The sequence below is a fragment of the Pelodiscus sinensis genome, chromosome 25 (genome assembly GCF_049634645.1).
Source record: "Pelodiscus sinensis isolate JC-2024 chromosome 25, ASM4963464v1, whole genome shotgun sequence".
Classification (NCBI taxonomy): Eukaryota; Metazoa; Chordata; order Testudines; family Trionychidae; genus Pelodiscus; species Pelodiscus sinensis.
In genome coordinates, this window is record NC_134735.1 from 1940970 (window position 1) to 2053506 (window position 112537).

At 51.9% G+C, this 112537-nt stretch overlaps 3 protein-coding genes across 4 annotated transcripts; all 3 read left to right on the forward strand.

Moving 5' to 3' along the window:
- Positions 1-2703: 2703 nt before the first annotated feature.
- LIN28A (lin-28 RNA binding posttranscriptional regulator A) lies at positions 2704-40815 on the forward strand. Its single transcript, XM_075908848.1, has 4 exons — positions 2704-3047; positions 3809-3993; positions 34015-34199; positions 36603-40815. Exons 1-4 carry the CDS (start codon positions 3017-3019, stop codon positions 36814-36816), a joined length of 615 nt encoding a protein of 204 aa, XP_075764963.1. The 5' UTR covers positions 2704-3016; the 3' UTR covers positions 36817-40815.
- A 5026-nt stretch (positions 40816-45841) lies between these two features.
- On the forward strand, positions 45842-69295 carry DHDDS (dehydrodolichyl diphosphate synthase subunit). Of its 2 annotated transcripts, none has more exons than XM_075908999.1 (9): positions 45842-45961; positions 47202-47302; positions 48516-48632; positions 51345-51487; positions 52885-53001; positions 53178-53279; positions 56208-56322; positions 63625-63732; positions 67257-69295. In XM_075908999.1, exons 2-9 carry the CDS (start codon positions 47240-47242, stop codon positions 67491-67493), a joined length of 1002 nt encoding a protein of 333 aa, XP_075765114.1. In that variant the 5' UTR covers positions 45842-45961; positions 47202-47239; the 3' UTR covers positions 67494-69295. The 2 variants fall into 2 exon arrangements, with proteins under 2 accessions (XP_075765114.1, XP_006139211.1); XM_006139149.4 differs by lacking the exon at positions 45842-45961 and adding an exon at positions 45989-47089.
- Positions 69296-70804: 1509 nt separating this feature from the next.
- On the forward strand, positions 70805-74880 carry HMGN2 (high mobility group nucleosomal binding domain 2). The gene is made up of 6 exons (XM_075909000.1): positions 70805-71041; positions 71920-71964; positions 72474-72503; positions 72879-72929; positions 73343-73438; positions 73934-74880. The coding sequence occupies exons 1-6, from the start codon at positions 71027-71029 to the stop codon at positions 73967-73969; spliced, it is 273 nt and encodes a 90-aa protein (XP_075765115.1). The 5' UTR covers positions 70805-71026; the 3' UTR covers positions 73970-74880.
- The last annotated feature ends 37657 nt before the right edge of the window (positions 74881-112537 follow it).

Sequence of the window (112537 nt, forward strand, 5' to 3'; positions counted from 1 at the left end):
AGTGGAGATGGGTGTTTGGGGTGGGGAGGGAAAACCCTTCTGCGAGTGTTGGGGGCAGCGCTGGAAGCAACGTAACAAGTCCCACCGGCCCTGTCCTATCGCAGCCCGGTCCCTCCAGCGCTTCGCCTGGCTCCCTGCGGGCCTTCTGCCGCTCGGCCAGCTCTTGCCGGAGCTGCGTACCAGGGCGCACCCGCTTCCTTTCACCTCCGCTCCGACCCCCCAGGGAGGAAGGGAAAGGTCCCGTGCGGGCTCGGGTTTGCAGGCAGCCAGGGGCCGGCGAGGCAGGGTGGGGGGACGGGGCGGATCGATTGCAACGGTGCGTCCGCGTGGAGCAGCCCCGGTGTAGACCCGAGACTGTTCCCCGCCGCTCTCCAGAGCCCCCCTTCCAAAGCCGCGCGTGGCAGGTGCTTTGTTGGGGGATCCGGGTCCGGGGGCACCCGAGGGGGGACCTTTGCCTGCTCGGCCATCACTTGGCCCCGGGGCGGGGGGCAGGGCCTGGCTAGGAGGCGCTGTCCCTTTAAAAGCGCAGCGAGCGGCACTGTCCAGTCCGAGGCGAGCGCCGGAAATGGAGCCGAGCCCGGGCGCCGCGCTGGTCACTCGGCCATTGTCCGGGGCCAGCCATGAAATCGCCCCCCGGGGGGGCTGGAGACACCCACCCCTCGAAGCTCGGCTCCCCCCGCCCCTCCCAGGCGGGGCCTTCGGTGCCGGAGGCAGCCCCTCCCCCCGCCCACCCCTCCCCTCCCCCCGGGCAGCCTCAGCCGGCGCCCCCTCCCCCCAGAGCCAAATGGGTCATTTCCGCTCCAAGTCTGTGCGGGCAGCGAGGCGGCCGGAGCGAGCCGGGCGCTCCCAGGGCTACGGGAAGCGCCCCCCATCCCGGCGCAGGGGGCGTGAAGCCCCGGACCCAGCATTTCCCGGGGGGGGGCGGATTTCCCAGCCAAGAGAATCCCTTCTCCGGTGCGCGCCCCCCCCCGAAGGGTTCCCCCTCCTCTGCTCGCCTTGCGCCCCCCCCGTCCGCCTCTGCCCCCCACCAGCCCGGAGGGGCTGAGCGCCGAGTGGGGTTGGGCCCACTGGCCCCCGGGGGGGGCGTTTCAGGGTAACCGGGGGTGTCGCTGGAGCCGCGTGGCTTTCTCCGGCGCTTTCACACGCTCGGTCCCCGGGTCCCGAAGTTTTGCTCGGCCCGCCCCGATCTGCCCCCCTCACCCTTTGTTCCCCAGCCCCGGGAAGGGGGGACCGCGTCGCTCGCTGCCCCGCACCCCCCCCCCCCAACCAGCCGCCTCGCGGCCGTCTCTGCCCCTCCAGCCCGGGGCCTGCAGGAAAGCGCCGGGCCGGTTCGGGCCGGCCAGGGGGCTCCGGGGGACCCGCTGCCCGGCCCCAGCGCAGGTGGTTTCGGATGAGTCCCTGGCGAGACCCGCCCTGCCCAGCTGCCCGCCTGGCTCCGTCGCTTTCCGAGTCGCCCCGGGCTCTTGCAGGAGAGGATCCCCGGCCCCTGCGCTCGGGCACGCCGCTCTCTCCTGGGGGGGAGCGGGGGAGGCGCGGAGGGGAGACCCTGCGAGGCGGGCTGGGGCGGCCGCTCTCATTGTACAGAGGTCAGCGAAAGTCCTGCTGATCATCTCCCCGCCAGAGGAGGCAGAGAGGCTGGGGGAGGGGTCGCAGTGGCCGGGGGGGGGGGGGTAGAGCGGAGAGCAAAGGGGGCTGGGGGGAGGCACAGTGGCGGGGGGGGAGTAGCGTGGATAGCATGTGACCTGGGGGGGTTGAGCAGAGAGCAAAGGAGGTTGGGGGGGGTCTCAGTGGCCTGGGGGGGAGAGCAGAGAGCAAAGGAGGTTGGGGGGATCACAGTGGCCTGGGGGGGAGAGCGGAGCGAAAAGGGGGTTGGGGGGGTTACAGTGCCCTGGGGGGTAGAGTGGAGAGCAAAGGAGGTTGGGGGGGTCTCAGTGGCCTGGGGGGGAGAGCAGAGAGCAAAGGAGGTCGGGGGGGTCTCAGTGGCCTGGGGGGGAGAGCAGAGAGCAAAGGAGGTTGGGGGGATCACAGTGGCCTGGGGGGGAGAGCGGAGCGAAAAGGGGGTTGGGGGGGTTACAGTGCCCTGGGGGGGAGAGGGGAGAGAAAAGGGGGTTGGGGGGTTACAGTGCCCTGGGGGGTAGAGTGGAGAGCAAAGGGGGTTGGGGGGTTACAGTGCCCTGGGGGGTAGAGGGGAGAGCAAAGGGGGCTGGGGGGGTAGAGCGGAGAGCAAAGGGGGTTGGGGGTTACAGTGCCCTGGGGGGTAGAGCGGAGAGCAAAGGGGGTTGGGGGGTTACAGTGCCCTGGGGGGGAGAGGGGAGAGCAAAGGGCGTTGGGGGGGGTAGAGCGGAGAGCAAAGGGCGTTGGGGGGGGGGTTGAGCGGAGAGCAAAGGGGGCTGGGGGGGTAGAGGGGAGAGCAAAGGGGGCTGGGGGGGTAGAGGGGAGAGCAAAGGGGGCTGGGGATCCATTTTTTGCCTCGACAGGTAGTTTCTACCGGGGCTTGGCCCACTGGGGGGGGGGGCTGTACTCGCAGGGTGGCCTCCCCCCGTTAAAACAAAAGCCCCTCTTGGAATGTCTAATTATTGAAGGGGGGAGCGTGGCGGACGGAGAGGGGCGAGCGAGACCCCCACCAGGCTAACCCAGAGCCCCCCCCCCCCTTCAGCAGGGGGCTGGAGCAGGCAAAGGGGGAAAGTGAAACGAACCAGGCCGTCCCGCGGCAGGGCCGAAGGTGACTCCCCCTCCCCACCCCTGGGAGGGGAGAGCTCGGGGCGGAGGGAGGCGGGGGCGAGGCTCCGGGGGCTGCTATTGTCTCTTAGAATTTGGGATCCTTTGAAAGCCCGTGGGCCCTCCCACCGCTATTGTTGGAGTGAAGATGTAGCGAACCTCCCCCTCCCCTCCGCTCCGCTCGGGCTGGAATCTCTTTTGGGGGCCGCGCCGCCGGGACACCCTCCGGGCTGGCTGCAGCGAGGAGGCGCGGAGGGGGAGCCAGGCACGCCGGCGAGGCTCGCGGAGGGGGTGCAGGATGGGCTCTGTTTCCAACCAGCAGTTCGCAGGTTCGGTGCCGCTTTCCCCAAAACTTGGCGGGTTGGCCGCTACCCGAGAGGAGCCGCGCGGGGGGGCGGCTCGGCTCGGGGGAAGGACCCCTGGGCGCAGGAGAGCGGAGCGAGCCCCCCCCTTTGACGGCGGGGAGGGGTAGTAAATAAACCCGGGGCCGGGCCGCAACATGTGCTTCGCTCCGGGGCCGAAGTTGGGGGCATTTTTAAAATCCTCTCCAGGTTGGGTGACTCGCAGCGGGGGGAGTGAAGCGTCTTTCAAAGGCGAGAGCAGCTGGATCCGGGAGGCGCAAACTTTCCCGGGGGGGGGGGCGGTTCTCTTTGATTTGGCCCCTTTGGCGGGGGGGGGGGTCTGTGGCTCTTGGATCGACTGGGGGTGACTCGCCCCTGGCTGCCATCCGCAAAACAAGACACCCCAGAGGAGACTGACCCCCCCGGCGATCACTTGGGGGGGTCCCGCGGGCCGGGTTGGGGCTTGGCGTTTGATTTGCTCCCTACCATTGTGAGGTGGCTTTAGGGGGGGACACCCCCCAGCAAAGGGGCTGGCTGTTTCTCCAAGGCGGGCGCGGAGCCGGCTGGGCAGCAGCGGCCAGGGGGGGCTCCCAGGGACTCGGGGGGTCTCCCGGGGGGAAGGGCAGAGGCGCCCGAGGGAGGCTCGATCATGCGGCCAGGCGCCAGGCGAAGCCCCAGGCCCGCCGGATGGCGAAAGCGGCCGGGCTCCCGCGCCCCCAGCTGAGCGCGTCTCGCGTGTATGGTTCCAGGTGGCTGCGCGAAGGCGGGCGAGGAGCCCGCGGGAGACTCCCCCAAGCCCGAGGGGGACTCGCAGCCCCTGCACGGCGCCGGGATCTGCAAATGGTTCAACGTGCGCATGGGCTTCGGCTTCCTCTCCATGACCAGCCGGGAGGGCCTGGCGCTGGACCCCCCCGTGGATGTCTTTGTGCACCAGGTAAGGCCGGGGGCGGGGGTCTGCGAGGCCGGTGCCCCCCCCCCCCCCGGGGGTTGCGCCCTCCCGCCGGCCCTAGGCAGGGCGCCGGGCGGTTGCAGGCCTAGGGCGCAGGAGGCTCCCGCCCGGGCAGCGCTCTGGGGCCGCTGCCCTGCGTGGGGGGCCGGGGCGTTCCCGCCCCCGTCCTGGGGCAGCATTCGGGGGCCGTTCGGCTCCTGCCCCCCCCCCGCCAGCTTCATCCACCTCACGGTGGGGGGGCCCCGGGCCTCTTGGAGTTTCTGGGGCTTGTGATCGTTCCCCTCAGTCCCGTTCGCGGGGGGCTGGGAGCCGGGGCGGGGGCTCCCTCTGGGGAGCCTGGCTCCAGGGGGATTTCTGCCTGACCCCATTGCCGCCCACAGTGGAGCTGCCAGAGGCTGGGGGGCTGCAGGCAGACAACCTCCTGCTTAAAGGGGACCCCCGTGGGGAGGGGCAGTGGAAATGCCCCAGGCCTGCTTGCATTGGGGGAGGGGCAAGAAGTGAGCTGAGATGTGGGGGGCCAACCCATTAGCTTCTCTAGAAGTCGGGTTCCCACCCCCCATTCTCCATGTCAAGATGGTTTCATCCCCCTCCCCGTGCTCCACCTATCCCGCCTGGGCCCAGCGATAAGGCCCTTCCAGCCCTGGCCTGTTTTCATTCCGTCCCATCAAGAGGACCTGGCTCCAGGCCCCACCAGCCCCTGGCTTTTAACAATGGGGGGGGGGGGTTGGCAGTGCCCACACTGAGTGAAAATCCGTCCCTGTTGCGGTGCAGGGCTTTGTCCTACAGACCAGGCACATGGGTTTGGAGAGGCAGATCTACGCCTGCCAGGCACCGGGCCCTACTCCGGCCGCTACCTAGGCTGAGATTGTTTCTCTTGGACTAGAGAGGCAGAAAAAACCTAACCTCCCCTCCCCCAAGACGTTTCCCAGCCATGCTATCGAGGGAATGGGGTGCAGGGGGTGTGGAGCAGGCCAGGTCTGGGTTTGCATCTGCATGTAACAGGCTTATGAAACCTGCTGTCCAGGCAAAGGCCAGCCTAGGGAAATGGCCGTTGGCTTGTAAAAGGTCCCTGCGTGTGAGGGCCAGGGACTCCGGTAGCCTCAGGTCACGGCTCATGGGGCACAGAGGCAGGAGAGGCTCGGAGAGCCAGGGCCGAGCTCCCAGGGAAGTCAATGGGACCGGGGTACTTTGCTGAATCAGCACTCGCACCGCGGCATAGGTGTGTGTGTGGGGGGGGCTCTACTTTGCTTAGGGTGCATCTCCCCGGCAAGGGGAGGGGTGATTGGCACATGGGAGGCGCACCCGGCTGCTCCAATCTAGCCATGCGGGGTACCAGCTGTACTGCAGATGCAATGCACAGGCTGGCAACCAGGGTCCCCACTCGGCTTACCCTCTGGAGGCTAGTCCGTGCCACCACAAGCCAGCTAGATTCAAGCTAGCACTGCCCCCATCCCCCGCCGCAATCCTGCAGGGTCGGCGCCTTCTTGGAGCCGCTGTCTGTCTGCACCATCTGTGTGCTGGTTCTGCACCTTTCAGAGGCCTTAGCCCCCCTGGGATCAGGGGGAGCCAGGGTCAGCCCCTTCTGCCCGGCCAGTCTGGACAGTGTCGGTTGGCAGTGGGGCTGGTTGAAGAGGGATTGTTGTGGCTGGTGTGAGCAGCGCGTAGGCAGTTGATTCCGGGGGAGCCCCAAAGAAACAAGACTTGTTCTCCTTGGTAAAGCTGGTGCGGCCCCCGAAGGGCGATATCCGGCTGTGGCGAGGCCAGGGAGGTGGCCGTTTCATGTATGCTGGGCTGTGTGAGAGCTGCTGAAAGGTGGGCCTGCGAGTGGAATGTCCATGGCTCCTGAGCGGCCTGGGACCTCCGGAAGAGAGGGGTCCCTCAGGGCGGGCCGAGTGCTGTTGCTGAGAGTGTTCAGCAGAGGACGCTCCTGGTGTTGGGGGAGCTCAGAGGCAGGCGGCTGGGCCAGACCTACCCCCGCTGGGCGGACACTGGGGTCGGAGCTGCAAGACTGCGTGGAGGTGGGCTTGGGGTTCTCCTTTGTGCTCCAGGGGAGAACAGTTTCTCCGGGTCCCCCCGGCTAATGGGACACACCAGCCCCAGAGGCACTGGACCTGGCGCCTGGGGGCCTGCAGGCAGGGCTGGGGCAGGGTCAGAAACCGCGTGGGCTCTACCTGCACAGCTGCACCACGGTCGCCTGTTGGGGTTAGACTGGCTGGGAAACCCAGTTCCTGGGCCCGGCGCTTGGTCTATTCGGTGCCAGGGCCAAGGTCTCTGGTAGAAGCAGCTGGATTGTTTGTGAGTGAGAGGTGGGCTGAGCTTGCCCAATGGCGCCACGGTGGGGGTGCTCTGGTCTCGGCTCCCTCGCCCGCCTGGTTCTTGGATGGCAGTCGTCAGTTCCTGTGCGGCCGCGCCCTGGCCAGAGTGTGTCTGCTCTTGTCTCTCAGCCCACTGTCCCGGGAAAGGTCACAAACGTCCTTCGTCCCCCCAGGAGGGGGCCTTACACGGTGAGGCTGGCCCACGTGCACAGCCACGTATAGCCGTGTAACTTACGTCGCACCAGGGCGCGCATCAGCCACTTCCCCAGTTACACCTGAGCGCCCCGTGGGAGAGTGTCTTCCACCGAGAGAGCCAGTGGGGGGGGCGGGGGCGGTCCATTAACATCATGGGGAGAGCTCTCCCCCGGGTTGAGAGCCGCACGCTGCCTGGTGCAGCCACGTTGGTGGGCAGCTGCTGTGAAGAAGCTTCATGCATTGGCCGAGTGGATTTTCTGGGCGGTGGGGGGGAGGAATGGTGTCAAAGGCTTTGTCCAAAGCGCTACTCCCCTCCCCGTGTGCCGTGGGCTTGCATCGCAGGTGGGGGAGCGAGATGGTTTCAGTCTTTCATCTCCTGGTGGTGGGTTCAAATCCAGCCCCAGGTTGATCATAACAAAAGGTCATTACTGGGGGGAGGAGGGGGGGGCTGCTTGGCCTATGGGACTTGTTTGGCTCTCCGTCCAGTTGTGCATCTGCCCTCTGCCCCGCCCCTGCTGGGGTGGTACAAACCAGGACCCAGCCGAGAAGCCCAGGGGATCGTGGGGAATAAACTCCCATCTCGCCCCTCAGGCCTCCTCCCTTGGGACAGGGCTGAGACGCATCGCAGAGCATAAAGGAAACTTCTGCGCCCGTTGTGCCATGACGCGAGGCTGCGGGGCTGCCAGCCCAGGCCTTCCCGGGTGCCCCCGAGCCGGGTGTTTGGAGACCCTCGCCCCAGGCACCGAGGTGGGAGTCACGTGGGTGATGAGCCAGGATCCAGGGGAGAATGGACAAAGGGGCAGGAGGGTGTCCGGGGAGGTGCTACCCGAAGGGGTGGCTCTGGCATCCCTCTGCCATGGGGTACCCGCCCCAAAGCAGCTCCCCTCTGCACTGCCCCCACCCCTGCCCCCTTCATTTGCATATGGGAAGGATGACCCACAGGAAGTCAGGGGGGAGAGAGAAGGGAATTGGCCTCTTTAGATCTATTAAATCACTTTATTACAGGAACCAGGTTTGAATGGCCCTTCCCGGCAGGGGGTGAGTCTCCTTCTCTCTCCCCCTTTATCTGATCACAAAGAGATTAAAATCTCTGCCGGCCAGGAGAGAGCAGGGCTCCTCCAAGCTTCCAATGAGGCATTGGGTCAGATCTCCCAGCCGTCTGGCCGGGCACTGGAGATGGGCTCAGTGGGGGCCGCTGGGGAGGCAGGGGGAGGGATCCCCGGCCTTCAACCAGGATGCCACGAACTGAAATGCCTGGTCAGTTCCCCAGCTGGTGCGAATCGGCAGGCGCCAGGGCAGAGGCGGGTTCCACCCGCTGGGGGAGAGTGGCTCAGGGGGACCCCAGGGGGCTGGCACGTCTCCGGGGCAGGTTTGAGTTCGTTCCTCCGCGCTCCCAGGGGGTGAGCCCCTGTTGGTAGCCCTCCCACCACGAGCGGTGGGTGAATCCATCTGGCAAGACAATTCAAGCCTGGCACAGAAAGGGATCCATGAAGCAGCCTGCTGGGGCACAGACCCAAACACCGGCACGTGCCCTGTGCCATGCACCCGCCGCTGGCCCCGCGAGGGCCTAGGCTCTCTTGGGGTATGTCTACACTAGAAAGTTAGTTCGAACTAACGGACGTTAGTTCGAACTAACTTTCCTATGCGCTACACTAGCGCTCCGCTAGTTCGAATTTGAATCGAACTAGCGGAGCGCTTAGTTCGAACTAGGAAAACCTCATTTTACGAGGACTAACGCCTAGTTCGAACTAGCTAGTTCGAACTAAGGGCTGTGTAGCCCTTTAGTTCGAACTAGTGGGAGGCTAGCCCTCCCCAGGTTTCCCTGGTGGCCACTCTGGCCAACACCAGGGAAACTCTATGCCCCCCTCCCGGCCCCGGACCCCTTAAAGGGGCACGGGCTGGATACGGTGCCCGTGCCAGGTGCAAGCCTGCCAGCACCCAGCTAGCAGACCCTGCACCTGGCACGGCACAGAGCCACCCACCCGATGCCTCCCAGCCCACCCCCTCTTGCCGGGACCAGGCTGGCGGCTCCCGGGAGCTTGCCCGGGACCGCAAGAGGCGGGCACCTGCCTGAGCTAGTGTGGACATCGTGGACCTCGTCCACGATCTCCGCACTAGGCACAGGAAAGTGGCCGTCTAGGGCAGGAGAGCTGCCAGCCTGGCCACCCAGGAGCAGGTGTGCATGAAAATCAAGGGGGTCCACTGAGACCCCCGACCCTGAGCCCTGAGCTTACAATGGCCGTCCTGGGTCAGACCAAAGGTCCATCTAGCCCAGTAGCCTCTCTGCCCACAGCGGCCAACCCTAGGGACCCTGGAGGGGATGGACCGAAGACAATGACCAAGCCATTTGTCTCGTGCCATCCCTCTCCAGCCTTCCACAAACTTTGGGCAGGGACACCACTCCTACCCTCTGGCTAATAGGACTCCATGGACCCAACCTCCATCACTTGATCTCACTTCCCTTTAAACTCTGTTCTAGTTCTAGCCTTCACAGCCTCCTGCAGCAAGGAGTTCCACAGGTTAACTATTTGCTTTGGGAAGAAGAACAACTTTCTCTTACTAGTTTCAAGCCTGCTACCCATTCCTTTCCTTTGGTGTCCTCTAGTCCTTCTTTATGGGAACTCATGAAGAACTTTTCTGAATGCACCCTCTCCACCCAACCCCTGCTTTTAGAGACCTCTATCCTGTCCCCCCTCCGTCTCCTCTTTTCTAAGCTGAACAGTCCCAGTCTCTGTAGCCTCTCTTCATCTGGGACCTGTTCCCAACCCCTGATCATGTTAGTTGCCCTCCCCTCTCCCAGCCTTTCTCTTCCCCTCTCCCACCTCCTTTTCCCAGTCTCCCCCAGTTTTTTTCAATAAAGACAGAGTCAATGTTGGAAGAAACATTAGCTTTATTTTGTACATCAATAAGAAGGGGGGCTAGGGAAGGGCAAGTGGAAGAAGGTGAGGGAGGAATGGGGCACGAGCCCCCGATGGGGAGGACTGGGCTGGCTCTGCGGGCTTCTGGGGGTGGAAGCTCTCCTGCAGCCCCCCAATTACTCCCTCTCCCCAGATGGCAGCCTGCGGCAAGTGCAGCCGGGCTGATGGCCGAGTGGTGTGATGTGCCCAGTGTGGGCACTCAGGGCACTCCAAGCCAGAACTTCTTTGCAAGCGGGGCACCCCTTAGAACTGTGTGTCCGGGGTGGGGGTCGGGACCCTTTAAGCGCAGCCCTCGGCTAGCCTGAGACAGTATCTCCACGCTCTAAGTCCTCCTTTTATGCCCTGCCGGCACTGCTTCCGGCCATCATTAAGCCCTGTTCAGAGTCCACTCAATGTGGACTTACTAGTTCGAACTAGCAAAACGCTAGTTCGAACTAGTTTTTAGTTCTAGATGCGTTAGTTCGAACTAGCTTAGTTCGAATTAACTAATTCGAACTAAGTTAGTTCGAACTAGCGCTGTAGTGTAGACGTACCCTTGGAGACGCTGGTCTGCAGCCTCAGCTGGGAGGCGGAGGGCTGAATGGGCCATGGAGACTGGACTAACGTCTCAAGCTGGAGAGTGGTCCCATGGCGCAGGGCATGAGGGGGGAGGCTTTCCAGGGTACCAGTGGGGCACAAAAAGGAACAGCAGGGACTCCGGCCCTTCTCTCCTGCCTTTGGCACTGACTGGCGCCATGATCTCAGGCAAGGGAGTCCTCTGTGCCTCAGTTTCTCTGTCAGTGAAAGCAGAGCTCGGTTCCCTGGCAGGGTTTTCTATCCCCATCTGTGGCCAGCGTCTCTCACCCTCTGCCCCTTCCCTCTTCCTTAGGGTGCGGGGAGACTAAACGTTTGTGAAAGGGCTTTGAGACCCCTCAGATAAAACTAGGGGACGTCACCTCGGAGTGCTGTAAAAACCAAACCCAGCCTCACCTTCAAACAGAAAGATGATTAAAAAACCCGGCTGGAGGAATGGATGGAAGCCCCAAAGGAGAGAATGGGACAGAAATAGTTAACTCTAAAAACTAAACTAACCTGAACTGACGTGTCACTTTAAACAGCCCCCTTAGGAAAATCACCAGGTCCCTGACTTCCCCCATCTCAGAGTCCCCTCTCCAAGGAAATCACAAGGATTAATGCTTCCCTGGTATTTCATGTACCTTCCCGTCCGCTGCCCAGCACACGGTGTGAGTGGCAGTGTGGTTTGAGGGGCAGGTGTTGGACTCGGTGTAAGGCAATTCCCACCTCCCCGGTGTAGAGGCTGAACGTTCATTGGAAAGTTCACATGCGAGCTTGAGGACAGTGGATCCCATGGAGAATTAATCCCCGTGGGTTGGGAGCCGCTTTGGGCTGCTGATTTCAGGGTTGATGTCGCTTTATAAAGCTCCGCTGTTCTGACCATCAATAGCAAAAAAGCGACTGACTGAATGCTGGTATTGCAGTAGGATGCAGCCAGGGCCCATGGCACATGAAAAGTGGCCCCACCAATGTTCCCTCTAATTTTTTCCATCCACATGCAGAATAAATTTTGTTGTGTGCACCGAAGTAGTGTGTGTGTGCACCACCAGTAGAAACACTGCTGCTGGCGGTGGGTGCTCTGCTATTCAGCTGGGCAGCATTGCAATCTCTCCCGGGCTGCCGCCCAAGCACCCAGCTTCCGGGGAACACTCGTCCCCACCCAAAGAGCGTAGGGGGGAACAAAGGAGGCCTTAAGCACAGGGCCTGTTGTTATCAATGCTGGATTTATCGCAGCTTTGTGCCAAAGGTGTCCTTCCACTGCTGGGGAAAATAGTCCCTCTCCTGAATACCGCTGTTGGGGGAAGAGTGGGAAGTACAAGTATGGAACGAGGAAGGCTCCTTTGCAAAACGAAAGCCAGTTGGCCAAGGATACGGGAGTTGAGAAGCTGCAAAGAAGCTTCTCTCAGCAAGATTAGCAAAGGGGGAGGCTCCTTAGCCAGGTAATGCGTGGCCAGAGAAACGGAACTGGTTGGAATTGAAAGACTTTGGGTCTTGTATCTAATCAGGATGCCAGGTGGGCGGGGCGTTCACCACCAGGTGGGCGGGGCGTTCACCACCAGGTTGCTCCTAGCAGGCCTTTGTGATGCTGGATCATGCAGGCATCTGAGTCCTAGGCAGGAGGAGGAGGTCCTGGGAATGGCCGTCAGACTCCTGGGTTGGGCAGAGGGGCAGGAGGCCGCGTTGGCTAGCGATTAGTTGCACTAGACCCCAGGGCTCCGTTCCGAGTTCTGCCAGTCTCCAGCTCTCAGGACCCTGATGAGACGTGCAGTGGGGGGGGGGGGGGGCGAAGCATTGACCGAGAACTGGATTGGATGGTAGCGTCTGGAGACCCCCGCTGCTACTGGGGTTCATTCACGCAAGGCGCCGTGTGGATGCCGAGGGAGACCCCCCTGCCCCAGAGAGCCTGCTGTCCGTGCACACGAGTCAGAGTGGGAGGGGAAAGGCAGCCCTGTGATCCCCATTTTACAGATGGGGGGACCGAGGCCCAGCCACGGTCCCGGTGGCAGGAAATCAAGGCTGCATTCTCGGCGCACAGCACCAGTCGTGCCTTTACTGCAAGACCAGCATAGGTGCAGGGTAGGTAACGGACTGGAGTGGTAACTCCTGGTCTAGACGAGACCAGGGAGTGCACCGGCAGCAGGAAAACTGAGGCTGGTTGTGGTGTGCTGCTGGCAGTGGCAGTGTAGACAGGGCCCTCGTGTCTTTACCATGGAATTGCCTTTTCATGATCTGAATGGGACAGAGCCAGGCCAATTTGTTGCACCTTCATCAGAGCATTGTTGCCTGACCAACATTCCCTTAGGCTTTTCCATCCATGCGGGATGTTTTCTATCCATGTGCGGAATAAATTGTGTCATGCGCACAGTGGCATGTGGGGATGTGCACCACCCGTAGAAACACAAACCGAGCTGGGGGTGCTCTGCTAAGCAGCTGGGCAGCTCTGGAATCTCTCCTGAGTGGCCGCCCAAGCGCCCCGCTAACAGGGAACCCTGCTCCTGACCCCGCCTGGGCGTGTGCTGCCCCATCTGGTCTGCAAAGCACGTCTCTGGCAGAACCTGCTGCCCCCCATTGTGGCAGGCGGGTTGTTCCCGCGGTGAGAGGCCTGGTCCCTTATCCAGGCGGCGGCTGTTGGTCGCCGCTGGCTCAGGAAATGTCCATTGGATTTAGAGAAAAGAATAAAAGTGACAAACCATCCAGCTGAGCCAAGAGTAAAACCAGTCGCAGGAGAAACAAGTTCTGTGAGGCAGGGAGTGCCTCGTGCTGCACCTCGGGCCCCCCGGTGTTGAGGGCCCCAGGCCCCCTGCAGGGAGCACATTTCACATGAAGCCTAGCCTGCCCTTACTTTGCTTGCTCGGAGCTGGAAGCCAGCAGCCAAGTGCCTGGCCGTGCTCTGACACGCACGAGCTTCCTTCCCGAGGAGTCCGGTCCGGCTTGTGGGTCCCGAGGGGCGTGGCACGTGGGAGCTGTAGTGTGGCTGAGGCCCCGAGTCGGAGTCTGACAATAGGCTGCGGCTGAGATCAGAGCCTCATTACGGCAGGCACAGAATAGACCAGCGAGGCAGGAGTAGTGTGAGTCCATTTTACACATGGGAAAAACGAGGCACAGAAATTGACTTGCTGAAGATCCCACAGGGAGGCCTGGAGGAGCCTGCTGATGGGGACGGGGCAGTTGCCCCAGGGTCTGGCAGTTAAAAGGAGCCCAGAGCACCTGGTTGGAGCCGCGGTGGCAGCTGGAGCCCCAGACTCTTGAAATTGCTGCCAGTGCACCGTGCTGTGCGCTCCGTGCGGCTCTGAGGGCTGGTGGATGAGGGTGTGGGGGGGGGGAACTGTGTGACGTGGGGGGCTGGCTGCCCCATCCCTTCCACCTGAGGCCCCACCCTTCCGGGAGTGCTGCCCCCCCCCTTTCAGTGTCCCCTCTAGTTTTTGCATCCATGGGTGGAATGCATTTTGTTATGTGCACCGAGGCCTGAGCAGACGTGCACCACCAGTAGAAACACAGGCTGCCGGCTGTGGGTGGCTTTGGATGCTCTGCTAATCAGCTGGGCATCTGCCCAAGTGCTCAGCTTACAGGGAACACGACCCCCCCCCCTTTGCCCAGGGGCCTGCGTAGGCTGCCGGCTCCCCTCCCTCGCAATCCCAAGCCCGGAGGTTAGCTGCCAGACCAGCCTTCCTGGCCCAGGGACTGCTCTGGGGCAGGGCGCCGTGGGGACACCCCCTGAAGCAGCCCAGCAGGCAAGACTGCTGGCCGGCTCGTGTGGCTACGGCATGGTTCCGAGGAAACGACATGCCAGGGATCGGGCCCCGGAGGGGTGTCTTACCCAGCCCAGTTTTTCAACTGTTGAGTTTGGTTGTTGGTGGCCCCAGTGATTGAGTCCACAGTCCCATGGGGCTTGCACGGGGTCCGGAACTCGCCGCTGGCGGGTGAGCTGCGGAGAGCAGCCGGTGCTCTGAGCGCGTGGGCAGGCGCCGGGGAGAGCGGGAGAAATGGTTCCCAAACGGGCGTGTGATTTCTGACGTGGGTTTCTGCTCAGCAGCGGCACCACCCGCGAGTGTTCCCCGCCCAGGAATGCCCCAGGCGGTGGCGCTGGAACAGGCACCCTCTACCCTTATCCATGCCCCTTGCTGCCCCCTCAAGCTCGGGCAGGCATCTGGGACCCGCATGTGGGGCTGGTGGTCAGAAGCCCAGGCCCAGTGGCTGGGACCCCAGGAAGGGGGCAGAACCCTGGGTGTGGGGCTGGCTGAGGAGTGGGACCGAGGGCTGGCAATGGACCCTGGGCCTGGTGCAGGGCTGGCAGCCGATTGGGACCCAAGGAGGCAGGGACTCCAGAAGGCCGGAGCAAGGGCCAGCAACTGGGACCTCTGGGTGCTAAGGGTGTGGGCTCAGGATGCCCAAAACTGGGGGTGCTGCAGCACCCTCTGCACCCCTCCTTCCCATGCCTGTGCACAGAGGGCCCAGGGGTACCACAGCCGCTCTGGATACTTGCCTGGGTTCACAGCATTAGCAGAGTCAGCACAGGCCAAAGCCTCACACAGACAGTGCCCTGTTTGCCCTGCTGTGCACACCGCGCCGGATGCCGGCGCTCCCATTCCTGTTGGCGCGTTGGATACGGGGAAGGTAAAACGAGGGAGCTGCGGCCCCTCTGTCTGTCTGAGCTCGCACGGAAACCTTTTGGGCGCGAGGGGAAATGTGGGGAGCCCAGGACAAAGCTGATTCCTGGAAAGGTCGGGAGCCCCTGGTTTCGGGGGGGCGCTTTCCCGGCTGAGCAGGGGTCGCTGACACGGAGGACATTGCGAGCGGTGTGGCCCTGCCTCTGGTGGAGCTGCATCCGCTGGGAGTCGGGGGGTGCAGAGACGGCCACAGGGGCGGCTGATCCTGCAACTCAAGTTGTAGCTGTACGGGGTCGCGCCTCCGCGGGAACTATTCCGGGTGGGGGAAGGCGCCTTTTGCGACGTGCTGCCGAGACCAGTACGGCCACGTGGGCTGCGATTTGTGCCCCAGGCTTTGTGTGGACGGGGGAAAGGCCGGGTCCGAGGTTTACTGTCCCTACAGAGCGGACTTGTGCCCTCTCTGAACACTCCCAGCTCCTGTCTCCATCTAAAGGAGGCTGTTCCCATCCCCCTCCACAAACCCTCAACCCCCCAGGGGGTGGAAGGAGGAAGAAAACCCCCTCCAGTGTTTCTCCAAGATAAAATGGCTCCAAACAAATGGAATCTCCCCAGGCCTCTGGTAGAGCAGGACTCCACTGGAAAAGCCGGAATGCAGATGAGATCTGGAATGGATCCTTGGGCATAAAGTCCAGGCCCCCCATGCAAACGCCTGCGCTGTTAGCTCCCTCCCAGAGCCTGCTGGGAAAGTCAGCCAGGTCGGTGCCCAGCCGGGAACAGAAAGTGGAGCAGTGGGACCTCCCCCACATAACTAACAGTGCAAGCATGGCCGCGTGTGGAGACGTCCTTACTTTGAAACCAGGGGGCTCTGCCCGCGTTTCACTCACAGCAGGTTTCTCCCTGAGCCCCGGGAGAGAATTGGTGGCCGCCTTTCCGTACCGAGTCCTGGGGCTGAGAAAGCAAGTGCGTGGCATTGACGGGGTTTGTCTCACACGCAGTAATTCTTGTCCACATGGGAAAGCCATTGTTGAATAAGGAAGGATGCGAATTTTAAACATTGGGAAAAAATCCCCCATGTGGATGCTCATTTGAGAACATAGTCTGACGAGCTTTCCCATTCAGAAAAGCCCTTGGGCTACTCACGCTAAGGCGCGTACGCCACCCGGAACGTGTCCACAACCAGCTAGCACTGAAGGAGCTAAAGATGCAGGCTGCAAGGGCCCTTCTCTCCCTCCCAGGCTGTGTTGGACACAAGCCCTGAAAGAAGCTGCCCCTCTCTAGTTCTGTATTCCCTCGGGCAATGGAAACATTTGCCAAGGGATTGGGCGAGAGGTTGAAAATCCCAGTCACTTCCCTCCATCTGCATAAGCAAATTCAAACATTTTTCTGCTACTCCTGGCTGGGGTTTTCTCTTCCCCACTTCAAAGCAGTTGCCCTGTGCCCTAATGGGGCAGGGGGAAGGGATAGCTCAGTAGTTTGAGTTCAATCCTTGCGGAGGCCATTTAGGGATCTGGGGCAAAAATTTGTCAGGGGTGGTACTTGGTCCTGCTGTGAAGGCAGGGGGCTGGACTCCTTGACCTTTCAAGGTCCCTTCCAGTTCTAGGAGATTGGCATCTCCATTAATTAATGTGTTTGTGCAGCACTGTAAAGACTAACAAGATGGTTTATTAGGTGATGAGCTTTCGTGGGCCAGACCCACTTCCTCAGATCACAGTCCTGTTTTTTTTTGTTTCAGCTGCACCAGATTAACACGGCTACATTTCTACCTCTAAACTACATGGCTCCCTCGATGGAGCTATGTAGATTAGGCTGATCGGCCGAGGGAAATGAAGCCGCGATTTAAATAATCGTGGCTTCATTTAAATTTACATGGCTGCCGCGCTCTGCCGACCAACTGATGATCAGCTGTTTGTTGGCAGATCGGGGCAGTCTGGACGCGTCATGGTCGACAAGGAAGCCTTTGTCGACCGGCGCAGGTAAACCTGGTTTCACGAGGTTTAACGCTCCTTGTTTCCTTCCTAGAGCAACTGTAACTTGGTTCTATAATGACACAAGCATGTGTGTCAATTGTGGTACCAGTTGTGTTATGCAGCCTGTGGTTTGTTAAAGGGTTAATTGTATCGCTGCCCCCAAGCCAGTGTTCCCTCTAATCTTTTCTATCGGTGTGTGGATTTTTTCTATCCATGTGAGGAATAATTTTATATGCACCAAGGCATGTGTGGATGTGAACCACCAGTAGAAACAAAAACCTAGCTGTGGTGCCCTGCTAATCAGCTGGGTGGCATTTGAATCTCTCCTGAGTGGCCACACAAGTGCCCAGCTCACAAAGAACTCTGCTCCAAGAAGTGGAAAATCATAAGTCAGATCCCAAAAAAGTCATGATTTTTTAAAAAATATATTTTGGTTGCTTTTATTTGCTTTCTGTTTCATCAGCCCTTCGGGCTCGTGTGTTTTCAAAGGTTTTTTAAATCACAGACAGAGGTTGGGAAACTTACCCGATCGATATGAAATCTGAAATTGTCACGTAATCTGACTCCAGGAGCTAGAACTTTTAAGAAAAACACAAATGTCACAAGACTGGAGATAAAGCTGTGAGCTGGCAGTGCAGGCCTGGTCTACGCTACAGTGGAAGGTCGAATGAAGATACACAACCCCAGCTGTGGTGGTTATGTAGCTGGAGTTGACGGATCTTAAATTGAGTTTCTGCGCCGTCCACGCAACAGAAGGCCGAGAGGAGCAAACGCTCTCGTCAGCTTCCCTTGCTTCTCATGAAGAGCAGGAGTACCTGCACCAATTGGGCACCCTCTGAGTTTGATTTAGCAGGTCTTCACTAGACTGGCTAAATCGAACTCCGAAAGATGGACTGTGGAAGCTTTGCTCTTCCATGCAGTGTAGACATGGCTGCAGATTTTGAGCTTTGCTCAGGCTACTGTGGGGCTGTGGCCACGTCCTGCCAGCCCAAGCACATTTTGTTGCCTACAACAGAGGGGAGTAGAGATCCTATGCGTGGACCCCGCTCTCCAGGTGTGTCCATGGGGCCCAGGATTCCCTGGCTGGTTGTGGGGGGTGGCCCAATCCCTCCAGTCCCTCTCCCATGCCCCCCACCATTGCCCACCCACCTGAAGACAGGGCCCATCCAAGTGTTCCTTTCTGAACGTCTGCGCTGCAGTTTTATAGCCCTGCAGCCTGACTGGCCAGCCCCAGGTGTGGGTGCGCCCCAGGCCCACAGCAGGAGCTGTGAGAAGCACGGTGCCTTGCGACGGGCTGTGGGATAAGAAATTGCCCGTTTAGTGTAACCCGCCCCCAAGCCAGATGACAAACAGACTGAAGAGAAGGAGGAGCTAACGCCTGGGTCTGAGCTCAAGCCTGGGGGGTGTGCCCAGAGTCACGCGTGGGCGCCATTCTCCCTCCGGCAGGGACCAATCCTGCGCTAAGCGCTCAGGCTGGGTCAGATGCAGGGTTCCCTCTAAGCTGAGCACTTCGGCGGCTGCCCAGGAGGGATTCAGATGCCTCCTGGCTGATTAGCGGGGGGCCCACCGCCTCCCAGAGCTGGCAGCCTGGGTTTCTGTTGGTGGTGCGCACCTGGACATGCCTTGGTGCACAGAACAAAATGTATTCCGCTCATAGACTGACAAAGGAGAGGGAGCCCTGGTCAGGTGTAGCCCAGGGGTTTCTCCTGTGGCTTCCTGATTGTCAGACACGTGGTGCTGTTGCTGCTGGCGAGGGGCGGGGTGTGAGATGGGTCATTTGGGGCAGGGCCTGTGGGCCAGGCGGGGACCAGGGCCCATTTCAGAGTGGGCTGAGACTGAAGCATTGCCGGGTTGCGGGGGAGGGGGGCGGGGGCTAGAGCCAGCTCATTAGCCTGAGCCCATCTCCTCTTGCAATCGGCGAGCGATGGAACAGGCTGGGCAGGGCCATGCTGTTCCCAACACCCCACCCCTGTGCCCCTTCCCCGCAGCATGCCCCTGGGCAGCACCGGGGCAACTCCCCTCCCCCGACTCCCTGCCCCCTCCCCACGCAGAGGGCCCTGTTAGACACAGGAAGTGTCCATAGAAGTCCTGGCGGCTGGGCCGCTGCTTGTGCACGGAGTCCGGCGGGGAGGGAGGGGCGTGTCCGGGGAGTCCCTTTCCCCCTCTCGGCTCCTTCCCCAGCAAGCCCCCCCTTGGGGACTGAGCAGGGGGAGATGGGAAGGCACGACTCTCATTAAAGCCTCCCCGCTGGCCACGGCAGACCCCCTGCCTCACCTCCGCTTGCCCACCCCGTTCCCGGCGGGGGCGACGACAAGCTGAGCTGTCTCTGTCCCGAGTGCAGCTCCCCTTCCACCACTGCCTCTCGCTCAAGGCTGGGCCAGGTGCGGCCCTGGGGCTGGATCCGGCCCCCCTCACACTTGGATCTGGCCCACGGGCTGCATCTGGCCACTTGCTATTTCTATCCTGCTGCCCCTGCCATTGACTGTCCAGGCGGCCGCCCAGGCAGCAGGATCCTGTTTAAATGGCTCAGGGCACAGTCACGGCGGGGATCAGAGCCGTGAGCCCTTTAAATCTCCGCAGCACCAGGCGGCTGCCAGGCAACACGGTGGTGGAGGGGCCGGGAGTCACAAGCCCTTTGCTGGGTTTTTAATTCAAAGACTCCGGAGGCTAGTCCCCAGCCCCGCCCCTTCCACCTAGGCCCCGCCCCTTTCAGGGTGGAGCCAGCCCGTGACCACATAGCAAAATTCATTTTGTGGCCCCTCAAAATTATTGCCCTCCCCTGGGCTGGCTGGTGGATTGCAGGGCCAGGAAGCCCATTGCAATCTGACCTCTCCCCCCGCAGCAATCCCCAGAGCAGAGCTCTTGGCAAAACGCTCCCAGCTGGATTTTAACCATCGCCTGCGAGGGGGAATCCACCACAGCCCTGGGTGACTTTTTCGGAAGCTCTCCCGTCTCCTGCCTGCCCGTCCAGTTCTCTCTCCTCGATCCAGGTCCATGGGGGGTGACTTCCATGTGCTCCAGGCAGGGCCTCGGCACCAGGGCTGGGACCCTGCCTACACTGATTCTGGAGCCCTGGGTTAGGAGGAATGAAGAGAGCTCAGCCAGGCTGAGCTGGGGCCCTGGGATTCGGGACAAACAAGTGTCCTGATACTGCAGTGAAGCCGGGCTGGAAGGGGGCTGCATCTGGAGACACGAGGTTCTCCCTGCGCCTTTCTCTCCCTCCCATCCCCGCAGAGCGGGCCGAGGTTCGATAGACCACTGGCGCTGCGGGCGGAGCGCCGTGAGCGGGCTGATAGGAAGGGAAGACCCCGGGTCCCTGCGGCGCTTGGGGTAGACACGTGGATGGAATTTGCCAGCTGTAATGGGCGAGAGGACTCCGGTGTAGGAAGAGCTGGGGGGAGGCGTTTCCTTGTCATAGGAAAACTTCCAAGATGCAAAAAATGTCCATGCCCTGAATGGGGCCAAAAAACCCAACCCCAAGCCTTTGCCACCTGAAAATCCAGGGAAAAATCCTGCAGGTTGGGCCAATCAAAATGTTTTGTTTACAGTTTGACTTTTGTTTTTTTAACTATAATTAGCCCGTTTTGCAATGAACTGTTCTTTTGCACCAGGAAGCTGGATTTTTGTGTTCCGCTGATGCTGAAGCAAAGCACGTTGACAATGTCAAATGTATTTTCCGAGTCGAAACTATTTACCAAACCCAACCTCTTCCTGGAGGCAGGTTCTGGCTTTCCTGAGCTGGCATCTCCCAGCAGGGCGGTAGGGAAATGGCATCCGAACCTGTTCGCCATCAGCCTCTGCGGAGCCGTAGAAATCCGCTTGCAGGAGAGAGAGCGGCCTCGCTGCATCCTCCCACCCTTGCTCCAGGGCGCCACGTTCATTTCTTTTTCTGGGAGGGGCTGATCATTGTATCGATCATCTGGCTTTCCAGCCGGCCACTTAGCCAAAAGCTCCGCCCCCTGCAGTAGGTAAACTGAGGGACTGAAATGCCAAGTGCCTGCCCCCTTCATGCAGCGGGTCGGTGGAAAGCCGAGGCCAGGGCCCTGCTGTTTGACCACCGGCCGGGAGGCGGCTCTGCGGCTTTCTGGGTGGGACGTGAAGGTTTGGCTCAAGGTGCTGGGGTCGGCCGAGCAGCCTCGGTGCTTGACAGTCCCGTGGGTATGCAGTGCACGCGGGGGCAACTGAGAAGCAGCCCGGACGGTTCGGTGGGGGGGTGCTGGCTGTGTGTCTCGGCAAGCTCTTTGGAGCAGCGGTGGGGCCCGCAGGCTGGAGCCGGTTCACCAGGGTAGCCCCGGGCAGGCCAATGGGAGCTGCAATCACCCGTCCAGTGGCCTGCCAGGGCCGCCCCCGGGTGCACCGCCACCGTGTTAGCGCCCACCTGGGTGTAAGCAGGAACGTTCTGAAGATCCCAATTAGTGTCTGGGACGGGGGTGGGCAGGCGACTTCCGGGGGGCAAAGGGGGCAATTGCACAGGGGTCCGGAGCTCCCGGTTGCTGCAGGGGTGGCAGCTGGAGCTCCAGGCCTCTTTGAATTGCCCCGGGAGCGCCGTGTCACATGGCTCTGAGGGCTGCGGGGGAGGGCTCCTTGCTAAGGGCTGACTGCCCTCGGCCCCGCCCCTTTCCCCAGAGGCCCCACCCCTTCCAGGGTGCATCGCAGCCCCCCCCACACCTTGCCCCAGAGGAGTCGGGGGATGGGTTCTGATCAGGGCAAGATCCAGGGTTTGCTGGTGTCTCCACTGCTCCTGGGGCATAAATAGCACAGATCCCTGGCCTCAGCCAGGAGGCCCCTTGTGTCCTGCTGCCCCGAACGAAGGGCTTGTGTCTCCGAGGCTGGGACAGGGGGAGCCCTGCTTGGCTTCGCTCGAGCTCCACCCGCAGACGTGGCCCCTTCCCTGACGGCCCCCCCGGTGGGCAGCTCCTCTCGGTTCAGCTGAGATTGGTTCCATCGGCCAAACCGGAGTGAGCCCCCCCCTTGGGCCAGGCCCACCCCAGAGCCTGTGTTGGCAGAACTTAGGCTGCTCGGGGGTCTGAATAAACCAGCCGTGCCCCTGAGCGGCCAAAGGGACCTGGGCAGACCCCCCCCCCCCCCGTGTGCACTGTGTCCTGCCAGCCGGACAGCGTCTCCCGGCGGCGCTTCGGCTGCGGGTGGACGTGGCTCCCTCGTGCTCCCTCTTGCCTCGTCCTGGGGTCGGCGCTCTGCGTACACGCGGCCTCGGCGTCTAGAAAGGGGCCTGCGTGGGCTGAACTGGCGCCTTGCTCCTGTGACGAGCCCCCCCCCCTCCCGCCACGACGAGCTGAGCCGTGCTCCGCTCTCAAGAATGTCTCCTTGTGTCCCGCTGGCTCCGGGCCCTGGGGGGACGAGTGCGGCGTGGTGGGGCTGGGAACAAAGACCCTCTCGCATTAAAAGGCATCTCTTGAATGCATGTCAGTTGAGAATACATGGTTGGATTAGAGCAGGGGACTGGACTTGGGAGTCAAACGGCCGCCTCTGCCACCGACGTGCTCTGCTGCCCGGGGCGAGTCACCTCCCCTCATCGCACCTGGTTGTGAAGGGGGAACAAACGAAACGGCGCCTCTCGGGCAGGCTGTGAAGCTTCGGGATTGTACCGGGCTCTGGGCCCCTCCAGCCCTAGGGGAATGGAAACCCAGGCTGCTGCTTTTCCATTGCACCTGGACTCTGAAGTCACCTGGAACGCTTTCAAGGGAAGAAAGCCCCGTGGTTGTGATGGAAGGGGGTGGCCATCAGCTGGGAATCAAGGGGAGCAGAGAACTGCTTTTGTCGGCTCTGCGCTGCGTGTACAGCGCCGAGCACACGGGGGAGGTCGCCGCAGCACCACTCGCAAGGCTGGGAGGCGCCCTCCCGAGTTGATCACTAAGCGCTTTGCTCGCCACGCGGTTGCAGGGCTCCCCCTTCCTTCCAGGAGCCACTTCAACCTTTTCCATCTTTGGCTTTTCACGCCTGAAGTGGCCTTTTCTCTTGACCTCACCGCCCTGGTTCCAGCCTTTCCTGTTCATCCTGGCACTGGCCTCTCCTCCCGGAGCATCTCTGGCTCTCCTAAAGCCCCGTTTGCACTTTCCTGGGCCTCTTAGGTTCTCGCTGTGTGCATCGGAACTAGATGCCATTCAACGCTGTGTGTCATGAGCCCTGCACTGCTAATAGTTAATGGAGAATCTCTTTTGCGGTCAAGTGACAGTGGCCTGTGCTTTTGGAGCACGAGGGTCTGATTGCTGTCCTTGTGATCCAATCCATGAAGTTCCAAGTAAACATGGCCTAAGGCAGGCAGACCAGCCGGGGTAGCGGAGGCAGCTGTCTGAGACCCTGGCAATTCCAAAGGGTCCAGGGCTCCCAGCTGCGGCTGTTGCAGCATGCTCTCGGCGGCGCTGAGGGCTGCCTGGGGGAGGCTAGCCCCAGCCTCGTCCCTTCTGCCTGAGGCCCTGCCCCGAGCCCCGGCTAGCCCAGGGGCCCAGCAAGTCTGTTGGCCCCACTGGCCTCGGGCTAGTGGTGAATTCGGAGCAAAGCTTCCTCTGCAGAGTTGCTTTGCACTGTCTGCGGGCACCGTGCTCCTTGGGACTCAGCACTGCACCCTTGGCTGTCTGGCCAGCTCTGCTCCTTACTGGGACTCACTGAGGGGATCGGGTAATTCGGGGGGGAGGCCAGGATGGCCACAGGTGAACTGGCTCCGTCTCGGCAGAGAACCTCAGCTCCATGTTCTCGTCTGCTGGGTTTACCATCGCTCAGCCCGAGGAGCGACCCGCCCTGCCTTTGAACTGGTCCTTTCAGTAGCCGCCGTTGGGCCGTTCTGGTGGTTCGCCTGCTTCTTGCTCTCCCAGGGTGCGATGGTCCTGCCCGGCTGTCACAGTGGGGTGACGGTGCATGTGCCGCAGGGCTTGGTCCAGAGTCCATCTCTCCTTGGGAAGATGGGGGGGCCGCATTGGGGGGTGAGGAAGCCTCAGGAACAGGGAGGGGTGTTGAGCCAACCAGACAGTCTGAGCTCGCCCCCCTGAGCAGGGCCCGCCAAGTTCCCTTCCCGAAAGAGCGGGCAGGAGAGGGGGCTTGTGGAAATGAACGACTCTTCTCATGGGCCCCTGCGTAGGACACGACCCTTCTCCTGCTGAGTCTGGGCTCCTCCTGGCCTGGCCTCTCCGACTGCCCTGCCCAGGGCGGGTGTCCGGAGGACAAGGGAGAACCCGCTTTCTGAAAGGGCGGCAGGGCCTGGCTGGACAAGCGTGGGAGAAGATGAGGGGAGGAGCCTTTATGGTGAGGGGGAGGGGAGCAGGAAGGGGGAGCGTGGGGCAGATTTCAGGGGGGAGGGGCAATGTCGCAGCGCTAAGGGTGTCGCGCTGGAGCCTGACGCTCGGGGGATGTGCGGGGCAGGGCCTGGGTATCGGCGCCGTGAGATGACGGGGAGGAGCCGGGGCCCTGCACAGGAAGGGTCTGGGATTCCCGGGGGGGGAGGGCCCGGTGCTGTGGCTGCCTGGGGTGGGCTGGGCCTTCACAAGGAGTTGGGTGGGAGGGGGCACGGAGGGGATGTGGGAGTTATCGGCACTGAGGTGACGGAGCAGATGAGCCCCCCCACCTTGAGGAGGCGTCGGAGGACAGACGCCCGAAGGACCCCAGCAGGCCCTGGGGGAAGGAGGTGCTGAGAAGGCGTCTCCCTTCCTGGCCACCGGCGAGGGGAGCGGGCGGTCCGTATTGCCGAAGGCCGCAGGGACGCGCGCTGGGCCGTGGCGCCAGGGCCGTGAGCAGCGCCTCTGTCCTGCCAGCATGGCGAGAAGTCCCGTGGCACCTTGTAGACTAACAGATTCATTGGCGCAGGAGCCTTCCTGCCTGCGTCTGACCAAGTGGCCTTTGCCCACGGAAGCTCACGCTCCAATAGCTCTGTTCGTCCATACGGTGCCACGGGACTCCTCCTCGTTTATGCAGATTCAGACGCACAGGGCTGCCCCGCTGATACTTGTCCTGCCAGCTGTCTTGGCCCTCACTGCCCGCGCCGCCGGCCCTGGGTTTCTAGCCAGGAGGGCGGTTTGAGACAGTGACTCGGAGGGCGAGTGACCCCACGGTTTCTCCCCGAGGCGTTGGCGAGCCTGGAAGAGCCGTTCTGGGAGGCAGGCCCGGGCCAGCCTTTCCCTGTCTCTTGGCCCCTGGAGGGCAGCGAATCTGTGAAATCGGGGCGTGACCCTGCTCCCCGCACGGCGAGCTGCGCCAGCCGCGCGTGACCTCCCCTTCGGCCTCCCGAGGGGCGGGGCTTGGGAGACCCCCATTGCTTGGCCTGTTCCAGTATGACCTTCGGGGGACACCCGGCCAATGGAAAGAGTCGAGCGCCCCCAGGGAGGAGCGGCAGGCGCCATGGCCTGGGGAGGGACTGCCCGGCCCGCGGCCGCCCCGGGTGTGTGGAGAGGGACCGGCCTGCCAGAGGGGCATGGCTGGGCCCGGCGGAGGAGGCTGCTGCTGGGAAAGGGGAGAGCAGGGAGCTGTCTGAAGCTCCTCACAGCCCTTGCCTTGCTGGGCTGCGCTGTGTCCGTGGGGGGCTGGCGGGGAGGAGAGAGCAGTGACGGGGGGGCTCTCAGGGAACAGGGGGGAGGCTCTTAGGGACTGGGGGGTTCTCAGAGAACGGGTGGGGGGGAGACTCTTAGAGGCAGGGAGCTCTCAGGGAATGGCTTGGGGTTATCAGGGACCGGGGGGGGGGTTATCAGGGACCAGGGGGGTTATCAGGGACTGGGGGGGCTGCCCGCTCTCTGGCCACGCACCCCCAGGCCAGCTCTGCCTCTCGCATGAGGCTTCGCAGTGTCCACTTCAGCCGCCCTCCCCCCACCAGAGCCAGGAACTCCTGGAATTCGGCCAGGGGGCAGTGGACAGGGACAGCCCTTTGTTCTCTGGGTCCGGCCTGGGGGACTAAAGGCAGCGCCCCGCCCCTCCCCCTCCCCCTCCCAGGATCTCTCTAGGCTCCTGCCCCTCCCCCGCCCTGCTTTGGCCAGGCCTGGGAATGTCCCTGCTTTGTGTGTGGTGTGGGGCAGGCCAGAGGGGGAGGAGGGGCCCTGGGCCCCTTCCTTTCAGAGGCAGGAGGTATGCAGCTAATTCAATGGGCCACACTTTGATTACCTCTCTGATAACAGAGGAATGCCAGCAATGTGTGTGTTTTGGGAAGGGGGAGGGGGCGCGCAGGGGACCACCGGCCTCTGGCAGCTCACTTCAAAAGGCCCAGGCCAGGAGAAGATGGAGGGGCTGGTCCCTGCCGGCCTGCCCTGCTCGTTCCCTCCCCCAGAGGGGCTGCCTTTGCCTTTGCTGGGGGGGTCGTTTATCTCTAGCCCGCCTGGAAAATAAACAGGCGTAGGTCCGGGTTTGGAAGGCCCTGCCTCCTGGTGGGGCTGAAATGCAGCCCCCTCTGGACGCGGCGGCCCCGGCGCAGTGGAACACGGCGGCGAAGGGAAATTGCGCCCCAGCCCTGTGCCGAGAAGAGTGGTGGGGCGCAGCAGGTGGAACCCACAGGCGCCGGCGGGTTTCGCAAGGTCTCGCCAAGCGCCGCAAGCTGTGGGGGGAGCTGGATGCCCGGCTCTGCCACTCTTTGCTGTGTAGCCTTGTGCAAGTTGCTTTGCCTCTCTGCCTCGGTTTCCCCACCTGAAGAGAGGGGATAAACCACCCCCGCTCCACGGGTGGTACGAGGCCCAAGGTGCTAATTGTGATCGGCTTGGATGCCTTTGGGCTGCAGGGATCCAGAGACACAGAGCAACTCACGCAAATGAGTAATGTGACTCTGAGTAGAGCCCTTCCTTCCTGACAACCCCAGCTGGCCATCAGCTTAGCCCTGGAGCATGAAGGTTGCCAGTCCTGGGGATTATTGTCTGTGACCAGTGTAAACACAGCTGCTATTCCTGCTCCTAAACATCTCCTGGTAAGGATCTTGCATTTGCATTAGCTTTCATCTCGAAGGGTGCCAACAGGCTAAGTCTCCCTTTACCTGGGACTGAAAGGCAGCCACTTCTGGAGTGCAGCCCAGCCTGTGCTTAGCCCAGCAGCCCCCCCAGGGCGGGGCAGGAATGATTGCTGGGGCTAGCAGGGGACATGGGGCCCCTCTCCCAGCCATGGAGGATTGCTGGGTCTGGTGGGGTATGTGGGGCTCCCTGGGGCTGCACTCATGACCTCAGGCCCAGGGTCTCTGGTGCCTGCCCAGTCCCTGTCCACATCCTCTCTTCCCCCTCCCCAGAGCCCCAGCTCTAGCAGGCTGCAGGGGGCACAGCAGCCCCCACTATCGAAAGTGTCCGGTGCCCCTGGCTGGGGGAGGCGAGTTTGTTGCTTTACTGCCGACTCTGGGTGTGTACGCGGGCACGGTTGGGGCCTCTTTATGCTGCAGGGAGACCTGGCTCAGGGTTCACTTGCAGCCACCGAGGAGGGGTTAATTTCCGTGTCCAGCTCACGTTTGCTATGATCAGCGAAGGGCGCACACCTCTTCCTGGACAAGCAAGTCAGCCCTGCCCCTTGGATCTCTCCCGTGGGACAGTGACTCCTTGGGTTGGATCTGGTGGGAAACCTTTATTCCATCTAAAGGGGACCTTGGCCACTTGGGAGTCCCTCACCCCCATGCAAGGCCTGCAGCGGATTCCAGCCCTGGCGAGCCACCCTGAGGCCCCACATGGATCTAATTCGCCTCTCGCCCTGCTTCTGTGGCCTGAGAGCAGCTCTGTCCGTGGTTGTGCCTCATTGGTTGCCATGAGGGCTCCCAAGAGTCAGCCTCGGAAAGGTGCATTGGCAGGGGGTCGGGCTCAATGTTCCCCCTCAGTTTTTCCATCCATGTGTGGAATTCATTTTGTTCTGTGCACTGAGGCATGTACGATGTGCACCACCAATAGAAACACACGCTGCCCGCTGTGGGCGCGCTGCTAATCAGCTAGGAGGCACCTGAATCTCTCCTGGGCTGCCGCCCAAGTACTCCTCTTACAGGGAACACTGGTTGGGGTCGGAGAAATGAGAACCAGAAAAGGAAAAAGGAAATGTTCCTTTGAACTTGCAGGGTTCTTCTTTCAGCTTTGTGCAAACCCCACCCTGACCTAACCTCCCCCCCCACCCCCCCACCCCCCACCGTCAACACTCTTGGCCTGGCCAAGGAGCTGTAAACATTTAGCTCAAAACAATCTTTCTTCCTCCTGATTTTCATAGTTTTTCATGTGCCAAGACGTGGGGTCGGGGGAGATGGCTGGGAGGGCCAGGGGGCTCCATGTGGGGATGGGGGAGGAAAGAATTCTCTCCCCTGAAACACTCCCCCTTTTGGTCTAACTGGGGGCATTTTCCTACACTCTGCGAAGAATGGGCTGTGGGAGATCACGTGACCTGGGTTACTGAGTAACAGATGAATGGTGGGAATGCTCCATTCATAAAAAAAAAAAAAAAACCTGTTCCAAAGAGCAGCGTGTGGACCAGATGGGCAGGGAGCTGGGAGTAAGGCTCTGCTGTCGGGAGAGGGGAGCAGCCTGAACAGGGCTGGGAATTACCAGCCGCCCTGCTGTTGAGAGATAGGTGGGGATGCTGAGATGCTGGGGAAGTTATTTTAATCCCCCTCCACCTTCCCAAACAAGATTGCAGATTAACTCTTTGCTCACCCCTCCCCGAAAGCAGACATTGCCAGATGATCCAGTAAATATCTCCTGGAGCCGGATACACTGATAGGAGCCTCCGTGGTCTGGTGGCCTCTGGCGTGGCCCGGCAGGGGGTGGTCATGTGCGGGGGAGGGTGTCCCTCTGGTCCAAGATGCTCAGCTGCTAAAGCAGGACGAAGACCTCCGTTCCCACAGCTAGCACTACGCGCCGTCTCGCTGGGCCAGAGTGGGTGAAGCCTCACGGGATGAATCATTTTCATACCATTCATGGTTTTCATCCCCCACCGGCCAAACGGTGCCTCGTAGCACATTCTTGAGGTTGGTTTCATTGAGCTGACGACGAAACTGATCTTGCCCACCTGGTAGGCTGCCTTTTTCCTACTTGCTCTGTGTCACGCAACCAGCATAGACTTCTCTGACCCGCATCATTGTGTGTTTATTGTGGCCGACTTTGTTAATGATTTTGTTAAATTGCCGACAGAACTGTGCTGGAAATGACCCAGATAATGTTGGTTTTTTCATTCCAATTCATCTGACGAAGTGGGGTTTGCCCACGAAAGCTCATGATTCTATGTATTTTGGTTAGTCAGTGAGGGGCCACAGGACTCCTCGTTGTTTTTAAAGCTACAGACTAACACAACGACCCCTCTGAAATGTATAATTTGGGTTCAGCTGACTAGCAGTCTCTTTCGAGTGGAGCATCTCTCTGTAAAATCCTGGATGAAAGGCTCGCAGAGCTAGGACACTCTGAATTAGGAAATTAAATTTCCTTTCTAGCATCCCGATCGTGTCATATTGGAAAACTGGAGTCTCACAGGTCCCAAAAAAGTGTTGTTTTCTTTTGTGTTTTGTTGCTCCATTCCACTGAGAAACTGCTCAGGGAAATATTGGCAAATAGAGCCCTTAGAAACCTGCAATCAGGGCCGTTCAGTGGTGACGTTTCAACAATCTATTAAGTTAAATTAGTCTAGTCTATATTTGAGAGAATTTGTGCGTCTGTCTGTCTGTGTGTGCGTCTGTGAGTCCGCTTGTTCCTAGCTCCTAAAAAGTAAGAGCTAGGACCACCAGTTTGGTGTATAGCTTCCTCCTATATCTGAAAGCAGCGTAAGGGTTTGGTTGTGCCAGGACAATGGAATGTGTGTAGAATGCAATGTTTCCCGTCAGACGGAAAGGGGTGTTGGGGAGCAAGTCCCACAGCCCCAGGAAGCAGCCACTGGTCAGACTGTCTCCCCCCCCCCCACACACACACACAGCCACCAGCCCTTAGGAAAAGCCAGCAGGCGGGATGTGTGGACTCCTCCATGGACTGGCCCCCCTCCTTCCCTGATTCCCGCCACACCTCCCAACCCCTGTCCTGATTCCTGCACCCTCACCCTCTGCCCTGAGTCCCCCCCTTGCTTTGACTTCTGCAACCCCTTGCCCTGAGCCGGGGGAGCCCTGACTCCTGCACCCCCCACTCCCTAAGCCCCCTGCTCTGAAGGACCCAAGCAATGTCCAGAAAGTCTTCTAGTAAAATATAGTTTTGTCCCAAGTGGAGCATTGAGCTGACAAGCTGTGAGTGCCTGTTGTAACGTCCTACAGTGTACGCTGTGCAGGGTCTCCAAACAACCACCCTACATGCAGGACTTTGTTCTCCAGATGCAGGGTCTGACCCTGCAAGCTGCTGGAAAAAGCCAGGATTCCGGCTGACAGCTGGGGCTTTTGGAACCATGCCGCATTGCAACCTTAGGGCATCTCTCGACTTACTGGGAGATCGGCGCTGCAGCAATCAATCCTCCCCAGCGTTGATTTAGCAGGACTAGTGAAGACCCACTAAATCAACTGCTGATCACTCTCTCGTTGGCTCTGGTACTCCTCCAGCATGAGGGAAGGGACCAGAGAGATTCCCCACAGTGGAGACCCTGCAACAACTCAATCCATGAGATGTCGGCTCCAGCTACGGTGTCCATGTAGCTGGAGTTACGTAGCTTAGGTCAACATTACCCCGTAGCGGAGACCTGACCTTAATTCCCAGATGGAGAGCTGTTCAATCTCCGTGACCTGTTGAGTCCTGTGCTGCTCAGATTGCCAGCCGGGGGAGCATCTAGCACCCTGGGTGTTCTTACTTGTCAGTGACAGTGGTCCTTAAGCAGGGTACCACATACCCCTGGGGTGCCCAGAGCTCTTCCACAGGGCTCCTCAGCTCCTCTCGATGTTGGGCTAGTTTCATGACAGGCTACATAAAAGCACTAGTCTAATCTGCACAAACTACAGTTTCGTACAGACAGTGACTTGTACGGTAGCAGAGACCCTTGCCCTTCACAGGAGATATGTTCTCGAGAGAACCACAAATGTCCAAATTAGGGATGTACAAGGTTAACCAGTTAACCAGTTACCTGGTAAACCTGCAAGACTCAGCCGGCCGGAGCGGTCCCAACCCGAGGCACCGTGGGACCCTGTCAGCCAGAGCAGTCTCCTGTGTCTTGGCAGGCTGGCTGGACCCCATCCGCATGGTTAACTGGTTAAATGATCACAATTAGATCTTTTCACTGGTTAACTGTTTTAATGGGTATTTACCTCCCTCTTGCGAGTAAGGCGGAGGGGGGAGGGGTGTTCCCAGCACAACACAGCCACATTTCCCATATACAATGATGCAATGGAGTAATACTGACATGGAACAATGCAGTGAGCGCATGTAAGATCTAAGGGTATGTCTGCACTACAAAGTTAGTTCGAACTAACGGACATTAGTTTGAACAAACTTTCCTAGGCAGCACTCCGTTAGTTCGAATTTAATTCGAACTAACGGAGCGCTTAGTTCGAACTAGGAAAATCTCATTTTACGAGGATTAAGCCTAGTTCGAACTAGCTAGTTCGAATTAAGGGGTGTGTAGCCCCTTAATTCGAACGAGTGGGAGGCTAGCCCTCCCCAGGTTTCCCTGGTGGCCACTCTGGCCAACACCAGGGAAACTCTTCTGCCCCCCTCCCGGCCCCGGACCCCTTAAAGGGGCACGGTCTGGCTTCGGTGCCTGTGCCAGGTGCAAGCCTGCCAGCACCCAGCCAGCAGACCCTGCACCTGGCACGGATCGAGCCACCCACCTGATGCCCCCCAGCCCTCCCCCTCTTCCCGGGACCAGGCTGGCGGCTCCCGGGAGCTTGCCCGGGACCACAAGAGGCGGGCACCCACCTGGGCTAGTGCAGACATCGTGGACCTTGTCCACGATCTCCGCACTAGGCACAGGAAAGTGGCCGTCTAGGGCAGGAGAGCTGCCAGCCTGGCCACCCAGGAGCAGGTGTGCAAGAGAATCAAGGGGGTCCAGTGAGACCCCCGACCCTGAGCCCTGAGCTTACAATGGCCATCCTGGGTCAGACCAAAGGTCCATCTAGCCCAGTAGCCTGTCTGCCGACAGCGGCCAACCCTAGGGACCCTGGAGGGGATGGACCGAAGACAGTGACCAAGCCATTTGTCTCGTGCCATCCCTCTCCAGCCTTCCACAAACCTTGGGCAGGGACACCACTCCTACCCCCTGGCTAATACCACTCCATGGACCCAGCCTCCATGACTTGATCTCACTTCCCTTTAAACTCTGTTCTAGTTCTAGCCTTCACAGCCTCCTGCAGCAAGGAGTTCCACAGGTTGACTCTTTGCTTTGTGAAGAACAACTTTCTGTTACTAGTTTGAAGCCTGCTACCCATTCCTTTCCTTTGGTATCCTCTAGTCCTTCTTTGTGGGAACTAATGAAGAACTTTTCTGTATGCACCCTCTCCACCCCACTCCTGCTTTTAGAGACCTCTATCCTGTCCCCCCTCTGTCTCCTCTTTTCTAAGCTGAAAAGTCCCAGTCTCTTTAGCCTCTGTTCATATGGGACCTGTTCCCAACCCCTGATCATTTTAGTTGCCCTCCCCTCTCCCAGCCTCTCTCTTCCCCTCTCCCACCTCCTTTTCCCAGTCTCCCCCAGTTTTGTTCAATAAAGACAGATTCCATTTTGGAAGACACGTTATCTTTATTTTGTACATCAATAAGAGGGGCTAGGGAAGGGTAAGTGGAAGGAGGTGAGGGAGGAATGGGGCACGAGCCCCTGATGGGGAGGACTGGGCTGGCTCTGCGGGCTTCTGGGGGTGGAAGCTCCCCTGCAGCCCCCCAATTGCCCCCTCTCCCCAGAGGGCAGCCTGTGGCAAGTGCAGCTGGGCTGATGGCCGAGTGGTGTGATGTGCCCAGTGTGGGTAGTCCGGGCACTCCAAGCCAGGACTGCTTTGCAAGCGGGGCACCCCTGAGAACTGTCTGTCCGGGGTGGGGGTCAGGACCCTTTAAGCACAGCCCTTGGCTAGCCTGAGAAAGCATCTCCACGCTCTAAGTTCTCCTCTGATGCCCTGCTGGCACTGCTTCCGGCCATCCTTAAGCCCGGTTCAGGGTCCACTTAATGTGGACATGCTAGTTCGAATTAGCAAAACGCTAATTTGAACTAGTTTTTAGTTCTAGACGCGTTAGTTCGAATTAGCTTAGTTCGAATTAACTAATTTGAAGTAAGTTAGTTCGAATTAACGTTGTAGCGTAGACATACCCTCAGAGAACCAGAAAAGCCTTTTCCTGGACGGCCATTTAATGGTGGTGAGGACGAGGGGGGGGAAACCATGCTAGTGAAGTTGACTGTGATGCCAGAGTGGTGGTGGGGGGGATAAAACCAGGCTGGAGACGGTAAGTCCAGTCAAATGCTAACTAGGGGTTTTTGCCCTGCTCCTGCACAGTCTACACTTCAAAAGGATAAATTTCCAACCACACGAACCTGTAATAAACCCCTCAGCTGCACGCTAATCTCCCTAGCCAGTTCCTGGGACTGGCTCCCTGCGTACCTGGCAGTTGTCTAATCCAGAAGTCTGGGGGGCACGTTAGCATCACTGAAATTTAGAGAAAACGGAATTTGTGTTTTAAGTTCTACAGCACTTTATTATTTTTGTACTTTTTACACCCCAAAATGTCATCGCCCGCCCGGCTACGATTAAGTTGTTTAAACAAATGTGTTGCAATGGTAGAAAAAAATCGTGTGTCTGAAAACTGTAGGTACTGGGGGGACTTCTAATTTTTTTTAAAGGGGTACTTTATTTTAAAAAAAGGTTGAGAAACACTGATCTAATCAGCCCAGAGGGTGGCCAGACCACTTGGGGAAGGGGGCTAATGGGCGGGTTCGCAAAGGAACAGCGTGATGGGAAATTGTTTAGACTTTTAGCTCCTTAAAAATGTCTTTGCACCTTCAATTTCCCTCTCATCACCTTTTTCCTCCCCCGTTAGCCTCTTGCCCCTCTCTGTCTGCATCACTCCCTTTTCTTCTCAGAGGCCTAACGATTCTGCTGCGATTTAGTGAACGTCCATTTCCTAGAGCAGAAAGCCTCGTGCTTGGGTTGCTCGCACTGCGGATCTGTGAAACCCCAAAGCGCGAACCTGCCATAGCGAAAGCTTCCCGTATGATATGTCTAGTCCAGCTGATTTATTTTATAATTACCTGGTGGAAACAAGAAAGTCGGCCATGGTTCCGTCCCAGGGTACTGGGACACTCAGGTATTTTTAGGTCTGATTTTGCCAGCAAGTCGTCTGCCAGGAAAGTGAAACTTGGGGGTTCGTGCGCCGGATCAGACTCTTGGAAGGGGACAGTGGTCTGGAGAGGTTGAGCGCCGCTGGGGGAAGGAACTGGCTTTATGGGGCAGCGTATCTTCCAGAAGCGTCTCTGAGGAAGAGAGCACCGTGGTGTCCCCGTGTCTGTCTCCTGTCCATCCCTCCATCCAACCTTTCCCAGCGCTGCAGTGAAAAGAGGAGGCCTTCCTCCTTCCAGTGAGGCTGCACCCTCTTTTTACCAGGCCTAACCTTTCCCCCCTTCTCTGGCCCCTTAGAGCAAGCTCCACATGGAGGGATTCCGCAGCCTGAAAGAAGGGGAGGCCGTTGAGTTCACCTTCAAGAAGTCGTCCAAAGGGTTGGAGTCCATCCGAGTGACCGGCCCCGGGGGCGTGTTCTGCATTGGCAGTGAGAGGAGACCAAAGGGGAAGAACCTCCAGAAACGCAGATCTAAAGGAGACAGGTAAGTGTAGCAGGGCAAGGGCATGTCAGAGAGCAGGCCCTGATCTCCAAGGGCTTCTAGCCCCGCACTGGGAGAGAACTCTGGGTGGTGGGCAGCGTGGGAGGAGACTCAAAGCCAGAAGACTATTTGTGGACTGATGCTTGATCTGGTAACACCCTCCCCACCCATCCCCTGTTTGTATCCGTCCTTCCCCTGTAAGGCTCTCTCTGGGTCTTATTGCTCCACCCCTCTTCATTTCCCAATGTGCCCCAGAATCCTCTAGCTCCTTTGGGACCCAGGCCAAGGTTCTGGAAAAGCCCCCGAGGCATCTTCTTCCACAAGGGAAATGTCCCTGTCCGGGAAGGGCGGGTGGTGGCCACCTTGCTCCTGAGATCACCAAGGTAACCAGGGTCCTGGCTCTGTACTGAGGAGACCACCAGGGTAGCGTCTGCAGACACCTCGGACAGGTTCCTGCTGACCGGGGGGACAGGCACAGAACTCCTAGTGGAGCTGGACGTTGCTGATATTAAGGAGCTGGGTTGGGGAGACCCCATCTGGCTGCTGGGCCTTTGGGACGCCGCGGGGAAGGCATGAGGCTGAACACTGGGAACAGAAGGGTTCTTGCCACAGGGCTCCTGGGGGTAGAAGGGGGCAGTGGCCCTTCCTCTGAAAGATGCTTCCTTCAGCCTTTAATGAGTGTCAGATGCAGATTTCTGGGGAAAGGGCAGAAAACCAGAAGTGAAAGGCCAGAGGTCAAAACCACCCAGGGCTGAATGGCATGGACCAGTGCTCCCTTTCTGTGCCTGTGTGCTCAGGGTGGTGCTGGAGCCACACGGCGCATTGGGGGAGGGCAGGGGTAATTTTCTCCAGGAAAAGCCCGGCCTTGTGAGAGCTCAGGAAATGGCCGGACAGCCCCGCACGGTCTCCCACAGCAGCTCTGCAGCCCAGAGGCAAGACTCTAGTTAGCACCACGGAGCCTTCCCCTCCCACTCCAAGTTTGCCGGGGGTTTCCTCAAATTCTTCATTTCCCAGGACTTCCCTGGGCTGGGGGGGGGGGGGGGGGGGAGGGGGAGGGCTGTGTGTTAGTGCTGCCACCTGGTGGGCATTTTGAAGTCTATTTCCCAGGCTGTGAAAAGCGAGTCGGGTTGGGAGGAGTGGGGTTCTGCAAGGGGATTTAAATCCTTGGGGGGGATGCGAAATGAACCCAGAAAGGCTGTTGTTGGTTTGGTTTTCCTTCTCGGTGGTGGTTTGACCGTAGAGATGCAGGGCTTGACATGGACATGGAGACAAAAGCCAAAAAATACACTGAAAGGAGGCTTGGCAGAATTGGATTGCTGTCTTTTTATAATTCCAGAGCACAACCTGGATGTTTATTTTAAGCATTTTTATTCATTTTAAATGTACAGAGTTGTGCAGAATTAAGGGGCGAGGGTGCAGGCCACAATGAGCGACAGTAAAACATCGAGAATCAAAAAGTTAAAGCTTTGTCACTATTCAAACACAAACTGTACCCAGCATGTCAGAATATGCAACGTAAATACATCTCTGTAAGGCAAACTCTGGCGTTCCCAGGCAGTGTTTTCTTATTTTGCCTCTTATTTTCTACATTTTGATTATCACTGGAAATATTTTTTGTGTGTGTGTGTGTGTGTGTGTGTGTGTGTGTGTGTGTGTGTGTGTGTGTGTTTACTGACCATCTCACCCTTCCAAGTCTAATTCAAAGGGAGGCTAAATGCAATGAACTCTCCATGCACTCTGTTTGGTCCTGGATGGAATCTGAAGTAGTCAGCTGTGTGTCTCAGCCCCTACGTCGCTAAGGCTGTGTCTAGACAATAAAGAAAAGTTGGAAAAAGATACACAAATTGTGAATCGCAATTTGCGTATCTTTTTCTCCTTCCCCCCCCCCTCCCCCCCGAGGCATTTCTGAAATTTGGCCCGTCTACACAGGGCCAAATTTCGGGAAAACCTCCTCTTTCGGAACAGCCCTTCTTCCTCGTACAATGAGGACTACAGAGATGCCGAAAGAATGCGACCGCTTTTTCGGGAACTGTTCTGTAAAAGCGGGTGCGCTCCTTGGACATGGCAGTGCTTTTCCGGGATTCCGGAGGTACCCTGGAAGAGCTCCGCAGTGTAGACAAAGCCTATGGGACTTTTCCCTGTGCTTTTGGGGTGGGAGGCTGTGCGCTCAGTCCCCGTCTGAGGAGCACAAAGCCACCACTGACTCTCTACCGCCGTAACGGGGCTAATGTCAGTGCTGGGGAACCAGCCGCGTCTCCCGGCCTGCGTGACCCACGTGCTGCAGAGCATCATGCTCCAGGCGGAAGGGGGATGAGGCACCTTGGAAAGCCGCTTGCAGTCGGAATCCCCTCCGCCGACTGACTTCCTCTCCCTGGGTCTCAGGCTCTCTCCCTTTCCTCTTCCTAGATGCTACAACTGCGGGGGGCTGGACCACCATGCCAAAGAATGCAAACTGCCGCCGCAGCCCAAGAAATGCCACTTCTGCCAGAGCATCGCCCACATGGTTGCCAGCTGCCCCATCAAAGCACAGCAATCGCCCAGCTCTCAGGGAAAGCCCGCCTACTTCCGGGAGGAGGAAGAAATGCACAGCTCGTCCCTTCTTCCTGAAACCAGGGAATGATGGCGGGGGCTCGGGGGGAAGTTGGGGGGAATTCCATCAGGATCAAAAGGCTTCAACAAGGGATAGTCAGCCACGAGGGAGCAGTCTCTGCCGCCATGATTTCGGGGGGTTGGCATAAGGCGGGAGGGTGGCAGCTCTAACCGTGGGATGGCTGTTTGCTGATTCCAAAATCCCAGCACAGATTTACCTCACCCCTCTCCCCCGTGAGTGGGGAGAACCCTCTTCCCCCTCTGTCCAAAAGTGGGAGAGCGAGCAGCCCCATAGCCCTGTCCCTAACCACTGCCTCTGGTCCAAAGCCACACGCTGCTCTGCTTTCTTTCCCTGGGTGGGGCGGGTTTTCTAACACAGCGTTTGTGAATCCCTGGGTCTCTTTGGGTGGAGCAAGGCCGGTCCTTCTACCCTAGCCGGAGAGCAGAGACAAGCCCTCGATGGCCAGCTAGACACTAGCAAGCAACCTATTCCTGGCAGAGGAAGGTGGGACAGATGGATCTCACCCATATCCAGCCCAGGTCTGCTGCTTGCCCAGGAGTATCCACGCTCCAGTGTTTTGAGGCCCGCAGGGGAACAGTGGAACAGTAATCTCCTCCGGGAGAAAGCTGTAGCGGCCCCTGAAACAGCTGGGAAGGCATTCCGTGCTGGACGGAGGGTTTTCTTCTAGCATGGCTGGGACTTATTCCCCTTCGTTTCAGAGCCACCACGCTCCAGAGGGAGTTGAGGGGAGGCGCTCGGCTTTCTGTTCTGAACAGCCTTTCCCTAGAGACCAATCCCGGGCCTTATAAAATTGCTCCCCTGGCCTTGGACCTCGAACTGGACTTGGGGTTTCGTTCCCTGAAGGCCATTGCAACGCCGACCTTTTAAAGTGGCACCAGCCGGGGACGGAGCAAAGAACACGGGGGCCTGGTTGGAAGGAAGCCGTGGGGACCTCAAAACTGTCACACATGGGGCAGGTGCCTCGTTTACAGGAGCCCTTCCAGCCCAGCTGTAACCTGCTGCTCTGGCGGCATTGCCGTGGACAGGAGGCACGGGAGCACGGGTCTTGGTCTGGACCCTGGTGGGCCCTCATTGCCCCGGGGCTGCAATGCAGGGTCCAAGCAAGGAAGAAGCCATATTTTCTCCCCACTGTTTTTAAAAGCCTCGCAGTCGAGAGCGCCGAAGGTGGGATATATTTACTGCCCAGCGCCAACGGGCTGATCCGAGAGCACAGTGAAGTCAATGGGATTCTCTCCACTGAGTTCAATGGACCTTGGATCACTCCCATATTGTAGACCGCTTGCTTCTGCTCCTCCCTTTATTAGGGCCAACCCTCCAGTCCATATGCACCTGCAATGCCCTCTTTCGGCATAAGGACTGCAGGCTCGGTCCTTTCCTTCCCCATAGGAACAGGGTGACCTGTCAGTTCAAAGCTGCTGCCTTCTCTCCCCACCTTGTCTTCCCCCACCCCCCAGTCTGCCTTTATTTATTTGTTCCCGGGGACAGCTGCCCTTGCAACGCAAGGCCCCCCCCTTCCGTGCTGAAGCCGAACATGATGTGAAACCTGCACTAAGACGTGCGCGTATGACGTATCTTTGGGTTTGTTTGTCGTCTTTGTTTTTTTTTTATATATAAATATTCTGGTTTTTTGTATTTTTGTATATTTTAATCTTAAAGAGAGCGAGAGAGAGAGAGAGAGAGGACAGAACTACTGCAACTTCTTCTCAGGTATTCGCGCAATCTCAGGGATAGACGGTCTCTGCAGCCACCGTGCTGCACCGAGTGGAATTTTGTTTCTTTGCGTTTTACCCGCACCGCGCCGGAACCGAGTTTGTATTGGAAGCGGCAGGGCTGCCTCGCGGGATGGTCTAATGATTGTTAAAAGCTGTATTTCGAACGGGCTCTTTTCCTCTCTCCCCGGATTGACAGGCAGCTCTGTGGGTCTGCGGGTGGGTATGGAGAAGTCAGTCAGTGCTGCAGAGGAGGGTTCAGCCATCTGTCTCCATTGTGGTTCAAATTCTTCCCCCTCTCGTCCTGCCTCCATGTTCCCCGCGGAATGGTCGCTGGCGGAAAACGCTCTTGGGCACCTAGTTTGTGCCCCACTCCAGTTGCTGACGAGGACCATCCAGGCCCGACAACAGGGGTGGGCAAAGGGAGCAGCTCCCTGGGGCCAGTGATTCAGAAGAGCTTGGGGATCCCAGCCGCTGCTGTCACTACTGCAGCACCAGGCCCTTTACTTCACTGCTGGAGCCCCGTGTGGCATGCTGAGGGCTGCCTAGGGGAGGCTAGCCCCACCCCCACCCCTTCTGCCTGAGGCCCTGCCCCTTCTGGAGCACAGAGCCCCCGCCCACCTTGACCAGGGGCCTGGCGACCCCACTATGGCCACCACGCACCATTCTGCTTCCCCACCACGAAAACCAAGCTCTTTGCTGGTGGCTTCCTCCTGCTGCAGACACTGCGGTGGGGAAGATGCTCAGGGCCCGGCTTTCAATCAGAAATGGGGGCTATGACTCCAGCACTGGGGGTTAATCTGGATTGAGGGCATAAAGAAGCTGGCTGCCCTTGCACCGGGTTATCCCTCCCTCTGAGAGAGCAAGAGCCTTTCAGTGCCTATAATAGTCATCAGTGGGGCTCTAGTGTAAATCCCTTCTTTAGAAACTCCTTAGCCTCTGCCCGGCTGTAAGACGCTGGGTGTGAGATTCTCTCCTCCCCCACCTGGACTGGCTGCATCTCTAGGAAAACTGCAGTGTAACAGAATAAGGGTTACAATCCAACACCCCCCGGAAGGCCTTTCGCTCCAGCCATCTCTACCTCTCACTAATGTGCTTGGATGTAGCACCTCTTTGGGGGATGAGCATGGAGCTGGGCATGTCACATGCATGAAGAGTTCCCCAAGCCAGCCCTCTCCCAGCCTTGTAGCAGATTCAGGTACAATTCTCCCCTTCTCTCTGCCTTTCCTTGCTCCCCCCCTCCCATCCCACTTTCCTCAAATGCTAGCCAGCGATTGCTGGCTGCGATGGTGGAATCTTGTCTGCAAGCCATGAGCTGCGAGGCTCGTCCGTGCTCTGCAGCCGCAGGGGCTGGCTGTGCCGCCCCGCCTAGGTACAGAGAATGCTGGCCCAGCGGCACGTTTGAGATTGGGGCTGCAGTTTCCACGCTAAGTTCTAGGTAGTAACAGAATAGAGTTCGATCCGGGCAGGGAATGTCGAGAGAGAGGGGGATTTTCAACCTTCCAAATAGGAATCAGGTGGAGATTGGAGGGAATCCAAGATGCCGCTTCAGCGCTGGGACATGCAGTTAGAGAACGGGCGAGTTTGCAAGAACGGACGTGAAATGCCCTCCTCTCAGAATCTGAAAGCACCACCCGTGGGGCTCAGCCCATTCCCATTAAAGCTTGGGAAAAGGAACTGGCCTGGTTAGCAAATGTACTTGTGGCAATGAAGAGTTGGCCTTGTAAGGCTCCTTGACACACGCTGTTAGAGCTGTCTAGGTGAGATGCTGCCGTCTCCGTGGCCTGTAGGTAGGCTTGGGCGGAAGGGGCTCCCTCGCCCTGGCTTTCTGCCTGCTGCAGCCGTGAGTGTGGTGGAGTGGTGATAGTACTTTGGAGGAGGGGAAAGAATTTTTTTTAAAGTAGCTGTGGGATCTATACAAATCTACCTCAGGATAACGTCTCTGTCTGAACGGGGAAATGCAATAGAATGCATTGGACTGTGCGTCTAACCCTAGGGTCCGGTACTCAGTGGGACCCACAGAGGGAACTGTTGATCATCCTTTGGCACCGGAAGTGTGCCGACGGGTATATGCTGCCCCTTCTCGTTTTGTATCTGTCTTGAAGAATCGTGTAGAACTTCCAAGTAAGCAGTTTGGTGATTTGCTAGGTGTCTAGTCTGTGTAAATATCTATGTAAATCTCTCCACTTTCTTTCAATATTCTCCTTGATTATTGTTTACAAACGTAAAAAAAAAATAGCCAAAGCATTAGACGGGTTTTTGGACCAGGGAGATGGGATCCTCTCTTTATGCTCTGCCTTGCGGCTCTGCCTGGGCAGGGAGGTGACTGAGGTAACATAGTGGGCTCTGGCAAGACAGTGAATCCTAAAGCCTCCAGTCTTGCTGCAGACAAGACAGCCACGTGCCTCCCAAAAACCAAGGGTCGATTTGTAAGGGAAAGCCAGGCTACAGAAGATGGACTTTTAAAAATATTCAGTTGCATCTTCTTGTCTGCGGCTTGCAGTACCTTCCCTATGCACATTGCAGCACTCGAGGTTCCTCCATCTGCAGACTGGAGACCTTTGGTGTGGCTTTTTCCATTCCTTGCTGACAATCTTGCGGATAAATTCCTGCAAGGGGCTTACGGTCATCACCTCCTGCTCATGCCTGGTTTGCAGGCAACGGCCACTCTGCATTATGGGACAGCAGGTAGGCAATGGTGGACTCTCTCTGAGCTAGGGACTGACGCCAGGTCTGTCATGCCCACTAATCATCCTTCTTACCCGTGCTCCAAGTCTCAGTCCCTAACCCTAACTCCATCCAAACATATAGGAGCATTTGAATGTTAGAGGGATAAAATATCCTTCGGGGGATGATTCTCCCCTGGTTCAAAAACCTGGAGTCAAGTGGCCAAACGATTGTCTACTGTCAGACGGAAGAATGTAACTCCATGTTTACTGCTAGCAACCAAAGCTTGTTTGTGTCAAACTCTTGAATTTTTATGAAGCGGGAAGGGGGTGGGGGGAGGGATTGAGAGGGTGGATGTGTATGATTTTGGGGGTTGTCTGAGTTGCAGGACTGTGCTTTCTGGAGAGCAGATTTCCTGCTGAAATGTCTGCAGTGAGCTCAGAAATGCCCATCACTGCATTTTTTTTCTTCCTTTTCTTTTTTGTATCAACCATGCAAAACGTTTTGACTTTTTTCTGCAAAATAAAGACTATGAATAATGGCAACTGGTGCTTCTCCTTTCATTTGCCCTAGATCTGTCCTGCTGTAAAGCATGTTCCCAAAGCTATCGTCACTACCTGAATGTTCAGGAACAGGGGCCTAGGACTCAGCATTCTTGGTTCTCTTCCATGGTAACTCACCTATCTACATGGCCCTCATCAGTGGCATTTTAGCTATGTCTGCACTATGGGTCTTTCAGCAGCACAAGTGCACCCCTGCAGCTGTGCCATTGTAAGGACTGTACAGCTGCTGCAGGCCAGCAGGCGAGTGTCCACACTGGCGCTTTTACTGGTGAAACTTTTGTCAGGGGTGGGGTTTGTTTTTCATGCCCCTGACTGATAAAAGTGCTAGTGTAGACAAAACCCAACACACCTGAAGGAGGGAAACATTCTTCTTTTACAGATAAGGGCGCAGTAGAGCAAGTGACTTTCCCAAAGTAGCACAGAAAATCTGAAGCAGGAACTGAACCCAGGCTGTCCTGTCCACTAAGCATCCTTCTTAAGCAAGCTCTAAGCATTACTCCCATCCTCAAAGCCTGACTGACCACAAAGCTGAACACTTCCCAGCATTGAGAGGTGGTGGTTTGGTCCCCTCTCTCTATCCTAATTATTTTCCAATTAGCGTTAGCATTTACTAAACTTTAAAGGTTTAGTTACAAATGAAGAGTATGATTGGCAGTTGCATTGAGAAAGTTCACGTTCTTTTAATTGTCATGTACCAATCACCCACCTCCTCTGCTGGTTGGGGTTACATCTTCTGAAGAAGGGGTGGGGAACTTAAGGCTCAGCTGCAGCCCCCAGCTTGACTTGATCCAGTCCCCCACCAGCATTGGGGAACCCACTCCTGCACGTCTTCCCCTGTAACCATCCCAAGACTCTGTACTGTGAAGAAAGACTGAGAGGGCTTGGTGGCAGAAGCTATTAAAAAGCAAAGTCTCATGCCGTTAAATATGAACTTCGTGAGCAGAAGGCAGTAGCCTTTGTATGAGTCATTCTACTTGCCAACTGGAGGATACCTCTGAGTATGGAAGGAAACTCAGGTTTCACTCCAACTCCACACAGCAGCTCTTGTCTACCAGTAGGATGCCTAGATAGAGAACCTCAGCTTGCTGCCTGACAAAGCACAACAGGGAGCTCGCACTCTTCCCTGCTCCACTGGAAGTTGCAGTTGCCCCAAAACAAACACCCTGCTTCCCAGCCTGTACCTTCTAGCAGCAACCATCTCAGGTGCTTACCCACAGTTGCTTGCTCTCCCCTGCAATACAATTTCATAAAACCCCAACAGGCTGTACCTGTCCTCTGTTACCCCCTCCCCCCTTCTGTCCCATTCCAGCCTGTCCAAATCCCCTTTGCTGGCTTCCTCTCTCTGATCAGATTTAAACTGCTAACCCATCTTCCTGGCCAGAGTAAGTGTTGCATAGGTCACCCTCTTGGCTTTATAAAAAGCTCTACTAATAAATTCAGTCTCTAATGGCTGTTACCACATCATTTTTCAACCATCTTTGCTGCTCAATGGCACGTAGAGCAGCAAAGCCTGCTAGGTGTCCTAAGGTAATTGTTACCTGTTTCACCCCTTGCTGAGGTAAACCGTGATAGGAGCTACCTAGTGTGGAGAGGAGCAAAATAACATGGATAGCCAACGCTGACAAAGGATAATGCATGTGAAAATGATATTGTCTGCATTTGTGTGGCTGTGCCCAAAAATCCCCACAACCAATCAGGGCCTGTGTTAAAATGCCACCTGACTGATGTGCATATTTTGTACCTCCTGAGGTTTGCAGTTTGAAGGGACAACTTTCCCCTTGGCTCCTAAAACTATTCCTTTGGAGGTTGGAGGCAGGAATTGGCAGGACTGCATGATATTTGGGTGGCCATGGGCAGAATTTTGAGGAACTATTATGATACTTGCATGTAACAGCCAGCCTCCTAAGGAACCAGAAGGGATAAATGGGGTCTGTGCCCTGGTGCCTGTAAACAGCCCAACCCTGTGGGCCTTGCTGTTGTATTACCAAGGTGCAAGCTGCCCTTGGGCATGGTACCAATAGCATCCCATCAAGACACCCTTCATAGGAGGGCAGGCTTATGCTTAGAAAGGTGCCTTAAACCTAGGGTCCTACTAAATTCACAATCCATTTTGGTCAATTTCATGGTAATGTGATTTTTAAAATCATAAATATCATGATTTCAGCTATTTCCATTTGAAATTTCACAGTGTTGTAATTTCAGGGATTGTGACCCAAAAATGGAGTGGGGGGGGGGAAGGCTGCAGTACTGCTCCTTTACTCCTGTGCTGCTGCTGGTAGCGGTGCTGCCTTCAGATCTGGGCAGCTGGAGAGTGGCAGCTATGGGCTGGGATCCCAGCGCTGAAGTCAGAGTCACTGCCCGCAGCAGCTCAGAAGCAAGGATGGCCTGGCACAGGAGGTATTGCCACCTGCAGGCAGCAGCGCGGAAGTAGAGACCTGGGCCTTCAGCCAGCAGCTGCCATGCGCCTGCTTTCAGTTCTGCAGACAGCAGCACAGAAGTAGAGCCGCATAGTATGGTGCTACCACTCTTCCTTCTGGCCACTGCTCTCCGGCTGCCCAGCTCCGGGAGCAGCACAGATGTAACAGGGGCTTAGACTGAATTCCTCGCCCTCCTTGCCAGCTCCCTATTGGGCCAAGGGAGCCTCACTGGAGAATCAGGGGTCTCCCCTGTGAAAGCTGTAAAAGCACAGGGCAGGCCAGATGTGGGGGAGGGAACCAGATTTCACGGCCTGTGAATGAGGTCAGGCCCCCACCCCCATTCACCCCTCCTAAGGGACCAGCTCTGCTCCTGTGACCCTCCTGCTCTGGCCATGCGGGATGACCCGTGGTGGGGCAGGCTGTTCCCCATCTGTGAACCCACCTCTGCTCCCCCATCTCTGCTGCTCCCCTTCCCCCCCGCACCTCAGCCGGCCCGCCTCTCTCTGCCCCCCCCCCCGCACCTCAGCCGGCCCGCCTCTCTCTGCCCCCCCCCCCCGCACCTCAGCCGGCCCGCCTCTCTCTGCCCCCCCCCCCGCACCTCAGCCGGCCCGCCTCTCTCTGCCCCCCCCCGCACCTCAGCCGGCCCGCCTCTCTCTGCCCCCCCCCCCGCACCTCAGCCGGCCCGCCTCTCTCTGCCCCCCCCCCCGCACCTCAGCCGGCCCGCCTCTCTCTGCCCCCCCCCCCGCACCTCAGCCGGCCCGCCTCTCTCTGCCCCCCCCCCCGCACCTCAGCCGGCCCGCCTCTCTCTGCCCCCCCCCCCCCGCACCTCAGCCGGCCCGCCTCTCTCTGCCCCCCCCCCCGCCCCTCAGCCGGCCCGCCTCTCTCTGCCCCCCCCCCCGCCCCTCAGCCGGCCCGCCTCTCTCTGCCCCCCCCCCCCGCCCCTCAGCCGGCCCGCCTCTCTCTGCCCCCCCCCCCCGCCCCTCAGCCGGCCCGCCTCTCTCTGCCCCCCCCCCCCGCCCCTCAGCCGGCCCGCCTCTCTCTGCCCCCCCCCCCCCGCCCCTCAGCCGGCCCGCCTCTCTCTGCCCCCCCCCCCGCCCCTCAGCCGGCCCGCCTCTCTCTGCCCCCCCCCCCCGCCCCTCAGCCGGCCCGCCTCTCTCTGCCCCCCCCCCCCCGCCCCTCAGCCGGCCCGCCTCTCTCTGCCCCCCCCCCCCGCCCCTCAGCCGGCCCGCCTCTCTCTGCCCCCCCCCCCCCCGCCCCTCAGCCGGCCCGCCTCTCTCTGCCCCCCCCCCCCGCCCCTCAGCCGGCCCGCCTCTCTCTGCCCCCCCCCCCCGCCCCTCAGCCGGCCCGCCTCTCTCTGCCCCCCCCCCCCGCCCCTCAGCCGGCCCGCCTCTCTCTGCCCCCCCCCCCCCGCCCCTCAGCCGGCCCGCCTCTCTCTGCCCCCCCCCCCCCGCCCCTCAGCCGGCCCGCCTCTCTCTGCCCCCCCCCCCCGCACCTCAGCCGGCCCGCCTCTCTCTGCCCCCCCCCCCCCGCCCCTCAGCCGGCCCGCCTCTCTCTGCCCCCCCCCCCCGCACCTCAGCCGGCCCGCCTCTCTCTGCCCCCCCCCGCACCTCAGCCGGCCCGCCTCTCTCTGCCCCCCCACGGGACGATGGAAGGGTGCGACGGGGCGGCAGACCCCTGGCAGGCAGAGGCTTCACCACGCCCACAGCGCAGGCGCAGGCGGCTCCCCCGGGCGCGTGCTGATGACGAATGCGGAAGGACACGTCACTGCTCGCGGAGCGGCTGGGCGCTGGGGGCTGAGGTACCGCGGGGCGGGGGGTGCGGGCTGCTCGCCGCCGGGGGATGGGCCCACAGGGGCGGTGAGGGAGAGGCAGCAGGGCCTAGTGGGCAGAGCCCGGGATTGGGCTCTGCCCCGGGCTAGTCACGGTCCCGCCCGCGTGCCTCAGTTTCCCCATCTGTGGCGCCGCGAGACTGGCCCTTGGCAGCGGGTCTGGGGCGACGCGAGCTGGGCAGCCTGGCTCGGGGCGAGGCGGGGGGAGCTGGGGCCCCCTATTGCTGAGCGAAGAGCCCAAGTCCTGGGAGGTGGCTGGGCTGCCCGGGGTCCCTGGCCAGGCCCCCGCTCCGGAGCAGGCAGCCTAAAGAAGTGTGGTGCCTGGGAGCCTGTTCAACAGCCAGAGCTGGATCATGCTCCCCTGCCCCCAGGCGCTCGCTCCATCCCAGCCTTGCCTGCCCTTAGCTGAAGGAGAATCGCTCAGGAACCGAGCTGCAAGAAAGTAAAGGATTTCCAGGGAGTTCAGCAAGTGGTCACAGACTCGATCAACGGACCAAGCTTACGTGTTCAGTGTCAGTTTAGCGCTGGTGACAGGTTCTGCCTCTACAGTAGCGGTCCCCAACGCGGTGCCCGCGGGCGCCATGGCGCCTGCCGGGACATTTATATGTGCCTGCCTAGTGACCAGGGCCAGCCTGAGCCATTCTTGTGCCCCAGGCGTGTGGCACATGCGTGGTGCCACCCCGGCCTGGCAGCCCCAAAAGGTTGGGGACCACTGCTCTACAGTCATCTAAGCAGAAGTTCTCTTTTTCTGCAGAGCAGATATTGCATGAGCTGCTACAGGGCAGGTTCTTAGCTCCTACCAATGTATGTTGCCCCTAAATCGGAGCAAGCATTTCCGTGGGTGAAAGGGGAGTGCAGTCTGCAAGACTGGTTAGCCCTTTTCTTCCCTGATGACCAAGTAATAACAACCATGGTGGTGGCTTTTGAAATGTGTGTGCTTATTCTCTGACAACTGTGCTGCGAGTCAAGGTGTCGTTTCACCCAGGCTGGTGACATCAATTTCTACTTGTGTTGCCAGTACTGGGTGGTAATAACTCCATATTTCATTCCTAAGTTATCCAGCTCTGGAGTAGCATGTTCTGCTTTTATAATTTGAGTGTAAGTAGTAAAAAAAAGCTCTGAGAAGGTGACTAACTGGAAAAGTAAACTTTAAAATGACTGTTCTTACTGCTCAGATAGATCCCCCTGATTCATTTGCCCCTTTTCTCAGTGTCCTCCCCAAAAAAAGAGACTGCTGCGAGTAAGGCCATGTCATGGATCAAGGAAGGAGAGCTGACCATCATAGAGAGATTTTGTGCCAACATTATAAAGGTAAGACATAAACTTCAGTGCTGCTGCTAACAATCAAGAATTTTCAAGATTGCAGCTCCGTATTAGTTAACTATCCATGAGACTGCTTTGTAAGAAAATGTCATTGTTCAGAAGCACATATTAATACTAGTACTGAGTGTACATTCCTAAATTGTATTCAGGGATGGAAAATTACATTGGCTTGAGTCTTGTAGATGAGCAGGGCTATAATTAATGCATGTCAGTAGCAAGCTGGGGTCCCTAGATTTCTAATATTTGAAGCCCTGGCTGATCAACAGATACATGAATCTTAAAATAAGGTCTCTAATTATCCTCTTGCCCGTTCTCTTATTTCATTTCTGACAGCAAGTATCATAACAATTGCTAGAGCTAGACATTATTTTACCATCTACAAGCAGATGGAAACCCTAGTTTTAAAGGGTATAACACATTCATGTCTGTCTAGCAGTTTGAGAAATAATGGCCGTTAAAATCATATGAGAATGGAAGAGGGTGTGGAAGGGATGCAAGATAATTAGACATTATATTTTAGATTCAGATAATTCCAGTTGTTTTATTAAAATATATTTATGTTGAATGTAATACATCCCAATAGTTTTAGAAAACTGTGTGTCTTCTGTACCTTCCGCAAGCAAGCCTCAAAACCTGTTCTGTTGCTGACATATGCATCTCTGTTTCCATGCTCAGACAGAGCTGTAGAGACCTAGTGAAATTAAGAGGAGGAAATATCAGCTGTAGGGGTGAAAAATCAGATTTTTTTCCCTCCATGTAAATGAGTCTGAAAGTCGCTTGAATGCTGACATAGGAGATGCTTACAATGTTGGCAGCATGGGGCTTGGAACACCTGCTGAGTCCTCACTGACACAAGATGCTAATCACTTTTCAGTGCTGTTCCAGGCTCTCTTGTATCCTAAATATGTTCAATTCTCAGCCACACAACAGGATAAGGCAGTGACAAAGGAAATTAATGGTGAGTGCTCCTGTCATAGTGCTTCAAATGGAAGCTAGGGTTACTAAAGAGTCGCATGTTTATCTAGTAGCTTGTGTTCTTCTATCTTTTTCTTGCTATTTTGTGTCCTCTCCATCCCCAAACTTTGCAGATGGATCCCATGCTACAGCAGGGGCGCTTCCAGGAGCATGGTAATTGAGGTGGGAATCCAAGTTGGTGGTTGGCTTTCGAGTCTGTTTAGTCTTTCTTCTTCTTGCCATCTAGGCAGGTCCGATGCCCAAGCATGTTGCATTCATCATGGATGGGAATCGCCGTTATGCTCAGAAGTGCCACGTGAAGAGGCAGCAGGGGCATTCAGAGGGCTTTGACAAACTGGCACAGGTGGGGGCAGTACCTTCTACACAGGTGCTTCTGCGTGATGGAGGTTAGGGTGTTGGATCCCTGGTTCCAGTTTTCGTCAGCATTTTCTTAGTGTAGGGACAGATGTCCCCTTTCTTAAGGGGGGTGGAATCTGGTACTTAGACCCTGGAGCTGCTGGGAGTCAGGATGCCCAGGTTCTCCTCACTGATCTACCGTTAACCTCGATGGTTTTGGGAAAGTTATTTAATCTCTTCCATTTACTCATCTGTAAAACAGGGAAATAATACCTCACTGAGGGTTAGTGTTTGTAAAGTACTTTGAGATCCTCTAGGGCCGTAGTCCCCAACCCGGTGCCCGCGGGCGCCATGGCACCTGCCGGGCCCTTTACATGCGCCTGCGGAGCAACCTGGGCTGGCCCCGCCCCCGGGCATGCAGCAGGTGCCAGCCCCGGGCGCATGGCCGGCCCCGGCCCCGGGTGCACTGCGCGTGCCCTTGCCGGCCCTGGCCCTGGCCCCACCCCCACGTGCGCCGCGCATGCCCTTGCCGGCCCCGGCCCTGCGGAACCTGGGCAGTCCCTGCCCGGGATCGCTGCACATGCCGCTGCCGGCCTCGGGCGTGGCGCATGGTTGGCCCCGCCCCAAGTCACGTGGCCTGTGCGTGGCCCCGCCCCCGTACGCACAAAAGTGAGCGGCCCTGCCCCCAGGCGCCCGGCAGCCCCAAAAGGTTGGGGACCACTGCTCTAGGGAAAGGTTCCAATGTACAGTCTGGTAGATATGGCACTATCCTGAACAAAGCTTACTGAATTGAGTCTCAGACCTTGGGGGTCCATTAGATCACGTAGGCAAGTGCTTGTCGTATTGGGAGATTGTATATAACTTCTCTGGGAGGAGAGGTAAGCTAATGTAATTCCTTCAGTTATTGGCCTTTTGAAGTAACCCCTAGAGAGGTTGATATATACTAGTTCAAACTGTATTCTGCAGAATACAGGAAGCACCGTGAGTAACTTATAATTGTGGGCTGTCTCTGAGGAGGGAGAAAAGCAGGCCCGTTTAGGCAGTCTGTCTGTTTTACTGGGAATAACACAGCGAAGGAAGAGAACAGTTCAGCCTGGAAATCCCAGTCAGGAACTTTGCAAGATCCAGGCTGTGGACACTTTTATATGAGTAACAAGAATATCCAGAGTTGATGGAATTTTTTTGTATGGAGGGTCTTTAAAAGGATCAAGAAGGGTTATGAAACCACATGAGTTAGGTTTATGCCAATCTCTATTAGAGACATAGGCGCCAACTCATGAGTGCTCTGGGGCTGGAGGGAGGGAAGGGAAACATAGAGGGGAAAAAAGTTGATTGGCAGAGCCACCAAGCAGCAATTTGGCAGTTGGGGGAGGAGAGAGAGCGCTGAGTGGCCCAGGGCTTCAGGGAGGGGGCAGAGTGAGGGCAGGGCCTTGGAAGAGGGGATGGAGCAGGGGGGGAGTGATGGGTTGGGCCTGGGGAATGGGAGGAATGCGGGTGGGGCCTTAGGGTAAAGGGAGGATGGAGCACCCTGGGGAAAAGAAAAACTCAGCACCTATGACTGGGGTGAGGAGAAGACTCACGGAGAGTGGGCTATCCCGCATCTGCATAGTGAAGTATCTGGTACTGGGCACTGTTGGAGAGGATGCTGGACTAGATGGCCCTATAGTCTGACCCGTTCTGGTAATTCCGATGTTCCTAAATGCTCCCGATGTTTTTACTGGCTGTTCTCGGAACACATTGTAACCTAGCCTGTAGGAGACCCTACAGCAGTGGTAGGCAACTTGTGGCCCATCAAGGTTCTATATGTGGCCCACAAGGCCTCTCATTACCATTGCCCACAAGCAAGGTTGCCTGATTCTGCAACATTTTTTCCCTACTGGTGTCACTAGCGTGGCATGCATGGAAAGCAAGGGCAGGTGAAGTGAGGCATATGCTGATTGCACACAGTTTCAGCTGTGAGAGCTGTGTGCTCCCTCTGAGACCAACAAAAACGCTACCATGGTTGTCGGCCCACCTAGCAAATTCTTGGTTACAGCAATCTTGCGGTCCACTGAAATGAAGGAGGGCCACTCAGCATCCTTAGTTGCCCATCCTGCTGCCTGACAGTCACACTGAGCATTTTAATTCAAGATCTGATTATTTTCTAGCATCTTTTGAGGTGCACCTGGAATCCTTATAAGACTGGGACCATTGTAGACTCTTTTTTTCCTCCCAGTCATTGTTAGAATAATTATGAACTGCAAGAAAGTTCACTCACTTGCTGAAATGGGATGCTCTGAATGTGTGATTCTCAGCCAGGGAGGGGTACATGTACCTTTTGGGGTTCACAAGGTGCTTCCAGTACATACACCAACTCTGGATATTTGTCTAGCTTTACAACAGGCTCCATAAAAAGCACTATTGAAGTTAGTACAAACTAACATTTCATACAGACAATGGCTTGTTTATACTGCCCTATATACTATACACTGAAATGCATGTACAATATTCATATTCCAATTGATTTATAATTAGATGGTAAAAATGAGACCCTGACAATTGTTCAGTCATAGTGCGCTGTGACATGTTTGTATTTTTATGTCTGATTTTTATGAACAAGTTGTCTTTAAGGGAGGTGAAACTTGAGGTACCCAAGGCAAATCAGACTCCTGAAAGAGGAACTGTTGTCTGGAAAGGTTAAGAGTCACTGCTCTGAGTGACCAAATTTTTCCTCTTGCAGACTCTGCGGTGGTGCTTGAATCTGGATATCCGGGAGGTCACTGTCTATGCATTTAGCATTGAGAACTTTAAACGCTCCAAGGAAGAGGTCGATGGGCTGATGGAGCTGGCCAGGCAAAAATTTAGCCGCTTGCTGGAAGAACAGTAAGATCCTCTCAAGCCCATACCGAGAGGACTACATAAATGTGGGGTCAGGGGAGAACAGCAGGAAGGGATGGAAAGTGATGTAGCAACGTGTTAATCTACATTAATTCAATGAAAGCAGCGATATGTATTTCTAGGTGGAGATCTGGATCCAGTGTGAGTTTAGATGAGCACAGAAAGGCATTTTAATGGTTCAACAACTTGGCACATTTGTTTGTCTGCCTCCACCATGGGACAAAAACCCAAAAGCCAGAGCGTTCATTGAGACTGGAAGTACTGTTGGGACAGGGTGTGAACACTGGGGGTGGGGTCGTGTAGCTCAGTATTTGGGTGACTTGGTAGAGAGGTCCTTAGAGTAATGCTGTAGGTCAGACTGAGAGAGCCCCGGTTTGCACTAGATGGGGCTTGAACCAGTGTTGTCATTCTCCTCTCAGGAGCTGGCACTAGAATACAAAAATGGTTGTTGGTTTCAGGATAGAGCTACTAGGATAGTGTCTTTTCTGTCCAAAATAATTATATAGTGAGCGTGTTTCCTGCTGTTGTTTTTCCGTTGTTGATGCACTAGTCTTCCAGTTGGGCTGATATGTGACTAGCTACTACTCATTCTAGTTACCTGCCATCCTCCTTTTAACTTCTGCTTAATAACATGCAGGAAAATAATCACTTGCATACAAGTCTTTCATGTGACGAATTTCGTAGTCTCAAAGCATGGCAAACAGATGACCTACGATCCTTGTCTTGGTTCTTTCTTGTACAACTACTCAACTATTTCTGTGTCAGGAATCTGTAGGCTGCTCTTGTTTTTAAATTTCTTTTGAGGAAATGGCTAGAGCTCTAGAGATGGTCAGATTCAGGCCACCTGTAAGTAAATTCCATACTCCTATCCTCCTGCCAGTTGCATCAGGTCTTAATTTTGCATGTCATGTCACAACCCTCTTCTTCTGTAATAGAGTTAGGAGCGCCAGGTGTAATTTTCAGGCAACAGGTAGGACTCTGCCAAATTCATGGCCGTGAAAAGGCATCACATGAGAAATATGGTTTTTTGTGTACTCTTATCCTGTAACAGTGTTTCTCAAATGGGAGGCCCTGACCCAAAGGGAAGTTAAAAGGAGCATAGTTTTGCCACCTTGACTTCTGCCCTGCCTTCGGACCTGGCGTCCACAGGGCAGCAGCAGTGCAGAAGTAAGGGTGGCATGGTATGAGGGGGCATCACAGGCTGTACCAAAATACCCCGTGCTGGTTTAAAATACAGACCCATGCTTTGTTACCACACTCTGAAATTTAAGATTTAAATCCCTGGAACTGAAATTCAAAATGACATTTGTGAAAATGGGCTGTGGATTGGTCGGGCTTTGGCATGCCTGCTGATCAGAGCCCATCCCTGCTGCTCTGTGCAGAGAGAATCTGAAGAAGCATGGTGTGTGTATCCGTGTCCTGGGGGACCTGCCTCTTCTGCCACTGGATATTCAAGAATTGATTGCCCAGGCTGTGCTGGCCACCAGGAACTACAACAAGTGAGTAGCACACGACAGCGTATCCAGCCAGCACCCTTGGAAGCGAAAGTTCAACAGACATTGCATGTCGTCCCTTGCTGCTTTTTTCCCCGTAAACATGCATCAGTGTTCTAGCTAACTCTTCTGTCTGTGACCCCCTGATTGCTTCTTGAGTTAGTTTCATTCATACCTTTCAGATGTTTTCTGAATGTCTGCTTTGCATACACATCAAGACATGAAATCAGCAACGCGGTGAGAGAGATGGCCTGGGGTGTGGAACAAGGACTACTTGAACCCAGGTAACTTGTGTCTTGCTCTAACGACTCTAGTCTGCCCGCGTGCTTCTCGCAGATTCTGGGGTTACTGTGCAGTCTTTCATGGGTGAAACAACCAGGCATGTAAAATCCTGTTTAATTAGCTAACCAATTAAACATATAGTTTAATCCTGAATAAAGAGGGGGCGAGCGGGAGACTGCCCCCCCTGCCCACTGCTGGGCTGCAATGCCTCCCTTCCCCCCACCCGCAGGCAAGGAGCTGCTCCAGCTTTACTGGTTAACTAGTTAAACCTTCACATCCCTAGACACAATAAGAGCCCTTGCTTTAAGATCCAGTCAGTCTCTGGTGTCAGCATCAGGACATGGCATGAAATAAAGTAACAGAGTTCACTCTTGGAGGGAAAGCAAAATTGATCACAAGACTCCCATGTGGAATGGTCTATGTATGTTGTTAAAAAATTCCGGGGAGGTGGGTTTACAAGGTCTTTCCGCAGCTCGTTTCTCTGCCACTCCTAACCATACGTGAGGGCGCTATGAGCTGCTCTTTTAAAGGGTGCTGGGTATGATCCCAAAAGTGGTCCATAGAGTGCTTGTCAGTGGCTCTCAGAGCCGACTGGTCATGTGATTCTTGCTTTGCCTCATTTCCAGCTGCTGGATTGCATAAAAAAGCAATGAAAATTACATCAAATACTTGAATATTAGAGACAGATGCTTTGCCCTTTTCCATCTCCTTTGTGCCATGGGCCCTCGCTCTTTTGTAAAGGGATCCCCCTGCACGGAGGAGTCCCAGCATCTGTGGAGTTGGCACAGCCAGCATTTACATTGCCTTCTCCACAATTTCCTGGCTCACAGGTCACTTGTGCTGTGAAGTGACAAGGCTGATGCCTTCCCCTAGGTGTTCTGCAGATTGCTGTGCAATGTCCAGTCTTTCGGACTTGAGCAGTGTCCTTGTCTAACCCTGGATTTTAGATAATCCCTCCATGCTACAAGAACGGACATGTAGGAGACCACGTTACCACCCAGCTCTCTCAAACTGGTTCCCTCAAGCTTCCATATTTGTAGTGTTGGGGACCTTAACTGTGTTTCTTAATGAAACTAAAGGTTTAGATACACCTTGGCAGGAACTCTGAGGTTTCACCTACGCTGCAAATTTGAACTATGTTGTAACAAGTCTAGGGAGCAAACATGTGGTAACCTGTAGGGCAGATAGCTACACAACTTCTATTTTTGTCCCAATATGCCCATAAATGTCATTTTAAAGAGCCAGGAGCGCTACAGTGCCTTGGCTTGGTAGGTGGCGGAGTCATTCAGTTAATGTATTGTAAGAACGGGATGATTCCTTGCAAACGTCACCCGATACTTTGTCATATTTTCCCTACTGGTCCTCAGGCCTTCATTGATTCCTATCAGACTGGTTTATAGTGACTGAAAATTACTATATGAAGGCCTTTTTTGGTGGCCTTAGGTAACATGGTGCTAAGTATGGTACAAGAGAAACAGTGAGATGGAGGGTCTCAATTCCGTTCCAGTTTGTATTAGGGATGTAAGCAACTAGTCGACTATCCAACAAGCAATGCTTATCAGATAGTTGACTTGATAGTCGCTCCTTCCCCTCGCCCTCCCTGCGGCCTCTATCAGAGGCAGCAAGTTGGGGAGGAGAAGGAGCCGGTACTGTGAGGAACCGGTAAAGCCTGTCCCTCCTCCCCCCCCCCCCCCCCCCCCCCCCCCCCCCCCCCCCCAAGCACTGTCCCTGCAAGGAGCAGGGGAGGCAGAGGCACAGCAGGAAACGGCGCGAGTGGTGCTGCTTCAGTGCCCCACTCCCAACAGCTCCCGCTGTGGGTACAAGAGCCCTGCGAGGTTCTTGTACATTTCAAAAGCAGAAGTGCCGCAGGGAGCACAGGGCGAGCAGCAACTCAAGCAGTCCCCGCTCACCCTGTGTGCTCTGCAACCCCCCCCCCCCCTTTGCTGCCTCTATGAGAGGCAGCAAGGGTGGGGGACAGGAACTGGTGCTGGGGAAGCCAGCTTAAAAACTGTTTCCCCCCCCAGCATCATCTTCAGGATGCCACCTCCCCCCCCCCGCTGCCTCAGCCCCTATCCGCAGGGGTCCTAGCAGGGAGCTGGGGCCCCCCCCCCGCAAACAGGGGCTGTTGCCGCTAAGCAACCCCTATTCATGGCAGCCAGCCCTGACACCAGCCTGAGCCTCTGCCTGCAACCAGCGCTAGCCACCACGAACAGGAGCTGCTCTGTCACCAGCCCCTGTTCACGTGGTTAGGCCTGGCCACAGACGGGGCTGCTGCCTGAGCAGCTCCTGCTTGCAGCTAGCCCTGGCCGTCGCGAACAATGGTGCTGAACTCAGCGTGAGCTGGAACCGAGCAGTCCTGGCTCACGCTGATCGCAGCAGCTCTGCATTTGAAATGTAGTGAGAGCCCAGCAGCTCTTACTACATTTAACATGCAGAGCTGCAACGAGCCAGGATTGCTCAGTGCCAGCTCGAATCGGCTCCTCTGGAGCTGCCCTGCTGCGGCTCTGCAGAGGAGCTTATCAACTAATCGTGTTGTCAGTACACATTGTATCAACTCTGTGATTAGCCAGATAATTGCATTTTAACATCCTTAGTTTGCATGGCATGAAAGATGCCTTGACAGTTCGCTTCTTTGCTGGCAGTCGCAGTTGTGAGGCCACATAACAAATGGATCCTAGACACTGAACCCCCTTCTTCAGGCTGGAGAGTTGATGGTCAGGAGAAGCGAAGGACTTGCACTGCCACTGTCGCTGCTGTAGATCTCTTCAGTCTCTGGTATTCTCTGTCAGCACGTTTTCTAAACCCCACTCGATAGGGCCAGAACACCAAGCTCATGCCTTTGTAGGAACCCTGATTTCATGGTGTCACCACTCTCAGGTTGTGAAAGTGATCTTATTAATGGGATGTCTATGTGTGTCTCTCTCTCTCAGTGATGTGTCCGAGTCATTGCTTGATAAATGCCTCTACACCAACAACTCCCCCAACCCAGACCTCCTGATACGGACCTCCGGAGAGGTCCGGCTTAGTGACTTCTTGCTGTGGCAGGTAAAAGCTGTCGTGTCCTGAAAATATTTTGTGTTTGCATAACAGGCTGTAGTTGTTCAGGAGGGCGGTCAGGATTTGCTGCCGAAGTGTCCTCAGGGTCTCCGGTTCCGTGGATGATGAGAACCAGAAGGCTGCTTGCGAGTGCGCTCAGTCATGTGGGCCGTGTTGACTTGTGCACTTAGTCTCCACAGCAGACCTCAAGAGAGCCCCCACAGAAAACAAACCAGATAAGGATCGAAGGTGCCAGGCCAGGTTTATTGTTAAGCGAAGTACAGTCGTAGTTGTCATTGACTCTACTGAACCACTACGCATATGTACTTGCCACAATGGAATGACTCAGTCAGTGGGAAATTTCCACTGCCCCCTAGGTCATACAAAACTGTCCCCCCAAGACACCACCTTAGATACAGGTACAACAAATCACACCTCACTGCTGACGTTGTCAGGTTACCACCCTCTAACGCTACTTAGATACCACCCATCACCCTGTGCCTCGTGATTTGATTAGATCATCTCTATCCATCATGCTGTCATTTTAGACCCTTTCCTGAACCTGAGTCTGTATCTGTAAGGAGTGGGTTCCAAGGTCTTTTCTAATGAGCAGGTGGTACCATGTGCTTTCCGCTTATGACCAGTACCAATTATTGTTCTGCACCTGGGCCTATTACCAATTAGTGTTTTGCACACTCGTCCCTGTTTGTGCCAAGTTCTGTGAGCTGGGGCCTGCCTCTTGCTCACAGCTTAGCTGTGCTTTATGTTCACCATGTTTTGTCCATTGTTAGCTAGGCCTCAGACCAGGCCTGTGCTGCACTGGCTTATGTTTTAGTCCTTCATCTACTACATAGGCCTTTCTTCTGTCCAGGAGTCAGCTGAAGTGAGAGAACCTCTTCAGAAACCAGTCATGCCTTGGTACCAGCAACTTCCTTAAGTCCCAATATGCCAGCGTTTTACCATCTCTCCTGACTTTGTGATGCTTAAAATACACTCCAGTGCAACACACTGGAGATCTTGATTGTCCTGAGTATATCTGAAATAAGAAATACCAGTCTAGTTCAGAAGTCGATGAATAGTCTGATCCATACCTTCCTTGTTCATTCACTCACGTCAGTCCTAGTTTTAGATGACCTGAGGCTGGGATCTAACCAATCTGGCAACTAACATTCAGGATTGGTTCTGGGTCCGGTTCTATTCAATATTTTCTTCAACGCTTTAGATAATGGCATAGAGAATACACTTAGAACGTTTGTGGATACCAAGTTGTGAGGGGTTGCTTTAGAGCCAGGGGTGGGGAACCTATGGTATGTGGACCAGGTCCGGCTCCTGGCGAGGGTTGGAGTTTTCCCACAGTGAGGCGAGCCAGCACTTGTGCTCCATTCCTGTGGCAAGTTTCTGAGACTCTGCGTGACCACTAGCTCACCCTGCTGACAGGGGAAGCCCCGAGCTTGTTGGGAGCCAGACCAGTGAGTTGTGGGCTTTTTTTTCCTGCTTCTCATGTGTGTGTGGCCTCTGACTGATTTTGTGGTCAGTGGCTGCGAACCAAAAAAAAAAAAGGGTTCCCTGCCCCTGCTTTAGAGGAGAGGATGATAATTCAAAATGATGTGGACAAATTGGAGAAATGGTCTGAGGTAAAAAGGATGCAGTTCAATAAGGACAAATGCAAAGTACTCCACTTAGGGAGGAACAATCCGTTTCACACATACACAATGGGAAGTGACTGTGTAGGAAGGAGCACTGCAGAAAGGGATCGAAGGGTTATAGTGAGCCGTAAGCTAAATGAGACAACAGTGTAACAGAAACCTCAAAAAAAGTAAACCTCGTTTTGGGGATGCATTGACAGGAGTGTTGTGAGCAAGGCACTCTGCTGCTTAGGCCTCACCTGGAATATTGTGTCCAGTTCTGGGCACCACATTTCATGAAAGATGTTGAGAAATTGGAGAAAGTCCGGAGAAGAGCAACAAAAGTGATAAAAGATCTAGAGAATATGACCTATGAGAGAAGACTGAAAGAATTAGGTTTGTTCAGTCTGGAAAAGAGAAGACTGAGGGGGGCATAACAGTTTTCAAGTACCTAAAAGTACCTATCCATAAAACTGAGGAACCACCTGATCAGCATCCTGTACAGCAAACAGGAAAACATCAAAAAAGAGCTCTCCAATCTGGAGTCTCTCATAAAACACCAACCTTCTGCACAAATGGACTTTACTAAAACAAGACAGGAGATCTACATTACACACTTCACTTCTCTACAGAGGAAAAAGGACTGTAAGCTGTCTAAAATCCTACCTGCCACATGGGGCCACAACAATGGTACCCCTAACTCACCCAGCAATATCGTCAATCTCTCCAACTACACACTCAGCTCGGCAGAAGAATCTGTTCTATCTCGGGGACTCTCTTTTTGCCCCGCCACCCCCACTAACATGATACAGTTCTGCGGTGATCTGGAAGCCTACTTTCGCCGTCTCCGTCTCAAGGAATACTTCCAACACGACACTGAACAGTGCACTGACACACAGATACCTTCCCACCAACAGCACAAGAAGAAGAACTCCACATGGACTCCTCCTGAGGGCCGAAATGGCAGTCTGGACCTCTACATAGAATGCTTCCGCCGACGTGCACAGGCAGAAATTGTGGAAAAACAGCATCGCTTGCCTGGTAACCTCAGTCGCGCAGAACGCAATGCCATCCACAGCCTCCGGAACAACTCTGACATTATAATCAAAGAGGCTGACAAAGGAGGTGCTGTTGTCATCATGAACAGGCCTGACTACCTAAAGGAGGCTGCCAGACAACTCTCCAATACCAAATTCTACAGGCCACTTTCCTCAGATCCCACTAAGGAATATACTAAGAAACTGCACCATCTGCTCAGGACACTCCCTAAACAAACACAGGAACAAATCGACACACCTTTAGAGCCCCGACCAGGGTTGTTCTATCTATTACCCAAGATCCACAAACCTGGTAATCCCGGACGCCCCATCATCTCGGGCATTGGCACTCTTACTGAAGGACTGTCTGGCTATGTGGACTCTCTGCTCAGACCCTACGCCACCAGCACTCCCAGTTACCTTCGTGACACTACGGATTTCCTGAGAAAACTACAATGCATAGGTGATCTTCCAGAAAACACCATCCTAGCCACCATGGATGTAGAGGCTCTCTACACAAACATCCCACATGCAGATGGAGTACAAGCTGTCAGGAACAGTATTCCTGATGATGCCACAGCACAACTGGTGGCTGAACTCTGTGAATTTATCCTCACACACAACTATTTCAGATTTGGTGACAACATATACCTCCAGACCAGTGGCACTGCTATGGGCACCCGCATGGCCCCACAATACGCCAACATTTTTATGGCTGACCTGGAACAACGCTTCCTCAGCTCTCGTCCACTTACACCCCTTCTCTACCTACGCTACATCGATGACATCTTCATCATCTGGACCCATGGGAAGGAGACTCTGGAAGAATTTCACCATGATTTCAACAGCTTCCACCCCACCATCAACCTCAGCATGGACCAATCTACACGGGAGGTCCATTTCCTGGACACCACGATACAAATAAGTGACGGTCATATCAATACCACCCTATACCGAAAACTTACCGACCGCTATACTTACCTGCATGCCTCCAGTTTCCATCCCGGACACACCACACGATCCATTGTTTACAGCCAAGCACTGAGGTACAACCGCATATGCTCCAATCCCTCAGACAGAGACCTACACCTACAAGACCTTCAACAAGCATTCTGTAAACTGCGATACCCACACGAGGAAGTGAGGAGACAGATTGACAGAGCCAGACGTGTACCCAGAAGCCTCCTGCTACGGGACAAGCCCAAGAAAGAAACCAACAGAACACCACTGGCCATCACCTATAGTCCCCAGCTAAAACCTCTCCAACGCATCATTAGTGATCTTCAGCCCATCCTGGACAATGATCCCTCGCTCTCACAGGCCTTGGGAGGTAGGCCGGTCCTTGCCCACAGACAACCCGCCAACCTGAAGCATATTCTCACCAGCAACTACACACCGCACCATAATAACTCGAACTCAGGAACCAATCCTTGCAACAAACCTCGGTGCCAACTCTGCCCACATATATACACCAGCAACACCATCACAGGACCTAACCAGATCAGCCATACTGTCACTGGTACATTCTCCTGCACATCCACCAACGTAATATATGCCATCATGTGCCAACAATGCCCCACTGCTATATACATCGGCCAAACAGGACAGTCCCTACGTAAAAGAATCAATGGACACAAATCTGATATTAGGAATGGCAACATACAAAAACCTGTAGGGGAACACTTCAATCTTCCTGGACACACAATTGCAGATCTAAAAGTAGCCATCCTGCAGCAAAAAAACTTCAGGACCAGACTTCAAAGAGAAACTGCTGAGCTACAGTTCATCTTTAAGTTTGACACAATCAACTCTGGATTAAACAAAGACTGTGAATGGCTTGCTAACTACAAAAGCAGCTTCTATTCTCTTGGAATTCACACCTCCAGATCAGCTGCTAGAAGTGGGCCTCATCCTCCTTGATTGGATCCACCTGGTCATCTCCAGCCTGATCCTGGCCTGCATATTTATTCCTGCCTCTGGGAATTTCCACTACATGCATCTGACGAAGTGGGTCTTTGCCCACGAAAGCTTATGCTCCTACACTTCAGTTAGTCTATAAGGTGCCACAGGACTCCTCGTCGCAAGTACCTAAAAGGTTGTTACAAGGAGGAGGGAGTAAAATTATTCTTGATTTCTACTGATAGGACAAGACTCAATGGGATTAAACTGTAGTAAGGGAGGTTTAGGTTGGAAATTAGGAAAAACTTCCTAACTGTCAGGATGGTTAAACAGGGTGGTTAAGGAATAAATTGCCTGGGGAGGCTGTGGAATTGCCATCATTGGAGAGTTTTAAGAGCAGGTTAGATAGACACTTGTAAGGGATGGTCTAGAATAGATGGTGCTTGGTCCTGCCCTAAGTGCAGGGGACTGGACTTGACCTTTCCAGATTCATTCCAGTCCTCAGATTCTATATACCTTTGGGATGTGATGGAAGGAATGTGTGATGCACATCTGCTCTTGCTGTGAATGCTCAGAGGAAAAGCTTTAAAAGGACATGATTGATTTACATTCATAAATAGTAAAAAACTAGTTTTACATTTATGAATTGTATTCAGCTTTGATTACCAACATTCAATAAGTTCCTTGTTTTATTTTTCTATTTCTTACATACTGGAGCACTGTTATAAAGTTTGGGCTGAAACAAATGAAGCAGCACGTTGGAATCAAAGTATTTCTTAGTTACATTGAAGGGAGGGGGGTGGAACTTGGTTCCTAAACTACCTGCTGCATTCAAACACCACTGAGCATGTGTCAATTACTTGTTCTACAAATGACAGGTTTGCAGATGTTCTCGAATCGGAGTTGAGACTTGCTTCTAAATTGTTCTGCCTCTTTCCAGAAGTTTGGGATACACGTGTACTCTGGGCAGATATGAACATAAGTGAATGCTGCTCTTGCTACTTTCATTCACTGTCTTACCAAAGAGGCAAAGGATTGTCCTTCACATAGAGCCTGAGCCAATTTGACAGTGGGAAATATTCATTCCTATAAAACTTATTATAAATAGACACTTGAAAGGACACTTTCAGGTTTAAAATCTTAAATTTAGTGTCTTTTGTAAATCTGGTATCTTTTACCAGCACGTTTTCCAAAACAGCAGTTTCTAATAGTATTAGTGGTGGAGGTTCTTGCTAGATGAATTCTTGCTTCTTCTCACATTGTGGTCATGTGATGTAGACATACAACAAACTGGCAAAACAGAAGGGCACAACAGCTGTCACCCAAACATACATGTCTCGCATACTTCTGGGCCATGTGTCTGCACAGGTAAAAATGAGATTTTGTTCAACTTCTTGTCTACACCGGAGAATGAGAGGGAGTGGCCAAGAAATGGTTCAGATGTTCCGGAGAAGTTACGAAATGGGTGTGAGGGTTGTGTGCTCTGCAGTGGTGATGCTGGAGTTGTGTCCTGTACCCTGTAATAGCCTCAAGGCAAGAATTATTCTAGTGTTAACTTGAAATGTTGAAATCTTAATTGTTATGTTTCTGTGCAACAAAAGGAGAATGTAACATTCTTAAGATGTATTATCATGTTTTAAAATCTTCTGAACTGTACAGATGTTAACAAGCAGAGCCCCGTGCTTTGGGGGGGCCCTGCGGCAGCTTCTCCAACTGTCCTATGGACAGGACCAGGCTGCCCTGCACCAGGTCCCCTAGTAATCGCTGCATTGCATAGCTTGGGGGAGAGTGCTTCGGGGAAGGAGTGTAGTAGGGGTTGGAGAGGGCGGACCAGGGGCAGTAAGGGGCTTGGGAGGTATGGGGTGAAGCAGGGCCTGGAAATTGCCCCAGACCCTGCTCCCCCCTAGGGACAGCCCTGTTAACAAGTCCTTGCAAGGTAAGCATTAGCCACATTTTGCAGAAACCCTTGCAGAAGAATTAACCCTTTAGAAGGCACTGATGATAAAAGCAAGAGTTGACAGGAAAGACCCTAACTCTCAGGCCTATGGGATAACCATTACGCCACGTATCTCAAATATAGTGTTCGGTTACCTCTCTGGTCCAGGATTCCTTGTCCACGGATGTTGCTGGACCAAAGAGCCCTGGCAACTGGGAGCAGGGGCAGAAGGGCTGGCAGCTGAGAGGGGAGCTGGGGCTGGCAGCCTGGAGGGGTTGGCATTGACCTCTTCTGGTCTGGCAAACTCCTCCTTTTGGGACCGGTCAGGTCTGGAGTGTGCCAGACCAGGCGGTCCAACTGCAGTTGCACTTATGACTGATGTTAACACTCTGATCCAGTCTGCATGTTGTGTGAAGGATGGAAGACCCTTGCAGTCCCAATAGCAGAAACCAGCAGGTGAAAATAGAGTGCTGAGCTGACTCTATATTTCGTGGCTGTTGTGGTTTTAAGTTAAACCCTCTTCCTCCAGAGGGTATGTTCTTCCCTCTCAAGGATGATTGTTGCTTAATTCTTAATTCTTAATTCTTAATGCCTGTTCCTGTTAAAATTTCACACAGCCAACCAAATACATCAGTCTGTGGTGTAATTCTTGGAATACTGTATCTAGACAGCCTTGTGTACACATGCAGGCAGGACCTGATGAATTCTAAGAGAACCCCTGGCTGGGAAGCTCTGGCATAGCTTGTGACACAGCCACTTCTTGATGACTTGCATCCCTTGCTTATTACATTCTTGGTGATCTTATTTTCTGCAGACCTCCCACTCATGCCTGGTGTTTCAGTCTGTGCTGTGGCCAGAATATTCCTTCTGGAACTTGTGTGAGGCTGTCCTTCGGTTCCAGGTGAACCACAGCGATTTACAGGTAAGAGCACAAAGAGGAAGAGCCCAAGTTAGACGATACTGTCTACACAGAACAGTAATGTGCTGGAAGCTAGGAGAGCATGTGTGTAAAGTAGACAGTAAGGATTAGAAACATTGAAATTAACCATGTTATGGTTAGCCAGACACTGTTTCAACAGCCGCATACAACAGTGTGGGATGTAGTGGGATGAGTACAGTGATACACCAAATCAGCACTTGTCTGGTGGCTGGGGTGGCTTCTGAGGAATGTTTCATGCAGCAATTTCTAGCTTTTTATAGTCATGATGACATAGAGCGGGGATCGGCAACGGATGGCACGTGAACCCATTTTGAGTTGCATGCGGCCCATCTGGTGGGGCTGCATGGCCAGCAGCTTCCCTGTGTGCTGCAGCTGGAGCCAGGTCGCAGTAAGGCTGTCCCTGTGGCAGCCTCACCACAGCCCCAATTCCTGCTCCACGGCAGTCACACAGCCTGACCGGCAGGGCTGCATGGCCAGCAGCTGCTTCGGGGTCCAAGGCTGCTCCGGGGGGTGGCCAGGCCATGTGGCGGAATGGGGCTGTTCCAGGGGAACAGGAAGGAGGAAGCCGCAGGAAGGAGGGGAGCTCGCTCTGGGGCACGAGTGAGGGTGAGTGCTGCCCGGGCTGTGGCCTGAGGGGAGAGGAAAACATGTGGGGGTCCTCCTGCCCCAAAGCCACCTTGGCCCCGGACGCCTGGGTTCCTGGCAGGAAGGCGAGGGCACTGTGGACCCTGCCTCCATCAGAATTGGACACCAGGGAGTCACCCACCCGCCCACCTCTGCCTTGCCCATTTCCCTGAACCCCACCCAGCCCCAACCAGTGCTGGCAATCCAGCACTGTGCCCCCTGCAAGATTGGAGCCGGCACCGGCTTCCTGTGGGGGTAACCTCAAGACTCCGTGCCACATCCAGCTTCCAGGGAAGCATGTGCATGCTATTCCTCCCCTCCCCACAGGAAAAGCCGGAGCAGAGCCTTGGGCAGGAGACCAAGTGGGGCACCCGGTGGAGAGAGCCCTCCCAAGAGAGCAGTGCAGCCCAGGGCAGGAGGGTTAAATCTTGGCACGCCACTTCAGAGAGGTTGCCAACCCCTAGCGCACAGAATCTGAGTTGATGCTGAACTGGCCTGATTCAATACTGTTTGCCTGAGTTTGCAGATAAAAAACAGCTCTGACAACTAGGGACGAGCTCTGTTCACCTTGTGAGGGTGGTCATCTGAATCTTAATGACATTGCAATACCGTTAACTCATTATCTAATGCCGATTTTAACAGAAATATGCAGCAAATTTGGGATTCTGAGCAGCGCTTACATACCACAACTTCCTCCAGTAATGAGAATTTGAAAAAAAAACAAACCAAAATGCCTCAGCTTGTCATTGATCATGTAATTTGGGTTATATCTGTCATGAAAAATGTAAACAAATTCTCCTAATCTCACTGGATTGCTTTAATGCCTTATTTATTTTCATGATAGCCCACCATGTTTGAAAGGGGCAAACCCCAACTTCGAGGTATTAACATGTAAGCTCCCCACTCCCTGGGAATGTTCTTATCCTGTCCCTTTCAAATATGCAGATTGTTGAAAATATAAAATTTAATATTTTTTACTGCAATTCTATTCGTTTGAATGATCTCTGCTTTCAATTTGGTTTTCTTCTTTACCTAGATTGATTTAACTAAGTATGGGTTATTAAAACAGCCAAGAGTGAAACTGACTGTGGGTAGCTGTCATAAATAGTTTCAATGATGTTAGCACTCACACATACTGAGTTTATCCCATGGCAACCAGAAATTAGTTGCGAATGTTTCTGTGGTTAGAGATCTTCGCCAAAACTTGTGTGAATTTCCTTGTTTTTGGCTTTACTTGGTTGTATTCCTATATATTACGAACTAACATGGTTAACTACAAGCTACTCGATTTAAAATTAGTTACTGCGCTAGACCACATTTTAAGGGAATTCAGTATTTTTCCATTACCAGCACTGTCGCTCATATTCTTGTTTAAGAAGAGCTGCTATTGCCTTAATTAATCGAATAACCAAGATTACTTGGGGCACCCTTAATCTTTGGAGGCTCGTTGCTACATGAAAATGCAGTTAGATTTCCAGGCCTGGATACTGAGAGTTGTACATGCTCTTGGCTGAGCATTCAGGCTTTGTGGGAGCAGTGCACACAGTGTTTTAATGATTTACCGGTCAGGATGCTTTCACCATGTCATTAATCAAATGTAGACTACTTGGTCAGTCATTTTGCTAAGTGGGGAAGGAAAAAATAAATAGTAAACGAAGCAAGGATTTCACACTACTGCAGCTCTTTTGAGTGATGTTGATCAGAATCACTGAGATCTGAGTGTCACTGCTTTAAAAGAACTGCAGAAACTTAGGAAGTTGCTGGGCTGAGGGCGCAGGCAAAAAGTCCCATCCAAGGCCCAGGAAGGTCTGTATAAGTGTGCAATAAATTATGGTGTGAAAGAAGAGTGTCTGTAAAGATGTGGGGGTTTTGGTGGTTTGACTTCTGCTAGATGAGAGTGTATTTTATCGGCTGGGGAGGTTTGTTTTGTCAGGACAGTTTTTGGAGACAGAGGGAGCACAGAAGTGCTAGTACAGTTGAGGGTTTGACAGCTAGCAAAGGAACATGTCAAAGGCGTGCCTCACCATGTCATCTGCTGTTTACAGTGTAGAGTGCACAGCCTAAAGGCAGGGGCCTTCCAATTGCAGATGATGCATCTTCAGGCTTTAGAACATCCCATTAATTGCTCTGCAGAAGGTCCACAGTTCAGTAGAAAGACTGGGAACTGGTTCATTGTACTTGTGTGTAGTAGTGCGGCAACTGTAGTAAGTGAGGAGGGGGTAGTAGAAATGATAAAGGAGTGATTAATCCAATTCACTTCCCTTAAAATCAAAATATCAGGTTCTTCCTGGTAAATGGATACCACATCTCTCTCTCTCCAGAGGCAGAAATCCTATGTGGAAGCGTTCAGTTATCTGTGCATGTCTTACAGGCAACACTATGCTTGTGGAACATACCTCACCTGAATGGTTCATCCAAACACATGAGGAGAGTTACCTCACACGTTACTAACTGGAAGAGTTATCCTGGCATCTAAAATCTCATGTATGGACTTTCTCACTGGAGTGGGCTGGGGCTACCGTTTGTCTTGTGGTTTACTTGAAAGGATAGCACTGTCTTTGTATCTTTGCCATTTCGTTGTCACCACCCCAAAGTTAGAATCATTTTTTGAGGAAAGCTTATTTTCTATTAAGTTTTGGGGAGACTTTTTTCTAAATCCAAGCTCAAGGATTTCCCTATAGTTTCTCCAGTCAATCCAACTGATACCTAACGATATAGGAGATTCACATAGGGCCTATTTTTGGTTTAATCTACAAATTGATAGTTAAATTGAGCAGAGACTAATTTTTGCTGCAGCCATTTCTGCCATGTGTCAGCACCGCAGAAAGAGGAAGGAGCTGAAAGGGCCAATAAAGTACTAATACTCTTGCTTTTCACTTCAGAAAGCCAGAGATTTGCACATGAAGGAAAGGAAGCGGCAACAGCTGGAAAGTGACCAGGCTTATGTAACAAATAAACTGCAACAGGAAGGGTCTGCATGCCATGGAGATTCTCAGCGCCGATGGACACTCTTGCAGAAATGCACTGCCCTGCGGGAAGAGAGAATTCAGGGCTTTCTTCAGGCTTTGGAGAACAAAAGAATGGACTTCCTCGAAAGATTGTGTACAGTGTCTGCATGACCTGGGTAGGCCTTGTGAGAGTGAATATCAACAGTGTTAGAAATAACACAACTGCTTGGACAGAGGAATTCACTGTGTGTGGGTTTCCACACTGGTGATGCAGAATTGGTACAAGATTTTATATTCCCAGGGCACTATCCAAAGGGCGGACGCTGGGTATTATGAGGCTTTTTAGTTCTGTAAATGCCACTGAAGAAGATAATGTCTCAGGATGGTCTTGCCTCCCACCACTAAAAATGGAGAAGGGAATACAGTGTCCCTTCTCTTATTTCTGCTGCCTGACACTTTGCATCTCTGGGAACTTTTGTAATAAGCAGTTGATGAGAATTAACTTCCAGTGTGGTCACCTCATGAGTCAGCTGAGGCAAAGCAACCCAGTTCTCCTTAAATCTGCCCTGGACCCTGTGCTTGCTGTCATTTCAATGAGATTTGTTTATTCATAGTAACATGGGTAATCAACTCTTCCAAAGAAGCATGCTATTGCCATTCAGTGTGGAAAGAATTGTTTATGGTGGAGACATATTATGAGCTGTGGAAAAAATATTCTTCATAAATCATTTTCCTGTAGATTTTTCCCCCCTACTTTGCCCTCCCTGCCTATTTGTTCCAGGTTTTCATGCATCTGCTGGTGGCTCTCAAAGAGCTGTAGCAAAATAGACTGTCAGCCATGCTGTCTAGAGGAAGAACTTTACTAGCCCGTAACATCTTTTACTTGCTTGCCCTCTCTATAGTATTGAAGACAGGAAGGGCACGTGTCTCTCTTTTGAGGGGGTGTGGAGAAAAAAATAGCTGTGAATCAAATAACTTGTTAAAAAGAACTCATCTGAGACAGGGAGAGAACTTGGCTAAAGCCAGCTAGGTTTTACACCTAAATGAGTGTAAAACTCAACCTGTGTGCGCAGCTTCCCATTCTGCTTTGGAATATGGGGAGGGCCTTAGCTTAAGGATTCTGGGATGTATCCTTGAGGATACATGGGGACTATGACCAATATGTGTTTCCTACTCAGTAGGGTTTAAAGATGACATGTAGACTAGAGGTTCTTAACAGGGATGGTTTGTGTGGCTGTGGAGTAATATGATGATGGAAAAGATTGATTTGCAATGTACTCCCTGTTTTGAATTCTCTATTGGCAAGGAGATGGACTAGCTTACCTTCTAGGTTATTTCATCTATGATTTATGTGCTTTTGTATGGTCAGAAGCAACTGAAAATGTCTCCAACATGTTTGAGGTACACTGAAATACAACACAGCTTTTGCTGTTTTTTTAAAGTATTCCTTTTACCTCACAATTAAAAAAATACAGATTTAAAAGACTTAAGTGCTGCAAACAACACTCTGAGAGTGATTGTGAAGAGATTAATTAAAATGTCAAACTGTGAATAAAGCATTTCAACAAAACATTTTTTAAAAAGATGATCATTTAAAACTATAAAGAGCTGCTGCTTTAAGGTTTAATGAAGATTATGTCTAGGTCAAATGTAATGTTCCTTTACCAGTGTGCTACTCCCCCCTTTATTCCTATTCAGATGCAGTGAATTAGCAGATTTTTTTTCTGGTTTATTCTGTTTGGATGATGGGCTGGAATCCTGAGACATTGTCTAAATCAGTGTTTCTCAAACTGTGCTCCACCGCGAGACATCTCTAGGGGCTCCGCGAGGTTGACAAACTGTAAACATCCACAGGTACAACACATAAAATCAGTGGACCGCTGGGGCTCTGCATAAATTTTTACGCATGTAAAGGGCTCTGGAGCCCCAAAAGTTTGAGAACCGCTGGTCTAAATAAATTACTTTCCAGTGTATCCTCTTGTGTAAATAGCTAATGGTGCCCTCTTTCCCTCCTCCCCCAAATAATGCACTGTGAGATCTATAGATGATGGAGAGTCAATTTTATAGTGTTTATTTAACATTTCATTTAATCCTTTCTTTACATTCCAAGAGGTCCTCTGTGGAACTAATTCTTAAAACCTGATATCTCTTATCCTCAAGGAGCTGGTCAAATAAAATTGTATTTCCAGGTGTAAGATGGACCCAAGGACAGCCTAAACTGATGTGGCATTATGCTTTTTTTGGAAGAAAGGGTGGGAAAAGGGAGAGTCCAGTTTTTGTAACTTAGAATGGTGTAAAAGTGCTGAGGGACAGTGGATATAATATGGATAATCGCTGAAAAAGTTTTCTGGGACTGCTTGCTGTGTAAATGAAGAGCTGTATTACAACCCAAAAGGCTGTTGGGGTGCTATTCTTCTAGAGACAGTACAGCTAACGAGACAGGTTAAGCAATGTGAAAGTGTACCTAATAATCAAAGTGTAGCAAATGTACATGAAAAATACAGTAGGATCTCTTTAAATGTACCTTTCTGTGGAAAGAGGCAGATTTTACAAGTAATTTACAGTCAATTCACTCATACTTGCACCTTTTCAGTTGAATAGCCCTAATCTAATTTAAAAAAAAAAACTTAATATGTCTTACAGCACCTGAAAGACCAACACATGTAGCTGGTACCCACAAAAGCTCATGATACCCTCTATATGTTTGGTGGGTCTTTAAGGTGGTGCTAGACTATTTGTTGTTTTTTGGTTACCGACTAACTGGGCTACTCTCTGAAGCTAATTTTTCAAGGATTTTGAACTGCTAAAAGACTAGCTCTGCTAGTGCTGAGGCGATCTGGACTGGCGGGGGGGGGGGGTTCTCTGCTGTGCAGAGAAGCTTCCCCTCCGGGTCTGTTATCAGCCACCTGTTGATGTTCGCGGTGGCCAGCGCCCCGCTTGTCCGAAGTCCCTCGGTCGGGCTCCCTGCGGCCATGGCGCGGGTCTCTCGGGCTGGGCGGTGTCCGGGGGGGGCGGGGAGTCCCTCCTCGGCTGGTGCTGAAGGGACAGCGCCCCGACCTGCCCGCTCGCCCCCGGCGCACAACGAGGCGAGGGCGGGCGCCGCACGGGAGCCGCTGCTCCAGGCCCCGGCCTGCCCCGCCGGGCGCCAGCGGGGGGAGGGGAGTCCAGCAGCGCCCCCCCCCCCCCGCTTCGTAACGGCGGCTCCTTCCTCCAGGGCCTGCGGAGGGCGGGGCAGAGCCCCCCCCATTGACTGGGGGCGCCTAGCGCCCCCCCCCACTGACAGGCATTAGCCACGCGCCGGTGGGGGAGGGGGCTATAGCAGCCCCCCCCCCCCGTAGGTGCCTTGAGGCGAACCCGCGGCGGGCGCAGCGCGAGCGTTGGCTCGGCGGGGAGAAGGGAGCAGAGCGCTGCGCGCGCCGCCGCCGCCTTTCTGTGGCCCCCCCTCCCCAGCGCGGCCCTCCAGCACGTGACCCGCGCTGGCCAATGGTCGTGCGGGGCGGTGGGGATCCGGCTGAAACCGGTTGGGCCGCGTCCGGCTCTATATAAAACTTTATAAACACCCGATTCAAATTAGTGGGGTCGGGAGAGAGCAACCAGGAGCCTAGCGCCTGCCGCACCGGCCCATCCCGGCGAGCCCCCCTGCCCGCACCGCCCGGCCCGGATCCAGCGAGCCCCGCCGAGCTCCTCGCCCACCGCCCGGAGCCATGCCGAAGAGAAAGGTACGTGGCGCGGCCGGAGGGCTCGCGGGCCGAGGGCCGCAACTGCTTCCCCGCGCCGCCGTTACTGGGGGCGGGGCCAACGCTCTCTTCCCCCTCCCGCGGGGAGGTAACGGTTGTGAGGCGGCGCGCGGGAGAGGCCCCAACGGTCGCGGGGGAGGGGCGGGGCAGCGCGAGCCGCTCGGCGGCCGTTACCCGCCGCGCGCGGGGACTGGCTGGGGGCGAAGCAGCCCGAGGCGGGGGAGGGGAGGGCGCAAGGTGGCGGCGGCGGGGCCTGGCAGGATTAATAGGCGGCGAGCGGAGCCGGCTCGATCCGGTTGGTTTTGGCGGGAGGGCGGCTGGAGGCACGTGCCCGCGCGGAGCCAGGAGCGCGCGGGGGGAGGAGGATGTGCGGGCTCGCCCCCTCCCTCGGGGAGGCGCGAGCGCGCGGGAAAGGGCGGGAAGCGGCCGCGCTCTGGCTCGGGGGCCGAGTTGCCGCCAAAACCGCGGCTCTGGCTGGGCCCGAGGCGGGCGGCGAGACGCCTTCCCCCGGCGCTGCGGCTTGGGAGCGCGGGGCCCGCGATCGCTCCGTGGTACCCGGGGCAGGTGAGGAGCCACCTTTCCGCGGCTCCAGGCGCGTTGTGCAGCTCCGCTGCGCCCGGAGCGCGGCCGCGTGCGGGGAGGGAACCGCACGAGCCTGGGGGTAGGAGCCCCCGGGGCTTGGCGCAGGGGACACGGAAGCATCATTCCCGCCTTCTCCCCCCGGCCCTCAGCGAGCGTCCAGGTCAATGCCCGCTCGCTCCAAGGACCCGGACCGGACCCACCCGCACACGCTGCCTAGCGGGGCTGTAGCTTCATTCCGCCCTGCTCATTTCTTGGAGTAACGATCCTCTTCGTTGTAGGCTGAAGGAGAGTCCAAGGGCGATAAGGCCAAAGTTAAGGATGAGGTAAGAAGGCTCATTTCCGAGGAGTTTGTTAAATGGTCGAGTTTCAAGATTACGGGCTGATCAAGATTAAAACTTAAGGAGCAAGTCACATTCTTCATTCATGCTAACCTTTGAAAGACAGGCCTGAACTTTAATCTTAGCCTTTGTAAACCTGCCTACCAGCAGTATCCCAGGCTGTCCATCATCTAGGCCGGGGTTGTCAAACTGAGGGTGGCGTGGTTAGCCTCCATCCCAAACCCTGCTTTACCACCAGTATTTATAATGTGTTGCACTCAGAAGCTTGCTGTGTGAAAAGGGTCACCAATGCAAAAGTTTGGGAATTAGTGATCTAAGTAGTATGTTCTCTTCCTCATGGTAGTGTGTAGACAGCAGGCCAAATATTCCAGCACTAATCTATATATATTTTTTTAAATGCCTGATTCAAATTTATTTTGAGGTCTTTTAAGTAGACAACTAATTGATGCTTTTCAGCTATTCTGATAGTTCCATTACTTTGTTTTCTTTGATAGCCACAACGGAGATCAGCAAGGTTATCTGCTGTAAGTATCTGTCTTATTATTGGGTTGAGGTATGTTGCAAATAAACACTTTTTAAAATACTGGTCTCTAATATTATCCCTGAAGAGCTGCTTTAGCTCACCTCATGTATTATTTTAGAATGCTTATTAGCATGTCACTTAGGAGAAGGATATCAGTTCACTGTCTGGTGTGAAATGGGTACTGGGTACTGTCTTAAAAGCTAGAGAAATGGTATGGGATAACTGAGACAGAAACCCTCCCCAGTGGGCAAACGGCTAAAGTTTCTTTTACCAAGGAGTGCATGGTGGCATCATGGAAAAAATGCAAGAGATCTAAGTGACAAGCACTTTGTATCTTGGAGTTCTACACTTGTTTTGTTTTTATATTCTCTTCTAGAAACCTGCTCCTCCAAAGCCAGAGCCTAAACCTAAAAAGGTAGCTCCAAAGGTAAGTTGATACCATGGGATGCAAATTAATGTAAAATGTAATGAATGTCCTGTGCAAAGTATATTCATGATCCTATTTAGTTTGAGGCATGGCCTGGTGGTGCAGGCTTAAATGAGCAGATGTCAGTGCATTCAGTAATTGCTTGTCTGCATACATCTCCTTGGAAGGGTTGATGTCACTTCAGTTACTTAGAATATTTGTGGAAGATCTGATCAAGTACTTCAAGGCAGTACTTTCATTAAAGCTATAAATTTTAGTTTTCTGTTAAATTCTTGTGTGTATTACTCTTTCCCCTATTTGCATCTAAATTCCAAATAGCATACTGTTTCCCATCATGTGAGTTAATGGGGCTCTTGCAGGTATTCAGAGTGTGTTTGTATGTCTAACAATATTATCTTCCCACCACTTGGCAGAAGGGGGAGAAGTTACCTAAGGGAAAGAAAGGGAAAGCTGATGCTGGCAAGGATGGAAACAACCCTGCAGAAAATGGAGATGCCAAAACAGACCAGGTATAACAGCATGTCTAGTAGCCTCGGTCATTCTAATGAATTGGGAAGTTCTCCACGATCAGTAAAGGCAGGTTGAGGCCTGTGCTAGAAAAAATTCCTTGATTAGATTAGGCAATTTGTTTATGGCACAAGCTATGTACACTTTTATATTTAACGGTTCTGGGCTATTTTTGTTTACCATTTTCAACTAGTGTATACTTAAAAGTTGTTTGGTGCTAGTTGAAAGCAAAAGTAAATGCTAAATTGTCACTTACTCTTCTCTGCACCAATAGCATTAAAACAGTGCATAACGTAACTTCAGGCTTGCTTCTAACGAGGCTTTAATTCTGTATTTCGCTTAATGAATATTGTGATCCAATTACTATAACAAAGCATCATTTTAATATCCTCAGTGGTTCAGGACTATAATTTTTCTTCCCTAATTCTGTTAATGAATTGCTTTGTGAAAAGTGAGTTAAGTCTGCACAATGGATTGACTAGTTCTCTCTCTTTCAGGCACAAAAAGCTGAAGGTGCTGGTGATGCCAAGTGAATTGTGTGAATTTTTGATAACTGTGTACTTCTGGTGACTGTACAGTTTGAAATACTATTTTTTATCAAGTTTTATAACAATGCAGAATTTTGTTTTACTTTTTTTTTAAAGCTATGTTGTTAGCACACAGAATGCTTCGTTGTTGTGGTTTTTGGGGAGCAACGGGGGCAAAAATGTCACTTACTATATTTCTCAAACTGGTTTTTAAAAAAAGTCCCCATTCTCTCCTCCCCCCCCTTTTAATTTTTTTTTTTACATTTTATTTTATTTTTTTATTTTAAAGAAGGGCTCTTCCTGGATATGAGGAGGAGGGGATTCCCTGATGCTGCATATCAATTTAGGTTTGTGAAATGCATTGGAGTGAACATTGAAGCTCCCAGCATGCTTGGTTGCCGGTCTTAAAACTACAGTTTAATGCCCTTTGTTTTCTCATCCCTTTAGACATTTGCATATAGCTTATCACTCCTTTTTAAATATGGCAAAAGGCATTTTGGGATTTTCATCCTAAATCTAATGCATTGTCACTGTCAGGCAATCCAGACTTCAGTGTCAAAATTGGAATTAGGGCTCTAAAAGGCGCTACATTTCCTCTTTTTTATATTGTGGATCTTCAGATTAAAAACTCTGCCGTTTTAATTTTTTTCTTTTAAAAGTCAGGGTAGGCTCGTGAAAAGTTGTTAAACAACATGCTAAATGTGAAAGTGTCCACCCTCACTCTAAACTTTTCCCTGTCCAAGTATGAAATGAAGATTCTTCATTGGTTTTTATATAGTAACTTTTACGTTTTGGTAGTCTGTGGAGGGAGGGGAGTTTGAAGTTGTTGTAAAATGTTGCAGATTGTAGCCCATGTCCTGCCTGAATTACCATGATTGTTTATGAAAAGTACATTTAATAAAGCTGGATACAGTTTGGCTTGGATTGTTAATGTTTTCTGCTTTCTATGGTTTTTCTCACCTTTGACAGGGCAACATTCCTGAAGAAGGAAGTGAACAGTTGTATTTGCTTGATGTATATACATTAATAGGATAGTTTGTTCCCAAAACAAAGATGTAATTAGTCATCTTGTCCTTACAGTACAAATACGTACACCTGGTAGCTCCATTGCAAGGTTATTCAGGTCATTTCTGGTTCCAGATTTCATTCTGGACTGATACATGGAGCGAGTGGTTCTGCTGGGGAGAGAGGGAGGAGGAGAATTATGTCATATGGCTTCAGGCCTCAGTGTAAGATTGAAGGGAACTGTTCAGTTTCTATCATGGTCTAACATACCATGAGTGCTTCAGTTAGCATATGGAGAACTAATATTTTAACTTCCCTAGGTTTTGTGTATCTGCCCTCAAGTTCTCTTAATTTCTGTGGTCTACAATCACATCTTATTTTTAAAATTCTGTTACTCTAAATAGTATTTGAAGAGGTTAAAATCAGATATGGGTTAGTGCTTGAAGTCTTCTGTTAGCGTTCTATTCAGCCACTGCCTGCATTATAACTTTAGTGGAACAAAATCAGTGTTTTGTAAATTCACCAGAGTGCTAGTTGTTTGTTGTAATACACCGTACAAGATCCTTACTACTTTTGAAGGTGTAGCAACTTTATTATTTCAGGCTTGTGGTGTTGCAAGAGGTAGCATCAAGCTATACCTCGTGTATTACCTTATGATGTCACTTGTGCTAGAAGAGTGCAGGGATGAGTTACTGTTTGTTAGCTAGCTTCAGGGGATAGCTGAGTTAGTCTGTTATGGGGGGGGGGAACAGCAAGACCATTTGCTTGCTGTTTTTTTTTAACTGTTTGTTGTTACTTTATATTTAACAAAATTGTGTGATCCTAGTCAGGGATTCTCAAACTTCTATTGCCCCATGACCTCCTATAGGACTCCAAGAGCAAAGAGCCTGTTCAAGCCCTGCTGCCCAGCGGGGGAGCCAGATTCCAAGGGCTTCAGACTAGGGTTGTAATAGTGTGGTGCAGTGGTTATCAACTGTGGGCCATATGGCTCCCCAGGGGCCATGCCCTACCTCTAGGGGGCCACATGAAAAAACTGAATATTAGGTAAATTATGTACCTTTTTTCCAACTAACAGTGACTGAGGGGGGCCACAGAGGTAAACAAGGCTCAGAAGGGGACCATGAGCAAAAAAAAAGCTGGGAACCCATGGACTACACCAGCGTTTCTCAAACTGGGTGTGTGAAGAAATTTGGGGGAGGGGGGAACAAGGTGACCCAGCTTTCCCCCCCCCCCCCCATCAACTCGTGCTGCCCTGGTCAGTTCCTTTTTGGGGGGAGGGGGGAGAGAGAAGGCTCAAAACATTTTGCTGCTATTTTGGGGGGTGGGAGGGCTGTGAGTTATTGAAAAGAGGGCATGATGCCGAAAAGTTTGGGAATCACTAGTGTAGTCTACTAAACAATTAACTGATCGTGTTAACTAATAAGTGGGTGTTTGTCAACTATATGCAACACACCCTCAGGGCTCAGCAAGTAAATTTTTAGTGGGCTGGCCAACAGGCTGGCTCCAGCTGAGTCCTGGCAGATGTTGCCCTCTTTTGTGTTTGCACTCCAAGTACTTTAAGAGCCAGAGCATGGGCAGACTGGCTCTTCCAAGTTCTTGTAGTGTAGAGCCACAGTGGGTGTAGTTGCTGAGTCTGGCACAAGTTGGGACTGAAGGGTTAGCACTGCTACCACTATCGATTAATTGTGTAACCGAAAAAATTTGTCATCTTCACAATTAACAAATTACATGCTTCTTAACATCTTAACTTTAGACCAAGGCAGTGGGGCTCGGGCTTTGGCCCCAGACCACAGCAAGCCTAAAACCAGCTTTGGTGACCCCATTTTAATGGAGTTATGACCAGTGTTCCCTGTAAAGCTAAGTACTTGGGTAGTCACCGAGGATTGATTCATGTGCTGTCTAGATGATTAGCAGAGACAGCCAGCAGCATTTGTTTCTATTAGTGGTGCATATCTGCACATGCCTTGATGTATATAACAATTTATTCTGCACATGGATGGGAAAAAAATTAAGACCGAACATTGCTTGTGACCCGCTTGAGAGTCTCAAAGCACTTTAAGAACCTGGGTAGTAAAATGAGGAAAGCTATGCTGTATTATACCCATCTGAATGCAGTATATGGTAAGAAAAATGCATCCTTGTGCTTTAGTTAGTACTCATATAGTGAATTGCAGTTTGCCAATGTATTACACTTTCTGATCTTTTTTTACTATATAAGTAGAATAGGATTTCGCATCTCCACACAGTTCATACTGTCCAGTTCTGATTGGTTTTATTTTATGTCTTCCTGGTTTAGGTTAATCTTGCAATAACTAGCTCTCATTTTACTAGTTATTTTATAAATATTAAGTGGGTTCATGCTAGAGAATACAGGAAGAGCTTGAAATATTTGTAGAAATTCCTCTTCGTTCCTTGAGAAGTCTATTCTGGTTTCCCTTCCAGCAAAGGAGAGTTGGAGCAGGCTTTCGATAGAACCAGTCACAGATGCTGAGTGTGAAAGGGATTTTCTTCAGTATAATGTCTGTCTAATCAAATGCTAAGCCAGATGCATGATGTTCTTAGACCTTCTGAGAACGGCCGATAACCTTGATGGCCTGAACATCTCAGTAAAAAGAAACGTGTAAAACTCTGAAGCAGCTTCTTAAATGACAACACTTACACCTTTGATAGTGTACTATGTAGCCTTTTCCGATATAAAAATATGCAAACAGTAGGGATGTGAAAATGTAACCATGTAAAAGCTTAACTAATAAACCTGGGTTTTAGTTAACGTTCACGGTTTCATGCAGGTTCCAGGTACGTGCAAGAAGCTGGCTTAACAGATCCCAGGGAGCTGCTTGCGGCCCCATGCATCAGGGAGCAGTGTGAGGTGGCAAGTAGGAGCTGGTGCACACAGGAAGCTAGTTTAAAAATCAGCCCCACACATGCACTGGCTCATAGGCAACCCCCTGCTGCCCCACATAAACTTCTTAACCACTGAAATTTTCAGTGGCTACCCAGTTACTTAATTACATGCATTTTGACATCCCTAGTAAAGTCATACTGCTATGTCTTCTTTATCTTATATAGAACAGTGTTTCTCAATCCTTTTTTTATAAAGTACCTCTTTTTTTCTTTTTAACAAAAAAAAAAAATAGTACCCCTACTACCAACAGTTTTCAGACACACAATTTTTTTTCTACCATTGCAATGCATTTGTTTAAACAACTTTTATCATAGCCAGGCAGGAGATGAAATTTTTGGGTGTAAAAAGTACAAAAATAATAGTGCTGTAAAACAAAAATTCAGTTTTCTCCAAATTTCAGTTGCTGATGTACCCCCGACTTCTCTTGAGTACCCCAAATGTACTCATTCCACTGGTTGAGAAACACTGTTAGAGACTTTCATCTAGATCAGGGGTTCCCAAACAGGATATGTGAGAGAAATTGTGAGATAGTGGATTTTATTTATTTTACTGAATTTTCATGATAGGCTACTCGGAGCTTTAAAACTCTAGGACTGTTATATAAAATACAGTAGTTAATGTAGATATGTACTCCTGGGTATACAGTGGGCATACACACACTAATGTACAGAGCCCTCACTTCCAGTTGTCATACAGGACGTAGGAATTTGGGGGGGAGGAGGGGGGAGTTGTACAGGTTGAACCTCTCTAGTCCAACACTCTTGGAACCTGACAGGTTCTGAACCAGAACATTTGCTGAGTCACGGGAGGTCAGTATTGTCTAGCAGAATTACCAACACTTCCATTGCTGCATAGGTTCTTAGATGTTTATCCTGTGCTGTTATTTCAAATTTACCCTTATAGTGCCAGGACTGGTGGCTATAAACAGGTTTGTTGGGACAATGGGAAACTTGGCCACAACCACAAGCAGACATCCAGCAAATTAAAACCATGTTAAAATGTGGATGTTGCTGGACCAGTGCACCAGACTGGAGAAGTTCAACTAGTATGCCTTACTCGAACTGTAACTGTATGTAACAGTGAAATATGAAGAACTAAATACAGGTGGTGTCAAGAATACACAAATTATCAGTGATAAGAGTAGGAGCATGCAAGCAGATGCCAGGGTCTTTTTATGTAATAAAAGTTTGGGAACCTCTGCTCCAGACAAACAGGAAAGTGATTAATCCCTTTTAATTGGTGGCCAATATAAAAGTTTTACGTAGTTGAATTTGCTATGGTAGCATACTCCCATGTGTTTACACAGCACAAAAAAACCCCCAAACCCCATGGCAGAGTCACTGAGCCCCAGTAGGGATGTTAATGACTAGTTGACTATCCGATAAGCAAATGCTTATTGGATAGTCGCTATGGCTGTCTCCACTGTGGCAGTTTTTCAGAAGAGGAAATGCAAATGGAGCACTCATTTGCAAATCTCATGCTCTCTTCTGATCCTGTTTGCGGAAGAGGTTTTTGCTATAAAAAGCCCTTTGTAGATGGGGCCATTTCTTGGGGAAAAACCCCATTTTGCACAAGATCCTGTTCCTTTTTTTTTTTTTTAAAGGAATAAGGGATCTTGCGCAAAACAGGCTTCTTCCCAACAAATGGCCCCGTCTACACAGGGCTTTTTATAGCAAAAATGTCTTCTGCAAACAGGATCAGAAGAGAATATGCAAATGAGAGCATGAGATTTGCAAATGAGCACTCCACTTGCATTTCCTCTTCTGAAAAACAGCTGCAGTGTAGACATAGCCCAAAGATAGTCAACTAGTTGCTTTCTCTCCCCCCTGCCCCCTTGCTGCCCCTATCAAATAGATGCAGCAAGGGGGTGGGGGAAGAGGAAGGTACTTCAAAGCAGCAGCACCGCATGGAGCCCAAGGTACCAGGTGACGGGCGGCACTCATTTCAAAGAGGCAGTACTGCACAGAGTCCCCAGCTGACCCTGCCATCACAGCATTTCAAAAGGGGTAGTGCTGTGTGGAGCCTGGGATCAGCTGTGCAGCACTGCCCCTTTGAAATGCTGTGGTAGTGTTTCAAAGGGCAGTGCTTCCCTATTGAATTATTGATGCAAAATGTATTGACTATTCAATTAGTGAATTAAACGATGCTTAGCATCCGTAAGCCCCAGCCATATCCCTGGGCTTGAGCCCCCGCCTGAATGTTTACACAGATATTTGTAGTGTGAACCTGAGTTTGTCGGCTGGGACTGAGATTTGCTGCTGTGGATTTTGGTGGTTTTTTTGGTAGGTAGATAAATCCCATTGGGTCCTAGTTGCATTGCGAGTCTGCTGCCTTACCATGTCTATGCCAGATACATAATAAGGTCCCCTTAGCATGACTGAATTTGGAAGTGACCAGATACTCAAATGGATTGCAGCTGCAAAGCTTCTATTTTTGTGTTCTTCATTGCAGGTTAAACTCTGCGGCTGTGTCTAGACTGGCATGATTTTCTGGAAATGCTTTAATGGTTTAAATGCTTCTAGACACGGTTTTCTGCAAAAAAGCCCCGATTGCCATTTTCGCGATCAGGGCTTTTTTGCGGAAAACAGTACTGTGCTGTCTACATTGGCCCTTTTGCGCAAAAGTCTTTTGGAAAAAGACTTTTGCCCGAACGGGAGCAGCATAGTATTTCCGGAAAAGCACTGACGATCTTACATGAGATCGTCAGTGCTTTTCCGGAAATTCAAGCGGCCACTGTAGACAGCTGGCAAGTTTTTCCGGAAAAGTGGCTGATTTTGCAGAAAAACTTGCCAGTCTAGACACAGCCTGTTTGCGGTTTATTTCTTGTACTTTGTCATTGCCTCTATTAGGATAGAGAAGACTCCTAATCTCCTTCTGTCATCCTTTTTACTGGGTGTAGATGAGTAGCTGTTATAATTTCCTAAATGAGCCACACCCTCACTACCTGAGAAACTGCTGGTTTCTCTTCCCCACTTAATGGTGTTGCAAGAATTGAGATAGCTGGGAGATTTGAATATCTGTCCTGTGGACTCTACGGCATTCTCAGTTGGAAGATCCTTGACATTGGAATTCTCTTTCTCTACTACAGTTGAGTCTTGATGTAAAGCTTATCTATTTGCATAGGGACTTGTTTGAGGGGAATTGGACTGTGTAAAGGATGCTAACCTATTTGGGGATGGAAATCTGTTTAGTAAGGTACACTCATGTGGTTTCTAGCAGTCTGTGTGCTTAAGAGCTTGTATAGTTAATCAGTTTTGTAAATTGAATAATAAAAGTTCAGACGTTCCCACAGTGATCCATGTAGTCTTGGTGATAGGATGATACTTCTAATCTTTTTTCCAACAGGTAAAATGCATTGCAAACCAAAAATGCATTAAATCATTTTGTGAGATTCCATGCAACAATTGTGGTTGCCACATGATTGGAAATGGGAAGGAAGGGAAGATAGTCCACGCAGTCGTAAACTATAGGAGTTGAGAAACCGCAGTTCTCCATGCTCTGGAAAAGTTTAAGAACCCCAAGAAAGAATAATGATTTAATAAAAATGAACATGACTGTTGAGTCTGTTTCAAGAAGCCTTAACTCTGTCTCTTCAGATTAATTAATGGTTTTGATGCACCTGGAGAATAATAGAAATATAAGCAATAGCTAGCCAAGCACAAATCTTGGCAAATCAACCTGATTTTTTTTCTTTGATGGGTATTGTAGTGGATCAGGTAAAGCAGTAGACGTGATCTATCTTGATTTTTTTATTAAGGCTTTTTAATGTCACGTGGGACATTCTACAACACAAATGAGAAATGTGATTTGGACTAAATTACTACAAGGTAGGTATACTGGTTGAAAGATCATACTCAAAGAGTAGTTTAATGCTTTGCTGTCAAAATAGAAAAATGTATCTAATGGGGGAAAGTCTTGGATCTGGTGTTAATATTTTCATTAATGACTTGGATACAGGCCGTCCTCGCTATAAGTCCAAGATACATTCCAAAAAACTTGGACTGATTGTGAAACAACTTAAAGTGGGGAATTTTTTTCCCACAGCTGACTTCTAATTGCACAAATTGGAGTTGGGTTTTTTGGTTTTTTTTGCATGACTTGAGCGGGGACTAGGAGGAATTATTATTCATCCCGCGAGCATCAATGACTTTAGTGTGGAACAGATATATAGTGGGGCGACTTATAGTGGGAACACCCTATAATGGAGTGGAGATTATGCTTACAAAGTTTGCAGATGACACCAAGGTGGAGGGGTTGCAAGCACTTTAGAGGACAGGATGAGAATTCACAATGATCTAGACAAATTGGAGGTTTGATCATAAATTAACGAGTTGAAATTCAGTAAAGACAAGTACAAAATACTTAAAGGAAAAATCTAATGCACATCTACAAAATGGGAAATAACACTAGGAGCTGGTATGCTGTTGAAAAAGATTTGGCTGTTCTAATGGATCACAGATTGAATGAGTTGTCAATGCAATGCATTCATGAAAAAGGCTAACACTCTGGAGTGTATTAACAAGAGTGTCGTATAACACAAGAAGTAACTGTCCCACTCTACTTTGCACTGGGGTGGCCTCAGCTAGAGTACTGTGGCCAGATCTGGGTACCATGCTTTGGGAAATATGTTAACAAATTTGAGAGTCCAGAGGAGAACAAATATTATAAAAGTTTAGGAAACTTGACCTTTAAGCAAAGGTTAAAAAATGGGGGACGTTGAGCCTTAAAACAGGTTCTTAAAGTGTGGTCCATGGACCACAATGTTGCAGGTGGGCTGTAGGCTCAGGGCTCACCCCCATGTCCCACCCAGCAAGGAGCCTGCACTGGTGCTCCAGCCCCACACCAGCTTTCTGATGAGAATGGAGGGGTGCCTTATGGGTCGGACCCAGGGGGAAGGAAGCAGCTCCACACGCTGCCGCTCCCCCTTCCCCCAGCTAAGGGAATGGTAGTGCAGGAAACCGCTTGCCTGGAAGCTTTCCCTGCTGGTCCTGTTGGCTAGAATCATGGCCAATAGGAGCAGCAGGGAGTGGTACTTAGGAGTGTCAGGAGGCAGAGAGCCAAGTAAGTGCCCCTACCTCCCTCAGGCCCCCCTAACTCTTCATGAAGCCCATTCCCAGCAAAACCTGCTCCTGCACTCTTCCTTCCTCCCAGACCTCCCCCCCCCCACCCCATTCCTGCATCCAACCTCTCGGCTTGACCCCACTCCCAGCCCATTCTTGCACCTTACCTCCTGGCTTTACTCCACACCCTTACCCCCTCTGCACCCATTTTGTTAATTTTAGTTGATATGTAGACTTCCAGCATAGATATAACTGATCTCAAAAGTGGGTGACTTCATATGGCAAGAGAAGTGAAAAAAGCAATATTCAAATAACCCAGTCCAGGTTACAGAGCCAGTGGGTAGCTTCGGGAATGGCTTGATGCAAGTTTGAGATGCTACTGACAAGCAATCAAAGCAAACGTTGCTTTACAGTGTGGTCCGTACAACCAGTTCATACTGGTGTTTTTTACTGGGGGCAATTCTGTGGTACTGCACAATGCAGAATACATCTCTGGAGCACACATTTTTTCCCCCATAGAGAATACATTCTGTAAATGAAATGCTATAGTCCTTCAAGTGCTTATTCACGTTGATTCCAATCAGGACGTCAGAAACTTTTTCCCCTAGCAGAGGTTGATGACAATGTCTTCTGGTACTGCAACAGGGATGTAGTCAGCATAAATTAGTGTGCAGAATTGTCAGGTAAGTTACTAAAGTTGATGTTGACCAATAAAGGAATCAGTATGGAAAGTGTGTTCTTTGCTTATCTGCCCATTCAGAAAGCTGTGGTATCTGCAGTTGCTCCACACTGGCTAGTAGTTGCATAGTAGCCCATATCTCTACCATTTTGTAGGCAGCAGATAAATATATCAGTGCTGTTGTAGTTTCCTGTGAAACATATTAATATAATGGTGTGAACCTGGTCACAGCACCTGTGGCTTGGTCTGAAACCAGCTCTTCAGCTGGATCACCTCGAAGATAAGGATGAGACTAGCCAGTGAAACCTGCTGCATTAATTATGAAGAGGAGTGGTTGTTGGGCAGTAGTTGGCAATATCATTTGAGGAGTGTAATGACTTATCACTTCTAGGAGTGCTGACAGCCATGCCGGGCCTGTGGGCAAGGTGAGGAGGGGTGGCTCTGCGCTCATGGAAGGGGCAGTTTCTTGAGCAGAAGGGTGGGGTTGGAGCAATGAGTGCACCATGCTACCCTCCCCGCACAACAGTTGCAGCAGCTGGAGCCCCGGACCCTTTAGAATTGCTGGGCCTCAGGGAAATTGTTTCCGTTGGCTCCCCCTGTCCACAGGCATGATCACCTTATACTAATTCTTTGGTATCTTTCCCAGTGAATGTATGGCAGTAAATCAGTCTATCGACCATGCTTCTCTGTTTGCTCCCAAATACTTGAGGAATTCAAGACAAATGTTATCCTTTCCAGCAGCTTTACCACATTTAGTGGCCATAAGAGTCCTGCTTATTTCTTGTATAGTGTATGGGGATGATAACAGAAGTAGAGGGGCTTTGTTGAATATTGAGAGAGAGCCAACAATGTTCACCTATCTGTTGGTAATCTTAATGGTTTCTGATTAACATAATGTTGTCAGAAGGTTACTGGATGTCAATTTGTGGGACTCCTGGTCTGCTGCGTGACATTTTTGAGTGAATGCCCCATGTGTTGTAGCACTGTAAAATAAAGTCCCAGCAAAACTTCAGGAAAACTGTCTGCATTTTTTTCCTGGTTTTCCTACAGTTTTCTGTTGGCTTAATCTCTGTCAAAACACAGCTGTTTCTGTTGAGGGCTTTGCTCAGGGATGTATGCTGTGTGAGATGCAAATAATCAAAGAGATGGGAGAAAGTTAACGGAAAATGAAAAATCAATAAGCAGGCAACTCTACATGTTTAAATTGTCCTTTATTAGATAAGTTGCATTAATGGGCATTTGAATTGCCTCATTGATATATACCTTAACAGTTCAATTTCCCCCTCTACCTGGTAAGACAGTCCCTTAACCCTCAGGTGAGTGCCCTTGCCGCTGGACTAGAGAGTGATTCTCTGGTGCAATTGAGTTTAATTAAATTATTAAATATTATCAGGGAGGATGAGGGAGACAATATCAGAATATCCTGTAGGCCAAGGGTTGCTGTTTTATATGGAGTTAGGTGTGCTCTGAGCATGTCTACAAGACAGAAATGTAGGTGGAGGGATGCCTATACACAGTTTGTGAATTGTATTGGAACAGAGAAAGGTCTACACTGCACTGTTTTGTATAAGAAATATGCAAATGAGGCAAAGCATGGAATATTGCCATGCCTTGTTTGTATAATTAATGAGCGGCCGCTTTTTGCGTGAAACTCCCCTCTTGCACAAGAGCTGTTCTTCCCGAAAAAATGCGCAAGAATGGCTCTTGTGCAAGAGGGGTTTTTTGCACAAAAGCCTCTTATGCAAAAAGCGACTGCTCATTAATTATGCAAATGAGGCGTAGCGACCATCCATGCTTTGCCTCATTTGCATATTTCTTGTGCAACATAGTGCAATGTAGATGTAGCCGTAGTGAATTTGCAAGGTCTAAATGTCTTCATCAAGCTATAGGCAACGTCCGGACTAAAGAGAAACATTTTTCGTGCCGCTGTTCAACACACACATACATGCTCTGTAATATACCCAAGGCCTGTTGCAGGAGTAGGCAGCAGGCGGACCACTGGCCAAATCTAGACTGCCAGAGGTTTCTAACTGGACCATGAAATTCTGGAGAGCTGTGGGCAGTTAGTGTAGGGGCTGGGGAGAAGCAAGTAATGCAGGCAGAAGGACTGGCTGCATCCTGTGGGTTTGGGGGAGGTGGCTGCCACACAATTCAGGGTGGGAGGTGTCTCCCTAAATGGAACCCCACCCCTTGGAGGCTCACAGCAGGATCCCACGCAGGCACCCAAGGGTGGCTCTTAACTTGGCAGGGGCCAAGAGATTGAGGCCCCAGTGTACCCGGCAGGCTTCCATTTAGGAAGAGCAGGAGGGGAAACTTTCCCCCACCCACACAGTTATAAATCAGTCCCAGGCACCAGCTCGCCAGCATACAGCCTCTAACCCTGTGGTCAGCAGCCAGTAGATCAGGATCTACCGGTAGATCTTGTAGCCTCTGACGGGATCCTGACTTGTTTGGCCAGGAAGCTATCAAGTGGTGGCATTTCAGTTGCCCTTCCACCCACTGTCATGTTGTTCCTGCCCTCTGCCTTGAAGATGGCCCTTTGAAACCTCCTGCTTGCTGTCCCGGGTATGGGAGGGAAAAGAGGGGGGGCTGATGTCAGGGTGTCCTTCCTCCCTCCACTTCTGTATTCGATCTCCACAGAGACAAAGGGATGGAGGGAGTTTGGCAATGTAAATCTCTGTCACTCACACACTGTGTGTGCGTCTGTCAGTGCCACAAACACACAGGCTACATCTAGACTGGCATGATTTTCCACAAATGCTTTTAATGGAAAAGTTTTTCCGTTAAAAGCATTTGCGGAAAAGAGCATCTAGATTGGCACAGGATCTCAAACCTTATTGTTACTTGCATTTTTGCGGAAAAGCGTCCGTGCCAATCTAGACACGGTTTTGCGCAAGAAAGCCCCAATCACCATCTTCGCCATCGGGGCTTTTTTGCACAAAACAGTTTTTAGCTGTCTACACTGGCCCTTGCCCTCTTGCGCAAAAACATTTCCGGAAAAGTGCTTTTGCCTGAACAGGTACGTCAAAACATTTGCGCAAGAAGCACTGGTTTCAGACAGTAGAACGTCAGTGCTTTTGCGCAAATTCAAGTGGCCAGTGTAGACAGCTGGCAAGTTTTTGTGCAAAAGCAATCACTTTTGTGGAAAAACTTGCCAGTCTAGACGCAGCCACACTGTCCTTCCCTCATCTCCTAACTCAGCTCATGTGGGGGTGGGAGGGGTTGTTACTATTTTTACCACTTGCAAACTGGGTTAGTTTTGGTTTTTGACTGGTCTGTGTATTTCATAACTTTCATTTCTCTCTTACGCTTAAATGTAATTCTTTGAGGAGTAAGTTCTAAAATGCCTAACCTGTCATGGCTGGAGTCATTATCCCCATGGTAATTGCTGCTCCTGCAGGTGGCTGGCATGTCCCTGCAGCCCCTGAGAGAGGCAGAGCAGAGGGTCTCCACAAGTTGTCCTTGCCTGCGGACACCGCTCCTGCAGCTCCCATTGATCAGTAATGGGGAACCGTGGCCAGTAGAAGCTGTGGGCTCAGTGCCTCTAGACGAGGGGCAGCACGTGGAGCCACTGCTATACATGCCAGCTGCTTTCAGGAGCAGTGCAGGGCCCGGACAAGAGCAAGCCTGTCTTAACCCCACTGCTCCACCACCCGGAAGCCATCTCAGTTAAACGGTGCCCAGCCAGAGCCTGCTTCCTAAACCCCTGTCCCAGCCCTAAACCACTTCTTGCCCCCAAACTCTTTCCCAGAGCTTGCCCCCTGAAGCTCTTCCTGGATCCTAATCCCCCACCCTAGGCTAAGCTCAGAACCCCTCCCAAAATCCTTGGCCCAAGAACAAAGCCTGCACCCCAAGCTCCTAGCCCAGCCTGGTGTAAGTGAGTTAGGATGGCGGAAGAAGGGGGATAAGGTGAGGCCTTGGAGAAAGGATGGAGCAGGGGTGGGGCCTCAGAGCAGGGGTGGGAAGGAAGCCGGGCAAGGGGATTTGGGTTGGAGGTAGATCTTACATTGCACTTACATTGAAAAAGTGATCTCATGGTAAAAAAGGTTGGGGAGCAACGCCAACCACACTAGATCTCCCATATCACAGCATTAACTGCCCACAGCCCTCTATTGTCACAGTCTAATCAAAAGTGTCTGGTGGTTCAGATTTGGACTATAGTCTGCCTATTAACAACCCCTACACTAGGATTTAATTGTCCAGATGCTTGGAACTTGTCTACACTGGCACGTTTTGTCAAGGAAAAGTGCCACCTTCTTAGAGTAGTGTCCCCGTGGGTGCTCCACTGTTGGTGTCGGGTCATCCGGCACCACAGATCAGAGTTTTCATGAGCAGTAGTCAGCTGGACTGCGCATGCGTGGCACACTCCTCACGCCATTCGCACCTTTTGATCTCTCGTGCAGTGCGGCTCCTGCCAGTTCCTTCTTCACTTCCCCAGGTCACAGACGGAGCGAGACTTCTCTCTTCAACAACTCTAGTCAAAGAAGAAATTTGTTTTTTAATATAGTTTTTTGTTCATAGTTCAGTCACTTTTTCAATTGTTAGTCATAGTATAGTTCTAGTTAGTTTGTTCTTCAAAAAAAAACCCAGGTTTTCCGTGTTAAATGTTTTCATTAAAAAAAAAAAGGAAAGGGAACACAAAGGAAGAAAGAGTGTTTATCTTTTTAACAACACCACGGCAACAGACCCCTTTATCATACCAGGTTTGCTGGGATTTAAGAAGTGTGCCACATATCGGGAGCCCATGCCGGTCTCCAATGGCCACACAGAGTGCATAAAATGTTTGGGTGAATCCCATGTGCCTCAAAAGTGCACTCGTGCAAAACTCACAGTGAGGGCACAGCAGGATAGAGAGATGAGGCTCAGGATGTTTTTATTCCACAAAGCCCTGCAGCCCTCAGAATCAGACACAGAGAAAAGAAAAACAGAGGGCTGCTTCTCCTACAGCGGCTCCCGCCCACAAAAGGATTTTGCCAGCCCATTCCCTACCACCAGCCTCCACGAGTAGAATAAGTGTTGGAGAGAAACCGGGAACATCCAGTGCCACGAAACCGCAGCTTAAAACGGCTTCAGAACCGAAAATTCGGCATGGACCATCTATGGTACCGACAACTGTGGCACCGGCAAGACGTTCAAATCCGCCAAACTTGGCACTGTGAGCTGCAGCACAACCATCAATGGCATCCACAACACTGGTGTCACGTGTAGCGATCTCACTGGCACCAGCTCAAGCGTTGAAGACATTGGCACTGATGCAAACAGTGCAGGCACTGATGCAAACAGTGCAGACACTGGCACCGACGCACTCAGCACCGACACTGAGATATGACACAGAACGCCCAGCACTGGAGGTTGTTAGCCCTCCAGGACCAAAGAAGGCGACTCACAAATTGCAAAGAACACATGATCTCAGCCCAGAACCACTTACTTTTTCACCTACTTCATCATCACCATCACCTATGCTGCATTTACCTGTGATGCTAACTTCCCCTTTAGATATGATAGGCATTATAGACTGGTTTCCAATCTCTCTCCTGTGCCCCAACAACCATACCGGAAATACAGTTCCTTATTGCCTCCCCCATCCTCAGGGGCTCTCTCAGATTGCTGCACTCTCCAATACTCTCTTCTCATGCACACCACCATGAACACTGGATGAGCATATGCTTATCACGATACCACTCTCCTGACAGATGGGAATACTGACAACACAGGCATTCACATTGTTATGATTATTCCGCTCACTGGTCAGTGCAATACCATCATTGACAACAGAAATATCACCCATCCTACTGCCTGGAACATCAGCCTACACACGGATATTCACTCTCTCCCACATCACACGGACCTGTACTTACAATGTCCTCTTTGAACCCCCAAGCAATACACCAGCACTCCGAACCCAAGGAGGGACAGATATCTGAGACAGGAACAGCAACCAGACATCTTCCCAACTGTCTTCCTCATCTCCCTATGAGGCAGTTATTCCTGGTGATCAATCACCACCTGATGACCTGAAACAGTTTCAGGAACTTTTTAAGAGAGTGGCTGCCAGTCAAGAGATACAGGTCCAAGAGAAACAGCACCGGCTCCTCAAATCTCCAGCCATCACAACGCGCAAAAATAGCCATCCCTATAAGTACCATACCAACTGCACTGAAACTTTTCATACTGAGATATCAACAACGGGGCTTCGACCAATCCAGAGTGAGGCAACGACTGCAGAAGAGACAGCCTCAGAACAGCCATAACCCAAACCAGCAGACAAGCAAACAGCACGTTTGACTTCCAGGTTGAGGGCTTGCAGGACCTCCTCTTGCTGGGTCACCATGATCAATCTACCCCAACTTTCCATCATCGGCTGAGACCATTTTACCACCGCTGGGCTGCCGTTGCATCAGATCATTGGGTCCTAGGGATGGTGTCATCAGGCTACACCATACCATTTGTAGCACTACCCCCCACCTCCCTATCATCCCCTTCCCTCTTCAGGGACCCTTCTCACAAGGATCTACTCAAAAAGGAGGTCCACCTTCTCTTAGACATCAGTGCAGTAGAGATGGTGCCAGAAGAGTCCAAGATCAGGGGCTTCTATCCCCACTATTTTCTCACAACAAAAAAGACAGGTGGCTGGAGACCTATTCTATACCTTCGCAGACTGAACTGATACCTTTGGAAACAACAATTCAAGATGGTGACCCTAGCATCCATTATCTCAGCATTAGAAAAGGGGAACTGGATCGCAGCCCTCGATCTGCAAGATGCCTACTTTCATATTAACATGCATCCGGTGCACAGACGATTTCTATGCTTTGTGGTCGGATCAGACCACTATCAGTACGGTGTCCTACCCTTCGGCCTGTCATCGGCACCCAGGGTATTTTTGAAGACACTTGCTGTTGTTGCAGCATACCTGTGTCAGCAACAGATTATGATTTTTCCCTACTTAGACAACTGTCTAATAGAAGGACCAAGAGAGATGGACACTCTCCATATGATATCCATAACCGGACAGATGTTCGACCTCTTACGTCTCATTCTCAATGAACAGAAATCAGCACTTCTACCTGCACAAACCCTAGAGTTCGTTGGAGCCAGTCTAGACTGCACCATGGTAAGAGTGTACCTACCATTGCAACGATTTTGAGCAATCCAAGACCTCATGTTCACACTCACAAACAGCCCGAGAGTGTCAATACTTACCTGTCTTCAACTCACAGGTCATATGGCAGCTACAACTTACGTGGTTGCTCATGCAAGGCTCCACTTTCGCTGCCTTCAACTCTGGCTTGCTTCCCTTTACTCCCACCAAAATCGGGATGTACACTGGCAAGTGTCCCTTCTTACTGACATTCTAGCATCTCTAAAGTGGTGGACCAAGCCAAACAACTTACTTGCAGGAGTTCCATTCCATTGGGCTCTACTACCCCCACAGGATCTCAAACCTTATTGTTACTTGCATTAAAAAGTGCTATGCTATACGAAATAAACCACTGCCAGAGATACTTAGAGCTCTGCAAGAGCCGTAGCAACCTTTACAGCCTTCCTTCATGGAGTTCCTCTTAGGGATATTTGTCGAGCAGCCACATGGTCCACCAACAATACCTTCATGAAACATTACACAATTTCTCACAACTTATCTACTGATACTGTGGTAGCATCTGCCGTGCTCTTGACTGTGAATAAGCAGTGACTCTGTTACCCACCTTCCTTATACACGGGTACTGCTACACAGTCACTAACAGTGGAGCACCCACGGGGAAGAAGAGGACGTTACTCACCTTGGTGCAGTAACGATGGTTCTTTGAGATGCTCCACTACCTGCCTCCTCCCCGCTTCAGAGTCTCTTATTGTATCTTTCAGATACCAGGGTGGACTTGAGGAACTGGCGGGAGCCACACCGTGCAAGAGATCAAAAGGCATGAACGGCGCAAGGCGTGTACTGCACATGCACGGTCCAGCTGACTACTGCTCATGAAAACTCTAATCTGCGGCGCCGGGATGACCGGACACCAACAGTGGAGAACCCATGGGGGGAGAGACACATCTCAAAGAACCGCTGTTACTGCACCAAAGTGAGTAACTTCCTCTTTTGTCGACAATAGTGCGTGAGCATTTACACTGCAACACGGCTTTGGTCACAAAAAACGGCTGTTGTCATTGACAAAAAACTTCCAGCTCCGTGAGGGACTTTTCCCTTCCCTCTGTTGTCTACGAACATACATTAGGGACACCGCAAGGTGTTTTGTCGCTGATTCTGACCTCCAGGAAGGGGCCCACAATTCCCAAGCAGCCCCTCTGGTCAGCAGTTTGAACTCCGCTGCCCTGGTGGCCAGATACAGACCCCACACCCTTGCAAACCCTGTGAAATTCAAATCCCTTTTCCAGCTACTAGCCAATTGTGTAGTGCTGCTCTTCTCCTCAGCAGCATTTTTTATTAAGAGCCATTCTACCACACGATGGCGCCATCAGCAAACATAAGATCACTGCTTGGTACCATGCGTGGCAAGCTGGGACGCTGACAACCTGTAAGATTGTCCCTGCCTGTCAACACACAGGTGTGTCCAAACCATCTGAATAACAAAGTCTAACGTGTGTGTTCTTTTAGGGTGGAGGAAGGGAATGCTCTGGTAGTGCCTATTGGGCTGATGTTCTTCCAGCCTGAAAAGAGCAGAACGGTGCAAAGAATGGCCATTTGAATAACAGGAGGCTCCCTTCAGAGTCAGGTGATCTCCCTGTCTCTTACATGGCTCCCATTGGCACAGGATCTGAGCACGTTCTAATATCACAACACACATGTGAAGAAGGGAAGTGCAAGACCTTCATTCAGGCTTGTAAGTTCATACCAGAAGTCTGTGGTCAGTGTTCCCTGTAAGCTAAGTGCTTGGGGGAGGGCATCCAGGAGAGACTCAAATGCTGCCCAGCTGATTAGCAAAGGGCCCATGGCCAGCAGTGTGTGTTTCTACTGGTGGTGCACATCTAGGTGGTACACCTAGCAAAATTTATTCCACACATGGATGGAAAAAATTAGAGGGACCATTGTCTGTGGTAAGTAATTGACCCCAGGTCAGCCAAGGCCTAGGCTAGAGATCCCTAATCACTAGATCAGCCTTCTTGGAGCTGCTGGCAGAGCTGTCCTTATCTGGGTCCTGCCTGAGAACCCTTGTCATCCTCATCGGTCCTCAATTAGCAGGGGATTCCTCATTTCAGACCCCAATTTAAATTGGTATCCGAAAACCTGATATTATCCCACTAGTGTGAAATAATGTAGTCAGAACTACTAAATCAAGATTCTGAGGTTATAGGGCGAAGCATGTTATCTGATCCTCACTTCACTGAAAGTTTCCTCTGCTTATTATTGTCTTCCCTCACTTTTGTACCCAGCCAGCTATCCCAAATAGTCTGTGTGCTTGAATTCTCTGCAGCTTCTTTCCCAGCATAAATGCCCTGCAGGATCTAGGAAGTTACAACTTGTCCTGGTTCATAAGGTGCATTACAAACTAATTGAGACACGTTCACTGATGCTTGGCCAGCTTAGGTTCTGAATTAGTAAATAAGGATTCCACCACACACGCACAAAATGACATATTGACATCAGTAATCAAAATGTGTAGCTAGGCAAAGTCAAGAGAGAATTTGAGGACTTGTCGGAGTTTGATTTAAGGGTATTTACAAAAAGAGGGGGTGAATGGGTTACAATAAGAAACCACACAGCCAGTTTTGCTGTTGAGTCCATGATTCATCTGAAGTTCTTAATGACAGGGTCTGCAGCAGGACCTGGAGGGGCCATGACGTGAGCACTTCTGCGCTGACGCACTGAACCAGCTCCGGGATAGCTTACGTAGTGTCTTGCTAACGCCAGGAGTTGCCTGGGCACATGGAGAAGCAGTTCATGAAGGTAAAATGCCCCAGTGTCAGCCAGCTCCTTTTCACACAATGGCCACACCCAGCGCCGGGTTTGTGCGCACAGCGCAGGGAGCAGGGGGAAGGGTTATTCCACTGGACTCCTGCCCAGATATGGAGCAATTGCAGTATGAGCACTGAGCAGGTAACTCGCTTCATTACGCAACCGGATATGCACGGAGGCAGAACAGAGACTTCTTTGCCTGAGGCAGAGCTTCTATGTAGTCACACCCACTGGGCCTGGGCACCCCCCACCAGCAACCCTCACGCATACCTGTGGGGGCTGTAGCATCACCCTTTATACTCCAACAGGCGACTGTACCATGGTATCCCCACATGAAGACTCTGGCTCTGCATTCCTGGTGCAGGTGACAGACAATCCCCCATCCCGCACAGCAGCAGAGCCCAGACTGTAGGAGTGGGTGATGCAGGGCCGTCTTTAGACATGCAAAATAGGGTGTGAATGGTTAACCAGTTACATGGTAAGCATCACCTTTACTGGTTACAGTTAACTGGCAGGGGTTGGAGCAGTTGCAGCCCAGGGATGCTCTAGCCTGGCTGCAGAGGGGTGGGGGCACCCCATGTTTAATTGGTTAATTAAATGGGATTTTAAAACCCTAATGCAGAATACACAGCTGCATAGGGAGTCATGGTGTCCTAAATTAAGAAGTGCTCTATGCTGTGTTTGCTTAGCACTGGCCGAGCACAGTGCCAGCTCAAGCAGCCCCTGGCCCCCAGCCCTGCTCCACCTCCTGGCCCCAGAAGCCCAATTTCCCAGACCCTTGCTTCCTGCTCCACCTTCCAGACCCAGCAGCCCAAACCCTCACTGCCCAGTTCTAGGCTCCACCTCCCGGCCCCACCGGCTGAATCCCCCAGCCCTTGTTATGACCTCCCCCCAGTTTCAGTGGCTCCAATCCCGCCCCCCCAGCTCCGCCTTCTGGCCCACAGATCTGACAGGCTGCACTGCTCTGCTTGCACTAATGCCGACTGGCCTCCCTGCCCTGTTCCTGCCCCACAGCCCTGGGCATCCCCCCCGTCGGAAGAGGTGCTGCCCCCCTCCTCGGCGGGGGCTGAGGGTGCAGTGCTCGGGCTGCGTAGGGCCAGAAGCCATAGAGGTAGCCCTGGGGTGACAGTGCGGACTGCCAGGCTGAGGCCCTACCGGTTCACTTTGCCAAGTTTCCATCCTTATGTGTGTGCAGTGCTCAGGCCTGTTTCCATGCCACCGTTGCTCCTGTTGAGACAGCCAGTTAGGGGTCAGTTTGTGCCAAAAGTGGGGGGAAGGAGCGTTGTGAGCACAACTCGTCCATTAGAAACTACGGCCTTGTCTACAGGGCCACTTTATGGTGCGGCAAATGTCTCACTCGGGGGTGTGAAAAAACACCTTCCCCCCGCCCTGAGCGCAGCATGTTACAGGACAGCGAAGCGCCTGTGTAAATGGGTCTGGGCTCCGCGGGGAGGCAGTTTGCACAGAGCCCTGGCCCCACACCCACGTTAACACTGCTACTGCAGTGCTTTAATCTCTGGAGTGTAGACTTAGCCCAGGAGACCCTCGGGCCTTTGGATGGCTGTCAGGGAACCAGTTCCAATCACTTGGACGCCTTCAAACAGGTGCCCAGAAGTGAAAGATTTGGTGACCTCTCACCATTTCCCTCAGCCAGCTACTAATTCACGGCTGCCAATATCCAGTGGAGCTTGTGGCCTTTTGAAGAAGCCCAACCATACACTCGAGTTCTTTCCTTTTGAGGGGACAGGATTTTGAGTTCAATATGATGTGCTGTGATAGTATGTATTATCTGTTTCCAGCACACTGCCCCCACTTCCACTGTATCTTCCTTGGCTGCTGCCCTAGCATGTTTATCTTGCACGTTATGTGAGTGGCATGCAAGGAGGAGAGGGAAAAAATGATTCTGTGCAGACTTTGCAGGAGACAAATTAACACCGTAGCTTTGACCAAGGCCTTCAAAAGCCAATTTGCGAGCAAGCGTCTCACTGAATTCCCGTGGAAAGTTGACAGACAGAAATCTGTATTTACCTACTTTGCAAGCCCTGCTTAGAGCTAATCTCTGCTTTCACTGAAGTCAGTGGAAAAACTCACATATTTGTCCATGGACTTTACAGCATGCGGCAATATAAAATAAGTTCAATAAAGATACAAAACAGCTCAAGATAGCTAAGTCCAAAGTAGCCTGTGAAGAGTTTCAAAAGGATCTCACAAAACTAGATGACTGGGCAACAAAATGGCAGTTGAATTTTAATGTTGATAAATGCAAAGTAATGCCCATTGGAAAACACTCTCCCAACTATATGTATCAAATGATGGGACTAAATTAACTGTTACCACTCAAGAGAGAGATCTTAGAGTCATTGTGGATAGTCCCCTGAAAACATCCACTCCATGTGCAGCAGCAGCCAAAACGACAAAGGGAATGTTAGGAATCCTTAAGAAAGGGATGGCGAATAAGACAGAGAATATCTTATTGCCTCTCTATAAATCTATGATACAGCCACATCTTGAATTCTGCATTCAGATGTGGTTGCCTCATATAAAAAAAATACATCTTGGCACTGAACAAAGTTCAGAAAAGGGTAACAAAAATAATTAGGGGATATGAGGGATATGTCATTTGAGGAGAAATTAATAAGCCTGAGACTTTTCAGCTTAAAAAGAGATGACAAAGGGGGGAGATGATGGAATTCTATAAAATCATGACTGGTGTGGAGAAAGTAAATATGGGAACAAGTAAATAACTTTTCCTTAACACAAGAAGTAGGGGTCACCAAATGAAATGAACAGGCAGCAGGTTTAAAACAAACAAAAGGAAGTACTTCTTCAAGCAGCACACAGTCAATCTGTGGAACTCCTTGCCAGAGAATGTTGTGGCAGCCAGGACTTTAACAGGGTTAAAAAAAAAAAGCTAGAGAAGTTCAGGGAGGATAGGTCCAAAACCTAGCGCAGATTCTGGGCACAGCATTTCAAGAAAGATGTAGAGAAATTGGAGAGGGTCCAGAGAAGAGCAACAAGAATGATTAAAGGTCTAGAGAACACGACCTATGAAGGAAGGCTGAAAGACTTGGGTTTGTTTAGTTTAGAAAAGAGAAGATTTAGGGGGGACATGAGAGCCATTTTCAGGTGTCTAAAAGGGTGTTATAAGGAGGAGGGAGAAAACTTGCTCTCCTTGGCCTCTGAGGATAGAACAAGAAGCAATGGGCTTAAACTGCAGCAAGGGAGGTTTAGGTTGGACATTAGGAAAAAGTTCCTAACTGTCAGGATGGTTAAACACTGGAATGAATTGCCCAGGGAGGTTGTGGAATCCCCATCTGTGGAGATATTGAAGAGCAGGTTAGATAAATGTCTATCAGGGATGGTCTAGACAGTATTTGGTCCTGCCATGGGGGCAGGGGACTGGACTCGATGTCATCTTGAGGTCCCTTCCAGTCCTAGTATTCTAGGATTCTATGATCAATAGCTATTAGCCAGGATCAGCAGGAATGGTGTCCCTGGCCTCTGTTTGTCAGAAGCTGGGAACGGGAGACAGGAGAGAGATCACTTGATAATTCTCTGTTCTCTTCATTCCCTCTGCAGCCCCTGGCATTGGCTGCTATCCGAAGACAGGACGCTGGGCGAGATGGTCTGACTCTGGCTGGCTGTTCTCATGTAAGATTTTACCTATCCCCTGGGCTTACAATGCATCCGTGAAAGTTCATATTTTGCAAACTGATGTAAAACAAATGGCCAGATGCACTGTGCCATATGAGCACAGGACTGACCATCAGGAGACATGGATTTGAGTCTTGAGTCTGCCACTGACTGGCTGGGAGCTGGGTGACCTTGAGTAAGTCATTTTACTTCTGTACCTCAAGTTTCCCCATCTTCTAAATGGGAATAACAATGCCTCCCTTTATGAAGCACTTTGAAATCCGTAGCTGAAAGAAGCTAAGTGCATTATTTTCATTACAAACACAGTCACATGCCCTTGTGAGATTTCCCTGCCCGGGTCCTTTTAGAGATGCTGTGTTTCTTAGACAAGTTTCTGAATATGAGCCTCAGGGCACATTTTTGTTTTTATAACATAAAAAACCTAGCGCAGATTAGAAACTGCCTGGCGGTAAAGGCACCAGCAAGAAGCCCTTGCAACTGGGGGCGCATTGTCCGCCTCTTGTAGCGCTGGGTGGTGGGCATAGGTGCCATCGTAAAGTCAGCTGCAAAGGCGGGAAAATGGGCAAGGCCCTTTTCTACTTCATGCTGATGGAGTACGAGACCTACAAAGTTTTGTTAGAAAACAAGCGGGCGGTGGTGGGGGGAGGTTTAAATCCTAGAACGTCAGATCAGCGCTATCCTGGAAGAGTCTATGGTGCCAAGAGAAGGAGAGAAAGCTGCATGGGGCTGGCTGCCGGGGGGTGGCTTCTCCTGGAGAACCAGTTAACTGTAACCCAGGAGGCATGACCCGGTATGGGTGATGCTTGGCGGGCAACTGGTTCACATCCCTAGTAGGGAAAGGATTTTTCAGTCACATGGAATTGGTAACACCTGTTTCGTGTTGATGTCTAGTCAATATGACTGAGGGTACATCTACACTGAACACTTATTTCAAAATAAGCTCTTCCGGAAAAAATACTCCGAAACAGCTTATTTTGAAATAGCACATCGACACTACAGGGAGGCCTCAAAATGAGCCCGAGGCAGGATCCCCTCATGTAGACATGCTACCTTAGAGCACTGGGGAGTAATTAGTTTGAATGGCCGTGGGGAGGAGCTATTTTGAAATAGCAGCAGTGGAGCATCCACACTCCTGCTATTTTGAACTAGGCGTTATTCCTCGTAGAATGAGGTAGACAGAAGTTGGAATAAGCCATTCGTTATTTCAGATTTGTTTCAAAATAATGGAATTGCTGTGTGGACGCTCACATTGTTATTTCAAAATAAATGTGCTGTGGAGACGCACCCTGAGTTAGGACGTATTTTGTAAAAGCTTCCACACCCTCCCACCGCCTGCGGTCAAGGTTCAAGAGCCAGGATAAACATCAGTCTGACAGACCCAGGAGAGGCCAGTCTGGGTGTTCCTGAGATTTAATATAAAAAAGAAATAGGAAAAGAAAATCCTTTTGTGGGGAGGGAGACCCAAAAAGCTTCCAGTCCCCTCTCAGACGTATCTGTCCTCAGAGTTTCTCTCCTAAAGGAGAGGGAGGAAAAGGGCACGCGTCCAGTTAATACAACCAAACACTTGCCAAGTCCCTTTGTAGACTTCTTCATACTTCCATCCAGTCTCTCGGGGGGGAAAGGTGGTGAAAGACGCAGAGAAGCAGCACAATCCAAGCTTTCAGTTGTTGCAGCCACTTTCCCTCTGAGCTGCAGCATTGCCAGATGTACAAGAGGGCCGCTAGCCTGCAGGCTGGTTTCTAAGCGTGCGGTGCAGTACTTTTCCTTTTGCCCGATAAAGGCATTTCTCAGCCTCTTTAAACCTGTTAGATAACAAAGTCTGAAAAAGCCACAGGTACATGTGGGGTCCCAAATAACTACACAGAGGCCCGATAGCTGCACACACAGGGCAGCTCTGAGCCGTCCCAGGTGACTCCCGACATAGGAGAACCCACATGCACACACAAACGCTTCCCGGCAGCCTCAGGGGAGCAGGCAGGAGGCACAGGTGGTGGCCAGCAGCCCACATGCTGGTGGGAGGACTCGCAGAGCTCGGCCGTGCAGCCAGCGAGCAGAGAGAAGCAGCACTTTGAAGGGGAAACCACCATGTCTTTCCAGCCACTGGCTGCACGGCCAACCCCTGCTCCTCTGGCATCCTCCAGCCTGAGCCACTCGCTGCCTCTTGGGGAACAGAGACTGGGTGCAGCACGCTGGGGAGGGCAGGGAGGACAGATGGGGGATGGGGCTGGTCATAAGAGCCAGTGCAGAGCCACGGGGGAGGGGTCAGCTGGGGATGCCTAGAAGTCCCCTTCGGAATCTCCACCTACCTCCTCACCCTCCTCTAATTAAACCTGCCTTTCCTCAAGCTTAAATCAAAAACTCTCTCTACCATTTTTATTGCACATAAGCAGCATTTCAGCTCCATTCTGGGTTAAACAGGCTTTTGTGGGCTAGCCTGGGAACCTAACTGCCATTGATAACCTTGTCTCTATGAGAAAATACGTTCCAAGTTCCAAACAGCTGACTTACAAGCGAACTTTTGGCACACAACCTGTTCGGAAGTTGGGGACTTCCTGCGTAGAATACAGAGAGTTCTACCACAGGGCTCACCAAGTATGTAAAGGTTCTGTTCCCACGCACTATAACACCTGTCTGTGATTTGTGGGTTGTTGGGGGTGGGGTAGGTTGCTCATCCCAAATAGTGTCTCAAGCAGAATCACTTCTGGGATCTGAGGAGTAGGATCACAGAAAGAGTGGCTAATGGAATCAGCTGGGAGTGGAATCAAAGCTCTGTTGATCAGGGAGTTTATTTGCTCTGGGATCTCATTGGCTGCCAAATTATTATTAATTAATACACTCCATTTATTGCTGTGGCTTTTCACTATTGGCTGGGTAAGGCTTAGTCCCTGTTGTGTAGCAGCACACAATAGCTGAAAAGCCATGACATGCCAGTGATGTGAAAATGCCACCCCTTGGAGGAAGAGGAGAGTCAGAGAGAAAGACGAAGAGCTGCTAAGGGTTTGGATTTCCCATGTGTTTGGGAGTAGTTCAGTAGGTTTGAGTGGCCTAAGGGTTAGAGCCAAGGATCTGGGAGTCAGGACTTTGGGGTTTTCTTCTCTGCTGTGAAACTAATTCACTGTGCGACTTTAACAACGGACAATTTTTCTGCATCTGTTGAAACAGAGCAAAAAGTAGCTCCACGTGGCCTGAGCTGGGGTTTAAATTACAATGAAAGAGGAGAATATGGGACTAATCAGCTCCCGTCTTCCACAAGCTGGCCAGTGAGTGGTTAGAGATTCAGGAAGGGGTGAAGCACCCTTCCCCCCCACCCCACACACGTCCCCCAGCATATGACCTACGAGGAGAGGCTGAGGGACTTGGGTCTGTTTAGTCTGCAGAAGCGAAGAGTGAGGGGGGACTTGATAGCAGCCTTCAACTTCCTGAAGGGAGGTTCCAAAGAGGATGGAGAGAGGCTGTTCTCAGTAGTGACAGATGCAGAACAAGGAGCAATGGTCTCAAGTTGTGGTGGGAGAGGTCCAGATTGGATATTAGGAAAAACTATTTTACTAGGAGGGTAGTGAAGCATTGGAATGGGTTACCTAGGGAAGTAGTGGAGTCTCCATCCCTAGAGGTGTTTAAGTCTCGGCTTGACAAAGCCCTGGCCGGGTTGATTTAGATGGGATTGGTCCTGCCTAGAGCGGAGGGCTGGACTTGACGACCTTCTGAGGTCTCTTCCAGTTCTGATTCTATGATAAGGGGATGGTTGGATGAAATAACATGATCTTGGTAACTAATTGACCATTCATTTCCAGTTGGAAATAGGTCAATGGAGGGATGATAGGAGTTGCTATAGGGAACTTTCTGGGTGTCTGGCTGGTGAGTCTTGCCCACATGCTCAGGGTTTAGCTGATCGCCATATTTGGGGTCAGGAAGGAATTTTCCTCCAGGGTAGATTGGCAGAGGCCCTGGAGGTTTTTCGCCTTCCTCTGTAGCATTGGGCACAGATCACAGCTGAAGGACTCTCTGCATGTTGGGGCCTTCAAAGTATTGGAAGGCTTCAATATCTGAGACATAGGTGAGAGGATTATTCTAAGAGGGGTGGGCGAGATTCTGTGGCCTGCACTGTGCAGGGGGTCAGACTAGATGATCATAATGGTCCCTTCTGACCTTAAAGTCTATGAGTCTATGAGCATGTGTTCTCCTGCCCAGTCACTGCACACCTTCTCTAGTTTCCTTCCTGTGTGTGTGGGGAGGGGGGCATTTCCCAAAGTGTAAAATTGTGTCACTGCAAAGGCATGGATGTGATGTGCACCCGGACCCGCTCGACAATGGGAGGAGAACTGCCACCTACTGTTGTAGACATTCTACTGTTGACAGCTGATTTGAGATTTTCAGCTAACTCAAATTGTGCTTCTGCTGGAGAGTGCTATTGGCTTTGGTCCCCCCATATCTTTGGCAGGCCTGCCACATGACCCGTGTGTCTGGATATATTCTGGAGGGCTGCATAAAAGTGAATTGAATCCAGTTGCATCTACATACAAGAAAAAAAATCCTTCACCCATGTTATGAGTTTTTAAATCTGAAAGAAGAGTAAAAAACGGAATGTACTCCACACTTTGTTCTGTTTGCTGTGCATTCTCCCCCAGCTGGAGACAATGAAGGCACATCTGTCACTTTCCCTCTTACTTACACCTTCTAGTCATTCTCCGTTCCACATTCTTGCTGGCTGGCACGTGCTGTGTGAGAGCTGGCTGAATGGCGAACACCTCTCAGTGCCAGTGATGCAACAAAATTTGCCAACTTCATTCATTCAGTCATACACTATGAATATGTCACTACCCCGAGAGGCTGTTTCCACTCAAGTGGCTTTGGGTTTTGTAAAGTCTTCTCTTCTGTAAAAACATTTGATCCAAATCAGCTAGGGTCTAAAAGACTGACCCAGTTTCTTGTTAGCTGATGTGATTAGATTGAACTTTCAAATGAATACCCACAGTAAATGAAACTGCAGATTTGAGAGGGCACATCTTTACAGCAGGACTAAAGCCAAAGTAAGCTATGAAACTTGAGCAACCCAGAATAAGTCGAAACAGCTTCTTTTGGCTTTTGGTGCTGTCTACACGGCAGGAAGTCCAAGTTACAGCACGCTTCCTCCAACTTTCCTTACTCCTCGTAAAAGGAGGGTTACAGGAGTCTGAGTAAGACGTCCTCCAGTTCGACATTATTTCGACATTATGTCAGAATAACTGCTTGCTGTGTAGACGCAGACTGTGTTATTTCGGAATAACTGATGTTATTCCGAAATAATGCTGCTGTGTAGACATAGCCAGACAGTGCACACAGTGACTAATCCTGGATCCAGCAGGCTAAACGAGAGAAGAAAATGAACAGACAGTGAAAACAACTCCTCTGAGGTCCTGTGAGATATCTGAAGATAAGCAGCATCAAAACAGAATTAGTCCGAGCATTTGCGGGCTCACATACTTGAAATACCGAAACGCTTCAACTCCTGGTTCAGTTTGTGCTAGGAGGAGATGTCTGAGCATTGAACAGAAGAATTTTTTTGTTTTGTTTGGATGTCACAGGTTCTGCTCTGCACAGAGATTAGACTCGACTTACGGTAGATTTCTTTGCATCCAGGAAATGGAAGGAAACTGATATTGGGGAAGACTGACAGAGAGATTGTAACCATGACAACCAGCAGATATGGCCTTGCTGCCCAGCTGGCTGGTGCCTGATTGGTTCCCATGTCCTCCCAGGATGGATTCCCAACTCCAGTGCTTCACATTTTTGTCTCTGTCTTGGCACTCTGGAACACTGGTGACAAATTCCCAAATGTGAAGAGGCATCAGTGTTGGTGTAACGCCGACAGGCAGAACCAGACCTGAGACCTTTTGAGCCCTTATGGCTTGAGCTACAAGCCAGCTGGCTCTCCGCTAAGGCTGTAGTGACCAGTCATTCTTCCTCTCTGAAAGTGGGACAGTGCACCACACCCAGTCAGTGTGCGCGTTACACACACTCTTTTAGTAACACCCACCGGGGGCTGCTTGTGCCCACACCGAACAATCCTACTGCAGATTTCTGGGGCTCAAGTAAAAAACTCTGCTCCATGACAAGAGCTCCTAGGTACCCATGATACTTCTAATAATAGTGAATATGGAAGCTGTGGGCTGGATGGGGTCAGTGGTCCCACAATCACTTCACAGACGCAGGAGCCTTCTTCAAAGGAAAATACAGTGCATGGTGCTACAAGACAACTTGGTCTGAGTTGAGGAGATGTCTTAATTCTTGCAGGAACTGGCCACGGGAGCAGCACTGGGAAGGAGCGCGAGGCTCAGGTTTGTGTTTGCAGAACATGCAGGTATTTGTCCTACTAAAAGGTGCTCGCTCCACACTGAACACCCTCTTTCAGAGGAATTATGTTCCCTAAGGAATTCCCCGTACCATAATCTGCGGTTATGTATTTTCTGCATTCCGGCAGCTGCCTGGACCTGCCTCAGAAATCAGTGACATTTCAGGCAGCTGTAATCACGCACGGCAACAAGTACACGGATGGAAAGAAATCCACCACAAAAGGAAAAAGTAACCGGTCATTAAACATGCCAGCCAAAGTTTCTTATTTCCAGCGCTCCCGTTTTATGCCTGAAACGTGACGTTCGCACCACACAAAGAAAAAATGTGTCTGAGATCAAAACAAGATGTTATCATCCCCTTATGGTGGTAAGAGGAGGGAAGACAGGGATCTTTTCAGCTTGAAAAAGAGATGGCAAAGGGGGGATATGCTAAGGGTCTATACAATCATGAGTAGTGTGAAGAAAGCAGATAAAGTGTTATTTACTCCTTCTTATAACAAAGCTAGAGATCACCAAATGAAATTAATAGGCAGCAGATTTAGAATCATAGAGCTGGAAGAGACCTCAGGAAGTCATCAAGTCCAGCCCCCTGCCCAAAGCAGGACCAATCCCAACTAATTCAAAACAAAAAAAGGTTTTCTTCACACAGCGCAGTCAACCTGTGGAACTCCTTGCCAGAGGATGTTGTGAAGGCCAAGGCTATAACAGGGTTCAAAACAGAGCTAGATAAGTTCATGGAGGATATGTCCATCAATGGCTATTAGCCAGAATGGGCAGGAATGGTGCCCGTAGCCTCTGGCAGAAGCTGGCAATGGGTGACAGAGGATGGATCACTTGACGATTCCCTGTTCTGCTCATTCTCTGTGGCATTGGCCACTGTCGGCAGACAGGACACTGCTGGGCTAGCTGAACCTTTGGTCTAACCCAGAGTGGCCGATCTTCTGCTCTTATGAGATGCTGGGACTTCTAAGTCCTAGCCCTGGCTCTGTCACTGCTTTTCTCCATGTTCCTCAGTCTCTCCAGCTGCACAAGAGGAATAATAGCAATGGGCCCGCTGATCATTTTGGATTAGTGCATTTCAGAAACCAAACCTGCAGTTAGTCAGGCGGGGTCCTCCCAATGATTTCCTGACAGGTCTCTTGCTCCATGGATAAGAACCAGAAGGCTGCTTGTGGGCGCTCAGTGACGTGTGCTGTGTCGACCTGTGCACTCAGTCTCCATAGCAGACCCCAAGCGAGCCCCCAAAGATCATCAATCAGATAAGGATCGAAGGTGCCAGGCCAGGTTCATTGTTAAGCGAAGTACAGTCGTAGCTGTCAGTAGACTACCAAACGCATGTACCCCATAACAATGCATTCCGCTCAGTCAGTGGGAAACTCGCACTGCTCACCCGGTCATCCAAAGACTGTCCCCCCAAGACACCGCTTTATATACTGGTACAGACAAGTTACACATCACTGCTGACATTGTCAGGTGACCACCCTCGGACACTACTTAGATACCACCCATCGCCCTGCACCTTGTGGTTTGGTTAGATCATCTCTATCCATCATACTGTCATTTTAGACCCTTTTCTGAATCTGGGTCTGTATCTGTGAGGCATGGGTACCAAAGTCTTTTTAATGAGCTGGTGGTACCATGTGCTTTCCACTCATGACCAGTACTAATTCCTGTTCTACACCTGGGCCTATTACCAGTTAGTGTTTTCACTCTCAGCCCTGTTCATGCCAAGCTCTGTGAGCAGGGGCCCGCCTGTTGCTCACAGCTTAGCTTTGCTTTATGTTCGCCATGTTTTGTCCATTGTTAGCTAGAGCTCAGGCCTCAGACCAGGCCTGTGCTACATGGGCTTTTGTTTTAGGCCTTCATCTTACTACACTGCCTACTGCATGGGGGGTTGAAAGGCTTGGCTAACAGTCTGAATGCATGGGGAGTGCAGGCCACACTGGTCCTCCTCAGTAAAACGAGCCTTGGTGATGAGACTCCAGTTTGTGCTTGCAAGCCCGTTATAATGTTTTGTGTGAGCAAAGGCTCGCAAGAATCTGGCCTAAGTTTGTAAAATGATCTGACGCGCCCTCATAACCATTTAACAGGAAGTCAGGGTTAGAATTTTGAGTCTCCAAAAGTACAGAAATAGAGAGGAGAACAAAGAAACTTTGAGGGAGACACATCTCATCCATACAACACTGCCCTCTAGTACAACCCACAGTCAGGCAGATGTTCCTGGCACATCTAGTCTCCAGAAAGACATGGATAGATAAGGTGATTCAGGGGATCACTGTTCTTAGGCAGCTGGTCTGAATCGCTATGGGCTGGGCATTCTTGTAGCGGGACCACAAAGGGGCCAGCAAAATCAGACAGCTTTTAATAGGCAGGGCTTGGGACAGCTGGCCGGTTGTTGTTTCAGTGGATGTTACTGCCCCACACGTCACAATCACTCAGGATGGGAGCACAAGTTCTAGGGTTGCCAGGTGTCCGGTATTGACCTGGACAGTCTGGTATTGTCGCCTCCTGTCCGGTAAAAAAATTCAGAAAATACCCAATACCAAAATTGTCTGGTATTTTCTGATTTTTTCCTGGCCAGGAGGCAAAAATACCAGGTGCTTATCTGGTTCCGCAGGGGAGCTGTCTGGCCTGGAGTAGGAAGACAGGTTGGTGGACAGCTGCTGGCAGCCTGTTAGAGCCAAAAGGCCTCAAAAGCATTTCTTAAAGGGGCCATACTGGGTTTTTTTTTTTATTTTCCTCTGGTGTTTTTGTTTGGGTTTTTTTTGGGGGGGGGGGTCAGTATTTTGGGTTAAACCATCTGGCAACCCTAACAAGTATTCTCCAAAAGCCAGCCACCGCCAGGTGCTGAAGTGTCACCTGTGGTAAAGGAAGGGGATTTGGATGTTCAAACTGGAGAAAACCAACAGCAATGCCACATTTTGTGTTTTCCAGTTAATTTAATATGGCGAATGGGGCCCTTTGACAGCTTTGGAGACCTCTTTGTTGAGCCATAATGCTGCCCCAAACAAAGACACCCCCCCCCGCTTGGTTGTTTAGCCATTGTTCCATCTGGGGTCCCAATACGAGAGCCGCCAGTCTGGTAGCCTTTATCTGGGAAATACAAAATGGGCTGAGACCATGACCGCCTCTCACTCCTCAAGAAAACACTTTGCCTTGGGCTCCCTGGACAACCTAATGACAAGGCGCCATATTCTGTTACCCGCCTCCTGAATCACTGAGGGCCGTCTAGCGCAGGAGTCAAACTTCATAAAGGAGGCAGTGTGGTCTGTTGGTTACAGCAGCAGACTTGGTGTGAGGAGTCCCGAGTCCCATGTCCAGCTCTGTCATTGCTACGTGAATTGCTATGTGTGTTCTCTAGCCTTGTATAATTTGGGGATACTATTTAGCCGCCTTTGCAAAGTTCTTTGAGGTCCTCGGATGAATGAAACAATAAACGGAACATAAGCCCTGTCGTGCTAACACACAAGCTGTGTGTTTACAGTACAAAAAAAGAAATCTTGAATTTGCATTTTTATTGTGAACTTGTGATTTGTGTAATGTGATGCTTTGTCTAGACACTTCCGCATCCCTGGGTGCAGATCTTTCTGTTCCCTTCAAAACAAAACAAATCTTCATTTCCAGAATGCTCAGCATTTCCTGTCTTTCATTAAGCACGCGGTCACCTTGCCGATCTTCCTGCTGTGAAATATGAGCACCTCTCGGTAGAGCCATCACAGTGGATTCCCTCCCGCTCTCTCCAGTTGAATTCCAACATGCTTTGCCCTGCGTCTCAAACAGAATCCCCCTGGAAAGTGGCCATGAACCTCCTCCAACAACCTAGAACATTGTCTTGCATTCTTACTGATTACTGTACCATCAAGTGCTAGAAAAATGCCCAGTGCCCTATCCCAGGCCATGTGCATGCCAACTTTTTAAAACACCAAAAGAAAGGTGGATCATTTGTAGCATACTTTCACTCTTTGCCATAGCAATAATGACCTCTGGGTCAGAAATTTCACAGCAGTTAATAGCCAGCTGGGTCAAGGCTGTCTTCTCGGTTGCGCCACATGATCGTTAAAGACCTGATCTTGCAAGACTTCCTAACAGAATTCCCCTTGGAAGTCAATCGTTCTGCATGGTGGGAAATGCCTTCTCTGCCAATAATGGTACATATGCGCCGCTTCAGCTTGACTCTGCCTGTATTTGTCCCATGCCTCCGCCTGGCACAGTTGAAGAACACAAAGAAGCACTAAAAGTTACATGGACTTTGCAAATAGTACAGGAAAATAAGCCAGATGCTCGTTCTTCCAGCATTGATGCTAGCTATTTAAGCAAGCTGTTTTGCACCAGCTAATCAGGAGCACTCCTAGACAACTCTGGAGTTAGAGGACAACATCCAAAACAAAACTCATCTCCCCTTGCTCTAACAGGAATTCAGATGGAGCCTGTCTGTCCATAACAAGAATGCACTAGTCCTGTTCTGGCTGTTTCTTACCCCCCAAGACTTTCATCTCAGGCATGTGGATTTATAGTAGAGAGTCGTGGTCTGAGCACAGAACTGGTAGCCAGAAAATCGGACATTGGCTCACTATGATCTTGGGGAATTTGCTGCTCCATCACAGAGGATAACATGGACCCACCTCACTGGCCTGGATTGGAGATTATTTAGAAGTGAATCCTCTGAACTGTCATTCATGCTTAAATTCGACACTTTACGCCTGAGTTTGAATAAAGAATCTAATTACAGGCAGTCCCCGGGTTACGTACAAGATAGAGACTGTAGGTTTGTTCTTAAGTTGAATCTGTATGTAAGTCGGAACTGGCGTCCAGATTCAGCCGCTGCTGAAACTGACCGCCAGTTCTGACTTACATACAGATTCAACTTAAGAACCCCAAGTGTCCCCAAGTCAGCTGCTGCTGAAACTGATCGGCGCTGATTCCAGGAAGCCTGGGGCAGAGCAACTCTGCCTCGGGCTTCCTGTAGTCAGCGCTGGTCAGTTTCAGCAGCAGCTGACTTGCGGACGCCTGGGGCAGAGCAGCTGGGGTGCTGCTGGGTTGCTCCAGTAGCGCCGCTCCTCGGCGCTACTGGACCAACCCAGCAGCACCCCAGCTGCTCTGCCCCAGGCGTCCTGATTCAGCCGCTGCTGAAACTGACCAGCAGCGGCTGAATCAGGAAGCCTGGGGCAGAGCAGCTTGGGTGCTGCTGGGTTGGTCCAGTAGTGCCCAGAGCGGCGCTGCGGGACCAACCGGCAGCACCCCAGCTGCTCTGCCCCAGGGTCCGGCAACAAAAGCCTGGTCTGCTGGGGGGGGCACACTAGCTGCGCCCCCCCCCCCAGCAGACCAGGGACACGGGGAGCAAAGCCGCAGCGGCAGCGGGGTGCCGCGCCTCTGAGGCTTTGCTCTAGCAAAGCCTCAGAGGCACGGGAACCAGCCGCCACTGCGGCTTCGCTCCGGTGCCCCTGGTCTGCTGGGGACCGTCTCCAGCAGACCAGGGGCACCGTGAGTGAAGCTGCAGCGGCGGCGGGTTCCAGCGCTTCTGAGGCTTTGCTCTGGCTGCTGCGGCTTCGCTCACGGTGCCCCTGGTCTGCTGGAGACGGTCTCCAGCAGACCAGGGGCACCGTGAGCAGCTTTTCTCGCCCCGGAGGTCGAGGTGGCGGATCGCTGCCTGTGAGCTCCGGGGCGAGAAAGCCCCGTTTGTAAGTGCAGATCCGACATAAGTCGGATCCGCGTAAGTCGGGGACTGCCTGTACCTTACCCATTACAAAGATCGCTTCCCCAATTATCACCTCTAATATCATTAGCTCACAGACATTTATCTCCCCCCCCCCATCCCTCTTCTGTTCTGAAATTTGATTTGTCCTTTTCATGGTTCATTTTTTAAAATTGTGTCCTTTGGTATATATGGTTGTGACAATTTTCTTCCACTATTTGATCTGAGGAAGTGGGTCTGGCCGACGAAAGCTCATCACCTAATAAACCATCTTGTTAGTCTTTAAAGTGCTACATAGTCCTGTTTTTTTATCTAGAAGTCAGTGAGTGTCTATTTAAAGGGCTCTGAAGATTGAGAGTGGGCTTTTCAAAAGCGATCACTGCTAACCGAATGCTACTCCCCTGAAGTCTGCCCAGGCCAAGGAGAATGCAGGATCTGGCCTTCGATTTTCTGCTTTGGGACCAGAAACTGTATTTTGCTGCTTTGTACGTTGCTGCATCTTAACAAGCAATAGGAGAATACTTTTAGCTCCCCCATTACTATGTTTGACGCTTAGCGGTACCTATCTTTAAAAATATTGTTTACTTAACTAGCAGTTTGATCATGAAATACAAAAAGTAGTTTTGCAGAAGTTGGACCAAAAAGAGCAGAGTGTTACATGTTTCTACTCCAGAGGGATAGCAGATAAGAACAGCAATTTCTAATTAATACCTTACATTCCTAAAGCTCCTAGAAACCCCCAAAACTGGATATGTGTCAGTGTCTCTACTTTATAGAGAAACTGAAGAATGGGACTTGCACAAGGTTGAACAATGGCAGACTAAGAAAACTGAACCCAGATTGTCAGCCTGCCCCTCTCTTGTTCTAATCACTAGCCTATTCTGCCTTGCACTAATTTAACTTCACAACCCCCTTCTTCTTAGGGTATTTTCCAGTGTTATAGACACAATGAAGGCAGCACACATACAACTCAACTCAAAGTTTAGGGGAAAGATTTTTCATGAGACACATAACAGCTGGAGAGTTCATTCCAGCTGGGCACAGGTGCTTGCAGGCACTTTGTGTGCCTTTGAAAATCTTCCTTACAGTCAATCACTTTTACCAGTAGAAATATCTACACATAAAAGTAGGTTACAAACAGTGCTTAAAACCATCCATAATCATGAGCGGCTTTAAAATGTAAGGAATCCAGGGACTCCCATGAATACCGTACCTTCTATAAGTGCTCAGTTATATATATTATATATATTTTCGTATATATTAATTAGGGAAGATCTTGTCACCGACCATCATTACTACTCACCCAATGCATGTAAATGCCTATGCACAACCATTGAGCTTTGTCTTAACATATAGGCTACGTCTACATTGGCATGATTTTCTGGAAATGCTTTTAATGGAAAAGTCTTCCGTTAAAAGCATTTTCGGAAAAGCGCGTCTAGATTGGCAGGACGCTTTTCCGCAAAAGCGCTTTTTGCGGAAAAGCGTCCATGGCCAATCTAGACGCGCTTTTCTGCAAAAAAGCCCCCATCGCCATTTTCGCGATCGGGGCTTTTTTGCAGAAAACAAATCTCTGTTGTCTACAGTGGCCCTTTTGCGCAAAAGTTTTTTGGAAAAAGACTTTTGCCTGAACGGGAGCAGCATAGTATTTCCGCAAAAGCACTGACAATCTTACATAAGATCGTCAGTGCTTTTGCGGAAATTCAAGAGTCCAGTGTAGACAGCTGGCAAGTTTTTCCAGAAAAGCGGTTGCTTTTCTGGAAAAAGTGGCCAGTCTAGACACAGCCATAGTGCTACCATATGTTGAAATACTGGCCTGTTTCGTGTCTTCAATTGTATGTATCTTTTGACAGGTTGATTCGATCTGTACTCCCTCTGCCTATTTTGGCCAAGAAATCTTGAGGCTCCACCTCTATTTCCTTCTGCTTAATGCCTGACAGACCACAGAAGTGATTTTGCTGGGTAATCATGTTCATACCCTCTATCCCCTTCCTTGATTCTGACCTTTGTTTGCCTCCACTTCTGCTAACTTTATTCCTTGGCCTTGCATTCTCCTTTTCCTCCTACATATAAGTCTGTACATTCATAGATCTTAAGGCCCACGGACACTGTGAGGATAATCTAGTCCAACGATACTTCTTGTGTAACACAGACCATAGAACTTTAACCGGGAATTCCTGCATCGAGTTCTTATCTCATGGACAAGGATGTTTTTGCTTTTAAAACATCTGGTTTTGATTTAAAGACTTCCAGTGATGGGGAATCCCTTGATAAGTTGTTCCAGTGATTAATCAGCTCTGACTTCATCCCCTCTTATCACTTGTTCTCAGCCAGCCTCCACCTCAGAAATGGCTTAGCCCAGCCCTGGTTAAAAATAAATATATTTTAGAAAAAACTCAGATACAAAACTACTGCCCCCAGTTTTCCCCTTGTGGAGCCTCTGACCAAGCAAATGGAGGGGAAATAAAAAAGGGACTGTTCTGTCTCTTTTCTGTACTTTGGTAGGTAGAGCAACCTAGTCTAGTGGATTGACTTAGGTAGATAGAGCCACAAATCCCTGCCTGTAGATCCTGTCTCTGACACTCACTGGCCAAATGGCCTTGAATAAACCACTTAGCCTTTGTCCACCCTGAGCATTTCCTCTTTCCATTTCCCAGCCTTGCTACCACTGGTGTGACCTCCTTTCTGGTGGGTATCAGATAATTGATCTCTAGATGACAAGGAAGGTTGCTACCACCTTCAGTTGACTGACGAAGTGCCTGTGGGATAGCAAGAAACTGTCACTAAACATCAAGATACAGCTCTACCAGACATACATTTGGAGCCCGTTGCTGTATCGTGGTGGGCCACCTGCTGCAGGCGTAAGAGAAGGCAAAATACCTTTCATTCTTACTCCCTTCAGAAAATCAGGTGGGAAACACAAGACCTTGACACCCCAGTACTTCAGAAAAACAGAACGACCACGTCTGATCTCTGGTCTCAAACATGTAGCCACATTTAGCCATCTCCATTAGACTCTGTCATCTTCTGACCCAGAGGTTTGTGCCCGGAGCCCTGCATAGCAACACAATTTGTATCTGCATCTGTGTCCCCCAAAATGAGCCTCAGATGCCCACGCCGGCCCGTGGCTGCGGAGAACCACGGATAGGAAGGAGAGAACCGCAAATGGGCAAGGTCCTAGATACGCAATGGGGGTCCACAACCCCCAACTCCGCAGATGCCGATTCCCATGGCTTATAAAGCAGATGCCCCCCATTCAGGCCGGGCCTTCTCTGGGGCAAGGACTATGGAGGGGACCTACTGAGGCTGCATCTTTTCCTCAGGAAGGGGCCTTTTTGGCCAC

Bases quoted from the DNA above. Each gene is read 5' to 3' on its own strand.
- LIN28A (XM_075908848.1), top strand. From the start codon at position 3,017: ATGGGCTCTGTTTCCAACCAGCAGTTCGCAG. The intron at 3,048-3,808 runs GTTCGGTGCCGC...GTATGGTTCCAG, and splicing joins TTCCAACCAGCAGTTCGCAG to GTGGCTGCGCGAAGGCGGGC. The intron at 34,200-36,602 runs GTAAGTGTAGCA...TCCTCTTCCTAG, and splicing joins CGCAGATCTAAAGGAGACAG to ATGCTACAACTGCGGGGGGC.
- DHDDS (XM_075908999.1), top strand. From the start codon at position 47,240: ATGTCATGGATCAAGGAAGGAGAGCTGACCATCATAGAGAGATTTTGT. The intron at 47,303-48,515 runs GTAAGACATAAA...CTTGCCATCTAG, and splicing joins TTTGTGCCAACATTATAAAG to GCAGGTCCGATGCCCAAGCA. The intron at 53,002-53,177 runs GTGAGTAGCACA...CATACCTTTCAG, and splicing joins GCCACCAGGAACTACAACAA to ATGTTTTCTGAATGTCTGCT.
- HMGN2 (XM_075909000.1), top strand. The intron at 72,504-72,878 runs GTAAGTATCTGT...ATTCTCTTCTAG, and splicing joins GATCAGCAAGGTTATCTGCT to AAACCTGCTCCTCCAAAGCC. The intron at 73,439-73,933 runs GTATAACAGCAT...TCTCTCTTTCAG, and splicing joins GAGATGCCAAAACAGACCAG to GCACAAAAAGCTGAAGGTGC.